Raw genomic sequence first — 131,669 nt, forward strand, 5'->3', positions numbered from 1 at the left:
CAGCTTCAAGATCTTGAAGGAGGCATTGGAGAAGAGTACTGTATATGCTAATAGTCTATGTGAGATACATTGACTGTAGGCTGATGCATTCCGTCTGTGACTTCAACCCTAAACATTCCTGAAATGCAACACAGATTGCAAACATGTGGAAGATATTTTCTGCACAGCACAGGAGACTGACAAAAAGGTGTGAAGAAAAATTAGAATTGGGAGCACATGACTGTAAAATATTTTCCACTGTTGTATAAGTGAAAGGAACACAAAAAACTAATGCCTGATTATTGCCCAGGGCTTAAAAAATTAAGTTGTTTCATAGTCTAACAGACTTCCACCACATTTTTAATGAAGCTTTGCAGTCCTAAATGTGTTATTATGCTATGAATGTTTTCATTACTTTCTTAAAGGAACACTTCACAAGAAACTTGAAAACAATCTGTTGGGAAACTGAAGAGCACGTTCTATGGAAAATAAGCTTGGGAATTTTCTTGTGCACCAATGTCTTGAAGAAACAGGAAAATTAATCCCATATTATCCCTTGTAAAAATACCATATGTTGCATATTTCTCTGTGATGAGCTTTTTTAGTCCCTGTCAAGTGTTGAGAGGAAAACTGCAGCTCTAAATGAGTGATTTTTAGTTTGTGACATAATTTGATTTCTTCAGAAAACATTTAAGATGTATTAACATGAGGGGGGCATGGTGGAGCAGTGGGTTGGACCTGGTCCTGCTCTCCCGTGGGTCTGGGGTTCGAGTCCTGCTTGGGCTGCCTTGTGGTGGACTGGTGTCCTGTCCTGGGTGTGTCCCCTCCCCCTCCGGCCTTACTCCCTGTGTTGCCGGGTGGGCTCCAGTTCCCCGCAACCCCCTTTGGGACAAGCGGTTCTGAAAGTGTGTGTGTGTGTGTGTGTGTGTGTGTGTGTGTGTGTGTGTATTAACATGAAATGACATCTGGCATATATGTAAACGAACACATATTAGGGCAAAAGATATTTTTAACTAAACTACTGTACAGTAAGTACAACTAAAGATATTTAAAACACATACATTTACATTTAAATTCACAATTTTTCATTTAGCAGACATTTTATTCCAAAGCATCTTACACCTCAGAGAACAATATTAAAAGTGCATTATATCAACAGAAAAAAATATTTCGATGCCAACATGTGATTATTGAGAACAGTCAGTTTGTCATAAACTACAACCTAAATCAGTATACATTGCGGTATACATACATTACAGCTGTATATAGGCTTTTCCATCATTTAACAATTTCTTCTTAAAATTATAAAACATAATTAAAGCACATACACATTTATTTCAAGATCAGGGGAGAAGTAAGTGGGGAAAAGTCTGTTCCTCATTGGCTCATGACCTACATATCATCAGGGAAAAGTTTGCCTCAAACTCCAAAAAAAGTACTTAAAATCACAAGCGGTGGGACTGTATACCAAATATGGGCACAATTTTTCTAGGGTCTTTAAAAGAAAATCTGTAAACCGGGAGTCCGTATACTTGGGTATACCTCTCTGTATGTGTGTGTGTGTGTGTGTGTGTGTGTGTGTGTGTGCGTGCGTGCGTGCGTGCGTGCGTGCGTGTGTTATTGGAAATTACAAACCCCAGTTGGGATGTTTTCTAAAATGCAATAAAAACAAGAATCTGCAATTTGTTAATTCTTTTGAACCTTTATTTAACTGGGAAAAATAAAAAGAGAAGATTTTCAGTGTTTTCACTAACCAACTTGATCATATTTTGCATACATAAGCAAATTTAGAATTTGATGATGCCTGCAACACAAAAAGTTGGGACAGAGGAGTGTTTACCACCGCGTTACATCACCTCTCCTTTTAATGACACTTTTTAATCATTTGGGAACTGAGGATACTAATTGTTGCAGTTTTGCAAGTGGAATTTTTACCCATTCTTGCTCGATACAAGACTTCAGCTGCTCAACAGTCCGTGGTCGCCGTTGTCTGATTCCCTTCTTCATATGCACCATAAATTTTCAACTGGAGACAGATCTGGATTGCTGGCAAACCAGTCAAGCACACACACTCTGTATCTATGAAGCCATGCTGTTGTAGCACGTGCAAAATGAGACCTGGCCTTGTCTTGCTGAAATAACCATAAAGGTTCCTGGGAAAAGACGTTGCCTTGATGGTAGCATATGTCTCTCTAAAATCCCAATCTACACCTCCACGTCAATTGCACCTTCACACATATGCAAGTCACTCATGCTGTGGGCACTGATGCACCCCATACCATCAAAGATGCTGGCTTTTGCACTTTTTGTTGATAACATTCTGGATGGTCCTTTTCATCTTTGGCACAGAGAACTCAGCGTCCGTTTTTCCCAAAAACAAGCTGAAACGTAGACTCATCTGACCACAGCACACATTTACGTTGCCTTAGGGTTCATCCGAGATGAACTCAGGCTCAGAGAACTCGGCGGCATTTCTGCATAGAATTGATGCATGGCTTCCTCCTTGCATAATAAAGTTTTGGGTTGCATTTCTGGATGCAGCAGCAGACTGTGTTAAATGACAATGGTTTTCCAAAGTACTCCCAAGCCCATGTGGCTATATTTATCATAGTAGCATGACGGTTTCTCATGCAATGCTGTCTGAAAGCTCGAAGGTCACGCACATTCATTAGTGGTTTCCGGTGTTACCCTTTACGCACTGAGATTTCTCCAGATTCCCTGAATCTATTCACAATATTATGTACTGTAAATGGTGAAAGACCTAAATGCTTTGCAATTTTGCGTTGACAAATGTTCTCTTTGAACTGATTGACAACTCCCTCACAAAGTTTGACACAAAGTGATGAACCACAATCCATCCTTGCTTCCAAAGACTGTGCCTTTGGTGGATGCTCCTTTTACACCCAGTCATGATACCCTCACCTGTTACCAATTAATCTTCTTTTTGTAAAATCTTCCAAAACGGTGTTACATGAATGTTCTATAAACTTTTCATCTGTCCCAGCTTTTTTGAGAGTGTTGGAGGCATCAAATTCTAAATTTGTTTATATTTTCAAAATACAATAAAGTTGGTCAGCTAAAACATTAAAAGTCCTTTCTTTGTACTTTTGTCAGTTAAGTAAAGGTTCAAGAAATTTAAAAAATTGCAGATTTTTGTTTTTATTGCATTTTAGAAAATATCCCAACTTTTCCTGAAATGGGGTTTGTATTTGAAAGATGTGCTTTGGTTTTCTATAGGTGGTATTGTTGCTTCAGAAGATTATGCATTGTGTCCGTATCTAATGAAAGACACTCACGTTTCCAAATGCCAGCAACACAGAGTCAAAGTACAAAAGCACCCCGAACATGAGGAAGAACAGGCCAAAGCCAGTTAACCCCACACCTATCTCTGAAACAAAAAAAAGGTGAAAGGTGAATAGGAATAATCAAGCCTCAGGTAGAATATATGGCACAGAGAAGTTAATGACAGCAGTCAGGCTGTATATGGCTGATATTCTATACAGCATGAAGCAGTCACGCTGCACTACGAGTTGTTTTACAACTCTATTGCTTATGCTTTTATAAATCCTTTCTAAATTTGCTAAGTCCATTATTAGAGATCAGACATACATTAAAGTTCATAATTCACCATATTAGATCAGCTGACTTTGTTTAGAACAATAGCTAAGTTTATATTATTTAAAATTAATTTTAGACTTTAAAAAGACCACTGGTACTTTGAGTCGCAGATAAATTTTTTTTTTATCTTTTTTAGAACAAATGAACTTCAAAGGTCATGATTAAACTGACGGAACACGTGAGCAATATGATTATTTTCATCTGGCCGTAGGGTGAAAATGCCAGCTTAAACAGAAAGCACTCACTCTGAAACTCTGTGACTGTAACCATCTTGTCTTCTGTTTGATGTATTCAGTTCTCTTTGCTCAAGAGTGTTGCTCCTTATGGCCTCTCACCTTTGAACTCTCCCAGTCTTCACTTCCCCTGATAATGATTAACAATATTTGAGTGATATAAATTAAAGGTACATGAGTCATCTGATCAACTGTCTTAACTCTCAGATTGGCATTTAAAATGTGACAGTATGTATGTTTTTATGGCCTGGACTCATACACAAATGGTTTCTGAATAGTTTTTCTACCACAAATACCATGACTGTGGCACTGAGTGTTTTTTAAGACTGGGACACAGAATTTTTTCTGATAGCTTTATAGCCAGTTTTGTAAATTTTACCAAACAAGATTTTGTGTATCTCAGTTTCCTACTGTTTTTTTTTTTCTGGTGTAATTTTTCCTTGTTTGGCATTTCTTAACATGATTTTTGATAGCATTTTGATTTTACATTAAACACATTTGCTGTGAACAGTATACCGTCCTCTTACCTGTGTAGTTGCCTTAATAATAGTGATTTACATTTTACATTACATTCATTTATTTAGCAGGTGCTTTTCTCCAAAGCGAAGTACTTCTCAGCGAAAATACAAGTTGTGCATTACATTAACAGAAAGAGACATAGTTGCAGACATGTGATTCTTAAGTAAACCTAATTTGTTACCTTCCACTTCATGCACCGATGTTCATCGCTCGAGTAGGTGCATAAAACGCAGGATAGATGAATCCTGATAACCTTCTGACAATTTTTTTAAAATTTTTTTTTTATTATAGGTACACAAACATTTACATAGAAAACAGGAGCAGCGGCTGTGTAAAGGCTTATCTAGGGATGATCACAAAGTTACAGTGCATTAAAATTTACACAGTACATGAGCTAGAGAGATCTTGAGCAAAGGGAATCCGAAAAAGGTGAGTTTTCTTTTTTTTTTTTTTTTTTGAACTCTATTTATTAATTTTTTATCAAATATATCAAGACATCACAACACATAAACCAACACATCCACAACCATGTACAAAATAATCTCACAGAAAAAAAAAAAAAAACCCTCTCCTTGTACATAGTAGTGTCAGCATCCCTCCTTCCTGAACCTGTTCTTCATTCACCAAAAACAGCTAAATTTATCAGAGTAGCCTGCATAAATGACAATCTATGAGAAGACAGTTTACACTGCAAAATCCATAAGCTTTCCTGACATTAGTCACCTTCACAGGTTAAAAAATGTCCAAAGAGGAAAAACAGAAAAACAAGAAAAAAAAAAAGGGAAATAAATAAAAAAATAATCATAATAATAAAAATAGTAATGAATGGCAGGGGGCATTAGGCTATTAAATACCTCATATATTCATTAAATCCACTTCTTACTTTGATCACTGTATATTAAGGGGTTGTGTTGTATAGCTGTCACCTGTAGAATTAATCTCCTTGAAATAATCTATGAAGGGTTGCCAAATTCTATAAAATTTTTCTTCTTTCTTTTTCAAGGAGAACCTAATTTTCTCTAGCTCCAAATACTTCATAACCTCTCTCATTAAATTTATATGTGTAGGGGCAGATTTATGTTTCCAATTTAATAATATTAATCTCCGTGCTAGTAAATTGACAAATGAGACCATACTGTGTTCAGCACTGTTTTTTACTATCCCGGATTTTACTATACCTAGAATCGCCGCCAAGGGATCTAGATCAATAGGCCTTTGCAATATTCTTGACAGTGTCAGAAAAACACCTTTCCAGTATGCTGACAATTTAGGGCAGCTCCAAAACATATGGGCCAATGAAGCTGACACAAGCCCGCAACGGTCACATGAAGGGTCTATATCTGGAAATATCTTGTTCAGTTTTTGTTTAGACCAGTGTAAACGATGTATTATTTTGAATTGTAAGAGACCGTGTCTAGCACACACTGATGAGCTATGAATCTATTTAAGGGCTGCCTCCCAGTGCTCTTCTGCAATTTCCACACCCAAATCTTCCTCCCAGGAAGACTTTAAGTGTTCTAAAGTTGGTATACTTGTCAACTGGAATAGCGTTTCATATACATATATGAAATACCCCCTTGCTTGTGAGGATCACGTGTCAGTATCGATTTCATTACAGATTGATTTGGCAAGTTGGGGTATAATGGATTATTTTGTATAATAAAATTTCGTACCTGTAAATATTTTAAAAAGGTTGACTGAGGTATGTTGTATTTGCTTTGTAGCTGTTCAGATGATGGAAATACTTTGTCAATAAACATGTCTGAAAAGCTATAAATTCCTTTTCCAACCCCTTCATCAAATATAGTATTTTTAAATGAGGGAGCAAATAAATGATTTTTAGTAATAGGGCTTTGGAGAGAACCAGCTTGCCAACCGAAAAACCCTCGAATCTGAGACCAAATCCTGCGTGTGTGCAAAACCACTGGATTATACAATGGATCAAAACGTGTAGTAGGTAAAGGCGAGAACAGTCGAGCTGAAAGTGAAGAAGGATAACAGCATGCTCCTTCTAAGTTTACCCATAATTGGGGTTGTTTTCGTAGCCAGTAGACCATCATTCTTATATTACTCGCCCAGTAATAAAACTGAAAATTTGGCAATCCCATTCCTCCTTTTGATTTGGGCCTCTGCAAAAAACCTTCCTTATTCTAGGAATCTTTCTATTCCAAATAAATTCTGAAATGATTTTATCTAGGTCATTAAAAAAACATTTCTTTAAATATATTGGTATACATTGAAATAAAAATAAAAACTTAGGGAGGATGGTCATTTTTATTATATTAATTCTTCCTACTAACGAGATGGGAATATGAGACCATCTTCGTAAATCCCGTATTGTTTGATCCAGTAATTTCGAAAAATTTTCTTTGTATAAATCTGCAAAGACCTTAGTGACATTCATCCCTAAGTATTTAAACTGAGTTGAAGTTTTAAAGGGCAAGGTTTCAAAAGAATTTTGGTCAGCCAAGTTGTTAATTGAAAATAGTACACTTTTTCCCATATTAAGTTTGTACCCTGATATTTGTCCAAATGTTTTTAAAGCAGAGATTATCCAGGAATAGACTTGGATGGGTCAGAAATATATAATAATAAGTCGTCCGCGTATAAAGATACCTTGTGCTCCCCCCCCACCTCGAGAGACCCCACTATAAACAGTGGAGCTTCGCAGACAGATTGCCAAAGGCTCAATTGCTAACGCAAAAAGCATCGGAGATAATGGGCAACCTTGTCTAGTAGAGCGAGTTAACACAAAGTAATCTGACCTGACATTATTTGTCTGTACTGACGACATAGGTGATACATACAGAAGCTTTATCCATGAAATAAATGTTGGGCCAAAGCTAAACCTTGACAGGGCCGAGAACAGATAATCCCACTCGACCCTGTCAAAGGCCTTTTCTGTGTCCGAAGAAATAAGTATCTCAAAATGACATCTTGAATGAGAGGAGTATATTATATCAAATAATCTACGGATATTATAAGCCATTTGTCGATTTTTAATGAAGCCTGTCTGATCTTCATGAATTATTATTGGGAGCACTTTTTCTAACCTAATAGCCATTATTTTAGCTAATATTTTGTTGTCTGCGTTTAGCAGACTTACTGGTCTGTATGAGGCTGGATCAAGTGGGTCCTTTCCTTGTTTATGTAATAAAAAAATTGATGCTTGGTAAAATGTAGCTGGAAGAAGACCCTTCTCTAAAGATTCATTAAACACATCTAGAAGGAGAGAGGCAATATCTGAAAGAAACATCTTGTAAAATTCAGTTGTATACCCATCTGGACCAGGTGCCTTTGAGGATTGTAAACTACCTATAGCAAATTTAACCTCGTCCAGAGTAATAGGTTCCTCCAATAACTTCCCATCTCCTTCACAAATGGAAGGGATATCTAAATTATTAAAGAAGTCGTCCAAGAGTTTGACAACTTTTGTTGACTCAGTTGAATACAGTTTAACATAAAATTGCTTAAATACTTCATTAATTTCTAATTGGTCTTTTGTTATACAACCAGAATCAGTGCGGATTTCCCTTATTAATTTTGATGTCTCAGAAATTCTTATCTGATGGGCCAAATATTTTCCTATTTTGTCCCCATATTCATAATATTTATGTCTGGAGCGATTTATTAGTTTAACAGTCTCAGCCAATGATAAAAGATTAAATTCTGTTTGCAACGTTATCCTTTTTGTCAGAAGTTCAGCAGTAGGGAACATTGCATACTGGTGATCGATTTCTGAAATTCGTTCTTTTAATTTTTGTCTTTCCTCTTTCTGTATCTCAGTCTGATAAGCAAGAAGAGAAATAATTTGACCACCTAAGTAGGCTTTCAGAGCTTCCCACAACGTGCTTTTAGAAACTTCTGGAGTTCTATTAATTTGCAAGTATAACTCTATTTGGGACCTTATAAACTCAACATGTGCTTCATTTGATAATATACTATTATCCATTCTCCAGGTTCTGAAAGTATACCTATAAGAGAAAGTTAGTTGTAATTTTAATGGGGCATGAGCCGATAAAACAAAAGCATCATAATCAATATAATTCACTGACGAAAGCAATTTAGAATCCAAAAAAAAAAAAAAAAGGTGAGTTTTCTGACCCTGAGTGACAGGGGAAGGTCATTCCACCACAACAGAGCCTGAACCGAGACCCTCCATGCTTTACTTTTGATGCGCTGGACCACCAAGCAAGCAGAAGTAGACAAGAGAAGGGGTCTGGCTGGGGTGAAGCAGTTGATTAAGTTTTGTAAATAGCTGGGAGCAGTTCTATTGATGCATTTGTAGGCAATAACCAGGGTCTTGAATTTGATTTGGGCAACTATAGGAAGCCTGTGCACAGAAATGAGTAGAGATACATGGGAACGTTGTTGCAAGTCAACCACAACTCATGCAGCAGCATTCTGTATCAGCTGCAGAGGTTTGATGGCAGTTGCGGGAAGGCCACACAGGAGAGAGTTGCAGTAGTCCAGATTACCCCATGCTGACTGATATATTACGTACTAACAAGACCAAACTCCAGGCTGCAGAGCGATGATGGTGAAAATCCAAGACTCGGATGGACTTGGATGTCTACAAACAACTCTTAGCTACTTTTCACTCTGCAGTCTCCTCAGCAGCAACAACCCTCTTCCACAACAAATACAGTCTGCAACTAAAAAAAACCACACAGACTCTTCGCCACCTTCTCATCCCTACTGTGTCCTCTGCCACCCCCTCCTTCTTCTTCTCTCACTGCCGATGACTTTGCTTTGTTTTTCAGAGACAAAGTCAATGCAATCATGAACAAGTTCTCGGCATCACCCTGCCCTGTTCACCCTGGACTTTCCTGCAAAGATGTGCTCTCTGAATTCAAGCTGCTCTCAGAATCTGAAATCTCCGACCTCCTGATATGACACCAACCCACCACCTGTTTGCTAGATCCCATCCCATTCTCACTCCTACAGACCATCTCCCCACAACTCTCCACCTTCATCACCAAGATCATCAACTCCTTGCTCTCCTCTGGCTGCTTCCCATCTGTCTTCAAAACTGCTCTAATTCACCCCTCGTAAAGAAACTGTCTCTGGATCCTAACTTGGTTCAAAACCCTAGGCCAGTCACCCTACTCTCCTTTCTGTCTAAAACTCTAGAAAGAGTAGCCTGTGATCAACTTTCTGAATTCTTCACCCGGAACAATCTCCTCGATGGATATCAGTCTGGTTTCAAAGTTGGTCACTCAACAGAGACGGCACTCCTGGCAGTGTCTGATGCTCTCCAGTTGGCCAGAGTGGCCTCCCTCTCTTCGGTCCTCATCCCCCTTGACCTGTCTGCAGCGTTTGACACTGTCAATCACTAGATTCTACTCTCCTTTCTTACTCAGCTTCGGATCAAAGGAACAGCACGGAATCTGTCCTATCTGACAGATCCAGATCTGCCCGCATGGTCCCATGTACAAAAGGTAAAGTACAGAGATTCTCAGTTTTATCTCCGTTGTAGTGGAATGACCTCTCCCTCTTGCTAAGAACTGCTGAATCTTTGTCCACATTTAAAAAGGGTCTTAAAACTCATATCTTCCAGACTCACTTCGTCCATCATCTCTAAAGTTCATTTAAGCTAGAAATGTTCATGCCCATAAGGTATACATGTTCATGATCATGCTTGGATCAATCCTTCACAGATCCACTCCTGCAATGTAACGTAAATGCTTATATGTATCTCAAATTAAAAAAAAAAAAAGCTACTGGGGGGTAATTGGGAATCTGCAATATGCTGGTAAAGTTTCATGTAGCTACTTGTGGAATGAATATTGGTGCATATTCGCTCATACACACACACACACACACACACACACACACACACACACTTCCAGAACCGCTTGTCCCATATGGGGTTGCGGGGAACCGGAGTCTAACCCAGGAACGCAGGGCGTAAGGCTGGAGAGGGAGGGGACACACCCAGTACGGGACACCAGTCCATTGCAAGGCACCCCAAGCGGGCTTTGAACCCCAGACCCACTGGAGAGCAGGAGTCGGTCCAACCCACTGCACCACTGCACCACCGCCCCCCCAGGGTGCATATTCAATTCAATTTATTTTTATAGAGCACTCTTCTCACGCAGTGACACAGAGCGCTTTAACACAGACATAAGGCAAGAAAAAGATACAAACAAAGAAGAAAGTCGACTAATGGCAACCATAATAAAGTACTTTTTTAGAGCTATAAGTATGCCTACTGGCCACCGGGGAAAGGAACAAAAACTCCCAACTGAAAGTTGAGGGAGAAAAAACCTCTGGGAGTCCACGGCCTAGTGGTTGCCCACCCCTCCTGGGCATTCTAGAATAAGTAACAACTGTAAGCCAGTGTGTGACAATAATGATTATGTTGCTAAATGGCATCTTGGATCCCCAGCTCAGCATGGAACATCTCGTTTGTCATGGCAGATGGACATCATCCTCAGTCAGCATGCCATTCGTCTGTCACCACTGGCTGGCCTCCTCAGGCCTTACGTAGCGAGGTAGTCTCAACAAGAAGAAAGAACAGAGTTAGTAATATGTTACTTAAATTTAATATGCATTTTTATAAAGGTGATAAACAACCAAGGCAGGTGGAATTACATTTCGAGGTGGAATGCCTGAGTGAACATGTAAGTCTTTAGTCGGGATTTGAAAATAGAAACAGACGGAACATTTCTGACAGTAACTGGTAGACTATTCCACAGTTTAGGTGCTCTATAGCTAAAGGCGCCTAGTTCTAGTGACAATTCTCGCAGCAGCATTTTGTACCAGCTGTAGCCTGGATAGAGTCTGGTGTGGACAACCCGACAATAAAGCATTACAGTAATCCAGTCTGCTGGAAACAAAAGCATGAACCAGTTTCTCAGAATCCCGTCTATGTAGGAAATGCCACAATTTAGCTATGTTTCTTAAATGAAGGAAGCACAACTTAGTCAAAGCATTTACATGGGATACAAATGACAGTTTTTCATCCAGCAGGACACCCAAATCCTTGACACAACCTCTATGCTTGAAGCTAATAGCATTTGTTGTAAAGATTGGCGTGATTATGTCGAGTGTTTTGGCATCACCACCCACCACAAGTACCTATGTTTTACTGGCGCACACACACACATTTTCTGAACTGCTCATCCCATTCGGGGTCGCGGAGAGCCAGAGCCTAAACTGGCAACACAGGGCATAAGGCTGGAGGGGGAGGGGACACACCCAGGACAGGACGCCAGTCTGTTGCAAGGCACCCCAAGCGGGACTCGAACCCTAGAACCACCAGAGAGCAGGACCCGGTCCAACCCACTGCGCCACCACGCCCCCCTGTTTTACTGGCATTTAGGGATAAAAAAATTTTTACTCATCCATAATTTGATACAGGTAAAACAATTAGCTAATGATACCACATGTGATGGATCATCAGGCTTAAACGATACATAAAGCTGTGTGTCATTGACATACGAATAGAAATTCACATTGTGTTTGCGAATAATGTCACCCAATGGTAACATATAGCGTGAGAACAGTAGTGGTCCCAACACAGAGCCCTGTGGCACACCATACTGAACCGTAGTTGAAATGGAGGGGGTGCAGTCATCAGATTTCAATACAAATTGTTCACGGTTAGCTAAATACAATTCAAACCACTTCAGAAGGGTACCACTTAGTCCAACCAGGTTTCCAAGTCTACTTAGTAGGATACTATGGTCTACAGTATCAAATGCAGCACTCAAGTCCAGTAACATAGGAACAGAGATCTGACCAGCATTAGAAAAGATGAGAATATCATTAACAACACGTGTGAACGCCGTTTCAGTGCCGTGACCAGTGCGGAAACCAGACTAAAATTTTTCAAATATTTTATGATGATTAAGATATTTTACTATTTGGGAAGCTACGATTTTTTTCTAGAATTTTTGATTAAAACAGTAGATTGGAGATCGGTCTGTAATTACATGGGTTATTGCAATCCAGATCCAATTATTTTAGTAGGGGTCTAATAACATCGATTTCAAAAGCTTTTGGAACACAGCCATTTAGTAACGACATATTAACAATATTAACAATAGGTTCTGCAACCACGGAAACTGCGGCTTTCAATAATTTAGTGGGCATTGGGTCTAAAGGACAGGTTGTACCTTTCACAGAGAGAATTAGCATGGTAATTTCCTCTACAGTTATTATGTCTAAGCTAGTGAGATGGTGCTGACAGCTAATATTATCATCCTCGGAAATGCTTATGCCAGCTAAAACCAAACTAAAGGGCACTATGGATTCACGGATATTCTCTAATTTATTATTGAAAAATTACATAAATTCATCATTAGTAATGGTAGCAGAAATACATTGTTTATTTTTGTGTTTACCAGTTAAGTAAGCGATGGTATTAAACAAGAAGTGAGGGTTCTTGTGATTTTCATCAATTAGCTTAGTTTGCGTAGTATTTGGATCTGGCATGAAAAAGTACTTTTTTATACGTTTTTTAGACAATCGGACCAGGCTACATAATAAATGTTTGGTTTAGTTGAACGCCATTTACTCTCTAATTTACAACATTCTAACTTAATTACACAAGTTGATTCGTTGAACTACAGCGAGTTTCTTACAGTTCAAATAAGTTTAGTTTTTGGTGGAGCCACAGAGTCTAGTGCGAAGTGAAGGAAACTAACTGTACTTAAGAATCACACATCTGCAGCTATGTCTCTTTCTCCTAAGGTAATGCCCAAATTGTATTTTCCATGAGATGTACATTGCTTTGTAGAAAAGTGTCTGCCAAATGAATAAATGTAAAATGGAAGAAGTGACAAGGAGAATAACAGATGGATTGATGCAGTCTCAGCAGTTTTGTGGGTAGTGTACTGACTTGTTGCAGTGGGAGCTCAGTCTTTGGACAAAGCTCTCAGTTTCACATTCACTCTGCATCCCAATACTCTTCTGTAGTAATGAGCTTTGGGTAGTGAATTAAAGAATGAGATTCTGCATGTATGTGGCCAAAATTAAGCTTCTGCACAGTATCACTGCTCACTGTCCATGAAAGAGTGAATACTCCAGCAATCCAGGAGAACCTTGGAGTAGAGTCACTTGTCTTCTAGTTTGAAAAACATCAACAATGCCCAATGCCCCTCCGTTTAACACCCATTGATGTCATACCAGGCACAATGAGATTTGTGTTCAGGAAATAGTTTCCTGTTTAAATTGAAGAAAAGTGTGCTAATGAAGTACATTCCTTTATTTTTGAAGCTTAAAACAGAGAAAATCAATACTAAAGTCAAAGGATTGAAATTTTTTTTTCTGATTAAGCACTGCCAGGAGGTGTGGTGGCGCAGTGGGTTGGACCACAGTCCTGCTGTCTGGTGGGTCTGGGGTTCAAGTCCCGCTTGGGGTGCCTTGCAACGGACTGGCGTCCTGTCCTGGGTGTGTCCCCTCCCCCTCTGGCCTTGCGCCCTGTGCTGCCGGGTAGGCTCCGGTTCCCTGTGACCCCGTATGGGACAAGCGGTTCTGAAAATGTGTGTGTGATTAAACACTGTCAAAAAAATAACACACTAGGTTTATTTAAGACTTTCAGGTCTGCAGCTATGTCTCCTTCTCTTAATGCATAAATTGTACTTTTGCTGAGATGTACATCTCTTTGGACAAAAGCGTCTGCTAAATGAATAAATGTAAATGTAAAGGTAAAAATTAAACACTGAAAGAGGCAAAGTCAAATAATAATTAGATAAATCTTGGTAATTTTTTTCTTCTCTCAGGGAGAACACGAATAAGCTGTTTCCCCAATCCTTTGCTGTAATTGTACATTCTAGTCAAGGATCTAATAGATTACCTCCTACATTAGTAAAGCCTGTATTTACAGTTGGTCCGCGTTATTACATGAGTGCAGCATAAGGCAAAAAGCAACTCTTTCTGTTGATGTAATGCACTCATTGTATTTTTTTCTCTGACAATTACGTTGTTTTGCAAAAAAACATCTGATAAATGAAAAAGATGGAAATGTAATGCAAATGTAAACACAAGTTAATAAGACCTGCACCATGCTAATACAATGATGCAGGAAGACAAACTTTTTGATAGTAAACAGATTTTTTTTCCCCATTAGGTTTTCAAAGGTTGAATAGCAATAGTTAAAAACGCTCATAAAACAGGCATCCACTATATTTCTTTCCAAATATATTTTTATTAGAGTTTTAAATTATTCTCTTTGAAACATACTAGTACAAATACAGGTAGAGTTCCACTAGAGAGCTCAATTTACTCTTGTATAGATCAGTTCAGACAGCATTTCTCTTTGTTATGGACTCTATGAAGGCATAATGCTGCAGAGACTTCAGGAATGAGAAACCCTTCCTCTGACACTCAGTGGAAGGATGGTCCATTTCTTCTCCTGTTACTAGGCAACCTTTCCACACCCATAAAATAAAAATAAAATAAATATGTGAGATTAAGAAAAATAAACACAGAAAATCTACCAAAAATAATTATAAAATCCATCTTTTTATATTGTGAATTTCCTCATTTATTTTTCTAAAGCAGCTGTCTTGGGGCTGTCAGTTTATGTGATAGGTAGATCTCTTGTATTGTGTAGATTCATCTGATCAAAATGAAATGTTAAAGGACGTGTTTTGAGATCTCTTATCAGAACAAAGTGACAACAGCTGAGTGATTCTATAACAATCAAAACTGGATACAACATTTTATAATAACTCCCTCTTATCAAGTTAAAATTTTGAAAATTCAGCCCACCGTAAAGTAACCTGCGATAGGATCACACTCATAACTAACATTTTTGGCAGTGTTACTTGATATGTCCATCACTAACGATAACTTATTGAACCGAACCGTCATTTCCTTAAAAAATACTGCAGAATTTTAAAAATTCAAATTTTAAAGCATCTAAACAAAAAAAAAAGAGTTATTAATCAAATACATTCACTTTATTGCAAGAAAAATGGAATCCTAAAGCAAGCATATTTTTATTAGTGTCATTTTTGCATAGTTCAAGCAGTTTTTTTCCTCAAAAAAGAACAACACATTAGAATGTTAACAGAGATTACACTGGAAATATTTACATTATCCAAAGTTAAATTTTTATCCCATAGCACTGAATGCTACTTTCTTAAACAAATGTCATTCTATGGCATCTGCCATTTTGTAATTCACCCATCCTTTCCAATTTCCCTACTTCAGGAGTTGAAGTATTAGACCTTGGGCACGTGTATTGGGAATGTACTTGGTGTACAAGCCATCTTGGGCTTAGAGTCTGCAGGAGGGCTTGCACTTGCCGTCAAGCAAGGCTGTGAGCCCCCCGTATGGGACTCTGTGAAGAGAGGTGGAGATGAGGAGGTAGTGGGTTGTGTGACACAGCCTAAGCAGAGATGTTGAGGTTTGAGAGGTTTTTACAGCTGTTCTTGTGAGTGACAGGTACTCGTGGGTGTGTCTCAGTCTAATACTTCTCTTCCAAAATTACATTTTAACAAACTTCAATTTAGGAGTTTGAATTATTAGTCCTTGGGTGTACGTATCACGAAAGTGCTTGGTGTATGTTCCACGTGGGTCTTGCAGTCCACTGAAATGCCCCCAATAACCATGGAGAGAGGTTGAGCCTCTCAACATGGCAGACTGCTAAGCAGGATGGATGAGTGCTGGCAGATTTAAGAGATTGCTTAAACTTGATTTATGTAGAAATTAAAGTTAGAGCATTCTGAGATTAGCACAAACCGAGAAACTGAAAGGATTGAAGTTCCTGCAGAAAACTGTTTTATGATGCTGTCAAGGATGCTTTGGCTGGTGGCATTATTGGCAGCTCCTCTACAGAAGGAGTGAATTAAAATCTAGGTAGATGGAAAACCGGCAAGTTACAAAACAGCTTTGAGATGTTCACTGAACCAGTGACGAGTAACTGTATTGCTGTGTTGAGGGACAAATAAAGGGTTGAAAGTAAGAGCAAGAAAGACTGACTGTATGTTATATGTCGATGCAATATGTCGTAAGTAAGACAAGTAGGTGTAGATAGTTTAAGATAGTAGATGTATTGTCCTTTGGCCAGCTGCTCTGTTTTGCTGCATTTTAGGTGGAAGGTTATGGTTCAATTTTCAATGACTCAGAAGTTGGAGACGTAATAATGAATTGTGAGATTATGCTGTCAAGGACTTGAATTTCTACAATTGGAAACAAGAAAGAGTGTTAGCAAGGCATTTTTATAACAAGGAATATGTTGAGCTTTGAGCATAAATTGGATCGCGGTAGAGTTCCATGTTAGTTTGCCAAGAAATCGCATGAAGAGAATTTGAGTGACCTTTCATAATACTATAGGCAATGTCTAGGTTATCGGAGTACAAGAACACCTTCTTTGATGGCCAGGAATTTCTCCAAGTATGAACGGCAATCATAATTAGGTAAATTTCATGTACTGTTGAGATCACAGCAGGGGAAGAGAAAGAAGAAATTTTGAACCATCAAGACACTGAGAAACAGTGGTTGTCATGGAATCCCCAAAATGGAGGGAAGGGGTGAAGTCCATGAATAAGTGGTGACGACAATATGCTGGAGCATAAAAAATTATTGGTCTTTCCAGTTGAGAAGGAGAATATACCAGGGCTGTGTAGTTTGGACATGTAGGAGCTGTCCAATATATCACAATATTGGAGAGGTCACCAGTAAAAGAGGCGACTGAGGAGGTAAAAGATGAGCGACCTGCTTTGTAGAATTATTCAATGCCAAAGTTAAAATAGCCTAACAGGGACAGCAGTTCACTTTTCATGCATCATGGTGCCTCAAAACGAGAGTGAATGATTAAAGTTATGTGGTCGAGTGTGTTACTACCAAGAGAGGCCTGGAAAGGTATGCAGTCCAAGGTAGCATTCAGGAACTCAAGGTGGTTGAACAGACCGAGGGATTTCTCTGCTTAAAAGAGGATGGCAAGTTGCAAAAAGGCTGATCGCAAAGCTGAGATACCCAACACGGGTGGTTCACATTACAGTGTGACTATGAAGAAGTTGTTGAGAAAATGAGTAAGGGAGGGATTTTATACTCGCTGACATACTGAGAGGTATCTAAATATTTTCAGGCTACTCTTGGAATCAAACAGATAATGGACTAAGATACAAAAATACTAATTCCATCTGACATCAAAGAGATGCCAGACAGCAGGATTGAGAGGCAGAATTTTAAAAGCAGATGTGATGCCTGCCTAAGATAACCACCCGCCACTTCCAATGATTCTTATAAGGGAGATAAGAATACTTAATAATATGGTGGAATACTTGAGAACTAAGGACTTAAAATCAAGCTACTGATGTTTGGAACAGTTTTGTTACAAGGCTTTTTTGTTACAAGGCACTTTTTTCCTGAGTATTTGTGTGTGGCAACTCCAAGAGGGTTATGCAGTATGCAGATATGTTGCAAAGGGTGGAAATGAGAATTGACCAATCATAAACCCAGAAGAAACTTCCTTTAGGAGTACGTTATCAAGTAAATAGGTCTCTTCCAGTACAGATTTTAGATTGTGACATATGATTGACTGGGTACAGGTTGCCACTACACCTGGGTAGAAGCCATACTTTAAGCCACTAAAAAGGTAGGAGACTAACTGATTATCAGGATGGCTAGCAAGTAATAGGGATAGTTCTTGGATGCTGACAGAAGTGGAAAGGTAGTTGTCTTGCCAAGATAAGTGCAAGCAGTTAGGAGAAGGGAACGGACATGTAGTGCAAGCTTGGGCTCTGATGCTAAAAAACAAAAAAAACAAATACAGAGGAAGCAATATTTTATAAATGTCAACCACTGCCCTTGAAATTGTTACAAATTTGAGTCCCTTCTGTAAAGACTATGGTTTGACCACAAGAATTGACCAAACTGCTTTGACTAGTAAGAGTAAAAGGGGAAACCAGACCTGCAAGGAAAGGAGGGGTGACAATGCATTGTGATGAGGGTGGTAGGATGTGAGAGTAAAGGACAGGTGTTAGTGGGGTGAGTAAAAGAGCTGCAGACCATGCAGGAAGGCCTCAATCTGACAAACACTGAATGGTAGAGATTGTAGTCTAAAGCTCTTAATATATACACTGAATCCATTGTTAGAAGCCAGTGGCACTTTTAGAGAAAAGTTTATGATAAATATAAAAATGGAACCTTCCAAAACGAGCAGTCAACTCCACCAGGATAGTGGGGTAATCGTTCGCTTTGCAGTTGTAGTGGCAAAAAACAGAGTACAGCACATCTGTGAAGTGGGTAAATGGAATGCCAAATATTGTAAATGACAGAATCCGACTGAATGCACGACCAGAAGATTAGACTGAAACTGTGAGGGATTCACAGACTACGGTGTGGGCTGGGGTGGTGTCAACAGTGTTGGTGGGAGGAGAGAGGCCAGACTGATGTCAGCACCTGCCAGTATTTGAGAGTGCAGGAATGACCACACTGGAGGAGGTGAGAGGGCTGTGGTCCCTGCAAAGCAAAGGAGGGTGGGTGATGTGAGGGGTATGGGAATGCTGGTAGTATGTAGGAAAGTGGGGTGGGTACAGCAGAGGGGGTATTGAGTAGATAGGACAAAGAGGAAAATGGGATAGTCCTAAGAAAACATGGGCACAACCTGAACCTAAGGGTCCTGGCTGTGGCAATAATGGGTGGTGTCGACCCTGAGGTGGAGGAAAAGCACAGATAAAAAATTGACAACGGCCAGGGAGGAGGGCATCAGGTGGTCAATGCAGTCAATTGTCACCATGGAAAGAAGAAGAGGGGGAACACTACCAGGCCGGCGTGGTGGTCATTGGTGGTGGGGGCTGCTCCAGATTTGGGAAAGGAGAGGAAGGATGATAAAACCGGACATAGTTCAACAATAAGGGGTGAGACAGTTGCCGGGAGCAAGGAAAGGAGATGCCACAAGATTGAAGTGCCTTGTAGACGCCGGCCACAGACAATGAGGGAGGGGCAAAAGAGACCACTGCACTGGTTCACTGAGGCAGTGAGAACACCGAATGGTAAACAAGGGGAAACCCTAACAGGCTAGGCATTCCGACTGCTTGTGGTTGGCAGGTCACAGTCAAGTGGGCAACAGCATATGGGGTGACAGCCAGTGGAGGCCACCACACCGAATGTGTCCAGAGGGGGAGTCAACAGGGACTGGAGCTCAGGACTGGACATCCGGAGCAAGAGAACTGGTAAAAAAAAGTCATCATCGGAAGCAAATGGATTGATGCCCATGCTGACAAAGCACCAATATTGACTGGAATGGGAGCCAAAACTGGCATTAGCAATTGTGTGATGCAGCATAAGCGAAAGTGTTGAGGTTTGTGGCTTTTTTATTGCTGTTCTTGTGAATGACAGGTGCATGTGGACGTGTCTCAGTTTAATACTTCTCTCCTGAAATAACTTTTTAATAAACTTCAAAATGTTTCATAGTAATTCAAAACAGAAAATATTGTAGTTGAAATTGCTTGATTTTTTTAAACTTCCTGTATCCTGATTTTCTTTTCCAAACAGGAGATATGAACATTGAAACTGAAATCTTAGACCTCAATTAAGTAACAATGAGCCCTTAAACAATATGGGATGAATGGTGTTCAACTCAATTCTCATTTTTTTCAAAATAGATGAAATATAACTTTCAATTCAGACCTGTAGTTTTCTATGTGTTCATTATACTGCTTCATTTATCATAAGTAATTTTTGCTTGCCATTACAAATACACATTTTTGTTAGCTTGAGTAACATTTAGACATAGAGAAAACTTTTTTCTTTTTCATGTGCACTAGCACAACATTCAAGGGGTAAAACACAGAAGGGAGAGGAAGACAAAGTTTTTCTCCCAAGAACAGCCACAAGGGACTTGGCACAGACAGATGAAGTGGGCTTCAAGCAAGAACAAGAAAAATAATTTTCCTTATAACACATGGATGCGTCAAAACACAGAATTCTCCTCTGGAATTAATATGTTATCACGGAACAACATGTGGAATGTGCTTGTCCATCTCCTTCTTTCTCTTTACCTGGATGAAGTGCTCTTTTTGCTTTATTCCATTGATCACGACAGTTATTAGTTGTTTGTGGTTGCCAGATGTTCCATTTTTATGTTAAGTTACACGTACACTCTGATGATACTCTTAAAACTCTGTACCAAACTTTGTATCCAAAAATATTAAAGCAATGATGTAATGATTTTAGACATGAATTTACACATTGTTACATACATTAAATGGTGCCAGTAGCTGGACATTAAATATGTAGCATCTACACATAGAAAAATAAAACAAACCAACAGGTACCTTCACAAACAGTGAATGTACAGGAGATTATGGAATAACCTGAAATGTGTTGCACTGAATAATCGTAATAAATGCTTTTGGCCTACATTGAGGTGAAAAGATAGATGATTCAGCTCACAGACTTACAATTCTAAGGTCACTTCTTTTCATCACGATCCACCCTCCATATTTCAAAAATCTTAAATTTTTACAGACTAAGACTGATAAGTACCTTTGAGGAAGTAGTGCTGTGAAGAGTCAAGGATCCATTTCAAAGGCAAATGTTTCTTTTAAATATATAACATTTATAGTTTTATCTATGGTCAGTGAGATGGTGAAGTGCTGTCAGTGCCAGGGAAGTACCAGGCTGTGCATGTATGAGAAGCTGATGTTCTAAAAGAAGCCCTATGTAAAGAATGGAAAATGCCTTTGCTGAAAGGGGTGTCACAGTGTGTCAGGTGGCCACTAGATGCGCACTCCTTTAGGAAAGATAATAAACCCCATATTGTGAAAGTGTAAGGGCCCTGTGCTCACAGGCATATGTGCTGCAAGCATCTGTCCACTTGGTGAGACTCTCCAGCATCTGACCTTTCACTCCTGCCACAGGCAACACAGGCAGGGCCAGCTCTCCTTCAGAGCCAGCCAGTTTTGCTTCTAAAGATTATGACTGAAATCGGAAATCCATCTTGGACACTTGCGTAGCGTGCACTTCACAATGCAGTCAATTGTCACCATATCAACCACAAAAAATGCTCAACTCAGATGTCCTTCCTTTCCTTGCCCCTTCGAAGCCGAAAACTTCCCCGAACCTTCTGCATGCTTCCATGTTTTCCACATGTAACATAAGTGCGCCTCTCACCGTGGTCATCGTAGTTTCATCCCTGATTCACCTGTGTAAGTGACATCTGCAGCTTCCTGGTGCAACCTCCACCAAAGCATCCCCTGAGCTGGAATACTGTACAATTTCCAGAACTACTGGCTGAGAGCAGTAGGGATACTGTAAGCACATGGTCCTTTGTGGCTAGTTTTAAGCTTTGAAAATCATATCATCACCATCTTAAAAAAGCTGAAGTTAAATTTGTTTTTTTTTTTTTCCATTAGGCCAAGTATCACAGGGAGGCCTAGACAAGGGGAAAAGACATGATTGCAGCGAGCCATAAGGAGGGTAGATGCTAAGGAGGGTAGAGTTTTCGATTCATGAAAGTTGTTATTGCTCCCTCTAATGTTTGAAGGCTGGTACTTCCCATTCAAAAATCCCATAGGTATTTCTCAAAAGCTGTCATGCAATTCCAAACAAAACTCTCTCTTATTCTTGTATCAGTAAAATAACTGAGTGAAAAATACATTCTTTGGGGCAATGGAAATTCCATAATCCATCTGTATTACTGTTTCTTCCATAAGATGTCAGAACGAAGATCCATTGAACTTTACTGCAGCTAAAGCTTGGGCTGAAGACATTAGGGAGAAAAATAGTGAAGCAAAACATCAGTATTATTATTAGTAGAGAATGCACAGCCAAGAACACAAATACGAAATTGCATACTTATTTTTTAAACAGAGGTAGGTATAGAGAGGTTATACAGTAAACACATTATTCTTTGGTCTCCTGTAATCTACAACTTTTTACTACATTAAATCATTTAGGTGACATATTTTTCCAAAGTAATTTACAATGTTAAGATGCTTACAGTTATTTACCGATTTGTACAGCTGGGTAATTTTAGCAAAAATACATTGCTTAAGGGTACTCCAGTGTAGAGGTGGGAATCAAACCTGCAACCTTTCACTCTAAAGATAGTAGCTCTACCCGCTACACTAGCAGCTGTTCTTTTATACACTTAGAGATCTACATCAATGATTACACATTCATTCAGCAGCTAGTAGCTCCCAGACACAATTAACAAATTATACATTTAACCTGAAACCGCAATGTGAACTGTAGGGCTATTTTACTGTGAACTCTTAATAATTAAAACAAATAGCTGTGCCTAGGGAGCATTATTTACTGCATCACAATAATTAAAGCGAAAACAGATATGCTGTTGCCATTTTTTATATACACACTACCAGTCAATAGTTTGAGTACACATGTACAACCAAGGCAAAAAGGGGTAATACTGTACTTGTGTAGCATGAACTGAACATAAGAGTTAAATCAAAGCAACCCAAAAGTGGCCCTGAGAAGAGCTGGAAAGGTATATTGGTTAATTTTCTATTTTTTAACAAATTGTCTTCTGAAAAGTATAATATGCGGTAAATATACACAAACTTTTGACTGATATCAAAGAACTTTTCAAAAAATTTTCAAATAAAATATTTGGATGTATTTTTTCCAAGATTTTTCTCAATATGGTATTTTAGAATAAGTTATATTTTTGTTTCAAAAGTAAAAACTGTCAAATAATTGAAATAGCTTTGCAACACAAGTCTTTATATTTCATTACCATGACTGTATCCAGCTTGTGGTCTACCACAAAAACTCTAAACCAAATAAGGGCTCAAACCCAAATTAAGAAGACAGAAAAAGTAAAGATGAACACATAGAGGTACATTGTCAACAAATATAATGATGACTTTACACCAATTAAATACTGTGCTTTGGTTTCACAGGAAGAAACAGGACAACAGACAAAAAAAACCAAAGGTTTTCTTCCAACATGCCTGGTTTGGGGAAGTTAGCAAAGCATTTTGTAGCACAACAGAGAAGGAGATAAAGAAATGTCTGGTGGGCAGGACAAAAAGGAGGTGACAAAGGAAGGTTGTGTGGTGTCGGGGACTCACCTTTACAGACTCACACCTTCATGATCTGAGAGGAGTCAGCAGAGGGGAGAGGGGCCAGGCTGGTGGGGGAGGCTGAAGGGCTAGGGGCGCACTGAGCTGAAATGGAATGGTGGAATGCAATGGAATAAAGACGAAAAATGTGATGGCAAAATAAATAAACAAATAAATAAACAAGCTGAAGAGGCACCTTCTATTCAGCTGCTATTACTGTAAGCTGCAGAGTGACATATAGCTAGTAGGGAACATGGCACATGCAATTTAGTTTCATACAGGCAGAGTAATTAATAGATGTTTTGTCTCATTAATTAAAATTATTTTTCAGTTAATTTAGTTTTAAGGTTTATTTACAAGGAACATTTGTGTTCAGTTTGTGGATAGGTTTTGAATGTGTGAATCCATGCGTGAGAAAATAAGACTGAAAAAGTGGTGAGAGTGGCATGAAGATCAATTGATGTGTGCATGGCAGTGCAGCGCTCATGTTCTTATGTCTCTTTGGTGAGATGGTCTCTATTTACACACATTCTAGTCTGAGAGTTTTCATAATCAAAAAACAAAACAGCAAAAGCTAGCTCCAACTCAAGATAAATTAATACCCTTAATCATTCTTCCAAAGAGGAAAGTTAAATTAAAACTTGTGTTGGGTTGTCCACTCAACAACTGGAAGAAGACACATTTTGTACATCACACCAATTGTGTTGAATATGAATTGGGTAAACTGGGAATACTTCAGTTTAGGGGCTGCAGACTGAAAACAGGTATCTTTTTACACGTACTTTGGTATAATATGACGGCAAAATTAATCACTGTTTTGTTCAGTGATCACCTATACTAAGAATGATCTGTGTCCTTTATCAACTATATTCTAAATTCACTGACGTATTCATTTTAATACATTCAATACATTATACTGAGATGCTAAAAATTACAAGTTCAAAAATCAACTGCTGCTTTATAGAATAACAATAATGTAGTAAAGGATCAAAGTTTAAGATGTCGATTTGTTTAAAATGTAAGAATAATTCAGGGTATTTACTATGTAGAGCAAATTCTGAATATTCATATATTCCAAGTAGCTCTGTGGCACTAAGTGTCTGTCAGCAACTCAAGAAAAGAACATAGGTAGGAAAATTCCAGCTCACTAATCTCAGATTTATATATGCATGACTGTCAGAAGTCTCGACAGCAGAACCTCCTAGGATGTAAGCTGGGGGCCACCGCACTGCAGGTTCGGGTTACAGCCCCTACTCTGAAGCATGGCTGGAGGGGTGAATTGTGCTGTGGGTGGGCTGGTGGTGCGCCCCGAGTAGTGCCTGGACAGGCCTCGAAGGAGAGGCTTCCTCACCCGACAGTAAGCGACTGCGGCGTGATGCCTCTGCCGCCAGAGTACATGATATCTCAATCCGTTTCTCCTGTTCCTGCAACTGCTGCTCAGGGTCTGTTGGGCCCTCAGCTGGGCCGTCCAGGAGAGGGATCATGTTCTGCATGCTGTTGGGAGTGGGGGTGTTGGGAGAGGAGAATCAGTCAGCCTTTGAACCCTGTTTGCAAAGCCTTAAATAGTATTTAAAAATGTCAAATGGAACAAATTTTCATCCAACTGCCACTTTAGCATCATGCTGTACATCACAGCAGAATCCTTTCTACTTATTTTGTGAAACTAGTAAAATACTATTTGCTCATATTTAGCAAGCGGTGATATGACAGACAAGAGCAAAACATGTTATTTGGATCTAACTATTGTATTCCTTACTCTATGTTACAAATTGAGTGACTGTAAATCCAAATGCTGTGACTCACTATTTTTCAATGTTATCATGCATAAAGCTATACACCTCAAATTACCTTGAAAGTGTATTATCTGAAGTGCTGCCAATTTATCAAAGTATTCCTGTTCTGACTAATAGCAATGCAATGCCTGTGAAACATTGAATGCCATATTGAAAATGTCAGAAAAGTATAACTTTTAAAAGTAGAGAACAAAATGTCTGCAAAACCGTAATGGATGCTACTGTATGAAAAGTCCCACAATCTTGGATTTCATATGGGATAAAACATAAAAGTATACAGCAGAGGTAGTAATCTTAGAAGATATAGTGAGAAAGACTGGTGGGGCTGCAGGCCATACTTAGATTTTGCAATGAGAGTCTTGATCCGCTCCACCTTCTTCTGTTTCTCCCTCTCCTCCTCTGGGCTTAGGGGAGTATCTGGCTCTATGTCCAGGTATCGTTCTGGGATCAGAACTTTATCTGGTGCTGACAGCTGGAGGGTAAGGAGATTTTTTATTTATGGAATTTTCCATTGTACGGAAGCTACATCTTACAATAGAAGGTATTCTGGATAGAGTGTTGCCCCAATGGGAACTGGAAGACAGCCTTGCCTGTTTTCCAATGTCCAAATTGTAGTGGTCAGGATCAACCTGGAGCCGCCGCAACCTTGCAATCTCCTCCCGGGGTGACTCCACCCCCTCCCCTCGCACCGCTGCCTCCAGGTCTTTGATGTCCACCTCATGGGCAGTCAGCCTCCGACGCACCTGAGCACAGAGACAGCAATTAAAAAAATACCTTACTGTGCTCCTGGCTACTAATAACCATTCTCTTTTTTCAGCTGCGCAGAAAGGCAACCTGAAAAATAACACTACTACATTTATTTCTTTATGACACCTCTAATCTCCATAGGGATACTGCAGAAAAATTACTTACTAAATTTGTTTGGTAGCAATGTGCATCTGTATAAATGAAAAAGTTTTTCATCTGCTAGGTAGCTAAACAGGGAAAAACAGATAAATTGAGAGGGGTGTGAAGAGCCATCTATTGGGCATATGAGGATATACCACTCTGTAGTTGTTGGAGGACTTGAAACCATCAATTTGCTGAGTGCTGGAGAGATTCAGACTCCGCCTCTTATCCCGCATAGAGCTGCTCTGGTTCCTCCGTATCCTCTCGTTCTGCTCCTCCACACTCATCTTGGACTTGACTTCTGCTGGGAACACTGCACTCTTTGGTCGTTCCTGGTGAGAGAACCACACAACATATCTGACTACACACAAACTTCAGGATCAAAACAAGCTTTCTTCAGGAGACTTTCTGAAGCAAACTTTAAAGTAGTTGGAAAACTGAGACTGTTTCTTTCAATAATGAATTTGATATGCCTGCAGATGCACCTGTACCTGTACATATACGTGAGGACTACAAGTAAAGTTCTATGCTGACAAGTGGGAAGATTTGTTACCCACATGACCTTAAAAATGGTATATGTTCAGAAGCAGTATCACTAAATTAACCCCTTCAACCGGACAAAGCATGTTTCACTTACCCTTGATATCCCGTTGGGAACTTTGCCATTTCTGCGATAGACAGGATCATAAGAGCTCACCTCCTCTTCTGTGGGAGACTTGGTCCTGGGTGGGACAACGCCAACTGCATGGAAAAAAGAATTATACTGTAAGAGATCTGAACAAGAGATAACTGAAACAAGTTCAGCCTCTCTGTCCACAATCCGATCAGATGGAGTTGGACTGTAAACCGTGTGACCTCTACAGCATCAGTATCATCTTGGGGTTACTTTATGATTTTGAACATAATGGTGACCCCACCAAAGACAGCATGGACCAAATCATTTCCATATAATCCTTTCATTAGGTTACATGCCTGTCTCCTAATACCTTTGTTTGTGTTGGCTTGTCTGTCCTGCTCCAAATCCTGACGCTCCCCACCACTGGTTTTCTCCCCCGTTGAGGTGTCAGACCGGAAAGAAAATTTGTGCTGCAAAGAGTGTGACAAGGTTTTGTTCAATAATGCAGTGCACTAAAATAAAGGAAAAAGTACTTTCAGAATATTGTATAATGTTATAGATTTTGTAATAATTGATACTTACTATACAATATAACACCATAGCAACTAATTGCACAATGCAGAAAATTGCAGTAACAATGGGTTTTTTGCTGTCAGTGTTATATTGTTAAATGGTGGACCAGAAAGGCAGGATTCTTTCCAGTACCTCTGCAATTAGAGGTAGCACAGAAACCACAGGAAGGGACTAAGCACAGACAAGGTTCTGTCTCACCAGCAGACATGTCAAAATGAGAACAGAAGTGGGAATGACAGGACAAGATGGGTTTGTCTCTCTTGACAGTGCCTGAACATGGTGTTAAATCAGGAATTTCCCAAAATTCAGCAACCACAGTGAGCAACCACAAAGCATTTTATAATATCATCACCTTTGCAATGAGGCAAAACTGTAGCAAGTCTTCAAAAACGTGGAACTCACATTTCCTTTTTTCTTAAGCTAATTTAAACTTCACAGGGTTAGATACCAGCTAAGCTTTTTTGAGGTAATATCTGGAAAAGTCTGCAAAAGGGAAAATTAAATTCTCCATTCGCCAGGATTTTTTAGTGAGTACTGGACCATATGGGGAAAGTTTTTAATTACTCAGAGGCAACGCATCAGTCCTAAATTTATTGAGCAAACATGAATGCTCTGTCGGCTGCTGTGTTGTGACAGGGGAATGAACACAGAGCTGGAAAAGAAAAAAGAAAGCAAAGCAAAGGAGCACAGAGAGTGATAGAGTGGGGTGCAGGTGAAACTGGTAGGCTGGGAGGTCAGTGAATGTGAGAATTGTGGGTAAATGGTGTGATCCAGGTTTGACCAGTTACTATGTGGAAGCTGTGACAATGGCTCCTGAATAGGGGTATGAGAAAGGGAGGAACAGGGGTTTCTCCTCCTGTCTCCCTCCCCTCCTATGGGAGGTACCTGTCTGCGGTTTGACTCCTCTTCATCGTAGTCTTCCTCGGGGCTGCCCGATAGCAGGCCCATACTGCGGAGCCAAGTGCTGTTTTCAAGGGGTAGCGGGGGAACAGACGGGGGGATGGTGGGGGGGGATTCCAGGGGAATGTAGAATTTTGGGAGCGGGGGCCGTGGAGGCCCAATGTCCTAAAGCAGCAGAAAGAGGAGAAAGATAGAGAAAGAGAGAGGGGAAAAAAGTGGGGAAAGAAAATGGAAGTGAAGGATAGAGGAGGTGAAGGAGAGAGCGCTGTGAATTAGGAAGTGTGGCTAAGCCAGGCAGGGAGCAGAAAGGATTATGGGAGGTTCTAGGGAATGGTAACCTCACTCATCTTGCATGCTCATCTCTCATGGAAAGCTGCCTATTACAATAAAACAAGTCAGGAAGATGACACTTTTATCTTTATACATTTTCTATAAAAATCTGATTATGAACCAGATTTCCAAAAGTCAGCACTGAGACTGTGTTTTCACCAAAAAGTGAAAAATGGAAGTGAAAGCTCAGCTATGAACCTCAGTAAATGAACATGATAGAGAACCCCACATCTTCAGTGAGCTAGCCCAGAATCAGGATTGGTCAGTGGCTAATGGAAAGGTGAAGCGAATCCCAAACACCAAGAAGCCAGCAGAGGCACATAGAGGAAAACCAAGGGATATCAAGTAAAGCCTGGCCAATGAGAGCAAGAGAACAGACAGGTGACTGAGTATGATAGGGAGCATACTTCTTGATTCCCAACAGCACACTAATCGTGGTCAGATTCAAGCCTCAGATACACACACACATTTTCAGAACCGCTTGTCCCGTACGGGGTCACAGGGAACCGGAGCCTACCCGGCAACACAGGGCGTAAGGCCTGAGGGGGAAGGGGACACACCCAGGACGGGACGCCAGTCCGTCACAAGGTACCCCAAGCAGGACTTGAACCCCAGACCCACTGGACAGCAGGACTGCGGTCCAACCCACAGCGCCACCGCACCCCTCTAAGCCTCAGATAGTGTCATGTAAACAATTTCCATTCCGTTACCTGATCGAATTGGCACAAAACCTGGCAATTCATTTGAAAACCTGGAAATCCATTTTAAAAGTCATTCCAGCTGATTTTGTGGCAAAACGAAATAGCCTGTGACCTTTGGTAAATTGCTTCACCTAGATTCATTCCTCAGTTTCAAGGCAGGACTGTTTTCTCTAAGTAAAAGGAAAAGGGTAAAATTTGCAGAGGATGGTGGACAGTCCACTGCACTAATTGTTATTTATGTTTATCATTATTTTGTTGCTTAGCTGGAACTTTTTTCAAAAAAGAGTTTGAGTACCCGTTTATACAGCAAGGTGTTTTTCCTGAAGAAATTCAGGGTGAGTACCGTGCTCAAGGGTACAACAACAATAATGGGCAACAGAATTTGTACTTGCAACCTTAAGGTTACCAGGTCAGGTACTTTGTCTCTTTGTTCCCAGCTGTCTTTCCTGACTAATTTATCAATCCAGAAAAGACATCTGAATAAGTTGGCAAATCTACTAGACTGATTTTCAGTAACCAGTAAGCTAGATCTTTAGCATGGAAAAGTATGATTGAGAAACAAGAAAAGAAGTCTTTAAGGTCACGGGGACCAGTAGAAAACTTCTGGCACTTCCCTAAGAATTCTGAAATCCATGATTTTTCAAGGCAACACATTATTTCTGTGGTTGCTGGGCTCTGCTGAAAAGTAACTGAAATCAGGATGGTTGGGCACTCACCTCCATGGCTGCCAGTTTGGTGGGGGAGCCTTGGGAACCAGAGATGGGTGAAAATGGGCTTAAGGGGCTGGTGAGGCTGACAGAGCTCAATGGGCTGGCAGGACTGTTTGTGCTGAAGGAGCCCGACATGCCACTTGCTACTAGGAGAGAGAAGAATTGTTTCTGTATCTGTGTTTTTACGTGTTTTGTGTATATATTTGAGCATTAAGGATTTAGTGGATTCACTAGAAAAAAAATATCTTCAAGAAAATCATTTCCCAGGAAACGGATTTGTCATGTTAATTCACCTTAAGCAAATGTATTTCTCCAAATCCACGACTAACTAAGCACTTTTCAAAACTAGAAGTGATCCTGTTTCTTGTAACTAAATAATAGGTAGAATTTAAATTCAACTTATTTCTGTAAATAAGTAATTGGCAGAACCTATGACCTACATATTATCTGTATCTCAATATCTGGAGAATCACTTCTCTCTGTTCTATACAATTAAAAAACAGGCAGAACCAGAATCTAAATTAGTACAGTACCTGTAAATATATGATTGCCAGAACCTTTACCTATTACCTGTAACAGTACTTTAATGTTCCCAGATCCTTAAGTGGCCCCCATTGTACAAATACCACAGTGCCAGTACCATATTTCCAATACCTTTTTGCTTGGAAGTGTCTGTACCTCGAGATGGGTTGTTTTTGTGTAGTCCCTCAAGGACATCCTGAACCCTCCAGAACTGCTTCTGGATATGCCGATGTAGAAGCTCATTCTAAAGGAGGTGACAAAAAGGACAAAGTAGGCCTTGGAAACTCAGAGGCAGTTCATTTATTCTAGTGAGTTGCATTTACGCATGTAGGTAATCACTGGCTACTGAAGAATAATCAAAGTTATTTCCATATCTCTGTTCAGTTTCCATTTATTCATTTACTTGACACTTTTACCTAAAGCAATTTATGATGTTATACTATCTACCTGCTTATAGCATTTATTACTGGAGCAATTTTTAAGGTAAGTAGATTACTGAAGGGTATTACAGCAGAAGGAAAGATTCAAACCAGAAACACTTGGATGCAAAGACAGTAGCTCTAACTGTTACACAATCAGCTGTCCCAGTTATGGGGCAAAATTTGTCAAGCTGTGCATGAATTTGTGGATGTATATATATTTTTCCAACGACATTATAAGCCTGTCCATCCATCCATCTTAATTAACTTCTTTTCCTGGTCAGGATCACTAGCCTATGCAAAGCTGATGGGGGGTACACCTGGACGGACCTCCAGTCCATTGCTTATTGATTATTGCAGGTGTAATCTGTGAAAATTTTACCTTTAAATGAATATTTTTCAAATGGAGACCTAAAGTTTCAGTTGCTATACGTATTTTTTATTTATAAAAAAATGTAAAAAACATGTTTTTAAAATTACACAAATTTATATTAAAATTAATAATTAATATGAATCATTTCTTATTATTAACATTAACAATATTTAAAGCAATCAGTACTATTAATATTTAATATTACTATTAAATAACAACAGCTTTAGTAATGTATTTGTTTTTAAACAGAATTTTTTATTTTATACATTCTCTCACGCCCCCATTGGCTGACCCATCAGCGACACCTGGTGCCACTGAGGGAAACTGCCGATAAAAGGCAGCCCCGGAAGTTCTCACATTGTGGAACCTCTGCAAAGACCTACCGCTACCTTCCTTCACGTGTTCTTCCTAACTCTCTTGTTTCTCTGGATTTCTTGACCTGTGCTTGTTCCTTGACGACGAGTCTTGTGTTCTCCTTTGTACAACGATTGCCAATTGCCGGACCTTCGCCTGTTCCTTGACAACAAGTATTGTGTTCTCTATTATACGACATTCGCCCATTGTCTGACCTTCACCCGCTCCTTGACTACTCCTTCGTCTAGTCCTTGAAACATTGAAACCCAGAACCTGAGCTCTGCACTTGTGTCCACTCCATCTGTGCCTCCCAGCTGACATGACACGTTGAAAGGAATTAACTTTCTTTCCTGTTAAAGCATACGCTGAAAACACACTGATTGAAGTACTTTGCAACTTCACCAAGATTTCTGAATGTGTATTAGGAAACCAAATCCTACAAGTTGCTTCAGCAAGTTTTACTATAATCACTGTGACCACATGACAAAAGGCCCTTACTCAGATTATATATACCTTTTCCATGAATCGTTGATTGGCATAAATACAGTTACTGCAGCAACGAATGTTAGACAGATGAATTACGCATAAGGGATGCATGATTCAGGCCTATTAATTTTTGATCATAATACCTCCTTGAATCTGAGAAGGCCACCCTCGCCTGTTATATAATGCAGCAGATAAAAACCTGCCCAAACAGTAATTATTTTATAAATTGGTTTCAAATGAAGAGTTTTGTTGTTGCCGGATTAATTTCATTATGTGGGTGTACTGCTGCATGCTAAATTAATATTTCCCAGAGAAACCTTTAGTTACAGTACATGATGCAATAAGATATCCAGATTTGAGGGCCAAGCAAATGTAATTAAGCTGTTAGACCTAAATGAATTAATCAAACCACTTAAAAATGGTCTAGGAGCATTGAAGTTAGTAAGTTCTGAATTTTTATTGATGTGTATGTATATATTTTGTCTTAACCAATTATAACTAAAGCACGGACATTGTCAAGAAGTGAACAATCAATTTTTGTCATAATAATTCTAAAATATACCCTGAATGTAAAAAAAAGAAAAAAGAGTTTGTGGTCTTAATACCCATTACATAATAAAAGTAGGTATGACCAAAGACATAGTCTAGGTGCTGACAGATTATGTGTCTCTTTACCTGTCCGCAAGCATTCAGTTGTTCCCAGAGATCACCATGAACAACATTGACCTCATCCTCCAGTGCTTCAAATTCCATTCTAGTGGTAGTCAGGGCCTGAGAGTACATATAGACATGTAAATATAAATATAAATTGTTATCTTCTTTATCAATTTAAGTATTTTATTAAGGCTTGTTACTAACTATTTGTACCATATTTATTGTGTATTACACACACACACACACACACACATCTTCTGAACCGCTTGTCCCATACAGGGTCGCGGGGAGCCGGAGCCTACCCGGCAACACAGGGCGCAGGGCCGGAGGGGGAGGGGACACACCCAGGACGGGACGCCAGTCCGTCGCAAGGCACCCCAAGCGGGAACCGAACCCCAGACCCACCGGAGAGCAGGACCTGGTCCAACCCACTGCACCACCGCACTCCCATATTGTGTATTATTTATGTGTAATGTTATTTGTTCATTTGTTGATGCTTTTCTCCAAAGCAGAAATAATATGAAGCTGCTGACAATGATATATGCATTTATGGAGCTGGGTAATTTTTATTGCACCAATTCAGAAAAGCATATAGCTCAAGAATACTACAGCAATAGGTAGCATCTGATCCTGAGTGCAAGCTGGAAGCTCTAACTACTACTCTACATGCTGCCCAAATGCACTGTAAAAATTCATTTGCCATTTAGATTTTTCTATAGTCTTCCTTGGAAGTTTGTCCTGATAAAGTTTATAGTTAGTTTAAGACATTCATTCTTTCTGCAACTGTTCATTTTCAGAACTATTTAGTCTGTAACTTTCTGTAACTTCATTCTTGCAGTCACATTCCAGTCTTGCGGAATCTCTTTCTGAAGATTTCTCCCAGTACACTTTCTAAATAAAATTTAGAAGGACAGTGAAAGTCAGCATACAGCCTCCAGAAGTTCTGTAGTTCTTCATTATCTGAACACTCAGTCAAAATAATTTCCCTGCTACTACACCTCCAACCCACTGACTATTCCCCAACCACAGAAACCAAGCCTGTGCATTCAGCCCCATATCTTACACTGGAAGCCTGGGACAGTTCCCCACGAATATTGATAAGCTGGTTCTGCAGTGTTTCCTTCTTTATCTGCAGCTTGCTGGCCACTGAAGGCTGACTCCTGTACACCTCTAGCTCCTGGTGTGTGATGACCAGTGCTGCCTCCAGGCTGTCCTGAAAGCAGCGACAGAATGAGCCAAAGGTCAATCAAATGAGAACGGTTGAAGACATATCTTCAAAAAACATTCGATCAATCATATTTGTCTTTCTTTTGATTAACAAAGCCACCGATGATAGTGCTGGGGTCAAAGGCTAGGGTTTAAGCCAGTTGGGTATACCTTATCAATCCGCAGGCGCTGAACCACCATCTCCTGGTCTTTCAGAAGTCGGTTTTGTTCACAGAGACGACCCAATAGTTTCTTGAAAAAACAGGCAGGAAATAGTAAGGGTTATAGAGGAATTATTTATTCTTCATTAATAACGATCATTTTTCAGTAGAGCATAAAAGCACTACTTGTTTCTTAGGAGAATACATTTATAGATTAATCACTGGGTCACAGGTGTATACACTGAGGTATCATTGCTGGGAGCAGTAATAAATTTGCAAGAAAGAAATGCATCAGTTGTTGGCCTTACCTCTATCTCATTGTCCCGAAGGGTGGAGTTCATGTCTCTGTAGACATCATGGAATTGGGGAACCTAGAAGGATAAAAGAAAAATTACTGAGCATTCCAATATATCTTTAAGGTTTTAGAGAATAGATTATTGCCTAGGTGAAAAAAAAAATCCTCAATGAAGTTTTCAAAATGACAAATAATACTACTCATACAGTCAGCTGACACTTTTCTCCATAGCAACTTACAATGTTAAGCTACTTTACAATTATTTACCCATTTGTACAGCTAGGCAATTTTATTAGCACAATTTAGGGTAAGTACTTTGCTCAGGAGTACTTCAGCTGGAGATCAAATTCAAACCTATGACCTTTGGATCCAAAGGGTGTAGCTGTAACCACTATGCTTCCAGCTGTCCTGTCCTATTTGGTGGATGAAATTTGATATTGCAGTGTCAGTGCTGCATTTTTGTCATACAGGCCATCTATATCATTGTGCACAAGAGCATGAACTAAGATCAAAATGTAAAAACAAAAAAATATATATTTCAGATGTTTTTCTTTTTCGGTCCAGACACAAAAATTGGCAGAATGAATCTTTTCATCATTACACATCAAACTGAACACACATTTATGCTTTCAGAATGAAGCTGTCACATTCCACAGAAAAACTAAATTCAAATATAGATTAATGACAGGAAGGGCTGTGTTTAATCTTTTTTCAGAGGTCTGAAATGGAAAGAGGCACAGGCAACAGGACAATGAAAGTTGGTCATGAAACACAGGATGTAGAAGGGGTAGACAAAGCAATGTGGTCAAATTACAGCAGGGATCTGAAAAGGAAAACATGGGTTCATATGACATTAAAGGGCAAACCAGCAGAGAGAACTTAATCTGAAACAGGAGTCTAGATGGGCCCAAAATATATGTCCTTTCTTTCATGAAGTGCAGAGAAAATCTAACATTTATTATCTGCATGCTGTGTTTGCGGAGAGCAGAGAAAGAGGCAGGCTTGCAGGCGAAACCAGGGAAGCGGTCTCACGAGCCTACATAACATGACTTCCAAAGCATAAGATTTTAATCTACTACCAAGCTGTGCTAAGGTGTCTGCGTACTTAATGACCATATTTAAAGAGCATTTCTCTGTGTTTAATGAGAACTGAACTAATAACAATTAAGGTGCATGTTATTGTCCTACATATTATCTTTAATTTGCCTTTATGAAATTCCATAGTAGGGTAAAACTGTATAATTTCAAGGCTGAAGACATCTACTTCTACTTCAAAGAATTGCTTCACAACTTAGGATAAAATACTGCATAGGCCAATATATTTTATTGAAAAAGCTCTTGGGAGTCTATACTTGGGAAAATGGTGATATGTATAGGCTGAGTCCCAGTGGAGCTGGCTAGTAGGCTTCAAGCCTGCCTCTCTATGGCCCTCCTTCCTCTCTTACTTGGGTGTAGAGCTTTGCTTTGGGTGAGGAGTTCTCCACCATTCTGGTGACCATGCGAATCAGGTGATCCCCTTCTGTCACCTGGAGTGGAACAAAAGGTCACTCTCTCCCAGCCCATTCACCTGCCTGGAGGATTAATGGGACTGGGGAACGAATTAATTCATAAGCGCTATGGAATTCCTTAGCCTCATTTAATTTTTACTTGAACTTACTGTTCTTGTCTTTAAATTTTTGTATCTAAATCTCCATTCTTTACAGATTACTTAAAAGGATTATCCATTTGATGATCCCCTGCAAGGTGTCCTGTAACTCCTAAGCCCTTTCTGTCTGGGAACACAGAGTCATGGAGTGAGACAGAGGGAAGGTTGGATTGTAGTGAGGGTGAAAGGGAGAGTAGCCTTAAGAGAAACCCAGTGAAATCATGTTAACATTTTCCATTTACAGTGGGCAGCTCTATATGCCTAAAACTTCAGTAGCTTTTATTTTGTTAGTTGTATTTAAAAGCCTTCTTACATCAGATTTCACATGAAAGGTTCAAAGACTTGATGAATGAAAAACACAAAATAATTCTGTGCTTGATTATCAGACTGTCCCAGTGCACATCTATGTATTGTGTCATTGTCACCGCTGAGATGAAGAGAAGGGTATTGAGCACATTTAGTAGCAAGTGCAGCAAAGTGCTCATTTAATTATAGCACAAGATGTAATTTAAAGGACATGCCAGGTCTATTTTGGGGAGGTTTCAATCAAACCTACCTGGGACAAATACAGTGACACAGGCTCTCAAACTCATAACAGAAGAGCTAATGCCATCCTCAAGCAGTGAAGAAAAAACCCACCTGCTGGTCCAAGTACTCCAGGTTCCTTTGCAGTTGAACATCTAGAATGTCCTCCTGGTATAAGAAGCAGCAGGAGGAGGACGAAACACACATAGAGAAAATGGGCGGCGCAGAAAGCAGCATCCACACTCGTGGAAAGCAGAGCATTGATGGGAGCCACAATCCCATTGCAGATAGGAGTCCCTAGCCCCAGTTGAACTCAGTAGGAGTGGACAAAGTGCTGTGCAGGCTTATTTATATTACACTGCACCCATCTGTATTCATCTGGCACTAATTTTTCCACACAGACTTCTTTTATCAATAACAAGGTGTCGCTAGTGTTGTGGCAAGATGCCTGGGAACATACCATCTTGTCATGTAAGGAGGGTGATCCAGGATATTTGTAGTGGTAAATTCCTTGGCTTATGGATCGGCGGTCTCCAGGATACTCATACTGCATGAAGAATAGGAGGGAATATCAAAACAAGGTAATGGTGTGGCATGCAAAAAGTTGAAAATTGACAGATAACCTGTGGTTCTCAAAAATCTCCACATATTCTTTTCTAGCACCCCAGAAACACTGCGTTTTTCTTGTTTTTTCTAACGACACACTTTATTACCTAACAATAAATTATAACACTGAATTTGTGTTGGTGCACAAATCCCACGTACTCAAAGTTCAGAAAGTGTAGGCTTTGGGTGCAACATAAAAAGGTTTGATGTCCTATGAAATAATAGCTTACATTATTGCACCATCTACAGTAAGAGTTATGTTATTCTTTATGTACCTTCACCACCTCAATCATCAGCACATATTGGCATTCAACTAGTTTTGTACGATGTTCATTCAGTATTTCAAGAATTAACACAAATCTATATATTAATTACTTATGTAACTACATCCAGGTTCAAAAATAAAGCTAGATGATCTTTTTTTATTTTAAATTATGAACAGCACAGGGTCACAACAACATAGAGGTAAAGACAGCATACTGAGTGATTGCAAATACCTCCAAATATATAAAGCTAGGGATCAGAGTGAGAAGGTTGCAATATATCACAGGGAGCAGCATGTTTTCTTTGTTCAGTAAAAACAAACTCAGTCCAAATTAACTTGTTTCCACATTAAGAGTTCAGGTTCACACAAATACCTTAGGTGAGCTGAGAGATCTCCTGAGGCCATAGATGGATGGGTCTGCATAGATGGGGTCTTCACGGTGCCGGCCAGGGGCGCCACGGTCAAATCGAGCACTGGGCGAGCGAACAGGTGAGGCAAAGTTGTGGGGCCCAGGAGAGTAGGGCCCTGGAGAGGACCCGCAAGGGGAACGTGGTACAGAGCGAGAGCGTGGCTGCATGGACAGACGCCGCATGGAGCTCTGGGCTGATTCCAGCTGGGCATAGTAACCTGAAGGGGTGGTCGGTGGTGGCACTGCCCACTGAGGCTCACGTCCACACAGGGGGCCATCCCGCAAGGAGCGCCGACGCTCCTCTGCTGCCCAGCGGGCTGGCAGCCTGTCAAAGCCCCCTGACACCGAACAGATGCTGTCTGGTCGTACACCTGGGGGGTATAGTGGGTATTCCTCCATATATGGGGGGCCACCACCATACACACCACAGTAGTCTGCTGACACACCCCGGTTCACAGTGTAGTAGCGTGAAGGGCTACGGAGGGAAAGAGTGACCACTGGGATGAGAGATTGGTTCAACAGAAAGGTCCAGAGCTACTGTTGCTTTCATTAGGACATTGCCTGCTTTTTGTGATGAGCATTGTGCTTCTGAAACAGTAAATATTTCAATATTATGATGAATAATTGAAGGTGTCTGTAGTCAGAAATCTCCTGTATGTTTGAGGGATTTTAGCAGAAACGTGACACTGCAATGTGCTCAGCATTGCCGTGTAACGCCGTTCTGATGCATTGTACTGTTCTCTTAGTATACACCAGTGAATTCACAGATTCTCAGACAGGCATCAGTAACTTCCAGCCTCAAGAGTCTCCTAGGGCCTGCAAGGATATGCCTATACTAAGTCAAAAACACATTAACGATTAACCATGTGACCATTTACATGAGCAAAGAAAATGTTGAAATCGCTGAGATGTAGTCACTTTGGACAAAAGCGTCTGCTAAATGAATAAATGTAAATGTAAAACAAGTTCATGCATACAAGAACATGTACTGCTGCACAAACAATGACAGGCACAGAGAAGCATATCACACACTTCAACACCTGTACAAACAGGTAAGCAATACACAGCTCCTTGCCTCGGTGATTACCTGCGCAGGTCCTCCTGTGCAGCCATGCTTCTACGCTGGTTCACCCATTGTTGCAACTGTGTCATGGAACTCTTCCTCTGGGCCAGTCTTTCTGGCTGTGTCCGTGGCACAAAGCCCCTGCGCAACACAGTGTTCTCCCGCTGCCCTTGAGACTCTTGTGAATGGAGGGATGAAATCTGAGGGGCTCCATGGTTGCCCCAACCATTGGGCAGGGGGACTCTGGTCCTGCCATCCAGATCTGGTGTTGTGGGTGTGTTGGGTACAGTTGCTTCCTTAGGCTCCCCTCCATTGATCTCATACTTGTCCTCTTGCTTGCCTGCTTCCCTGTGGTCCATTCTCTGACCACCGCCCTCACCACGCTGGTGATGTTCTGCCCCTTTGATCGCTGCCACACTGTTCACTCCTTCTGGGGGGATTTTCTCTGAGTTGTTCCTGCAATAAATCGAATGAAAAAGATTACATTTACATTAATTCATTTAGCAGATGCTTTTCTCCAAAGCGACTTACAATTATTTACACATTTATACAGCTGGGCAATTTAGGGTAAATACCTTGCTCAAAGGTACTACAACTGTAGGTAAGACTCAAACCTTTGGGTCCAGAGGCAGCAGTTCTAATCACTACACTACCAGCTGTCAAAAAAACTGCCTTTCTATTCAGGTGTGATGTGCAAGTGTGTTACTATCCTTGTGCAAGTTATTAGTCACTGGAGTACCTCTCTGTAGGTGGGATGTGCATACGTGCGGCTTCACTCATGGCTTGCACCCAGTCCTCCTGTTCTTCTAGGGTCTCAGCACTGAAATAGTAGGTGCGGATGCCGGCGTGTTCAGCCTGTAAGCAGAAGGCTGAACTCCTGTTACTGCCTGCCTCCTCGGCGTCTATACAGTAGGCCTGTAGAAGGGTAGGCACAGCAAAGGGTTTGTTATAGTCCTTCAGAGAAATCACATTCCTGTTCACATGCAGGTCAAAGCAGTGTACATGCAGCTGATATAAATGTCACGTTAAACATCTGAAATTTACATGCATTACAGATATGATAGTGCACAGGGTTATTTAAATAATAAATTACATTATTTTGAAACATATTGTTAGTAGTATTATATATTGTGATAATGAATTAGCTGTGCAGTCAATGGAAGAACACCAAAAGGGATAAAGACAAAACAGTTCCTGTAGCATTCCTATCTTTATTTAAAATGCGTCTCCAACATATAAGTGAGCTCATTGACACTGTTGCAAGGGTAGCACAAGTGCTAAAAATTTTATGAAACAAGGTCAACTACAACTGGGCAAAATGCATCCTGTAGTTCAGCAGTGGTTTCTCTGGCATACTTACAATCTATTTTTAGTATTAAATCAAGGAGATTTATCATTTTCATCCTACTAGTAGATAGTGTTGCCTAGGAAATAATGCAATCAAATGTCAACATGTTCCTCTCTCATAAACAATCAGTCTATTACAAGGTTCTAATTTTGGGTTCTATATCAGATCAGGAACTAATAGTATTAGTGTATGTTCCATAAGTTTTGTCTATAGCTTAACACACATCCTTCAGTAAAATTAATAAATGCTTCATTTTACTTTCAACAAACAAAGGGATTCTGAGAGTAGGACTGGACCTCCCACATTAGACTGATCATAACAGCCAACTTTGGAAGGAGAGGAGACCTGATATTTAGCCAATGACTTGCCCAGGTTTCAGGAGGGACCAGAGCCATTCTGGACTTTTTTCCTCACCAAAACAGTCATGCATGGCTAGATTCACTGAGCTTCTACTCAGTGAGGTGTGAGCTGGAGCAACGAAGCCTGAGCCAGTTAAAAAACACCTCCTTTAAGTTACAGTCATGTATCAAAGTTTACTGCTAAAACTTTTCCCATCACTGGTCTTAGGCATGTGGGGATGTGGTGGTGCAGTGGGTTGGACTGGGTCCTGCTCTTGGGTGGGTCTGGGGTTTGAGTCCTGCTTGGGGTGCCTTGCGATGGACTGGCGTCCCGTCCTGAGTGTGTCGCCTCCCCCTCTGGCCTTGTGCCCTGTGTTGCCGGGTAGGTTCTGGTTCCCCGCGACCCTGTCTGGGACAAGCGGTTCTGAAAGTGTGTGTGTGTGTGTGTGTGTGTGTGTGTGTGTGTGTGTGTGTGTGTGTGTGTGTGTGTGTGGTATTAGGCATAATAATACCATCTCCATGTGTGCATTTAACACAAGTGCTAGGGGAGTGGTAATGCAACTTGCCATAATATTGAGCTCATTCAACTGGCAATGAGATGCCAAAAGCTGGTCAGGAAGCAACTTCTAGGTTGAACAGTAGGGCTCTTTTTGAGGACATGTTTGTTTAAATTTGTTGTTGTTTTTCCATGCTAAAACAATTTTATGAAGTCACAGCTCTTCACAGCTCTAATACAGTAGAAGTCAGTGAACCCAGCCTTCACTGTCACAGGCGTGCACGTGCAGGGTGATGGGTGAAGAGGTAAAGTATACTACCTAGAGTAAGGCAGCTTGTCTGGGAACTCAGACAGGCACAATGAAGGACAGTGGCACTCGGGACTCCTCAGAAACAGGCGCAAAGGGGAGACAAACATGGCTGAGTGAAGGTTAAAGGGTCAGAGGTCAAAGAAAGTCAACCTAACAGGGAAGAATGTCAACGTAACAGTGAAGGTATGGAGTAAGGAGCAGAGGACAGAACAATGGATATCAAGTCCAATTTTGCTGCAAAAAAATGTCTTCTTAGTGTCCTGCAACTATTGTGAAACATTTTGTAAAACTCATTTTACATTTGGCACATAAAATTCAATATTATTAGCATCGGTAATACGCACTGACATATGATATTTCTTGCTGTTTAAGGAAGTTCCACATGGGGGCAATACCGCTATGCATCATTTGATAATGTCAGCGACATGCAGGTTGAAGACTCACAATAGAGAAAAAATAACTAGAGGTTCAGCTGTCAGCAACACTTGTAGGCTTGGTGCCACTTAACCAATCATATAGCCAAAACAGCGCTGAAAATAAAGCTTGCAATGCTAACATGCTGTGCTACCAAAGGATAACATTTTCAGTAACTTTTTAATGAGTGGATGGAACCTTTCTTAGCCACCAGTGTGTCGATAACTTTTTTATTCTCACAAACAGCAATGAAGCGAATGTTTGTTACAAAAGGAGGCAATGAAGTTAAGTCTAATGTTTCATAAGAAGTCTGATAAAAAGCAGCTCTCTTCTGTTCATATCTGCTTTGTTTTTATTCAGAGTTTTGACTTGATCAGTGCTACAGAGTTAGATGTGGAACCACACAAGGCCATAAATCCTGCTTGTAGGTCATGTTCAGTTTGTTACTGGAAAGAGCCACCCTTCAGTAAATGAGACATTTGTTCCACTGATCAAAATAGACATTTTCACAGTGGTTACACTATGACTTTCTCTCTACATTTCTTCTCTCAAGTCTTTGGATTGGTATAAAAATCAAATTATCAGATCATCATAATTTGTCAAACTGAAACAATGACCAATGGATCTATTACTCACTGTCTGCATGCACCTAAAGTCACTCTTCCTTATAGTGTTCACCCCCAAAGTCAAAAAAGGTGCTGACAGTAAGGGGCTTTTTTATCTAAATCTCGGAATAATCTGTCACCACCATGCTGTGTTTTTCTTACAAACCCCCAAAGTTATTTGTTCATTTGCTGAAAAGTGATTTTTTTTCCTTACATTCCGATGTTTTTCAGTTGATTTCTTTGTTGAAACTAATGACTACTTTAGTGCAGCTCAAGATTATCTATAATTTAGGCAGACAAACATGTCAATCACAATGCACGCAAATAAGTAATTGTGTGCCGTTTGTTGAGAATACTTCCTAACGAACAGCCTCTGCCTTTCAAGGAATGAAGTAAACATTCCTTGAACCAAGCAATCCACAATTCTACCACCTCATAAGAAAGGACCTGTGAATAACTGTGGTGTGTGAAAGGTTCCGTGTTCAACATATAGGCCCTAACATACTCTTTATTTCAGGAAGGAATGGCAAGTAAGTTGCCAGAAGATGTAATATCACAAATCTGTAAATTAGGATGATGACTATATAGTACTGTAAATAATTACAGTGCAGTGTTTTCAACTGACATTTTTTTGTAGCGTCTGAATGGTAACTACTTTAGTCAGGTATATTCTGAACTTTTCCAGGTGGTTAGGGTAGAAAATAATGGAACAGAAAAACATAACTGGACATTTTCATCAGCCTTAGAACAGCCTTTCATTACAGCAGAACTCTGACTACTCAAGCTTAATTTGGTGACCTCCTTAAATACAGTACTGTGTTTGGGCTGTAAAATAATTAACAAGAGCAGCTGTGGCTACATTTACTGAAGAAGCCATGAGCTGAGCCTAAGGGCCATTATAGGTTTTTTCTTTTGCCTGAGAGTCTCAGGAAGGAGTGAAAACCTTTTGTTTTAAACAGCACAGTCTGACAATTTGAAAATACAGGTGGTCCCCGATTTATGATGGGATTACCTTCCGCAAAATCCATCATAAGTCGAAAATATCGTAAGTCAAAAATGCAATTAATACACCCAATACACACCTTTGCTTGATAGACTGGGAGATGCAGATCACTGCAGCTGCCCAGTAACGTGAGAGAGTATCGCTCCACATATAACTTGCCAGGGAAAAAAATCAAAATTCGAAATTCAAAGTACGGTTTCTACTGAATGTCTGTCCATATCATACTGAATGTTTATCACCAGCTCACCATTGTAAAGTTGAAAAAAATCTTAAGTCAAACCATCATAACTTGGGGAACACCTGTATACAGATAATCTATGAAAACCCACGGTAATATAAGCAATGTTTATAACCGTTCAAATTATTTGGCCGCAAGTGTTCAAAAATTCCACATTGAATAATACACAGACCTTAGGTACAGAAATTCAAGTACATTGTTTACAGTATAAAATTAAATCATTACAGCCTGTGGTTGTGATTTTTAATTAATAGGGGCATTCAGTCATTCAGCAATACAACTGGACATCAGTTTAAAAAGAAGGAATTTGTTTATACTTACCTCAAGGTAAGAATAATTCCAACAAGCTCACTTGCTCCAGACCTTCAATATTTCGTTCTTGAAAATATTTCTTATTTCATTGTGATTGCACATTATGCAAGCAAGTTGAGTATCCATGTATAGAGTCCACAGCTTGATCACATCCAGCTGTGCCACAGGTTACCGGTGCAAATATTTCTTTGTTGATGAGGCCTGCCTCGCACACTGCTAAATCTATTGAGACAAAACAGTCCCAATATTGATTCTCTCAGATCATTTCACTGTTGACTTTTTCATTAATTAATGAAGCAAGCTGAAAAGGTCAGGTTGATCCCTGTTCCATGGTACAGTAGTTCTTCCTTCTGAACTCATTCACTCACTTGTTATTCACAGTTACTGCTATCCTAAGGCAGGATCACAGCGGTTTAGAACCTACCACAGAAGCACTGGGTGCTAGGCCTATCCTGGGCAGGATGTCACTTCATCGAGGCCTCCAATTTAAAAAGTGGCTTAGGTTGACTTCTTACAGTAGGTTTGTATTTTTGAGGGCATTTTATGTGCATGTGTATGGATTCAAGTGGCTGAGTTAAATGCAGTCAACATGGAGAAGATGCCCCCCCTTACGTAGAAAAGATTTTCCTATTCAGAACAACAGCCCATGCCTCTGGCCTTTCCGAAAGAAAATTTTAAAAAAAAAAAACACACCACAAAACATCACAATCACATATCATGTCAACAGCTTCACACTGGTGGTGTCCTGGAGAGCACAGCTCTACGCAACGTCCCTGTAAGAACAACACTATTACACTGATTTCTCCCTTGGGGAAACATCAGCCAAAAAAGTCCAAGACGATATAATACAATCATGAGAGCTTTTTTTATTTAAATTTTCCTAAGTTTAAATAGCTCCAACTACAAATGGTTCAGAAAATATGTTTTCCTGCCTGTTTGTCAATATTATGACCATCAAAGAAACGTGACATCACATTTTCCTTTTAGGAAGGTTGGTGGTTAAGGCTAATCTCATCTGTCCTGCCTCTCCCTTCTTTCCTGCCTATCTCTTTTCCTTCAAGACTACTTTCAGCTGCAGGTGAAACTCTGTCACACTGAGTCACACTCGAAGGATAAATCCACACAGACTTTGTTGCTGTTGCCCTTCAACCAGAAGGATATACAGTCTGGTTGCTGTGACACAAGATTTTTTTTTCTATTTATAGACTCCAATTATAATTATAGCCTGAATGACAAAAACAGTCAGTCACTGGGGCTCTGTGAAGCTGGCATTCCAGAGACACGTGTGTTTCTTTCTTTTTTTTTTTTTTCTTCTTGTGAAGCTGTGTGGCAGGGTTATCTGCCTGCCTTCCCATTCTATTTACTCCTCCCCCTCCTTCTACAAAAGAAGGACAGATTAAAAACAACAAAAAACAGCCTCAGCAACACACTGCATCACGATGCCCAGATAAGGAGATTTTGCTGGAAGATCTGACTTAAAAGCCCAATGCTTTCCTTTGGTCATATCACTATATGGGTTGCAACCGTGCATTTGGGTGCGTGCACAGCATCAGCAGGGACAGAATCAGAGCCAGAATGAGTGGGCTTACATCTGGCTTGACCTGTTTTTCATCCTTTTCCTCCTACATAAAAAAAGGCCAATTGAGAGAACTACCTTGGTTAAGCGTTTGTTGTCCTCTGTTGGTAAGCACTCTATGAGAAAGATCATCTTGGTTCCAGCTGCAAACACACACAAACACACCCAGTCTATCTTTCAACCAGGGTTGCTAGAATCTGTGAGCAAGTTTATACTTTTTCAAACATAAAGATAATTGTATGTGCCTCCTTGATTACCCCAGACTGTTTACAGCGTGCACCTTGCCTCACACAGGTATCATGCTTCCAAATTTGTCCTTGTCTGGTCAGATATGGAGGCAAGTTCAGAAATTCCCTTGAGGCAGAGAAACAACTTTAAAATCCCTCAGTAGTGTCTCGTGGCTCTAACTGCCTGCCATCCTTTCTTTGAATTCTCCGTGCTTCCAATGTAGCATGCATGGATGACCAACTGAGGATTACGATTTGGCCATCTCTGCCTTGGATAATTAGGGCGTCAATCAAAGCAGTGTCACAGGCAGAACCTCCATCCTCTGCAAGATAGATCTGCACAGCGAGGAGTCCCGAGAGCTATAGCCAATGTAAAAGGTGTACCTTGCACCCCCTGCTGAGCTAACACATTACAGCTAACAGATTTTAACAGTTTTGATGTTAATTCCTCCTGTTACCAATACTGACACAAATATGTGTCATGCAGCCCATTAAACACCAACTAGTGGCTGCAGTTTGCCTGTCTGTAAACGTCAGGAGTTGAAAGCACTAGGGTGCAGCCTGTGTTCAGCTTAGTGTCATTAATGTTCTAGATGTGCCATATGGTTTCTGCACATTCCATAATTCCTGGTGGCAAAGCCTTGACTTAGTCATTTATTACAAAAAAAAGGCAAGATAACAAGTTTCTCCACCAAAACTATTCATGTGTGTCCGTATGTGTGTGTTTGCCGAGTGCATCTAACTTTTCAGCGCCATTCTTACTCATGAGGGGAGGGCCTAATCATACTCAAAGTGAGCCAGGCTACCCACCTCTTTAATCCATCAAATTAACTTGGCATGACACAGTACACATTCATGCCACTTCTCCCAACCACCCTCCACATTTTTGATGAGGTAGAACTACTTACACAAGTCACACAGTTCAATGAGGTGTTGCTGGTTGCTGCCTGCTGAAGAAATATACTCAGGCTTAGGTACGCGTCTACAGAGCAGGCTGGATGACAATGTGCTCTGTACTTGTAAGATAAGAGAAGTGGGTATTTATTTCAAGCAGAACTACAAGGGCAACTAAAGTCCTGTGACCCTGGGAACCTATTTGGGTTTCAGGAATGTGGAGTTGCTCCTCAGTATGCTAGTGGAAAGTGTGGGAATGGAAACAAAGACAGGCTCAGATAAACCTGGGCCAATAATACAAAGTAACATGCAGATTTCCTCTGCCTGCTTTTACTATAAACATAAGTATCTCTATATTCTACACATAATCTACAAGGCTGGTAATAGTCAAGTGCTTCAGTGTGATCACTTTCAACACATCCATTCATCCATCCATTTCCATAATCACTTGTCCCATGCAGGGTCTCAGTAGTTTGGAGCCTATCCTGGAATCACTGGACACAAAGCAGTGTACACCATGGACAGAATGCCAATCCATCACGGGGCAGTCTCTGTCTCTTTCCCTTCCTTTCTGTCTCTCTCTCTTTCTCAGACACACAGACACACATACACAGACATAAAAGTTGATGCATATATTATTATCATCATCATATTCATGTTTACACTATGGCCAATTTAGAGTCTCTGAATCACCTAAAATATGGCTTTGAACTGTCATAGGAAACCAGGGTATCCTGAAATGTATGTAACCATGGAGAAAACATGGAAACTCCAGACTGGAATGCACACCCAAACACATAGCCCCAGAGCAGTAAGTTCCAAGCACTTCCTGTTGGTACATTGGTGGTACATTGCATTGCTCACTTTCCACACACACACACACACACACTTTCTGAACCGCTTGTCCCATACGGGGTCGCGGGGAGCCGGAGCCTAACCGGCAACTCAGGGCATAAGGCCAGAGGGGGAGGGGACACACCCAGGACGGGACACCAGTCCGCCGCAAGGCACCCCAAGCGGGTCTCGAACCCCAGACCCACCAGACAGCAGGACCCAGTCCAACCCACTGCGCCACGGCGCCCCCCTCACTTTCCACAAATATGTCTACAAAAATTAAATTTAGTTGTGGGTATGTTTTATTGAGTTACTAATGTCATAAATTACTCTAATGTCATAATTAACATTTTTTACCTATTACTTTTGTGGATGTATGATTACCTGGGCATAGCCTGTTCTCCACTGTTATAGAATGGCATCAAAGTGAAGCGAGTCAAAGGGACAGATTAAGATGCACTCAGGCACCAGTTATGTAACAGCATTCATCAATATTCAAGTGGTGCTATTCTGAGTGTGAGCACTGGAAGCTTGCCGTAAATGCATACTGCTGCGAGAACTGCTACCCCCACCCTAGGAGAAACTGCACCATGCACCCACTGCAGTTGCCTAGGCACGCTGCAAGGTAATACAGGGACAGGCCCTGAGCCATAACACAAAAAACAAACCGTTGGGTCATCTGACAGTACATAGCACAATAGCACTGCACCATCAGTAGAGCTGCTACATACAGTATATGCTGGACATGTATCCGAGAAAGAAGCATCATTTACAGGAAAAAAGGATCCAAATAGTCCGGGGATGCCTAATGAAGAAGGAGAAAAGGATCTAAAGTATGTCATCAGGCTCGCTAAGGCCCTCAACACTGATGTCCAAGCACAAATATGTGATTCTATATTTGTCAGTTGTGGGGGTGCAGTGGCGCAGTGGGTTGGACCAGGTCCTGCTCTCTAGTGGGTCTGGGGTTCGAGTCCCGCTTGGGGTGCCTTGCGAGAGACTGACGTCCTGTCCTGGGTGTGTCCCCTCCCCCTCCGGCCTTACGCCCTGTGTTGCCGGGTAGGCTCCGGTTCCCCGTGACCCCGTATGGGACAAGCGGTTCTGAAAATGTGTGTGTGTGTTTGTCAGTATGAGGAACAACAATGTACAATTCATTATATTCACTGGCATAAATCGTGACTGGAGACATAACACAGCCTGACTCTTAGCAACAAAATAAGAAAAATATACATTTCGAAACAAGAAGAGAGATTTAGTACATCTGCTGACACAAAAGCCTGTGTGTTCCTTTGTAATACCATAATATACCTGAAAGGGTAAAGTATCAGCATCACAAGCGAATCAACTTTACTGCAGGCGTACCAAAGTGAACATACCAAAAAGAAGTGTGAAATACTAGCAAAAAAATGAGAAAAGAGGAGTGACTTTGGCATTTGGAAAGCACTAAGACACTCCTCTCCATTCACTGTAATTGCGGAAGATCAGGCAGGTACAAAACTGTTACACAAGCCATGCGACTGGGTCACCGCCTTCTGATGAATTATTTACTTGTGCTTAGGGACAGTCTGTTTAACATTTTCTCTCAAAGCTTGGCGACTCTGTATACCACAGCAATGCATAGCTCCTCCTCTCTTCCAGAAGTGCAGCAATGACATTTGCATGTAAATAATGTCAACTACAGCCTTTTGTCACTCATAATAAATGGAACCAAAGTTGTGAGATAGTATTATTGAGACATGTGTCATTCTTATATTATTCGAAACCCCCCTACCAACCCAGCTTGCTTTCAATAATTCGCTTGGTATTGCCAAGTCCGCTGGTGTCCACATGTTATGCGGCAGAGGGTAGAAGACTGACCCATTAAGGCTGAGCTGTTGTGCGTCCACTCCCCTGTAAATCGTACTAAGCTCATTGGGTGATTTGAATTGACGGGCATCCTGGGAGTTTCAACAGAAACTTTTCCAAGACCTGTGGAGACTTGAGAGAGATTCCCTTCCCCACCCTAGGCCCTAGGGTAGTCGTGGTGAGAGGGTGGGGGTGGGGGTGGGGTGCAGAAAGGCAGGAACGACTACGCAATCAATACAGCCAAGAATACCTTACTCCACCCATCTGGTTGGCTTCTCTATATTCCCCACAGACAAAAGTCACTCACAGTCTGGTTAACTTTGTCTACAGCTGCATTACTTAGCAGGAAATGGCAATTATATAAAACTCATTGGTAGTTAATATTACTGGGTGCAGAATGATCATTTTTGATGCCAGTGGTATGTTTGCCAAAAGAAATATAATAAACACAATGAAGATGTTAATTTATATACAGCATAAACAGAAAACATTTTCAATGCTCCTCACACGGGCACTTGTAAAATATGAGTAGTCACACTTCTCAATGGACACTGTGGACTGGTGTTTCTGAGGCACATTTCCTTTGACAGAGTGGCCTTTATGCGCAGCTCATTCTCTCGCACAACACTGTGCACTTATAAAAACGTCCAACTGTGAAGTTCAGAGTTTTCTCAGCTACTGAGAGCGCAGGCAATGCGTTTTGAAAGCCTGTCAGAACCATTTTTCTCTAGTTTGTCAGAATGACATTGCATGGGCCATTCCTGTACATTCCAGAAAGCTGGAAAGCGATGGGCAGTGCCACAGATAGTCACACAGATAGCAAGACTCACACACACACACACACACACACACACACACACACACACACACACACACACATTTTCAGAACCGCTTGTCCCTTACGGGGTCACGGGGAACCGGAGCCTACCCGGCAACACAGGGCGTAAGGCCGGAGGGGGAGGGGACACACCCAGGACGGGACGCCAGTCCGTCGCAAGGCACCCCAAGTGGGACTCGAACCCCAGACCCACCGGACAGCAGGACTGCGGTCCAACCCACTGCGCCACCGCACCCCCCACATCCACAGGAACATAAAAAACAAAAATCTTCAGCCCAATTTCTTGACCAAAAATATACTGACCTTAAAAGCGTACTTTCGGCTGATATTGTCAGTGGACTGGACCACCCTGATCCGGAAGCCAAGCAGTGGGAGACTCCCCAGGACCCCTTCTTCCTTCTCGTCTGGGCAGCGAAGGTAGAGAAAGTACAGCTCAATAGTTGATGTCAAGACAGGAGTAAAAGCTGTTATGTTCCAGTCACACATCAGGGTCATGCGGTAGCCTCCGAAAAAGAGCACTATTCCAGTCACAGTCCACGACAGCGGATGATCCGTTTTTCCAGTGCACAAGAGGTTGAGTAACAATGGCAAAATAAAGTCAGCAACACCTGGTAAATCTCATTGTTGACATCCATTTTATCTACATATCTACATGAAGGACTACGCAAACCTATAAGAAATGTATCTATGAAACTCGCTGTAATTAAATCATGAAGAAGAATGATACATATGAGGTAGTGAGAGTCTAACAGCAAGATTTTCCTCTTCTGAGCTATTCTCTGTCTCTCTGTGCTATGGAAGGATTGCTCTTGTGTTCAGGAGAGCGAGGGTGTGTGTGTGTGTGTGTGTGTGTGTGTGTGTGTGTGTGTGTGTGTGTGTGCGCGTGCCCTGGCTTGGGGGGAGGAGCGAACCAACCATGGGGGGGGGGGGGGGGGGGGTGTGTGTGTGTGTTTGCGCTGCTGCTACTGCTTCTGGGGCCGATAGCTGAGCCCAAGAGATAACTATCAACCCCGTGACTCAGAGGGTTTGGAATCCGAGACCTGGCCCGGGCTCAAATGTACCTGCCTGTGCAGTCAATGGAAGGCCGTGTGTCCTGTCACAGGTGCAGCTGGAACTGCACAAATAAATGCAAGCACTCAGAAAAGCAGACACGCAGAAGTGCTGCCTTGTTGTTATTAAGCTGTGAGTGGTTTGCAAAGCAACAGCACGATGATCCATGCCTCCTCCTCTGGCACGTGGATAACAAAGCAGTGAACCAGCAGCTTCAACTGAACCGTCACCTGTCACCAAGACGTAGAAAGGTTTCAAATAAAAGACAATGGGCCAGACTACAGAACTTGTCCTCGCTCTTCGAGTCTGAACTTCCACACCCAAACAAACATGAAGATTCAACTAAAGCAGCAAGACATGCACCTTTGCACTGAGCAAAACAAATCTTTCAAAGGGTGAGCCAGCACTTCACCATTAGCTCTTTGACATCTTCCCAGCCTCTTTCAGATTCTCCATAAAGAGCACAGAACATAAATACCTGAAGTGAACTGACTTTAGGATGCCTATTAAAAGTTATATATTTTTTTAAAATCTCATTGCAATGCAATGTCAACAACCGCTTGTCCTGAGCAGGGTCGCAGTGAGCTGGAGCTTTATCCGGCAACACAGGGCGCAAGGTTGAATGGGGAGGGGACCCAAGGGGACCCACCCAGGACAGGATGCCAATCCATCGCAAGGCACCCTAAGCAGAGCTCAGACCCCAGACCCAACACTGAGCAGGCACTGGCTCAACCCACCACACCATACAGTGTTTAATTGAATTTAATTCTAAAAAGAATCAGCTCACAATTTAACAGAGTAAAAGTCCCCAAAAGGACAATGGAATAGTATGCAGACTTTATTATGTCTTCATTGGATGATTAATAATGTGTGGGAATCCAGCACTATTAAATTGCCTATTAGTTTGGTTGTAATCATTCACAGCCACTCATGGGCCCATCTTTATCATTTATGCTGTCAGAATGTTTGGTGGAAACTAAAAAAAAATCAACCAGGACCTGTCAGACCGGCTCTTCCTTATTGTCATGAAAAAGAAAGCAGTAAACAGCTTCGTCATGCATGCCCTCCTCCACCATCCTCGAACAGCATCCCACAGCTGGATGCATGGGAATGAGGAGATAAAGCAGCATGCTGCAAATCTCAAGATATACAAGCAGGCAGAAATGGATTGGTTCCAGGCTTCTTGTGATCATAGAACCTAGCCTGAGAAAAAGATACACTTCCCACTGACCAAGTGGCCGAAGAAAAGAGGTCAATGCCTCAACGAGGAAGAGGTCAACTAAACCCCAGCCTCCATAGACACAGATTAATTCTGGCCCTCGTACACTCTGCTAACAGGTCTGTTTAGATCTCTACTTGAATTTAGTTAGGATGAGAATAAAGAATATAGACTAATTTTTCTGAATCAGTGTAAGATCACTTGATAAGCAGTTTACATTTACATTTATTCATTTAGCAGACACTTTTCTTCAAAGCGATGTACCTCTCATAGAAAATACAATGTGTACATTACATTAGTAGAAAGAGACACTTAGATGTAGACACATAATTCTTAAGTACAGTTAGCTTCTTTCTTTCCATATGAACCAATGTACATCATACAAGTAGCATGCACTATAGGGGAACCGGAACAGCATGTCTTTGGACTGTCGGAGGAAACCCACACAGACACAGGGAGAACATGCAAATTCCACACAGACTGATAAGGGATTGAACCCATGTCCTCTTGCACCACCCAGCCACTCTGAGACTGCAGTGCTACTCACAGTGCCACCATGCTGTCCTACATGTTTATAGAATTAATGCATAAAATACAGAGCAAAAAAGTAATCCAGCCTGGTATATATGGTGCCATCAAGCCCACATACCATCATATATGTACACTCTTATACACACCTTAAAGACCAATACCACAGAAGACAATGTTGTTATCAGTTTTCTGTCCAAGAACATCATACACATATGCTTAGAGCTACTGTATATAGCCAAGATATTTCTCCATTAGAAGAGAAAGTGTGGCAGGAAGTTCAATGATTAGACCTGACACCTTGTACTTCAAGGCCTCAGGTTTCAGTTTCACCTGCTGTAGTACTCTTGAGTAAGGTACTTCCTTTAAAATGGTTTTAGCAAAAATTACACAGCTATATAAAAGGGTAAGTCATTGTAAGTCACTGCAGAAGAGTATTAGATTAAAAATAAATGTAAAGTAATATACCATCCAGTGCTTCATTAGGCTATATTAAAAAATCTATATGAATATGTATGCAGCTTCATGAGGAAAATTGACACTGTACTTAATATACACTGGTAAGAACAGACACTGTTCAATACATGTGCATACACATTACAGGAGCGTGAACATATAGAGCGTTTAGACTTAGACAAAGTATGACATACAAAGAAAATGTGCTGATACACACATAAGGTCAAACAGGGTTGTAGAGCACTGAACATTACATATTTCCACAACTTACTGCAGTTTCTCGCTGTTGCATGCACGTGCAGGTTAGGTCATAGGTCAAAACTCCAGCAGAGGAATCTAAAGGGTAAACTGTGCTGGCATTCTCGACCTTTCCTTGAAAATGGTGGTGGGGACTGAAATGGGGGATAGCATGGGCAAAACAAAGTGTTAAATGATAAGGAAGAATTAGGTAAATTCTTACCAATGAAAAAATGAACCTATAGCCATAATCTATACATACCTATTCTGGTATACAGTACATAATCTTAATATTTTACAATATTTTAAGATTTTAAGGCAACTGTGTCAGTAGATACTGAGGAACTAAATCTGGAATATACCAGTGTTTCAAATATACTGCTTCCAATTCCTTTTCCTTTGAAAACACACACACAGATTGTCAGAGGCCGCTAGTCCTGAGCAGGGTTGCAGCAAGCTGGGGCCTGGCCCAGCGGCATGGGGGGGGTCATACCCAGGTCAGGATGCCAGTCTGTCGCATGGCACACCAAGCAGGACTCAAACCCCAGACCCACCAGAGAGTGGGACCTGGTCAAGCCTGCTGTGCCACCGCACCCCCTTCTTTGATCTTCTTTAATGAAATCAAATTTAATTATTTAGCCTATTGTGTACAATTTTCCAAGCCAAGTTGACATATTCTGCAAACTTTGTAGCTTCCAAATAACTTTGTTATATTTCTTTTTTAATCACCTGCTGATTTTGCAATCACTTGAAAATTCATGACATATTTAGGCCAGTATTTACATTCAAAGGAGCTGCTGTGGTTTACTCCACTCTGCCCAAAATTTTCCACTTAACTGCAGAAACAAAAACAATTTCGTAACATTAAGAACAAAACTGTATTTGTTTTTACTTAGCTTTTCAGTTCTAGCACAGCATCAGAGACTATGCAATTTTGTTTTTGTAAGATAATACCTTTCAGGAGCTAAATAAATTATTTAGGCTGAAGCTGAAGTATCCTGAGCTCCTTTTTTATAAATGACTTTCTCTAACTTTTTTTCATTCTAAACCATTTTTCCAAAAACCAATCTTTTTTTTACAGAAAACAGTCGTGAAAGCAGCTTTTTTCAAGTTCTTCAAATTGAAGACAATGCCAAGAGATGTGTGAAACTAAACATTTTTATATAGTTATACTGCTATCAGACTTCCTGATGAAGAGCAAATTATAAAGTTTACTAATTGCACTAGGTTTTAGCATAATGTTTATCAAAATACCTTTATGTTTAAAAGAGGAGATGAAAAGGGGTTTCAGGGCTTGTTCTAGGGCTTGAAGGAACTGGGTTCTGGTTTAAGGAACTGTATACATCTATGACTGCTGGCATAAATTCGATCAGGATGTCAGCACTCATATCCTATAGCAAGACATGTCATTTTCAGTAAATCGCTAGAAGATCAGAAACCTGTTTAGGGTTTTACAACTGAAGTACTTCATCAGATGCCCTACAGTTAGACTACAAAAGCAAGCATAAATACTATAGTATTATGGTTTCTTTCAGGCCAGTCAGCAGCTATAGTATGATGTACAAGTAGACTGGGAGACTTAGTCAGACTCACTGGAGTCAGATGGACAACAATGGACTCAGTCCTGAAAGGGGTTGTGTTCCAGATTATCGAGAAGGCTTTACTGCCATTAAGGTGAAGGCTGGCACTGGGAACAGGACTTAAATGATAATGTTGGGCAGGTAGCCAACCAGTGCCACTGCCTTAAATGGAAGACTATGTCTTATGCTACTTCCAGACCATGTGTACTGTTGTCACCAGAAAATATCTACTATTACACCTATTCTTTTCCAGTTCCTCGAAGTTTAAAGTGAGTTATGGATGGAAAATAACCCACAGCGCGTAGGCAATATTCAAGCTTCTTTTGTCTTGAAGTTTTATGCTTTCTGGTATACATGGCATATTGTATATCCATGCTTTATACATATTGTGGCGTGCAGCGCCATGGGTTTGGATGGGGCGAAGAAGGACGCGGAGGCAGCGTTCGTTACGAACGATTTATTTGAACACCAGCACCAGGGAAATAATGTTCTCGGTCAGAGGACCCCGTTTCCTCCAGGACCTGTGCCTACAGCCAGCCTTCCCAGCCTGCTTAGCGTCCCCAGGCTCTCTCCCCTTTCTCCCCAGGCAGACGCAAACACGCCCTTTTATTCCCCATCCGTCACCAAACACTAACCAATTTATTCGAACAACACTACCAAGGAAATAATGCCCTCGGTCTGAGGACCCAATTTCCTCTAGAACCTGCGCCTGCAGCCAGCCTTTCCAGTCTGCTTAGCACCCTCAGGCTCTCTCTGAACACACCAGTGGACACAGTCACCCCATCATTTTCCCCAGAAGCGCCACCAAACACTAACCAGTAACAATAAAACACATTTCCCACTAAAAACAGCAACGTGGCTCCTTACAATATAACTCCCAAAGTCAGTTTGTTGCAAAATAATAAAAATTTAATCTGGAATTTATCTCTTATGTGCAAAAGGTTTCTCAAATGTCTCTGGTGTCTTTGTAAGGTTTAATCAGTGAGAATAAGACATGATATTGCACCACCTTATTGTTTGGCAATATTTCACAACCCCTCTGTCAAGGAGTTTGTTTGTTGATGTTGCTCCACACTGGACAATTAGAGGTCTTAAAAACAGATACCAAGCAGACACATACAGACAGCACTGAAAACCTGGGTTTAGCTCTCTAACAACTGTTATTACTCAAGAAAATCCCACAGTCCCAGAATTCCTTTACTTAGTATGTTCTGTTCATTAGACGTTATCATCAAAATATCTGGATTAAAAAAATCAGTAGTGACAATGATGCTGTTCTAATCCCCATCTCACATTATTTTCACAAGCCTTCTACAAAACTCTGAATCTGACTTTTATGGGGTAAGGAATTTTATTGGAACAGCTGAAATCTTCAAATATGTGTATTAATGACCTCACTTCATACACCACTTTTAAGTAACTATAATAAAAATAACAGAAGAAACATCTATCCATCTAATTTCAATAACCACTTGTCCTGAGCATGGCTGCAGTCAGCTATAGCCTGTCCCAGATGTACTCCAAGCAAGGCAGAGGAGGGTAGATCCAGGAAGGGACACCAGTCAATCACAAGATACCCACACACAAAATACTGACAATTTACCTTCACCAGTCCACCCGAACTTTATGATTTTGGACTTTTGCAAGAAACCAGAGTACCAAGAGGAAACCTATACAGACACAGGGAGAACATGCAAACGTCACACAGGCTGAGTGGGGATCAAACCCATTTTCTTTCACAGCACTCAGAAGCTGTGAGGTGGCAGCGGTACTCACAAAGTCATTATGCCACATGGAAGAAACAATTCAGCTCTTACATCAGTAAAGAGACTGACATAGGTCTGCCACTTTTTTTTTGCATAAGACTATTTAAAGAGAATGATTAAAATTGTACTGAAACGGCAGAGAGAGGACAAAGTATTATTATTAATTAATGTTTAGCTGGCACCTTAAGGGGGGCGTGGTGGTGCAGTGGGTTGGACCGGGTCCTGCTCTCCAGTGGATCTGGGGTTTGAGTCCCACTTGGGATGCCTTGCGACGGACTAGCGTCCTGTCCTGGGTGTCTCCCCTCCCCCTCCAGCCTTACAACCTCTGTTGCCAGGTTAGGCTCTGGCTCCCCGTGACCCCAAATGGGACATGGGGTTCAGAATATGTGTGTGTGTATTCTAAAAATTAATGTTTTACGTGGAGCTAATTTTCACACCTCTTCACTATCAGCTGACTTCTGTTGGTGACTTCATTGGCCGTTGTCACAGTTATCATTGGTTAACTTTTCCAGCGAGACTAATCAGAGTTTAGTTCTGACTAATTAGAGTTTAGTGTTGAATTTTGTTGAATTTGAATAGTTGAATAGTGTTGAATTTTGCGCCGCCTTAATTGATGTCCAATTTCATTTCATTTCGTTTTATTTTCATGAGGAAAAAAGAGCATACTTAAAAGAGCTTAAAAAGAGCTTAATAAATTAATGTTTTTTCCGTGTTGTGACAGTTTAATTGAATAAAGGTTTAGTGTGTTTTTGCTATGTTTTAACCAAGGTTTTTGGCAAATTTCTTCCATAGGGCAGGACCCATCCAAACCCGCTGCGCTACCACACCCACTCCCCACCCACCCCACCCCCCGTGATCACATTTTCAGGTAATCTAACCTAAAACATATTCTAACCATCTATAGGCAGTGCTAGCTACATATTCACCAACAAATGTTTTGTCATCTTTCTCAGAATGTCAGTTTCACTGCACATGAACTCCAAAACATCATACTGTAAGTTGTGTTTCTATCTTGCTGTCTATCAGGAAAATAATCAGCAAGCAATCTCTGCTTGCTTTATGAGCACAATTTCAATGTCAACAATAGTACTGGAATATCACTTAAATTGCCAGGTTAGACAACATTTACCTGTCTGCAATAAACTACCTAAATATCTTGTAATGGGACGGTTGGTACCATAGTGGTTAGAACTGCTGCCTTTGGAACCATAGGTTACAGGCCTGAATCTCATATCCAGCTGTGCTACCCTAAAATTGCCCCAGTAAAAAGGAACCCACTGTATAAATGGGTAAAGAATTGTAGGTATCCTAACATTGTAATCTGCTTTGGAGAAAAGCATCAGCTAAATCAAACAATATAAATGTATTCAAGTCAGTGCTAGCTACTATCTAATGTTGATGTACTTTAAGTCCCACTCCTGTCACTATTTCATTGCCAGTGACTAATGCTTTTACTAAATGGTGATCATCCTGATAAAGGTGTCAGCTAAATGGCAAATAATTGACATAACTATTTGTCTGGATCATAGGATGACGCAGTCGTTAGAGTGCTCAGAAGACACAAGTCTATATTGCTACATCCGTTTTAGCACTCTTGGTGAAGATGCACACACTGAACTGAATGCAGCAAAAATTTTTCAACTGCATGAACAGGTGAATAAATAATGGATAATAATGATACCTACCAGACTGTGGTATTTTGTTTTATTTGACTACAATAATTCAATAATTACTCTTATTGACTGTATCTAATATACTTTATTTTCAGAATTTCATGTAACTGAAAGAAATGTACATAATTTATTTACAACTACACATACTGTATATGTAAACTGAAAAGTTAGTGGGTCAAAGCATTATAATGTATTATAAATCAAAGTAACTTGTTTCTTGACCTGATACTTTTTTCATTTTTACTGAAGAACATTTTTAGAGAAATTCCATATTTTTATGTGATAGCACTTTTATTTGAGCATTGAACAATATTTTGACTACTATATCCACCTCCACTTTACTCAGACAGTCCTATATACAAAACAATTTTCAAACCCACAACCCAGGACACGTGAGACACCAACACCACTATTTTGCTATGAACTAATTACTGAAAAAAATTCTATTATATTATATTATATTTAAAGAATTTAAAGCAAATAAACTTGAAACAAGGAGGAACTCTGAGATCCAGACTGGCCTAGTCATAAGGGGCAAGCCACTGAACCACATCTAAATTGTTATCATGTTTAACCATAACAGAGAAGCAGTTTTCCAATACAAATGACTTTTTCACCCATATATGGACAACTTATTGACATGGTGTAAGTCTGTACTAAACTTGAATACCATTTATGCATACCAGCTACACCAATAAAAATTCATACATTCATTAATTTATCGAAAACATAATTATTCTAACAAAACATATGAATCTCATTTAGTGAAATATATGACAACATTGCATACAGAGGACGATAAATACAGTGAATGTGATTTCATACCTTTGTAATAGAAGAGACAGCGGTCTGTCAAAACAAACCAACGCTTGTTCCATTGTTTCATTCCATTGCTTGCCTGAGGGAAAGAATATTTGAAAATCAAACTTTGCTAATTTAACCACTGAAAACAAAACAAAGGTGCCAAAAAGGCTAAGCTAGCATATAACGGTTGTTAAGCTATGTTGTCTTTTTATGGTATCAGAATGCATGAAGAAGGAATTGTACCTGCTTGTAGAGCCAGCCTTGCTTGCTGATCTCCGCTTTGGGGTTCCTGCGCATGGAGTTGGAGCGCTTTCCAAATGTGGCAGCTTTCCTTGAGGAACGAGGTGCCTACAGAGCCAGTTGAGAATACATGTGAGGAATCAAGATATTATCATCATGTTTTTCCCATAAACGTACAACACAGTATTTAGAGTATTGTTTAATTTTTTTTTAAGCAACCACCCTCTTCACATAGTACTTTAAATGGAGATGGAGAAAACAAAGTGAAAATATGGAATATCAGCAACTTCAGTGCAGACAATTTAAATTGAAACAGGTTATAGTTGAATCCTGCCCTTGATGGCCACTAAACGCTTGCTTTCAATGAGCAGAAAAAGCCCAGTAAATCTGTTACTGATTTATAGAACTACCACCCTATATTCATGTCTCCTTAAAGTTTCATTGTAGCTGACTGACACACACTCATATCTGTGCAGTCCGAAGAACTTTGCTTGCTCTAAGTTCTCTTCGGAAGCTGTTTTGGAAGAGAGCTGAACACAAGGCCTTGCTGCAGCACTGACCCGTCCATTGAGCTGTGACTCCGGGGACAGGTCGGACACCGTGGCAAAGCTGTTGGAGTTGGCGTCGCCCCTCCCTGCTGCCTTCCCGTTCATGTCCAGCGCCATGCTCCTGCACACACACATCCAGAAGCGACACATGTTCTCAGTGTTGATGCTGCGAGAGTGAAAGATGCACGGTACACACCACTTCACAACCTCCACTGGTGGGTTCCCTGTCTGTCCACTAGTTCACTTGTTCAGACGAGAGAATGTCTCGAAGAAAACAGTTTAGCTCACGGTAGACAGCATGAGAGTACAAGAGAAGTCAGTCAGTCCTGTGCTATTTTTTGCACTGCCTGGCAGCGAAGCAAGGCCGCACCCCTGAGGTTATAGTTATGGTTATAGTTATAAAAAAAAGGAATGGTTTAGGAAAAATGCAATCTGGAGTTTAGGAAGAAATACGGTTTAAACTGAACTGAATCAAATGGGCTTTACAGGATTCTTCAAGATATTGATTGCTGGCTCTGGCTTATTGATCTACTGGACAGGTGAATTTATAACTGCATTTCTGTGTGTTCTGTCTAGTGCTGACTAAAGTACTTCAAGGTAAAACAAACTACATATGACAATACATAAATATCTGATATATTACACACAACACTTCACATACACACAAGTACAGCCCATTAAATACCACAAATCAATTTATGATTGATCCAGAAGTATCTTGTATGCATTCAAGTGCATAATATATACTTTTGTACATAACAAATGTTTCATTTACATGTAAAATTGTGGAAAGCAGTGTAAGGGAGAGGCAGAATAAATGCTTGGCAAAAAGTGTGTCCATAGCTGGTAAAGACTGTAACTGCTATAAAAGTCCTTCGCTGTGGTTTCTAGGATTTAGCAGAGTGCACTATTTCCTTTTTAGTCAGGATCAAAATTCTGTACCATTACTTATCTGTGTACTCCACCTTCCCCTTCAGTACAACAACATCCTAGTAAGATGTTACAGTATGACATTGTTTAATTCAGCCACGAGACACTTTGTAATTCAGCCAACAGACACAGTACTGATAATGGTGATAGTACATGTGTATCCTTAAGCTAAGTCTCTAACTTAAACAATACTTGCATTGTAATATATGTCACAGTGACAAAGCTTAACATTAAATCTGGGCTCTAAGTCAGTCTGACTCAAATGAGGAATTCTCCACATCCTGCAGGTACTGTACCATGAGTGACACTAAGACTTGAGGTCATTCTTTTCTAGGGCTACTCTGTACAGTAGCATGTTGAGATAGCTAGTAGCATTGGGGTTACAGCTATTGCTTTTGGATCCAAACACACACTTTCAGAGCCGCTTGTCCCATACGGGGTCACGAGGAACCAGAGCCTACCCGGAAACACAGGGTGTAAGGCCAGAGGGGGAGGGGACACACACAGGACAGGACACCAGCCCATCACAAGGCACTCCAAGCAGGACTCGAACCCCAGACCCACAGGAGAGCAGGACTGTGGTCCAACCCACTGCGCCACCGCACCCCCTTGGAGCCAAACATTTAATTCAAATTATTTTTATAGAGCTCTCGTCTCACTCACTGACAGAGCACTTAACCAAAGGCATAAGGCAAATAAAAAATGAAGATAGTTGACGAAAGACTACTGTAATACATTATCAATGCTTTTATGAAGTTATAAGTATGCCTACTGGCCACAAAGGAAAGGAACAAAAACTCCCAATTGAAAGTCAAGGGAGAAAAAAATCTCTGAGGGTCCAAGTGCCAGTGGCTGCCCACCCCTGCTGGGCATTCTAGATTAAATAAGACTTCTAAGTCAGATTACAGGTAGCAATGGCGTTATTGTTGTATGATAACTCAAATTCCCAGTTCATCAAGGTATATCTCGTCCATCATGGCAGTTGGTCATCAACTTCAGTCAGCATGGGGTGCTTGTGTGATAGCCAGCCAACATCCTCGGGTCTTATTGTAGGGAAACAAAGGTTCCAGGTTCGACGCTCACCTCTGGTTGTAGTACCCTTGAGCAATGTTCTCACCCTAAATTGCTCCAGTAAAAATTAGTCAGCTGTAAAAATGGATTAATAATGTAACAGGTTTTTTCCTCAGGCCATCACTCTCACGAGCAGCTAATACTCCCCTATAGGTCTCCTGTCAGTGCAACAATATCCCATCACTATTTATTTATTCTGTAATTCTGTGTCACCTGTTTGTTGACTGTAAATACTGGAAGCATTTAGAACCACAGAAAATTCCTTGTGTGCGTCAGCACACTTTGTCAATAAAACTCATTCTGATTCTGATCATTGTAAGCTTGTAATAATGGTAACCTTAACACTATAAGTTGCTTTGGAAAAAAGTGTCAGCTACATGAATGTAAGTAAAAGTTATGTCTAATTCATTTTGTGAATGATGTATTTCCAGGAAACAGAACATGACAGTGTGAGATCAGGACCCTTGCCCTAACTGAAACTGACATAAACAGCAGGACATCTGGTTATCAGACAACAAATCATGACAACAAATCTTACACTGGCTGTACATGTGAGGTACATTTTTTGCTTGTACAGCAGGTTGGGTCAAAAACAAATTTCAAAATTTCAGGCAAAGGGACCCTGGTGAGAGATCTAACACACCACAATGACACCAGAGGATGTGTAGAAACATATGTGCGCCACTTACAGATCACATAAAACAGGCAACACTTACTGAGTGTATTTCTGTAGTCTTCGGGTATCCTCCAAAGGACTCTGAATTACTGGGTACCCGACTGTACCATTTTGGTCATTCTGACTGTAAATGAGAAGGAGTCATGGTGAGATGGGGCTTACATTTTATAGCTCATCAATAATCAAGCTCTCAACACTGCTGGGACACACCACCCAATACCAGCAGTAGGTCCCTCAAACCACCAGACAAAACAATGCCAACGTGAAAATGAAAAAAACAAAGAACTCGGTGTCTTTATGACATTTCTTGAAATGAGTAATTCACCTAAAACAGTGAATAGAGGGACATGAGTTTCTGAGAACTGGCTATTAGAATTCTTCATAATTGAGTGGCACAGCAATATGAGGCTCGATTTCCAGCTATGCTATAACTGTAATTCAAAACAATTGAAAACGGTGGTTACTATAACTCCCCATGAGAGCTCACAGTGTTTTTTTTTTTTTTGCTCAGTCTGCATCCTGTGCAGGAGTTTATAGTCCTTGATATTGATCCTGTAGTTGTTGACATGACAATGAACAAACACTGATGTTCCAGTTACAGTACAGCCCAAATAACAACATACACAGTTACTCTGTAGAATAAGTTTCACCCCATGAGTGCACAATGTGACTTGAAGAAAGCTTCTTGACTCTTGTCTCTACTTGTTACTGGAGACTCGTATCAGACACAAAGGCCTTATCAGTAAGTTGGACTCTTTTCCATCCTCTTCTCCCATGCTAACAAAGGTTTGACGTGATTGTGGCCTGCATAAGCGCTGGAGGTAAGTGCCCTGGACTTGGCAAGTCTACCAGTGAGTTCCTGGTCAAGCACCACTCAGGTTCTGTGCAGTCTCCCAGTGCACACTGCCAGGTAGAAGACAGGGCCCTGGACACCATCCAGGGACACACTAGGAAAAGTGTGAGTCTCTGAAACACCATGGAACCACAAGCTAAAGCTACAAAACAGAGGCTGAAAACAAACCTTACATGGCTGACACCCTGAGTCTGTTTGTGCTGTGACATGATCTCACTGGGCTTTAGCACGCCTGCTCATGCGTAACCTACAAACCTATATACGGGGAAGCAGAACAGATGGCCCCAAACAGAATCTAAATGGCTATACACTGAATCTGAATCGTATCACTGCTGTTTATGTGCATGGTTTAAGGTGCCATAATTCCCTACACACATGCCTATGTTTGACAACTGCTCGTACAAGAAACACACGGCTGCAGAGAAATTACTTAAGTGAACTGCCACCATCATTCAGGCCTCATGCACTGTTTTCATTAGCACATGTATACATGCTTGCACACGACCCTTGGCCTTGGACACAGAAATTGCCAATAAATACATTATGGAGAGTACCAGCTCTCCCTCTCTCCAGTACTGCATTGCAGTCTTCGCTGACCTGCAGCTCTCAGTGCTCATCACAACCACTGCTGCTAGTCAGCCCATCACAATGAGCTTCCCCTCTGTATTGTCCTCCAACAGCCAGGCACAATGTCCTACCTACCTCACTCTCCTGTCGGCGCGGAACTTCAGCATTTTTCCCCAGATCAATCATAGAATACTCTTAAGAAAGCACATGGAGAGAGAGAGGAAGTTGAGGACAAGACCCCAAGGAAAAGACAAGAGCCCTTTGCTGTTGCTGTAGGATGTTGGAAATTGAAATTGCTGCGCTGTGTTTTCTCCCTCTCTCCTTGAGAACGCATGCTATGGCTCTTTCTCTCTCTCCCTCCCTCCCTCTCTCTCCCTTTCGCTCTCTGTCCCTTGCTGTCTCCCTCTCTCTCCCGGTTCTCTTGCTCCCCAGAACTGCAGGGCTCAGCTGATTTGCTTTCTCAATCTGTCCATTTTTATTCCCCTCCCTCTGATTTTCCCACAGGAGCAGTGGCAAAAACGGATCCCCACGTGGACCTTCTGTCAGTCCCTAGAATGAGGCTGTTGATTCTCCATTTAGCATCAGATAGGCAACTGACATGGAGAATCACTGCCCATAGGACAGCTGTACAGGTCATCTGGAGAGGGGCTGGTAGAGGGGCAAAAAACATAGAAACGATGGCTTTACAACCTATACATGTTTTCCTTTTTTACACACTTGACTGGGAATCACAAAGACACAGCTTCATGCAGTTTTAACTGCATCTTTACTTCATACTCAGACAACTTAAGCAACAGAAGAAATAGCCATGCAATTTCACAGGGCCCATCAGGAAGAACAGTCTTGTTCATTCATCCCATATATTTTTCAAAGTACTGACCTTACAGCATCATAATGGTTAAAGCTGCCAGCTGTTGACTAGAAGGTTGCAGGTTTGAATCCAACATTCTGCTACAAGGTGCTTAACTTGCATTGCTCCAGTGAAAGTTACTCAGCTGCATAATTAGGTAAATAATTTCATGTAGTTTAAGATAAAATTAAGTCACTTTGGAGAAAAGCATCCAAATAAGTCAAGGTAAATCAATGAAACTGTCTTGCTGTTTTTTCATATTCGTGTAAAAAGATCAAATTTTACCCTTTAACCATCCAAGGGTGTAATGGGAAGTATTATGATCATTTAGCATAAAAATAGGGCAGGAAAAATAATGCTAAAGACATATAAATTGTTTCATAATGAAGATGATTCCTTGGAGGTTAACTGGTTAACTGAGAGTAGGGGGGTGTGGTGGTGCAGTGGCACACTGGGTTTGACCAGGTCCTGCTCTCCCCTGGGTCTAGGGTTCAAGTCCTGCTGGGGGTGCCTTGCGATAGATTGCTGTCCCATCCTGGGTGTGTCCCCTCCCCCTCTAGCCTTATGCCCTGTGTTGCTGGGTTAGGCTCTGGCTCTCCATGACCCCCCTGAGGGACAAGCAGTTTCAGGTATTGTGTGTGGTTAACTGATGAAAGCACAAGAAGAAATGCCAACTCCTCACAAATTGAACAGTGAGGGAGCCTGTGCTTCATCACAGAGCCCAGGCACTTTGAGGCACCCATGCTACCTGCTGTGCCACCATGCCAACCTCTACACTGACTAATTCCCATTATTTACTTCAGTAGTTTTTACCACTATCATCATCTTCATAGACCCACATATTCCACTATCAGTGGAGTTGATGTAATTATTATTATTTATGAACCAGCATTATCCTTATTCCACTAGTAAGAGAACCAGATCTAGGAGTCTTGTAGATGTCAAGGTTCACACAGGCAGCTCAAGTAACTTTGAAAAGAGGCTGTTGTAAATTATAGTTCACCCTGAGTTTGCCCCCCAGCTGCTTCAGAAGAAGTCTGGAGTCACAGGACAGACAACATCACTGGGTATCACCAAGGTACTCGTGAAACCAAAAACATACAGGAAGCAGTTACACGGTTGTTTCCCCATATCTCCAGTATCTCTGTATCTATGACTGGCTCTCATGTGATTCAGGTCTTGTCTGTTTGCTTACTTTTGCATTCCAAATAGAGCACAAATCAAGAGATGTTTTATTCATGGTGTGAACCTTATTATTATTTATGAACCAGCGTTATCCTTACTCCAGTAGTAAGAGAACCAGATCTAGGAGTCTTGTAGATGTCAAGGTTCACGCAGGTGGGTCTCTCTCTTGTTTATCAGTATTTCCATTCAGACACTTTCTGACAACCCAAGAATTACAATTTAACACCTGAGAAATTTTGCAGGTGACTAACTACACAGTCAAAGACTTGAATGTTCTGTATTTTAGTCCAGCTGTGACAGGTCATTTAGTGCCAAGCCTGGGAGAGAAATGGTTAGCAGCTGAGCATAGAATCCACAGTAAGTACCTGTAAACTGTGAAGTCCAGAAGGTAGATGAGATTTACTGTCACTACTGTCACATTTGTGAGTGTTACACAATCATCCCTATACAAGTAATTGAGATAAAGCTTCCCTTGATATATTTTCCACAATAGGTAGAAAACAATCACCCCAACAAAACAGAGGTTGGCCAAAGCACCATCAATGTGTGTATCAGTTCCTTCTAAGGCCAGTTCACAACGGGGTCAGAATCTGTGTCATGAAGGGCTGTGTTGCTAACACCCTTATGTTTTTACAGTAGGAGTTGTTACACTATCTTTAAGCCAGAGGTATTGACATGGATCACAGTTTTAAAGAACAACCTTACTCAAGGATGCTGCTGTACACCACCTGCTTGATTATCACACCTATTTCACACACACACACTTTCAGAACCACTTGTCCCATACGGGGTCACGGGGAACCAGAGCCTAACCCAGCAACTCAGGGCATAAGGCTGGAGGCGGAGGGGACACACCCAGGACAGGATACCAGTCTGTCGCAAGGCACCCCAAGCAGGACTTGAACCCCAGACCCACGGGAGAGCAGAACTGTGGTCCAACCCACTGCACCACTGCCCTCCCAGGAAAACAGAAGAAATGTTTTCTCAACACACACACACACACACACACACACACACACACACACACACACACACACACACACACACACACACACACACACACACACACACATTTTCAGAACCGCTTGTCCCATACAGGGTCACGGGGAACCAGAGCCTACCCGGGGGGCGCGGTGGCGCAGTGGGTTGGACCACAGTCCTGCTCTCCGGTGGGTCTGGAGTTTAAGTCCCGCTTGGGGTGCCCTGCGACGGACTGGCGTCCCATCCTGGGTGTGTCCCCTCCCCCTCTGGCCTTACACCCTGTTTTCTCAATATCTAAAGATAAAGCTAATGCTGCAGCATGATGTTTAAAGTCAGTTCCACAGTTCAGTCTCTACTGCAAGAAGCCTGTAATCTAGACTGAGTAACAATGAAACCCAGGGGCAACACAGTTGAGATGAAGTTAAGAACTTTGATCAGACATCTAAAATAACACAGAGCAGAGTGGTTGAATCCTTAAGCAATTAACCTAACCTACACTTTAGTAAAGATATAAACAGGTTATATCTATATATCTTTACTAAAGTGTTAGGCAGTTTAATGAGTCTGTGTACATTCATAAATGGCCACAGTCAGCTTCCAGGGAAAACAAAATGAAAAAGAAAACAGCAAACAGATGTTCAAGGTTTTTTTTGAGTAATTACTTCTTTCATGCTGCATAGTCATAATTAAAGCTAATACTGCCCATGTCTTCAGAAAGACCATCCCCATTATGAAGTATGGTGGTGGCAGCACTATGTTGTTATGTTTATTTTCATCAGCAGAAACTGAGAATTTTCTTAAAATAAGAAGAAAATGGATAAAGCAAAATGGATGAGCAAAATACAGGAAAATACTACAAGAAGATAACCTGCATCAGTCTGCCAAAAACTGAAGGTGGGAAGAAAGTTCATCTTTCAGAAGGACAATGATCACAAGCAACTCTGGAGGAGCTCAAGAACCAAAAGATGAACCTTACAGTCAAAATCCCGATATGAATCCCATCAAGAATCTGTGGCACTGTTTCTAAGTTGTAGTCCACAAACATCACTCAACCAACTTAAAAAAGATGAAGGAAATCTGTTCCAAAAATGGGCCAAAATCCTCCCAAACAGAGCAGAGCTTTACGATCTATACCAACCAATTATTTCTAAGTGAAATGCAATTGATAAAATTTATCATAAAATGCAAAGATGGAAAAGGGGGGGGGGGTGCAGTGGTGCAGTGGCGCAGTGGGTTGGCCCACGGTATTGCTCTCCAGTGGGTCTGGGGTTCGAGTCCCGCTTGGGGTGCCTTGCGACGGACTGGCGTCCCGTCCTGGGTGTGTCCCCTCACCCTCCGGCCTTACGCCCTGTGTTGCAGGGTAGGCTCCAGTTCCCCGTGACCCTGTATGGGACAAGTGGTTCTGAAAATGTGTGTGTGTGTGCAAAGATGGAAAAGGGGGGGTGCAGTGGGTTGGCCCACGGTACTGCTTTCCAGTGGGTCTGGGGTTTGAGTCCCACTTAGGGTGCTTTGTGACGGACTGGCATCCCATCCTGGGTGTGTCCTCTCCCCCTCTGGCCTTACACCCTGTGTTGCCGGGTAGGCTCTGTGACCCTGTATGGGACAAGTGGTTCTGAAAGTGTGTGTGTGTGTGCAAAGATGGATAGCAGTGTTTGAATTTTCACAATAACATCACATTATTCCAAAACTGCACTCACAAAAGTTTATTTGTTACTTTATATCTAAAACACATTAAGTGAAAATACTTCATAGCAAAACTACTGTATTTTTTAGAAAATATGTAGCAGCATTGAAATGAAATGGAGTTCAGTATATCATTTTTGAACCAGTAAACACATAAGCATATATTTAAAAATATTTACTGTTAAAATATTTTGAAATAATCCCAACAATATTCACAATGATAGCAATGGAACAGAACAACTGCAGCATTACATATTGTGAGCATGTTTTGACGAATCGTGCATGCACATACAGCTCGAGTCTATCATTAACAGCAAAGTGGCATGAAATGTAAGTGATGCCTTATTTAGACTGCATGCCCCATGAGTGAAAATACAAGAGGAGTCTCCAGGGGCTTTCTGTTGCAGTTCGCCCAACTGTAGTTTGCAATCAAACACAGGCGAAGTTTTGCATTCTGGGTTTATGCAGCCTATTTGTCCCTGAGAGACCTTACACTGTCCCTTCCTATATTATGCAAAACAAAACAAAATATTCACTTCTTTAGTATTTGTTATTTCCATGAAGGGTACATAAATAGACAAATCATAATGAGCACATTTTTCGATAACAAATTTTATCTCTTATTCTTTACCGTAGACACAATCTCTATGGGCTAGACTACATCATTATTACATGATACGTCATCAAAATACATTATTTAGACCTGTCATATCCAACTGTCATTCAAAGGAAGGGAGAGCTAATCACTGTAGCGTCCTTTTACTGATGTTCCAGTTAGCAAAGCATCGAAACTGAAACCCCGCATGCACAACTACTCGTCTAAACAGATTGAAGTGCCAAAACTGGATCAAACTTTCAACTATGGGGTGGGGTAGGATGGAGGGGAGCAAAAGTTAGGGGCCTGGACACTGAATCCTGACAGTTCAGTGCTTGCTTCATGTGTCTCCAACATGACAAGCAACAGCTTAAATCACAAAATGAAAGGTTTTCAAGTTATCTCAATATGACTAGGCGACAGAACACACACACACACACATTTTCTGAACTGCTTGTCCCATTCAGGGTCACAGGGAGCCTAACCTGGCAACACAGGGCATAAGGCTGGATGGGGAGAGGACACACCCAGGACAGGACACAACACCAGTCTGTCACAAGGCACCCCAAGCAGGACTTGAACCCCCGACCCACCAGAGAGCAAGACTTGGGCCAACCCACTGCACCCCCTCTGACAGAACACATGTAGGAATAATATGAGCAGCTATCCATACAGTACTTTCATCCTTTTTATGAACTGTTTTAATGTTCATGCACACATCCCAAAAAGAGCCTGCATAATACAGTGCAATTCTGACTGTTAAAAGCAATGGTGGCAGTACAGTAACACAGCTCTGAAGACCACAATACCTTTCAAATTTCAGCAGTCCAGGTGTGCATAGGCATTAAGATGAATTTTGCTGAAGGATGACTGAATCAGCTTGGCACCCAGAGGCAGGTTGTAAATATGTCAGTCAGACATACCCTATGATAACATACCATCTAGAGTGATAGTACAATAGGGTTATTGTCGCTTTCTCAGACATAATCCATGTTGTTCTCACATAGAGGCTGACATTTACAAATTTACATTTTGATTTAAAATTAAAAATAATATTATTAAAAAAAAATGACTGGCTGCTGGTACTGACTGAACCAAAGGAAAACTTCATGGGAGCTATCATAAACCACTTGAAACTGGCATGCACAATTTTACTTGTGTACCTTTAAGGAAGAGATCAAGGCAAAACAACTATGCTACCCTGAATCCACAAACAAAACAAACTTCCTGTTGGACACCCCTGATCTCCTGAAGGAGCCTCTCTCTATCCCAGGCCCAAAAATATTGAGGCACTTTGGTGTTCAGACAGAGCAACAAAAAAACTGTCTCCAGACCTAACTCACAAAAACAATAATAATGATTCAACCTATCCAACTGAAAGAAGTGTACCCAGTGTCTCCCAGGTAGTTTTCCTGTCTCCCAGGTAGTTTCCATCACTGGCATTTTTACCTGAAAAGTCCCAGTGTCTCCTTGATGATCCCTTGTGTTGTTGAGAGTAATTTTTGATAAAAATCGAAAGAGAATGAGAGAAAGATGGTTCATTTCTGCATACATTTAAGTCTCCTTTTACAAAATGTATCCAATTAATGTAGTTAAAACTATACTTAGGGGTGCCTTGTAACACATCAGGTTCATTATTTTTAGTGTGAAATGAAGTTATTAGCAGGATCAGATATCAGCAGTACAACGTATTCAAAAGAAATTAAAATTGGATTAATTTAGAAACATACAAAAAATCTTTAATACTGTTCAGGTATGGGGTGCATGGGGGCATGGTGGGTTTGGCTGGTACCTGCTTTGTGGCAGGTCGGGGGTTCAGTCCTTGTTTGGGGTGCCTTGCAGCGGACTGGCATCCTGTCCTGGGTGTGTTCTCCCCCTTCGACCTTGTGCCCTGGTTACCAGGTAGGCTCCAGCTCACTGCGACCCCGGTTGGAACAAGCGGTTGTAGATGTTCGTTGGTTGGTTGGTTGTTTAGTTATGGAAGTTCAAATTTAAAATTTACTTTAAATGTGTCACTATTCCAGGACAAGGGAATTCCAACTTTCATAATTGATTTCTGTTCTATACAACAGTTTTCTATCAAATCTTGCAAAAAAAAAAAACATTTACATTCACGTATTTAGCAAACACTCGTGTTCTATTGAACGCTATGTATATCAGCCCACACTTTTTGCGCACAAAATTACAGATATGCTTTGATATACTAAGTACAATGAGTCACTCATCTACACACTACACACACACACACACACTATGGGCAATTTAGAGTCAACAATTCACTTGAAGCATATCTATTGGCTGTGGGAGGACACTGCAGTACTTAAAGGAAACCTACGCAAACAAGAGGAAAACATGCAAACTCCACACAATTAAATATACCATATGTCCTCTTTTACCAACCAGGCACTGTGAGATAGTGGATCGTTGCTGCTGTCGTACTTCTTGGGCCATCATGCAATAAAGTAAATCAGGCAGATCTTGTATCATACTCTTGTATACCTACATTTTAACAAGAATTGACATCATACTGAATCAAGAGTATTTTGAAAACCATGCCAAACATGAATTATTCTCCATAAGTCAAGAGTACAGCTCTTCATTTTGGAATGTCCTACAAAATACTGACTTGGATAAAGAATTTTAACTGAGAGAGTTGCCATAATTACACAACTGTTGAGACACGGCTTGATTGTGACCTCATGTTTGGGTCAGTGTGATGGAGACTGCAGGTCTATCACTGCCATTTTTTGAGTACTGCCTCGACTTTAACCATCAGGAGACCTATTGTATATGGACCTGACAGCACTGTAGTCTCTCATATTCACATCCCCGGTTCTTGTTTGGCCCAAGCAGGAACATGACGAGAATTTAGTGAAATTTGGTCTTTCAGAGTTCCACAGAAATGTTCTCAAGAACTACATACTGCTTCACTCACTGTGAGTACCCATGCCAAAAGAGCACTATTTACTATTAATGGATCATCAATAAAGCTGAATCTCAACAAATATATGAAGAAGATGGATAGATGGTTCATTTGAATGAGCTATAGTAAATCCTCTATATGCGTGCATATTGTTGACTTGTTCATTCATCCATCCATTTTCATCAACTGCTTGTCCTGTGCAAGGTGGGGGGGGCACCCTGGACAGAACATCAATACTGACATGTTGAGCGCTCTGAAAAAGTATTTTCAGCTTTTTGACATTGGTTGATTACATTTTTGTCAGTTCTAGTAGTACACAAATGGAGCATGACAGAAAAATGACAGCCATTTCATTTCTATATCAGTTCCTCTGTGTAGAAAAAAATGAAACGTGCAGTGTTCGGAGTGAAAAAAAAATGTTCCTTCATACTCAACGATTTTTTCCGGATTATGCTATATGGTTGCTAGTGTGATCCATTTGGTTGGACCCCAGCATGATATATTAAGCATAATGATGTGTAGTTGGACAAGAGACATTTTAACAGATATTTAAGGACATTGGATGGGGATATAAGGAAAACTCTACTTGGAGGATATCTGGGCTGAGGATCTGCATCTGAACAGAGTCCACAGTGAGCATGAGCATGAGCTCGAGCATGAGGATGAGAACCCAGTGCAATTATTAAGTATGAACAGAGCTCATGTTATATTTCTACATTTAATGAGTCTTTCTTGCCAGACCTTAATGTTGATCCTTTTCAATGAACGTTAATCAAAAAGATATAGACTGGACCAACAATTTTCCAAAATGGCATACTTGATAGGATTCATGTATTTTTCGTGTATGTTTCATGTATTTTGATTTTCATTGTTTTTCATTTTTACTGAAAAGTCTTCCATCGAAAACAGGAGAATAATTGGTTAAAACTATGTAGTTATGCACCTATTGTCTATGTGGCTTTGCAGCTGTTTAGCTTTTCAATGCCTACATGTGAAAGACTAAAGACAAGACAAGTATTAGGAGTGCATGCATTCAAATATTTTTCCAGGAAAATGCTTTCTGCGCTAAATAAGAACAGAAGTAAACTGACATTTCAATGTTAATTGTTCAGAGGAGGTAAACTAAGAGCATGCTAGCACACCAGCACTTTGTAAAAATGACAATTTAAAATAATTTGTGTGTATCATAATAATCCTATCCTTTACAGAGTACATGGGAGATGTTTCTTCTCATCAGCCATCATTGCAGGTGGAGCTTCAAAATCAGCGCCTGCTATGTGTTTTTTTTTTTTTTTTAAATGACCTCAGTTAAACTGCTACAGGCATGAAGTAATGAAAAGAAGAGCACAGTGTGCATGTTAAAATGTCACGCCCCAAACCGCATGCCCGACGAGCACACCTGTGGGTGATTAAGAAAGGACGGGCATAAATGCGGCGACTCGTAAACACCTGATTGCAAAACTTTATTCAATATCTAAATATAGAAGAAGCAACTCCTAGCAATTCACAGCAAAGTCCCTTGTCCCCCGTCTTATTCCCTTCTCCTCCCCATCCTGAGACAGTCGGCTTGGTTTCCCGAGTAAACCATGACAGAAGGTTCTGCCTACACAATGAACTCAGAGGTGCATAACTGGCTGGGATCTCACCTCACTCCTAGCCAGTTTTCAGAGTGGGCTGCAACCCCGCATCCAGGCTGAGCTTGCATACAGAGGAGAGGACTAGACCGTTGTCCGTTTCATTGAAACCACCGTTGGTATTGACAACCTGGCTCGGGAGCAAACCCCAAAATCATGGTCACCCTCTCCAGTACCCTGCCCTGCAGGAGCATCTCAGGAGCCTATACAGGTCAGGAACAGTTGTCTTACCCCTGAGGAGAAACAGCACCGACTCCAGGGCCGGCTGTGTTGCTACTGCAGTTCACCTGACCACTTCAGATCGACCTGCCCAGCCCATCAATGCAGGACTATATCACTGAGGCACTAGCTGCAGGCATTATCTGACCCTCTACATCTCCAGGAGCCACCGGGTTCTTCTTTTTTGGGAAGAAGGATGGAGGTTTGCACCCCTGCATTGACTATCGGGGGCTGAATGCCATTACAGTGAAGTATCCCCACCCCCTGCCTCTGATCACCGCCACCTTGGAGCAAGTAAATGGGGCCACGGTTTTACCAAACTAGACCTCCATAACGTGTATAACCTGATTCAGATCCGCGAGGAGGACTAATAGAAGACCGGATTCAGTACCACTGTAGGCCACTATGAGTATCAGGTCATGCCGTTTGGATTTCCTAATGCACCCTCGGTCTTCCAGGCGTTTGTCAACCATGTTTTGGGGGACCCATGTTTAAGTAGAAAGATCGACCGACCCTCACCTGTCCCTGACGCCGCTAATAGTCTGCTCATTACACCTACAAAGCACTTGCGCTTGAGTCCGTCGGCTTGGTTTTCAGAGTGCACCATGACAATCTGCAACCTATGATAAGAAACACAGCCTTGATTTTAATATCCAGACACACCTACTCTCATTCATGCAGTTGTTATGTATGCTTAACATTAATACTACCCATATGCCAAGTGGTTTCATTCCAAATTAGTCTTAATATGACATGGAGAAAATGGGCAAGAAATTAAATGCTAGCTTCATTACAGATAATAAAGACACTTTGATAGAAAAAAGTGAAATGGTGTTTATACATCACTTGAAGGCAGGGCTGGCCTTAGGCCAGTTTAACCTTTTTGATTCAATGAGGTCCTGCCCACAGGGGGCCCTGCAATAGAGTAGCCCCGCCAACTCTGAAAAGTAAGTAAGAGGCTGGGGTGAAGTGGAGCTGAAGATATTGGTTTGTTTACATAAACATAGATAAATATATATTCAGATATTTAGTTTTAATACAACATAACAGCATGTATTTCTGATACCTAATTTGAAATAAGTCTAGGAGGCCCAACAATGTGGTCCAAACTGGCCATGCGATAGATAAGGCCAGCCCTGTTTGGAGGGATGTAGACTGGGATAAGAATAATAACTAGATATAAAGAAAGAAATTGACATGTTATTGTGCATTCTTTCAAAGACTTTTGGGAATTGTTGTACACTAAACAAAGAATGAGGTTTCCTTCTCTCAATGTTGTGTTACATACAGTATGATTGTTTAATGAACGTCCTGCTTCCCTATGCCCTATCAGTCAAGCTGTGGTGGACGTCTGGCAAAACATTAAATTCTTAACTTTTTACTGACACTTTCCTCCAAAGTTACGTACAATTACTCAGCCACTTAAATAGCTGGGTAGTTGTACTGGAATGATTTAGGGCAAGTACCTTGCTCAAGGGTACTACAGCTGCAAGTGGAAATCAAACTTGCAACCTTGGGGTCTGAAGGGAACAGTTTGAATCACTACACTATCAGCTATTCCAAACTTTTACATTCTGTCATTGATGAGATAAAGTATCTCGTTGTGATGGAACAGAAATGGGCATATGGCCCTTATCTAAATTAAATGAATCCTTTGATTGGAGGAACTGAAAAAAATGGAAAGCAAGGAATTCTTTGTACAAGAATATTCCCAACCATACATTACTTTCTAAAGGGCTGGTTATCTCACCTTGAAAAAAATACCATGGGATTTTACTGTCTAATTAGATTGGTTATGGTGTATAATAAATACAGAATAAAATTTTCTCAAATGACAGTAGGAAGATTAGATGTTTTTTCTCAATTTTTTATCCTTTACAGTGCAAGAAATGGAATACATGCAAATTATCAATGGCACAAAGAAATTTGTAAAACTGCAGTAAAGCTCCAACAGCTGGAAGGAAAACAGACACACACACTTTCTGAACCACTTGTCCCATACGGGATCATGGAGCCTACCCGGCAACACAGGGAGCAAGGCCAGAGGGGGAGGGGACACACCCAGGACAGGACGCCAGTGCGTCGCAAGGCACCCCAAGCAGGACTCAAACCCCAAACCCACTGGAGAGCAGGACCCGGTCTAACCCACTGTGCCACCGCACCCCCTCTTGGAAAGAAAACAATGATATACAATTTTAGAACTTGTCCCAACAGAATGGAAGGAGGGATACCTCATCAAGCTACCAAAGAAAGGCGACCTCAGCAGCTGCTCCAACTATAGAGGCATAACACTCTTGTCAGTTCCAGGCAAGGTGTTTAATAGGATCCTCCTCAACAGAATGAAGGACACAGTTGACCAACAGCTCCAAGACCAGCAGGCAGGATTCCGGAAAGAACGATCCTGCACAGATCAAATAGCCACGCTGCGTATTATATTGGAGCAGTCAATAGAATGGAACTCACCACTCTACATAAACTTCATTGACTATGAGAAAGCCTTTGACAGTGTAGACAGAGACACCCTGTGGAAGCTGATGAGACATTATGGAATACCAGAAAAGTGTACCAACATCATCAGGAACTCCTGCGACAGGATGACCTGCAGGGTGGTGCATGGTTAGCAGCTCACTAGCGCTTTCCAGGTGTGAACAGGAGTTAGACAAGGATGTCTCCTGTCACCATTTTTGTTCCTGCTTGTGATTGATTGGGTGATGAAGACTTCCACAACTGAGAAGCGACTTGGGATCCAATGGACACCTTGGGAACAGTTGGATGACTTGGATTTTGCAGATGACCTGGCCCTTCTCTCACATACCCACCAACAAATACAGGAGAAGATCAGCACTGTGGCAGAGAACTCAGCACGAGTAGGCCTCATCATCCACAGAGGGAAAAGCAAGATACTGAGGGTCAATGCAGGCATGGACTCTCCAATCATACTTGACGGTGAAGCGTTAGGAGAGGTGGACAGCTTCTCCTACCCAGGCAGCATAATCGACAAGCAGGGTGGGACAGACGTCGACGTCAGAGTCAGAATAGGCAAGGCAAGGGCAGCTTTCCTGCAACTGAAGAACGTGTGGGGGTACAGAGTTCTGACAGTTAAGATCAAGACCCGAATTTTCAACTCCAACGTAAAGTCAGTCCTACTTTACGGAGCAGAGACCTGGAGGACCACCGTCACCACCACAAAAAAGATACAGACATTCATCAACAACTGTTTGCGACAGATTCTCAGGATCCACTGGCCCGTGATCATCAGCAACCAAGAGCTATGGCAGAGATCAGGAGAACAACCAGTAGAAGATGATATCCTGCAAAGACGCTGGCGATGGATCGGCCATACTCTGCAAAAGCCAGCTTCAAACACTACAAGAAGAGCCCTTACATGGAACCCCCAAGGCAACAGGAAGCAAGGCCGGCAAAAAAACAAATGGCGACGCCACCTGGATGCAGAAACGAAGAGGATGGGCCACACCTGGGGAAAACTGGAAAAACTGGCCCAGGACAGAGATGCCTGGAGAGCCCTTGTTGACAGCCTATGCCCCAAGAGGGGTAGTAGGCATTAGTAGTAGTAGTAGTAGTAGTAGAGGGTTAAGGAATTAATTTCATATCTCTGAGATCTTTATTAAGTGACCAAATATCACATCATATTTGAAAGATGACTGATCAACCAGCGGGGGGCATGGTGGCGCAGTGGGTTGGACCGGGTCCTGCTTTCTGGTGGGTCCAGGGTTCGAGTCCCGCTTGGGGTGCCTTGTGATGGACTGAAGTCCCGTCCTGGGTGTGTTCCCTCCCCTTCCAGCCTTATGCCCTGAGTTGTCAGGTTAGGCTTTGGTTCCCTGTGGCCCCGTATGGGACGAGCGGTTCAGAAAATGCGTGTGTGTGTGTGTGTGTGATCAACCAGCCAGGTGACACCTTTGGTTTCCTGGTCATGTGACGAACAGGCCAATTTGGATACAACCATGGTGGTGGCCTGTCAGAGATTACGTGCACTCAGGATTCTCAAACGTACAGAATAATATTAGGTATCCAAAATCTTGGTCTGCATATATCTACTGTATATTTATTGTAAAAATGTAATATTCCACTCCTATATTATCATGATTAAAGTCACTTCACTCATAACTGTCAAAAGCAACAAAAATTTACATAATATTCAGGAATTTATTGCTGGGTTTCGCATCAGGGTATACCTATAAATATGGCCAACTCCGGTCTTCATCTATGATGAATAATAAGGTCATAGCATCAGAACCAAAAGGTACACATCGCAGGTCTAAATGAACACTGGAATTCATAATGCTCTGTTTTAACAAATAAAATAAGACTAATATGTAAGTAAATATGTACAAAGGTAATGCATTTTCGTGGGGGTGCGGTGGTGCAGTGGGTTGGACCGCAGTCCTGCTCTCCGGTGGGTCTAGGGTTTGAGTCCCACTTGGGGTGCCTTGCGACGGACTGGCGTCCCGTCCTGAGTGTGTCCCCTCCCCCTCCGGCCTTACGCCCTGTGTTACCGGGTTGGCTCTGGTTCCCTGCAACCCTGTATGGGTCAAGCGGTTCTGAAAATGTGTGTGTGTGTGTGTGTGTGTGTGTGTGTGTGTGTGTGTGTGTGTATAATGTATTTTCCTTGAGCTTTTCAACACCTATGAGGCTTAGAACTATAAGAAACTATGACTAGCACTGAACAGCTTTTTCTTAATAATCCAGTTTTATGCTACAAATATGGCAATTGGAAAAAAAATATGAACATTTAGGAATGATTTTAATTGTAATATTTATGCCTTTAATTTTTTCCTATGGCAATACAGACTATTGGAATGATCTCATATTGTAAATTGCAGTGAAGCTGAATTACAAACGCTATAGACAGAATATCCTTATCATCCAGTTTCCCTCAATATCATCAAGCTACTTTCTTTTCTATACATCCAGTTCCAACCATGCAAGATTTCTTCAGATTTATTAAGAAACTGATACAATATATACTTGCTATTGCTACAATGGCCCTCTGCATAAATTATGATATTTTTAATAAATAAATTTAACATTAGATGTGAAACATCTTACATTGATTTATTTCTCAAATTCAAAACAACTTATAGCAATTACTAAATAGCATTTAGCTGACATCTTTGTCTAAGCCATTGCTAGATACACTACAACAAATTTCTTGCATTCACCTATCTATAAAGTAGATGTATAATAGAATGCATATTATAGGCAATTTACAGTCACCAGCTTACGTGAAACACACGTCTTTGGAAACTTGAACAGCTGAAGGAAATCCACACAAATAAATGTAGGCTACAGTAATTTGAACCTTGAAAGTTTCCAATGCTGCTCTAGACCTACTCCTACCCATTATATTTAAATAACAGGCAACAGGCATACATTTGAAGCTATAAATCCAACAGAGCACCATGCTGGAAGGTCTTACACAGGTCATGACAGAAGTAAGATGCTTATCTAAAGAGCAATTATATTTATTATGGATATTTATCAGAAAACACTGTTGATTTCTGAGGAAGAAATACAGTATAATGTAAATATTCTATTAGTTTCACTGTGAGCATTCCACACATTTTTGTGTGCATGGGGTTAATAAGGTTAGCATTGTGACTGTTCCCCTGTTTGCTGCCTCCAGTGCGGAAGTTCACAGTGGGAACACGTACCAGCTGGAAAGGGAACATACAGTACATCTACAGACCAAAAGTCTCCATCGGTCAGGGATTTCATAATGATTCCCATTTCTCAGGAGGAGGAGACAGGCTGCCAAATTATAACTTTGAGAGACATCATGGAAGGGGAACACGAATGTGTCCATAGATGATAAAACATAAAAAGAGCTTGAAGGAGGAGTTGTAATAATACCAGGCCACACAAACAATTCGGCACCATGCAGGATCCAGTTGCCATCACATACTTATCCTCAAACAACTATAAACAGTAATGAGCACTCCGGTGTTTCCAAACATTACCTCAGCTGCTCAGGTGTCCTGGTCATTCATGCAGGTGCTACAGGCTCTTCTAAAAACTGCCCTGGTGTTGATCACTCAGGTATGCAAACAATCAAGTTGACAGAAAATTATAGTAGGACACTGTACCAGCTAAGCTAACATTTTGTCTGGCTAAGGTGTGCTGGTAACAAATCTTCATTCATATACTGTAGAGAACGGGTCTTCTAGTATTCACCACAATGATTTTTTTTTCCCCGTTTTACCTTTTTATTTGTATTTTACACTATTTGTGTATTCTCCAAAAAAGGCCAGGTACTGCTCCAGTCCTTGGTCAGAACTTTATTACAAGTGAACTGAACTCAAAGCAGAGGAATTCCAAATGCAGGCGGATACCAGACACCTCTCAGTACGCCAAGAATAAGTCAGGACTAAGGAGACTGTTTCACTTTGACTGTTTACTCCCACTCACCAAGCCTGAGGAAATGGAACTTACCACCTCAGCTCAGCCCTCCCTACAGTTGCCTTCAATGGGATTAAGTGGAAAGAGGGGCAAAAGCCTCATCCACCACTGAAGGAGAAGGCTAAAATGAGTGTCCCTTCAACACACAGGCACTGTGTGTTTATACTGACAGTGATGTGGAGAGAATGGCTGCACTCTCAACGTTCTCACAGGGAACAGAGGACAGGGAAAAAACTGGTATCACAGCACGCTGGCCAGGACACACAAGGAGCAATGAGACACAAAGCCAGAGCAAACAGAAAAGGCTACAATAGTCAGCTTAGACGGAGTCTGCCTCACAGCTGCAAGGTAAACGATTACAAAACAGACAGAAAAAAATACTGTGAACTTTACACCTCGCTCATTACAAACAGGTTATGGGACAGTAAATGTGTCCCCTCCCTTTTAGACACACACACCTCCCACTGTCACAGGTCCATAGTCCATCAGCTCTACTTTCCTGTATAAAATGGCTGAATACCTGCTAGGATCTTCACCAAAACCCCTGGAACACCACCCTCCTTCTCTCTTCTTGTGTTTTGGCATTGTCATTGCATCGGCAGTCCACAACAGGGCCCACGGAGGCTGTATATTCAGAGACTGTCTGCTTCATCTCTCCTTTGCAATGCTACAGGAACCTCCAGCTTGCCCTGCACTGGAAGTCCCCCTTTGCACGCCTTCTTGTTTACACATAACTCGCAAGGCTGCACAGAAAGCTGGGTACATGCACTTACCTCCAAGCTCCCTCCTTCACAGAGAGGTTCCTCTCCCACTGGTTCTGCTCACTTGAATGGGAGCTGCTTTATTAGCATGACTGAAACACACTCGTGCTGTCTTTCTTTCCTTCACTGTGTCTCTCTCTCTCTCACACACTCACTCACTCACTCACTCCCCGTTTCCCTCTCTCATCGGATCCTTCTGAATCCCATCCAGGGTCTAGGGCCAGTATGAAAGGAATTTAAAAAACAGAAACAATCGCCTTTTCCCTGCAATTCCTTTTTTTCTTGTACAGCAGTTGAACTTGCGCACATATGGATCGCATTCTCCGAACATCCCCCTCCCACTCATTGCCCTTGTAGCAGCTGTATCTGAGCAACTTTCTGTATCCAAGGCTCAGCCCTATGTGCCCCAACTTTCCTGTTGCCCCCCCCCCAACTAATCTTTAACTACTACTGCAGGGGGCACACTTACTCCCCTGCCCCCTAGGCCTGCGCTAGGGGCAAATGGGTGCAGCCAGTATTGGATTACCCTTTGAACTCTTGTACCTGTCCTACTGACCACCCTACAGAGCTACCATCCTTAAGTGGTTACAGAACATGTTTTTCACATCTTTTCAGTTCAATTCTTAGTTATTCATATTCTTTTTCCGCTTTCCATCTCAGTGATTTTAGATGTTTTTTCAAGAAAGAAACTATAAACTTACAGCTGTAGAGACAAGCCAGAAGTTTTCTTATCAGCATTACTATGACTGACAGAAACACACCCAGCCTTGCATTATCCACAAAGGCATAAAACAAAGTGAAGGCAGGCCTAGAAACAGCATGAAGACTACAAGGGTGTGACTACAACTGAAGGAAATGAATCCCAGATAATCTTCAATCAACTATCAACTTCTAAAGATAGTGCCTTATAAGATGCACAGAACAATAAAACTGAAAAGGCCATGATGAGCAAGAATATCAACTAAACACAGATGGAAATTACAAATATTTAAAAGTATTAAGCAAGATATTGTACTTACCCTGAATTGCTATATAAATGGATAAGTAACCATAAGCCACCAATGCATCGGTGTTCTGTACAACAATAGTGAACACCTAACAATGTCAGTTCCCTTGGATGCCAGCTGAACAAGGTGAACAAACTCTGCCCATGTTGCTTCCAGGCTTGTATAATAATCAGCTTTACAGACACACACATGTAATTAAACTAAAAGAAGGGGAGACAGTAACTGACAAAGCCACCCATTCAACGTCACAATGTCTCACAACTACTGAAGGATATTACAATTACCCCTTCTGAGAACATGACTGCCTTCAGTTCCACATCATGGAAAATTGCCTTTAAACTCCTTCCACTACTATTTAATTTTTTATTCACAGAGCCATCTCTAGTGAAGTGAATGGTGGTGACGATTCTTGGGGTCCCACCTGAAGAGGACCCACAAATATTTCAGCAGTAGTAAATTTATTTCATTTCAATGGGAAGGGGGCCAGAATTCATAGCTATGCCCCTGCACACAGAGTTCTGTCACACCACATTTTCTCTTTGTAAATAGCAAGCAAAAAAAGAAAATAGGTGAAAATGTAACAGCTAACCCTTAAAATTCTTTCATTTGCTACTGCACATAAAAAACACTCTTTTTTAATTTTTTAATAAGATGAAATATTCACTTTATGTGGACTTGTGTTCTGTCCTCAAAAAAGGAAAAGTCCATCAACTAACATGCAGCTTTCCAAGGTAATAGAAAATGATAGTCTACAGAATCCATTACAGCAACATACACTGTTTTGGGGTACAATGGCCTGGCACAGTATAATCACTTGTTACCTTATAAGGTTGATAGTAAGGACTAATCCATCCATATATAAATTCTTCCATGCCACAGTAATCTCCTTCCATCTAGGCAGTCTCAACACTCCTTATAAAACATAGGTGACTATGTGGTCCACACATTGGACAAACAGACCTGTTATCCACACAGTAAAGGCTGATGTTTGCCAAAAGTCTGCTTACTGTCAAGTTAACAAGTAACAGACAACCAAAATTTTTCACCTCTTTGGCTCTATCCGTTTGCTTCTCATTGTACTATTATAATACATTGTAGCTCTAATAGTGAAACGTTCCTTTAAATTTAGAAATGTAAGATACACTCATGGTCTTCTCCGTCCAGCTTTTGGAAGGGCCAAGTGGAGTGCTGTCCATATAAATCTCTGAAACATCTTAGCACGGTTAAGGCCCGAATTGTGCGGTCATTTGTTTTCCCTGTCACACAATGGTTCTCCTGTCTTTATTGTGAGCTTCCTTGCTTGTTGCACATACATTCCCTTTTGGCCCACTTTGTCATCAGCATGAGGCAAGCTGAAGTCCTCCTTAGTTATTGCATTTACAGGCTCCTCTATTACTGAGAGCTTCTAGAATGGCCTTCAACAATACTCGGTTCAGCAAGGAGATGCTTCTCTGCTACTCTGTGAAAATTAAAAAATTCCATGAAAATGCCAGGCAGCTTTACAAGGCAAACAGAGGTCCCAGTGTAAATGTTTCACATTATCTGCTTTCTTCAACACACAAAAGCTGCCAGCAGAATGATGACTGAGGGAACAGGTTTTTGATTTTCTTCCTTACTGTTCTTTGAATTGAACCCAGCCAGGTGTTCTTAAGTGGAAGAAAAAAGTACGGAAGCTGGAGGAACACCTATGGACTGCAGTCTGAAATATGAATAAGAATCTGAAAAATAATAACAGTAGCAGAAGTAATAAGAAGAAGAAGAATACCATGAAAAACAATAGTATACGCACAAATTCTTTCAGTTTCAAAGGAATTCTGACAATCTGAAAAAAAAATGCTTCAGTATCTGAAAAACCATTGTCACCTTGCCATGAAAATATTTTACCTTGGCATACCTGCTGTATTTGTGATTGTCAAGGTAAACTATACCACTTTGCAAATTGTTCCCTGGTTACCACCAGAGATGCAAGAAGATTTATCCTGGCAGGGTACTGAAACCTCATGGTTACTCAGTTCAAGTTATTTTATTTACATTTTTGAAGGGTGGTAGAGCGCTGGAGTTCAAAAGTCTGATTTATGGCCCAAACCATAGGAATCAAACTGTAAAGGTCTTACGGTCAAGAATCTTTCCAGCTCCAGACACTAACCACACACATTTAGAGTAAACAGGGCTTTCTTCTCACACAGGTGGTCTGTTTATATACCTAATGCCCCTATCCCACACCAGGTCCTAGCAGCCTGTGTGGTAAGATTTGGTGGGATAATGCAAGAGAAGGGCACACAGGGATGTAAAATGTTCTCAAAATGGAAGTTAATGAACACACATACATTATTATACAATGGTGGTGATCTAAATGGGAACAGAGCAGATGACCATTTATGTCTGGTTTTAGAAGTATTCTGTCCTATCTTCTCGTTGAGCACTACCTCGCTACATAAGACCTGAGGAGGCCGGCCAGTGATGACAGACAAATCCCATGCTGACAGAGGATGATGTCCATCTGCCATGGCGATCGAGACATTCCATGCCGAGCTGGGGATCCAAGGTGCCATTTACCAACATTATAATTATTACTTGTTACACACTGGCTTACAAATTGTTACTTTCTAGAATGCCAAGGAGGGGTGGGCAACCACTGGCCCGTGGACCCCCAGAGGTTTTTTCTCCCTCAACCTTCAGTTGGGAGTTTTTGTTCTTTTCCCCCGGTGGCTAGTAGGTATACTTATAGCTCTATAATAAGTTTTTCGTTATGGTAGCCATTAGTTAACTGTCTTGTTTGTATCAATTTTTCTTGCTGTATGCCTGTGTTAAAGCTCTCTGTGTCACTGCCTGCTATACAAATAAAAATAAAAAAATAAAAAATAAGTACTTTCTAAGATCATGGAACACTGAAAGCCACAGAAGGAATTCACTGTTCACTGTTACCCTGGTGTAAGGAGAACCCACCACCCAGACACAGACCTGTCCTGCCCACAGTGAAGAATTTAGTCTGGAAAAAAGAGCCAGCATCTGGCAAAAAGCAGCACTGCTGGCTCTCTTCATGGCCATGCACCAGCAAAACAAGAGAGAAGGAGACGATAGCTTGCAGGTTAGGTCCTGCTATTGCAAAACAACTAGTTATAAATCATGTCCTATCCCAGAAACACTTCAAATATTCCAAAGTACAATTGGTTTCATATTTATTGCTTAATCTATAAATTCTAAAATTGTAAACATGGCTTTATATTTTGTATTTGGAAGTGATGGTTAAATAAAAGTCTGAGCTATGCGTATGTAAGTTATGTAAAACATATACATATTTTCTTATGTTAATTTGAGTCCATAAATATAGCAAATGTCTAAAATGAATGTAAAGTCTTCTCTTCTTCTTCTTCTTCATATATTTAAATACTTTTGTGTAAAAACATAAGCCTCTTACAATGAGTTAGTCAGAGAATAAGCCAGTAGAAGCTGATCAATCATTGACCTACGGCAAAATTCACACTGCCACCAGAGCTTCTATTTTCTATGCAAATAAAGGATTCTTGAAAGTCAGAGAATGTTGTGTAGATGCTGAGGTTAATATGTGGCAATGCTATAAATTCAGGTATGGCAACAACTGATACCACTCAGAAACTGATATTACCTGTGTAGGTACTAAACCTATGTGGTCGCCCATCTGAGCATGACTTAGCTCCAGGCATGCCAGGAACCTTAGGAATTTGACTCTGGAACCCCTTTATCTTCTCAGCTTCTCAGCTGTCTTTATAATTAATAATCTGAATTCTTGCTCAAAACCTGTAGAAGCAGATTCATTGCAAGCCCAAAGATGTAGACAGTGGAAATCAAAACAACAGAGACAAAAACAAAAATACTGCAGTTTGCAGTTTTTTTCCAATTAATATGCATCCGTTCTTCCTGGATCAGGGCCTTGGCATGGCGGAAGGGCTTGCGTGATCTCGGAATCTCCAGAGCTATGTTGTCGGGAGCATTATGCTCCTGGTAGGGTCTCCCAAGGAGAACAGGTCTGGAGTGAAGATCCAGACTAATACGATCCAAAAACCTCCATGAAAAATGGAAACAGAAAAATGTTTACCCTGCCCGGAATAGGGTCACCAGGACCTACTCCTGGAGCCGGGCCTTGGGGTAGTGTTCCTAGGCGAGTGCCTGCTGGCCGGGCAGCCCACGTAGCCCAGCCGGGCTCATCCCGAAAAGGCATCGTCGGGGGGCAATGTGGGCCCACCACCTGCAAGGTCCAGCATGGGGGTCCGGTGCTATGTATACCTGGCGGCGGGAGGGGGTGGGGTGGAGCATGGCATCACGGCCCCTCGCGACAAAAGCTGGCTCTTGGTACGTGGAATGTCACCTCACCTGGGGAGAAGGAGCCGGAACTGGTGCGGGAGGTTGAGAAATACCAACTAGATATAGTTGGGCTCACCTCCACTCACAGTTTTGGCTCTGGAACCAAACTCCTTGATAAGGGGTGGTCTTATTACTCAGGAGTTATATGAGGTGAGAGGCGCCAGCTGGGTGTGGGAATACTCACAAGTCCCCAGCTGGCTGCCATACAGTTGGAGTTTGCCCCGGTGGACGAGATGGTCGCCTCAATGAGACTTAGAGTTGCAGAGAGGAAAACTTTGACTGTTGTGTGTGCTTATGCACCAAACAGCAGTTTGGGGTATTCGGCCTTCTTGGAGAAGGTGGGAGGGGTTCTGGACAGGGCCCTATCTACAGACTCCATAGTCCTGCTGGGGGACTTCAAAGCTCAAGTTGGCAATGACTGGGAAATCTGGCGGGGGGTGATTGGGAAGAACTGCCTGCCCAATCTGAACCCGAATGGTGAAATGTTATTGGACTTCTGTGCTAGTCATGGTTTGTCCATAACAAACACCATGTTTGAACACAAGGATGCTCATAAGTGTACTTGGTACCAGAGCTCCTTAGGCCATAGGTCAATGATCGACTTTGTAGTCATTTCTTCTGACTTGAGGTCACATGTTTTAGACACTCGGGTGAAGAGAGGTGCTGAGCTGTCAACTGATCACCATCTGGTGGTGAGTTGGATCAGATGGCGGGGAAAACTGATGGACAGACCCGGTAGGCCCAGACTTTTAATGAGGGTGTGCTGGGAACGACTGTCAGAGGACCTTGTCCAGAATGATTTTAACTCACACCTCCGGGAGAGCTTCTCCCGTGTCCCAGAGGAGGTGGGGGACATGGAGTCTGAATGGACCCTGTTCAAAACCTCCTTTGTGGAAGCAGCCAGGCACAGCTGTGGCCAAAAGCTTGTTGGTGCCAGCCAGGGCGGCAACTCAAGAACCCACTGGTGGACACCGGTGGTGAGGGAAGCCGTCAAGCTGCAGAAGTAGGCCTTTAGGGCCTGGTTGGCTCTGGGGACTCCTGACTCGGCAGACGGGTACCGGCTGGCGAAAAAGGCAGCAGCGGCTGCAGTTGCAGATGCAAAATCTCGGGCATAGGAGGAGTTTGGAGAGGTCATGGAAAACGACTATCGGTCGGCTTCAAAGAGGCTCTGGAGAACCATCCGGCAGCTCAAAAGGGGTCGGAGGAGTTTCGCTCAGGCTGTGTTTGGCAGGAGTGGAGAAACTCTGACTTCTGATGAGGACATTGACGAGAGGTGGAAGGAGCACTTTGAAGAACTCTTAAAACCGAGTGATCTGCCTCCCTTACAGGAGTCAGGGCCAGAGGCTTTCGGGCTGTCAGAGTCCATTTCCCTGGTGGAAGTCACTGAGGTAGTTGGTAAGCTCCACAGTGGCAAAGCACCGGGGGTGGATGAGATCCGCCCGGAAATGCTTAAGGCCCTGGATGTTGCACGGCTGTCATGGTTGACACGCCTCTGCAATGTTGCACGGACCTCGGGGACAGTGCCCTTGGATTGGCAAACTGGGGTGGTGGTCCCTATCTTTAAGAAAGGGGACTGGAAAGTGTGTGCTAACTATCGGGGCATCACACTTCTCAGGCTCCCTGGGAAAGTCTATGCCGGGGTGCTGGAGAGGAGGTTCTGGCCAGAAGTTGAACCTCAGATTGAAGAGGAACAATGCAGATTCCTCCCTGGCCGTGGAACAGTGGACCAGTTTTTTACCCTCTCACAGATCATTGAAGGGGTATGGGAATTTGCTAATCCAGTCTACATGTGTTTTGTGGACTTGGAGAAGGCCTATGACCGTGTTCCCGGGGAAATTCTGTGGGAGGTGCTTCGGGAGTATGGGGTACCGGGGCCACTACTGCGGGCCATTCGGTCCTTGTACATACGGAGCGAAAGCTGTGTCCGCATATTCGGCATTAAGTCAGTCCTGTTCAGTGTGGGTGTTGGATTCCGCCAAGGTTGTGCCTTGTCTCCACTCCTGTTTGTGGTTTTCATGGACAGGATATCAAGGCGCAGTTGAGGTCAGGAGGGCATTCTGTGTGCGAGTCGGAAGGTGACATCTCTGCTTTTTGCAGATGATGTTGTTCTTCTGGCACCGTCACATGGCTGCCTCCGGCACACACTGGAACGGTTTGCAGCCAAGTGTGAAGCGGTGGGAATGAGGATCAGCACCTCAAAGTCTGAGTCCATGGTTCTCTCACGGAAAAGGATGGTATGCCCCCTCCAGGTAAGGGGAGAGTTTTGCCCCAGGTGGAGGAGTTTAAGTATCTTGGGGTCTTGTTCATGAGTGAGGGAAGAAGGGAGCGTGAGATTGGCCACAGACTGGGAGCAGCGGCAGCAGTAATGCGGTCGCTGTACCGGTCTGTAGTGCTAAAGGGGGAGCTGAGCCATAAGGCGAAGTTTTCCGTTTACTGGTCAATCTACGTCCCTACCCTCACCGATGGTCATCAACTCTGGGTGATGACCGAAAGAATAAGATCGCGAATACAAGCGGCCGAAATGAGTTTTCTCCGCAGGGTGCTGGGACTCACTCTCCATGACAGGGTAAGGAGTTCGGACATCCGGGAGGAGCTCAGAGCAGAGCCGCTACTCCTTCACATTGAGAGGAGCCAGTTGAGGTGGTTCGAGCATCTGATAAGGATGCCCCCGGACGCATCCCTTTGGAGGTATACCAGGCACGGCCAACTGGGGCGAGGCCCCGAGGTCGGCCCAGGACCCGCTGGAGGGATTACATCTCACAGTTGGCCTGGGAACGGATGGGGATCCCCCAGGTTGAGCTGGAGGAAGTTGCAGGGGACAGGGGCGGCTGGGCCTCTCTGCTCTCCCTGCTGCCACCGCGACCCTTTTAGGACAAGTGGGACAGAAGATGGATGGATATGCATTCGATATTCCCCGTTATGCTGTCCTGCAATAATTGTATGTTACCTGATGCTGCTGACATGCTAAGCTGTCCAAGCTGTGTGGCACAACAGCAAGCTCACCACAACCACCAAGGTCTCAGTATATATAGCATGCATGCTGAGCACCCTCCTTTATGGCAGCGAGAGTTGAACCACCTCTGCACATGAAGAGCACTGCCTCAACACCTTAACCTCCACTGTCTGCCCCTGATCCTAGGCATCTCCTGGAAGGACTATGTGCCAAACAAAGATGTCCTGGAGACAGCCACTATGCCAAACATGTCTGCCGTCCTCATACAGCAATGGTTACGTTGGCTTGGCCACGTTCATTGTACGCAAGATGGCCGAATCCCCAAAGACCTGCTGTACGGAGAGCTTGCCCAGCTGGTGCTGCGCTACAAGGATGTCTGCAAATGCAACTTGAAGTCTATTGGTATCATCGAGAATACCTCGGAAGAAACAGCGGACAATCGAGGTGTCTTGCAATTTGCAGTATGGACAGGCATTGCCAATGTAGAGGAGAAAAGAACCCGACAGTGGCAGGGAGGAGAGAGCAGAGGAAAATAGGAGTAGCTGCCACCCAGCCACAGCCATCAGCCTACATGTGCAGTACCTGTAGCAAGGATTGCCTTTGTTCAGCCATCGTCAATGCTGCTCCAAACCTAACTGAGACCCCAGCACGATGCATGCATTGTCCACCTGCACAAAAGGAGTCAAAAGAAAAAAGGTCCATGCCTCAAATATCCACTTTCTGTTTTTTTGCCTGGGAAAGTTTGCTTTCAAGCAGGTGCACTCAAACTTTTGTTATCTTGGGACCCCTGTGCTGACAGCCATTCAACAGTAGATAGAGTGCCATAGCTGCATAATATGGAAGCACTCTTGGTAAAACATAGCATTCCTGAGCAGGATAATATCACCAGCTCATTGCATAAATGGAAAAAGTGAATGTCAGTCTCAGTCAAAAAAAAAAAAAAAATATATATATATAAATATATATATATTTTTTTTTTTTTAAAAAAAAGAAATTTTTCAGTCAACTTTATTTGATGACCACTCCCTGCATGTTGACTTTATAATTCCTCAAGGACTGTAGCAGCACAAGGCAGCAGGACATTTATCCTTCTGCATCACTAAACTGGATAAGGATTTTACCGAAATAAATAAAACAGGATGCTTATAAACATACCCAATGTATAAATTAGAGCAACCAAAACACTGAGCATGCAGCAGCAATAACGTTTAGTCAGCCGCCTCCTAAAGTGTTTACAATTAGGCAGTTATGAGAACCAGCTGACTGAAATGTAGCCCCTCAGTAAAATATATGTAGCCCTTCACATTGCAGTGGAGATAAGTGTGAAATGAGACCTTGTGTTATGATGCATCCAAGGCTTTCACTGCAGAAATACAACCTGTGAAATGCATAGTTTAAAATAAAGCTTAGCAAGCAGTCACTGTTTAAAAATGGGAATTAAAAATGGTAATTTCTGTTATCTAAAGTAATTTATATGACTTCAAACACAATTTTACTTCAGTTTTTATAACTTTCTTGGGACCCTGTGAGTTTTTACTGTGAACAACAAAAAAAGAGAGTCATTTATTAATTTAGCAGATGCTTTTCTCCAAAGACACGTACATCTCATAGAAAAAACAATGTGTACATTACATTAGCAGAAAGAGAGACATAGTTGCAGACGTGTGATTCAAATACAGCTTGTTTGTTTCTTTCCACTATATGAACCAATGTTCATCAGACGAGTAGTTGCATAAAACTTTAACAGAATATTCACAATTCCTGATCACCTTCCTAGTATATATATATATATATATATATATGTATATACACACACACACACACTTTCTGAACTGCTTGTCCTATACGGGGTCGCGGGGAACTGGAGCCTACCCGGCAACACAGGGCATAAGGCCAGAGAGGGAGGGGACACACCCAGGACGGGACGCCAATCCATCACAAGGCACCCCAAGCAGGACTTGAACCCCAGACCCACCAGAGAGCAGGACTGTAGGCCAACCCACTGCACCACCCTATATACACACACACACACACACACACACACACACACACACACACACACACACACACACACACACACACACAGAATATATACAGTATATATATATATATGTATATAAACATGGGGGGTGCGGTGGCGCAGTGGGTTGGACCGCAGTCCTGCTCTTCAGTGGGTCTGGGGTTCGAGTCCCGCTTGGGGTGCCTTGCGACGGACCGGCGTCCCGTCCTGGGTGTGTCCCCTCCCCCTCCGGCCTTACGCCCTGTGTTACCGGGTTGGCTCCGGTTCCCCGTGACCCCATATGGGACAAGCGGTTCTGAAAATGTGTGTGTGTGTGTGTGTATATAAACATTGTATATACATATTTTTTTTAAGATACCTACAAACATTTCCGTTTCCCACTGTGTGGCAGGTCTGGGGTTCGAGACCTGTTTGGGGTGCCTTGCAACAGGCTGGGTGTGTCCCCTCCCCTTTCGGCCTTGGGCCCTGTGAGGTAGGCTCCGGCTTGGGACAAGTGGTTGTTGACTTTGGTTGGTTGATTGGTTTTATAAACATTTCCGTTACACTACAGAAGTAGCTGCGTAAAGGTTTATCCGGGAAGGATTTTAAAGTTATAGTGCATGAACACTTACACCTTACATGAACTTAAGGGTGAAGTGAGTCTGGAAGAGGTGAGTTTTAAAACCCTTTTAAATGTGGACAGAGTTTCAGCGGTTCTGAGTGAGAGGGGGAGGTCATTTCACCGCAATGGAGCCAGAACCAAGAACCTTTGTGCTTGATCTTTCGTGCGCAGGACCACCAAGTGGGCAGATGTGGAAGAGCATAGCGGTCTGGTTGGGGTGTAGCGATCCATCAAGTCTGGTAGATGTCTGAGAGCAGTTTTATTGATGCATTTGTAGGCAAGGTCTCAAATTTGATCCCCGCAGCTATTGGAAGCCAATTCAGAGAAACGAGTAAAGGAGATACGTGGGAATGCTTTGGCAGGTCAAACACAACTCGGACAGCAGCGTTCTGTATGAGCTAAAGAGGTTTGATGGCAGTAGCAGGAAGGCCAGACAGGAGAGAGTTGCAGTACTTCAGACAGGTTGTCACCATGGCCTAGACATGGACTGGACTTTCATTTATTATGAAAACACTGGACTGAATGAGCCTTGTGATCAGTGAATTATGAACTGTAAAAAGGTAGAACGACCCTCTCTGCGAGCTGCCAGACCTCCCAGCAGCAGGACTATGACTAGGACTAGTCATTCCAACCACTCCCTGGGCAGGAGAGAAGACTCCAGTCATGCATAGCAATAACTGACTAACTGATTGAGGACTGCTTCTCCTTCTCATTAAACCTAATTGCCAACAGACCATCTGGGGGGTTGGGGGAGTGAGGAAGAAAAGTGATGTAGTCTGGACCATAAGAAAGGGCTGCACAGAGTCTTAGAACAGACCGCAAGAAGCTACTGTAAACAATCTGCTTACATACTAACCAACCTCACTGTGTTCTAAGCAAAGAAGTGTTGAGATTATGTGACCGTCTATCCAAGGTGACTGCAAGCTTGCTCATGTATTGCTTTTCATTTTATTTTTTAAATTAAGTCTAATTCAGTGGGAAGGGGGTGCAGTGGCGCAGTGGGTTGGACCGGGTCCTGCTCTCTGGTGGGTCTGGGGTTCAAGTCCTGCTTGGGGTGCCTTGCGACGGACTGGCATCCCGTCCTGAATGTGTCCCCTCCCTCTCCGGCCTTACACCCTCTGTTGCTGGGTTAGGCTCCAGTTCCCCGCGACCCTGTATGGGACAAGCGGTTCAGAAAGTGTGTGTGTGTGTGTAATTCAGCGGTGGCGCAATGGGTTGGACCGGGTCCGGCTCTCCAGTGGGTCTGGGATTCGAGTCCCACTTGGGGTGCCTTGCAACAGACTGGCGTCCCGTCCTGGGTGTGTCCCCTCCTGAGTTGCCGGGTTAGGCTCCGGTTCCCTGCGACCCCGTATGGGACAAGTGGTTCAGAAAGTGTGTGTGTGTGTGTGTAAATCTAATTCATTTATTTTTCAGTAATGCAATAAATAGTACCAGTGCCAACGGGAAAATCAGCAACACCAGGCAACATCTTAGGGACATTAGTTGACCGTCTTCTTTGTTTGTATCTGTTTTTCTTGCCTTATGTCTGTGTTAAAGCACTCTGTGTCACTGCGTGAGAAGAGCGCTATATAAAAAATAAAATAATAATAATTTACATGTATTCATTTAGCAGATGCTTTTCTCCAAAGTGACTTCCAATGAACTCTACGTAATGTTATCAGCCCACACACCTTATTTATCAAGGTAACTTACACTGCTAGATACATTACTTACAATGGGTCACTCATCCGTACATTAGTGTAACACACTATCTCTGCCACTGAGAAACTATGGGTGAACCTGAACAGTATGTCTTTGGACTGTGGGAGGAAACCAGAGCACCTGGAGGAAACCCAAGATCTTTTCCATTAATTATGCTGGGACATAAGACACAAGATTTTGGGGAAATTTGAAAAAAAAAAAATTTCACTCTAATGAAGTTTTTTTTCGTATAATTCTCAGAGCTTTAAGTTGTGACTACTGAATGCAAAAAAAAAAAAACATAAAGCATTAAAACAGTAAAGTCCCGTTTATTGCCAAATTCAAATCCTAGAGTTCAAAACATTGTTTTTTCAAAATGTACTTCAGACATGCCTATTCATCGCTCCGTGGCCTGTTCTTAAATCACTGGCAGTTGCATAGTTACATTCCACCCCAGGGAAGAAGTGAAGGAAACTACGTAAGTTGTGTTCATGCACATACACGTTTGAACTCTCCAAGGGCTGTTTCTTCAAAGCATTTCAGGTTATTGTTTTTTACAGAGCACAGTCAGAATTCGTGTTCTAATCCATGGCATCTCGATGGAAAAGAGCACCCTTTGTCCACTTTGTTAGCAACACTAAATGTCTGTCACAGCTTAGGAGAAAAACAACAATAACTGCAATGTTAAGTCTTTTATTCAAGCAAGACTGTAAACTTTTCTTCTTCCAAAGATGTGCGGAATGTCCTTAAAACCAGCATGCTTCCTGTGACAGGAATGAGATAAAGTGAAGAACAGTCTTTAGGAGAAAGAATAATAATTATTAGAGTTTTCTCTGGAGCCAACATTGGGCAGCAGTGGTCTAAGGCCTGCATGCACTCGCCCAGGCAAGCCCTAAAAGCTCTCATTCATCTGGGACAAGCAGGGTATTCTTCCTGCCCGGCCGTCCATCGTCGCTGGGGTTTTGTTCACCTCTCTCAACCTGAGGGGCAGTGCCAGCACTGGCTCTTCTGCTGTCCAAGTAACTTTTCACCCAGCGCCAGAGCTCAGCCAGGCCTCCAGTGCACACAGAAGGGGATTCATCCTTTGGGGAGACAGGGAGATGGCACCCCTCACACCCTCACGTACAGTCCCCCCCGACAGCTGTTAGTGGGTGGCTCTGTGTCTGCATGTCCTCTGTACCCCCCATGGCACAAAAAAATGGCTCTGGTGATGAATTCGATAAAGCTCTGCTGTGGCAAAGGTGTTGTTCAGACAGAGCTGGGCAGCAGATAGGATCAAATAGGTACCTGGTACTACTGATATGGTAAGGAAACCAGAGAAAAAATCAAGGAAACAACATGGAGCTGAGAAAAGTTAAAAAAGTCATTTCAATCTCCCCCCAAAATCCCCATTTGAACAGATCCAGGATATTTAGTTTTTTCAATACACCAGTTGTCCTTTCCCTCCACATACAATATGTGCCTTTGGGTTAGTTAGTGGCAATCAGATTCAAGGTTATACAGATGATCCTTGAACAACATGAGCTTGAACTGCATGGGTCCACTTATACACAGATTTTTTTCAATAAATATATTGGAAATTTTTTTTGGAGACAATTTGAAAAAAACTTGCAGACGAACCACATAGGATAGAAATATCGAAAAAATTAAGAAAAACTTAAGTATGTCATGAATGCATAAAATATATGTAGATACTAGTCTATTTTATCATTTACTACCATAAAATATACACGTAAAACGTATAACATCTACAGTGTTTTCTAACATATAAGACAATATTGATGTAGGTACTGACAGACAGATGATTCATCTTGTAAACAGACAATGTAAACTTACGGTACTGATAAATACAGTACAGTCCTGTAAATGTATTTTCTCTTCCTTACGATTTTATTTACATTTTCTTTTCTCTAGCTTATTTTATTCTAACAATACAGTATACAATACATATACAAAATATGTGTTAATTGACTGTTTATGTTATTGGTAAGGCTTCTGGTCAACAGTAGGTAATTAGTAGGTAAGTTTTTGGGGAGTCAAAAGTTATACCTGGATTTTCAACTGCGCGGGGAGGTCAGCGCCCCTAATCCCTGCTTTGTTGAAGGGTCAACTCTAATTTTTACACCTTCTTCTGCCTTTACTGGTTTGTTTTAACCAATCTGTTGCCCACAGGGCTCTGCCTATTTCACATAAACATATAACCATTTGTTTCAGACATAAATATACTGACATAATCAGCTTTTCTAAACTGAGCAATAAGTCTTTCAAGGCTTTTTAATTAAGCATTATTACTAAAAGTAATGCTCAGTGATGACAGGAAAATATAGATTCTGCTCTTAGTGAATTCAGCACACTGTATAACTCTGTCTGAGCACTATCAATACAACATACTGTATCAGGATAGTTTTGAACAGACTAAACTTGACTCAGATCATTGTACCTGATGAATTTGTGTATAGGCACTGGACATAGAAGGTCCAGTCAAGCTCCTCATTAAATCCCTTACAATAGTTCAAGTCTATCATTACATCTCTTCCGGAATGTCTGAAATCACACCAGTCTGACACTCATACACTACAGTATGCTACAAATACGTCTCTCACATCCAACCTTCTACTTATTGCTTCCATTCAGTACACACCGTGCAACTCTGAACTCCATAAGGAAGTTGAGCCTACTGAGCTACTTAAAGCACAGGCAAGTTGATCAAACAGATCACAAAGGGAATCAGATGACCTCTTGTTCCTTTCTTATGTACACATCTATGATTATGTCATACGGACAATCTTACCTTTCTTGTGCTGTTCCTTTCTTCTTCTCTGTCTCCCTCCTTCTTCTATGCCATAAATATCCCCATTTGTATTGTCTAAGAATGAAGTGTGTGGCTTGAGTGTAAATGCAAGTGGGAGCGGGGGGAGAGGGGGAGCGCAAAGGAGAGAGAGAGAGAAAGAGAGAGAAAGAGACAAAAGACAGGGAAGGTGGAGGCTGAAGAAACTTGACACTTCCAGTGGTCCTCATACAATTTTTACCTTTTCTTTGCTTTCTGCTTTCTCTGAGGGACTATCTCTCTGTTCATGCAAGGATGGAAAATAATGGATTGAATATCATTTTGGGAGGGTTTAAAGTGCAAATTTAAGGTAGTGCATACTTACAAAAGTTATTATCTACAAATCTGAGAATGCATTATGACAGTATTAATTCATTGGGTCTGAAAGAACTATTTTAAATCACTTCATGTTTGTCACTTGCTGGTATCAGGAAAACCTCTAGAATTACGCATGCACATTTGCATGTAAAGAGGTTCGGTTGGAAATTACCTCCAGTCTTCATTTGAAGGACATTGCCCTTCTCATGAAGATGGGGCTGATGTCTCATTGCAGTTCAAGGACTTATTCTCATTACAATTTACGCTTATTCTCTCTCAATATGGATCAAAGCACATAACATGCTTGATATAAACCATACAGGAGTAAGATCTTCTTGAAGGCTGTCATACTAATAACCAAAATCCTACAACACTTAACAAGAGTTAAAATAAAATTTAAAAACAGTATCAATACACTCAGTTGAAAACACTAACAGCAGTCATTTCTTTCTTAAGTAGATACCAAAAACCTCTGAAGCCAAGCACTCCAGTTACACAACATGCAACCAGTCAACTCTACACTATACACTGCAAAACACTGTCTTCAGAGTCACTCTGGAATGCAGATCAGAAATGTGACCAGCTGTCCAAAGTCAGTGGAGGATGCTGAAACCATTTGCTTTGAGATCAGTGTAGAACAAAATGACACGCTTTGTGTTCGCATTGGGAGGTATGTCCCTGTTACAAACACATACCCTACAAGCTGATGAAATGTATTCTTCACCGAAGAATAGTTCACCGAAAGGTTAACCGTCTCCTATTTTGTGTTAGTAAATAACTGCTACTGCATCATGTAAGAGCTTAAGAGCTAAAAAGTTGTCTCTGTTTACGAAGAAAAACACATGAAACACTCAGTGCTATTATACAGTGGCATAACAGAAATTTAAAAAGTACCGAAGAATGTAAAATAATGTAAATCATAGAAATGGCCAGTGCTCTGAATTTTGTCATCCAGCAGATGCTGAAGGATGTGTACAGCAAAGGGGTGCACAGTGTGCCAGGAGCACACATAACGCAGTTAGCCAGAGAATCTGCAAGATAATGCTTGAGTAATCACCTTCCAAACAATGTGCGTTAGTTTCATACTGTAGTGGAATTTCTGACAGTTGAACTAAATAAATAGTTTTTCAATATTTTTTTTATAGTTTTGAAAAAACAATATGGAGCACTTAATGTAACAGATTTATAATGTAACACGTTTATAATGTAACAAGTAAGACATTCCGCATTTCATATTATTCTCAAGAGACTCGTGTTTGCATAATTGGTGAATGGTTGCATTTATTTGCAAAGGAACTTTTACAGTAGATAGTTTTTGTCTGTCTTAGTGCAGCAGTTGGACCCGCTATTGCCGGGGTTTGATGTCACAGGTCGAACCCCATCTCCTGCAGTAGTATCCATAAGCAAAGAATCTACTGTAAACTGCTCCAGTACAATTTACTCAGTTGTGTAAAAAGGGTACTAAATCATTCTAAACAGCTTAATGTTGGAAGGTGTTAAGGAGAAAAGCATAAGTTAAATATAAATTTTTCTGTAGCAGCATTCTGAAGAATGATCCAGGAATATTATTGTCAGTTGCATACCACAATATGGGATAAGAAAATCTGCTAAATAAATTACAAAAGGAAGTTGAAAAATATTTCTTTCACAGTTTTTTGCCCTAATAAAGAACAAAATAGAATATTTACGTAATGATTTGCATTCAGTTAACTACATAGCTACTGAATTAAATATCTATTTATATGAAGCACTGAAAAAGAGCATTGACCTATAATTAGACACTGTGCATTATGTGTCAGTATGTATACCTACTGACAAACTCTGAGGTACATTTTTTAGCTCTAAATTTGAGATTTGTCATACCCCTTGTTCCACTGATGATGGATACTGTTGTCGTAACAAAAAAAATTTAATGCAGATTTCATTATCCCTCCACAGCCAAAGAGCTGACACAGCCAATATGAAAATCTTACCACACAGCAAGGATCACCTCTACTGTTTTTACTCATTTATAGAGCTATATGTTACTGAAGGAATTAAGTTCCTAAGGGATTGAGTACCATGCTCATTCATGTAAATGCATTCCCCTCTCTGCTGAGGCACTGGATAATCCTTCAAACATTAAACCTGCTACTGTCCATGTTGTTGTGATGGACCAGGAATCTGAAAGAAAGTGTATAATGCATGATTTGCAAAGCACATGGATTTTCGTAGTCTGTTTCAGTTTACTAAGGGTTGAGTAGTGTCTATTGTTCATGGCCGGTATTATACACACATTTTTTATTTATATCTGGGAATTGTGATGCAAAAAAACATATGTGAGGTTTGTAACAAATAATACAGAACAATAATAATAACATAACAATAGTCTTGAACACTCGCAACAAGTACAACAGCCACTGAAACAGAAGACATTTGTATTAAAAATGTAAAAAAATGTGTACATGTGAATACTTTTTATTATGTGCTCGACTTTTTCAGTGCATTGTTTGTGTTTCAAATATTTCTTCATGACTTCGCAACAGAATTAGTGTTAAATATTGATGCTGTGGTTCAAGCAACTACATGTCTCCAGCCCTGAGCAGGCACCAGCTGCTCATTCCTTATACAGTGCACATCTGCAGTGTCAATATGTTCCCGCGGGGAGAATAGAATGGCCTAATAAAAAAGCTTGATAGTTTCCTGAGCCAAAAGAGAACTGTCTAGCTTCCCACTCCCCCATCTAGGTGTGGCATAGTCATTTCACCACTAGCATCACCCCGCAGAGAGACACATTTCCTGACTTAGTGGGTTGTTCATTTTGCTCATAGAAATATACTACAAGCATGTCACGGGCATATGTCTTCTAAGAGAATACCACTGTTATGCAAGTGGTCTCTGCAAAGGAATATTAAAGAAATTAAAAAAAAAAGAGTGGTACTGCATTTACATTTAGCAGACACTTTTCTCCAAAGCAACTTATAACATTAAGGTATTTAGAATTACTAACCCAGCTGAATAAGGAAGTAACTTTATCAGAGCACAAACTCTAGGGTAAGTATCTGACTCAAGGGTAGTACAGCTGGAGGTGGGAACTAAATCTGGGACTTTTGGCTCCAAAGGCAGCAGCTCTAAACACTCAGCTACCAGCTGTTGAATTCAAGTACCTTTTCAGGCTTGTGTGAATTTTCTTAGTCTGAGTTCAGTGTTCCAGCACTGAGCATTTCTGACAACAATTTAGTGTACTGTATAGAACGCACTCATTAAGCAATTTATGATATTCAGCTTGGCAGAACTGAAAGCAGTTTGCTACAATAAAATCAGATTGGGATCCAAGAAATGTTGGCTCTGCACAATGTGGTCTATGATAAACATAATAGATCACACCTCAGAGAGCAGCTTATTCTTTTATCATATCAAAGCAGCTTTTGGGGGGGTTCACAGTTATCCTAGTTTCCATTTACCCCATTGCAATCCATAAATCAAGGAGATCTAAGAGGGTTTTCCCCTTGCTGGGTGTGGACGGGTGCAATGTAATTCAAACTTTCTGTTTCAGGAATAACAGAGCATTTTGGAAATAAAGTAGAGGTCACAAAAAACGCCCAGCACATCATATGAGGACTGGGTGTACTTGCATTGTGATTTTAAAAGAAAGATTTAATTTAGCTCTTTGCTCACAGAGAACCAATAAGGAATCAACAGGTTGGCAGAACTTATTGGATTACGCCTCATCTGTAGCTGGCAAGTTCTAACAGAGTCAGTATCACAGAGCACACATATACCAGTGAAGGCAAAGCCTTGGTGTGCACAACCAATTAGAGTCATGTTGTCATTTATTTGTTCCTGCTGTTTTTAATAACAAGCCAACTTAAGAGGAGCCCATTAGCTGGCAGATACACAGACAAAGGAGTGCTCTTCATTCTTCCCTACATCCACCACTCCTCTTCCTCCCTCCACTGCAGTCCCAAGTATAAACACGTTATGCAACTACTTCAGCCCATATATAGTGAAAAACGAGCAAGGATGAATATGGTGGCCCCAAGTTAACTGTGCCCTAAGCCACAGACAAAAGGAAATACTTCAGGATATGAAAAAAGGGAGATCGATTAGGTTATTTTCTAAACAAAGTAATAAGTACTGGGGCAAAGGAGGAAACACAGTCCTAACTGACTGCATTATGCAACAGTCTCCCCTTCCATACCTCACTTGTCTTTCCTTAGTCTTGTGTGAAAGTTTAATTCTGCCAGGACCACAGCTCAGTGGTGGCCACAATAAACCAAGAGGTGCACTGAGATAGCAGCCTGAATCTCTCTCCAGCGATTAAAGGATTGTGCACACACCCAAAGGGAGTATTACACAGGAAAATCCTGCACCATTTCCTACCACATTTCAGTTTGCTCACTGTAAGAGGCCAAGAAATGCAAAAGCCTTCTGTATCCTGGGAGGGACTTGCAACCTTGAAGTTCATCTTAAAATTCAGGCTTAGGCCACCATGTGACTGGGAGTATTAGGGTTGGGGGTATGGGCATAAAGAGGAGAGATTAAAACGTCAGCGCTTGAAGACTGACGACTCTGTCCTCTGCCACCTGGCACTGCTAATCGAGCAACACTAAAATTCCATATCATGGCACCCTCGCTGGTCTCAGCGTGTGAAAAGGGTGGAATTCCCTCCAGAGAAGCAGCCATGTCGATGAGACAGAGTCTCTCACCCAGAGAAACTGAGGCTAACATTATTGCACAGCACCCTGCAGACCTCTGGGCCACCTATACTGCATGGCTGCCTCAAGTGAAGTGCCAAGTACCACTAGTAGACCATGGCATATTTTAATAAACCTTGAAGAAATGCAATTTATTGTTTCCATGGGGGGGTGCGGTGGCGCAGTGGGTTGGACCGCAGTCCTGCTCTCCGGTGGGTCTGGGGTTCGAGTCCCGCTTGGAGTGCCTTGCGGCGGACTGGCGTCCCGTCCTGGGTGTGTCCCCTCCCCTTCTGGCCTTACGCCCTGTGTTACCGGGTAGGCTCCGGTTCCCCGTGACCCCGTCTGGGACAAGCGGTTCTGAAAATGTGTGTGTGTGTGTGTTTCCATGGGGTGGATGGAGCCCCACACAGCCTCTGCAAATAATGAGTGGGGTTGCTGTGGGAAGGAGGTATGATGAAGCGAGCATAAACAAAGAAAGTATTAAACAAAGAAAGTACTGTGTTACCACCCACGGAAGATAAGATCATCCCTGAAAAAGATGACAGAGGGCTAAAAATCAGGTTTTCAGAAGTAGTACAGTGGTATGCAAAAGCACCAAGATAAGCACATAAGAGCATTTGTGTTGATAATGGCTGTTTTTCCAAGTTTCTCCAGGTTTCCTCGGAAATCAGAACACTGGGTCTTCATGTCATGTCTGATAAACATACACAGAAGTTCATTGTGCTGACATCATCATTATCATCATGATGCTACATATGATTTTTAAAAAACACATCTACTGAAACTGGATAGTCATTTCACCATGTTGAAGCACTTTGTGCTTTTTTTGCCTTTCTATTCAAAGCTCTGGTGCAAACAAATGCCTCAGATAAAACAACTTCTACAGCGGTGGCTTTCACAATTAATGCTCTTGATTCTGCAAAGGGAGATTGTGAAATAACAAAACACTTTTCTAACAAGACTCTCTAACCTTAATGTCGCTGCAGTATCTTGAAAGTCAAACAGTAACTAATGAAACCACTTCTTTGAATCTCACCATACCAGTGACCTTGGCATGAATAAAGACCACTAATGGGAGGGCAAATCTGATATTTATCAGTTCAAACATGATTAAACAAATATTCTAAGACTTTGCTATTTGGTGTGAATCAATAAATATCTTTAATTTCAATAAGAAAAGCCAGTGTCATTCATTGTAAGAAGGCTGCATGTTTTCAAGGATATTTTGCCTAACATTCACATTTATTCCTTTAATTGACACTCTTCTCTAAAGCGGAGGGTGTGGTGGTGCAGTGGGTTTGACCAGGTCCTGCTCTCTGGTGGGTTTGCAGTTTGAGTCCCACTTGGGGTGCCTTGTGATGGACTGGCATCCTGTCCTGGGTGTGTCCCCTCCCCCTCCAGCCTTGCGCCCTGTGTTGCCAGGTTAGCCTCCGGTTCACCACGACCCTGCTTAGGACAAGCAGTTTCACACAATGTGTGTGTGTCTTCTGTTAATCTACTTGTACTTATTTACCCAGCAGGATCATTTTTAGTGGAGCAAGTTAAGGTATTTTGCTCAACAGTACCACAGCTGGAGGTGAGATTCATACCTGTGACCTTTGGATCCAAAGGAAGCAGTTCTAACCAGTACGCTATCAGCTAGCCCGAAGAATACCATCCGATCAATACAACATGAGGGGCATCTTATGCCCTGCCTAATATGGTTACACAATAACAAAATGTTTAAAATAAAACACCAAAACATTTGTTCATACTTGCTTACGATTTACTAATGAACGAGCTACAGGATTTTCAGACAATTTGTCAAAGGTTCAACTGTTACTGACAACTATCACTGTTATTGATTAGGCCCAAACACCACCTTTAATCTTCATATGGAGCAAAAATTGTTGATGGAGTGAAGGAAGAGAGAAGAAACTTTGAAATGGGGAGACACAGAGACGAAAGTGGGCTAAGTGCACTTACTCAAGCATGAACATCGGTGCATCAAGTGGAAGGTAACAAACTAGGATTACTTAAGAGTCACATGTCTGCAGCCATGTCTCATTCCCTTAATATAATGCACAAATTGTATTTTTGCTGAGATGCACATCGCTTTGGACAAAAGCATCTGATAAATGACTAAATGTAAATGTAAATGTAAGTGCAAATGTATTATTTACATTGATGTGAGAATGTTAAAGAGCAGCAGATGGAAAAGTGGTTAAGAAGCAAAATTTGTTTGTTTAAAAAAAAACTTTGAAAAATTACTTTTGGGGTAACCTTAAGATGAATCCTTAAGCCAAGTAGTTTCAGCAAATATCCCTCTGTATATAATGTATAATTATTAATCCTAACTCGTGAAGTGTTAAGATTTTCAGACGACTGGAGCACCTGAACACTTCATGATTATGACACTAATTGAACTCATTGAGGTATTTCTCTGAACACTGAGGTTGTTATCAGCTGGAGAACAGTAGGAAAATGTACAAAACTGTAGTCCAGCATGACCTGGAGTTGAGATCCACTTCTCTGGGGGGGCAGTATACTGTATCACTTTGGGTAAAGGTCCTTGCACAGAAAACAAACAAAAATAAGAGAAAGATGGACTTTACTATGGTTCTAAACAAAGAATAAAGGAACGCCCATTGTTGAGTCCTGTACCTAAGATATGCCTATTACTTCCCCTGGGTGAAACCCAACACAGAGTACAGGGCCCAGGCCTCAGCCACAGTCAAAAATAAAAGGGTTGGAATTATAAGCAAGATCAAGCTTTTCTCAACTTTATTTTACGTATCAGTTCAGCTAGTCTTCTCATGGCTAAGAGGCTGTTTTCCAGCAGTCAGCTATTCTGAAATGCAAAATCAAATTTACTGGGTCCTGTAACTGAACACCATCAATGTGCAAAAATATGATTTAAAGCACTTCTTGGAAGAGATTCATTTCACAAAATGGTTTATTTGCTGTTAATTAAGATTGTGGGTAAGGCCCCTCTGAAGTACAGCAGCTTTCAGCACTAACAATAGCAGGACTGCATAATAGAATGTCAAAATGTATCAATGCCAAACCAGACATGGGAGGTTGAACTGACTGACAAACTCTACTGCAAGCAGGCATATGTAACATAAGTGCACAGATCAGCTATAGCAGACATCATTTTTAATTTTATATTGATATTTTTAAAAATTGTGTATACATTAATTTATTTGACATACACAGAACAACATGTTATACCCCATGGGCATATCAGAACTGTACACAAGGACCCAGTCCAACTGACTTATATTTACCTTTATTCATTTAGCTGAGGCTTTTCTCTAAAGCAACTTAACAATGTTAAGGTTACAATTATTATTACCGCTACAAACTTACAACTATTTACCCATTTATACAGCTGGGTAATTTTTTACAGGAGCAATTTAAGGTAAGTGGCTTTCTCAAGGGTACTACAGCTGGAGGTTGGGATCAAAACTATAACCTTTGGATCTAGAGGCAGTAGCTGTAGCTATTGACTGTCCCATGAAGCCACCCTAGAAAGACATCCAGCATTGCCATCATGCATCTTCATGACTCAAGACCAAGTGGCCTAATTTCCTCCCCCAACCACCACATCAACCACAGGGTACCACCATGGGTATTTCATTGAGGTTGTCAAGTGGGCACCTCCCTTTGTCGGTGTTTCATTGAATTACGCCCATGACACCTCAGGAAGGCTCAACAGTGCAGTCTGGCATCCCAGACCCACCCCCCTCCACACACGTTAGATCAAATTATGTGCACTTCATTATTGCAGGTCTCCCATGTAAATGAATGTAAAAATGCTCTAATTTGCTTCAGTTGCTTTGAAGAAATGTATTATCAGTTACATTTACATTTGTTCGTTTAGCAGACACAAAGACTGCATTACTTCAACAGAAGGAGAGATTTGTATGAACTTTGTACAAAACTGCAGTACTGCAGGTTACATATTTAACACAAATGGTGGACAGTATGTGAGGTGGAAAATAACAGCTGAGAAACATTATGCCTTAATTAACAGCTAACAGCATTGGTTACCAGTTAAACTGGAAAACAATGAACTGAAAAAATTAGCAGTTATCCTGGCAGTCAGTCCTACAGAGCAATCCAACATATCTGTGAAAAACACAGACATGAAACAATGAACACCTTCAACCTCAGTGAGGCAAATGGAAAGGTCTAAGTCACAGTGGTGAAGTTGTAGCAAGAAGGCCTACTATGTTTGAAAGAGTACCATGTTAATCCTGGAGCACCTTACTACCAGAAGCCTTCGTGATAAATCCATCTGTCAGATCAGACATGTGGAAATAGAAGAAGAGTTAAGAAGTTGCTCCTGGCTTTGTGCATGTCTGGAACTGCATATTGTCTTCTTCCCAATTAATATCCACAGGGCCTTCTCCTCAGGAAACCACTTTTTCTGTAAAACGCAGAAAAACGAGGCAAGCCCAAGTCTCTGTGGCGTGGGCCTGGTGTTCTGTGAAGCCGCACCTAACCTCCCACACTTAGTCTAGCAGTTGAACACTGTTTTCTTTATCGCCCGCCAAGCCTGTTATTATTTCTACCTCCTCCCATTCAGCAGTGTCACCCTTCTCAATCTCTGCACTCTTTTCCCGTTACTGTGCTATTATTCAGCTATATGTCAGTTTTTTGGCATCCTCCTTGTCATCCTGCTGTCATGTGACTAAACATTTCAGCTATACAAGGTCAAGATGTGGTCTCATCAGAACAAAAACTGCATTTCTGACACTAGTAACACTAGTAAAGAAAGCAGATGGACCATAAGCCAGTAGGTAACATTGAAGGAAATGTACTAATGCATACAGGAAGTATAGAGCTGACAGCTGATTCTAAATATTATTGTGAACTAGTATAATGCAAGTGTAAATAAATGGAACATTGGTCACACCTCCGGAAAAATTTTAAATAATATTTACAGTTAGGGTTACAGTAAGATGTGTCACCTAGGTTGTGCAAGGTGCTTCCAGTATTGCTGCCATTTCAAAAGAATACTGACAGTCTGATCATATTACTCACCTGTAAATATTCTGCCTGATGAAAGAACAGAGCACTGTTCCCCAACTGCTTGCTGTCACACCAGCAGATTGAAGTAAACAAATACTGTAAATGCAACCTCTGGCTGTTACACTTAAGCCACCAATTAGCATTTCAGATAACCATTGAAAATGTGGCAAAAAACATGGAGGTGTGCAAGTTTCAACCGGAAACATACCGACTGCAATGTTTGAAAACCAGTCCTTCAGGCTGGGCTCTTTTTTTTTCCAATGTTCACAAGAGCAACAATAACAGGGTGTGTGGACATACTCTTTGCTTGATCTTGTGGCTTGACTTTTGTCTGTAAATCGCAAGGATTAGGGTTAGCTTTTGATGAAAGTACAGATCCTGTTAGATTGCTGAAGGTATTTGCATGGCATTCTTCATATTTTAATTCATTCTTTACAGCTAACTTTGATATGAAGCTATATATTGATATAAAGACCAATATAGGTTGCTCCCCAATCCCAGTGTTTGTACAGGCCATGCATATCCATATTGCAGTCTGCCAAAAAACCAGAGCAATTCATAACCTCATACTGTCAATTTCTTTTTCATGCATTGTTCAAATGAGCTGCAATCCAATAAAGAAATTAATTCTATCATGACATACATGATAGAATGAGTAACTGTTTTTCACTTAGACTGACCCAAGCTACTACAGTAGCAAGTCACCAAGAAAAGGGAAGATAATGAAAATTCAGATTAAAAGAAGATTAGATTTTGTATAATATTTATGAGATAAAGAGAGAAAAGGAAAATAGACAGAACCTCTTCCCCGCAGAAATTGGGCATAGGAAAAAAGAATCAGACTAAAGAATGAGAAATAAGCATCCTTTACACTGCAAAATGCTTTAGTTACAATTTCAGTTCTTAACATATTACTGTCCAATGTTGCATACATTTCCAAGTTTACAAACCAGTTTCTACTTTTCCGGTTTCAGAAGCTGAATTCTTCTAGCGAGAAAACTGAGGGAAATATTGCCCTTGTGATAAATTTAATACTAGAAGGGAATAATCTGGTCCAAGTAATTGGATGTGATAAAGAGTCAGTGGGGTTGAACAGGAAGCAGACTAAAGCTTGCAATTTGGACTGACGGCAGGAAATAAGACACGTGCCAAGCAAACATCACAGAATAGTGATGCTGGGAAATAAAATAATGAGACGATGTTGGGCAACCCCACCTCAAACAAGAGACAAGTGCTTGCCTGAAATGCGGCAACACTCAAACCACCATGCAACAGCTCAGCTTAATAATCTAGGGAGTGATCAGGCCTTAATATCTCCCAGTAGTTCATCAGCCAAAATAGTGAGTCCCAGGCAGTCAGACTTCAATCCCTGCTTCATGGATTATTGTTCTGGATGACATCCAAGGCACCTACAGCAAGGAGCATGGTACTTGGGATTAGCAGTCCTTGTGGACACAGGCAAAATAGGGCCAATGAGGCTTACAATATAGTCGTTGCGCTATGGTTAGCCTAAAGTGGCATAGCAACAGGGCCCAGATTTGTATGATGTTCAGCTCCAATTAGAGTGCTGCATGTTCTGACCTTGGGGTGCAGCCGCTGAATATGCTGACTGTGTGGCAGAGTGAATGAAACTGGACCTATTTAGCAAATAAACACACCTGTCTTCATTCATTGTTTTTGATGAAAAAGTAGGCAGAAACGCTTTTTAATGTTTTAAAATTCTCTCCAGTACTTCAACTTAAATTTTATTTTTTTATTCTTAGATTCTCATAACCAGAGTTAATATTCTAGCTATTAAGAAATGGATGAAATAATATAAAACTTTTTGGTCATTTTTTTATTTCCGTGCCTGCCTGGAAAAATTTCCTGAACAAGTTACAGTTTGCTGAACAGTGAACAAAGATAAAAGTCCTCTTACTCGGTCCTGATTGATTGATTGATTGATTGATTGATCCACTGACTGATCCAGATAGCCACTGAACTATGTATAGATCTGTCCTTTTTTATTTTAGTTGCACTGGACTGCATATTGGAAAACTAGAAGTAGCTAAGGAGAGTCAGGGGTTTTGGATAAGAGTAAAGAATCACATGTCTGCACCTATGTCTCTCCTTCTGCCAGTGTAATGCACACATTGCATTTTCTATGAGGTGTATGTCACTTTGGACAAAAGCGACTACTAAATGAGTAAATGTAAATGTAAATAATCTCCCCCATTCTTAACACAGCCTATCAATCAAACCCATCTGATTACAAGCCATTGCTTAACTGGTCAGATGCTCGTGAGAGGAGTGTCCATGCACAGACACACCAATGGTACTGATGAGGTTGACCTGAAGGAACTGGATGATTTCTCCAAGATCACTGTGGCTTCATCACTTCTTAACAAAACAGCTACCCTCCGGTTTTCTGCTCCTTCTGTTCTAAGTCAACATAGGAAATGGTGGTTGGGAAGTGAAAGCTGTAAAATTGGTGTTTTCTATGAATTCACATAGCTGCCCTTGAAGAAGATACTTTAACATGAGGGAAAATATCTGAAACAAGTTTATGCCTGGGACTTTGTAGGATCAGGGAGCAAGGTGGGAGACATGATCACTGAAAAGGAAAAGCAAATCTCACACAGTAGCCCACCAGAGTCCCCAGTGCACAGTCCTGTGATGGTCCCCATGTGGTACGTGTATGGAGGACAGCCTATTAAAACAAGACAATGCAGCAAGCGTTGATGGCAGCAGCTGGGACACATCATCATCGTTCGAAGGAGGCAAGGGAATAGTGATGAAAGGCAGCTTTGTTAATTGGTCCATAGGGAATGACTGGTGGGGGAGCTGGCTGGGGGCTGCGGAAAGAAGTAAGGGAGAGGACAGCAAAAGCAATCAACGTGCTAATTGCACTCGTGGTTTACGAGGCTGATCTGGAATGGGCACGGCAAGGCTAGCTATGATAGGATTACACAAAGCCGCAGAAGCCCCCACTAATGTGAGGAGAGAAAGAGCTGGGTTGGGTAAGGGCAGGGTGGGATTTACAGCAAGAGTAGAAAAACAATCTCAGTCCTTCCCCTCCCCCCACAGCTCCTCATTTGGTCAAGGCAAGTTAACACGGGGAAAGAAAGAGAGACTAGGTGTCTGCCCATCCACAGGCATGAAGGCACACACCTAATTGTAAAGAAGAGGCACAAGCTACTCCCAGAAGGTAGTACAGTCTGACTGCACTGCTGCCTTTGAGGAAGCAAGGAAAGGTAACTGATCCCTGTACGATTCCATGCAGGTTTTCCTATTCCTCTTCAGTGCACTCATTTACATTTTCAATGTTAAAATTTACATTTACATACATTTACATGTATTCATTTAGCAGAGTATTTTCTCCAAATTGACATACATCTCAGAGAAAATACAATTTGTGCATAACATTAGGAGAAGAGAGATATAGTTGCAGACATGTTATTCTAAGTTAGTTACTTTCCACCATATCCACCATTGTTCATCACACAAGTAGCTGCATAAAACTTCAGATTTTTGAGAATTTATTATTAGCTTTATCAAAATTTGTTGAGAAAAAGAGAATTCTTGAATTATACACAAAACATTTGGACAGTACACTTCATATATAGCAAAAAGCTGGCTGAATTTGAAGAAAACCATCTGGGTAAAGCTGTAATTGTAAACTGGAAGAAGGATCACAGAAATGAAATGTTGGAGGCAGCAAGTGACATTCAAGGCATCTAAAACATAGTGGGAGGAATAAAACATCTGTGCAGGTTATCTGAAAAAAGTAAAGTCACAGTTTTTGAGTTCAAGGTCACAGTTACAACAGTGTTCCATAACATTTTAGGATAAAGTCAATATACACCAATAATAACGGACAAGGAAAAGGTTATTCATCTTGGAGTCCAAACAGTATTTTATTTTTCCTCATGCTTTTTTTAAAATTTACAGCGAAATTCCTTGTATCTCCTGCTGCTATGATAACCTTGGAAATCAGCTGGTAAAATTCCAAGAACAACAGACAACCATGTGGCATTTTAACAAGTTAGTGAAATTTAAAAAATTCGAACAATTCCATATGATTTTAAACATTATATTCAAAAGCTCCTAAGCATTTAACTAGCATTTAACTATTTAGTTAATTTAGATTAACTAAAGATGATGTCAATGACACTGGTAACAGCAACAATAAATAGAGAACAAATTATGGTATAACCCTATTTCAAGATCTTGCAGTTTGTATTTCATGACCCATAAAAATACTTATCGGGATATGATAAAAAGTGATATCAGAAGTGAAAACCAGTAATGAAACTTAGCTTGAATACTATTTTCCTTGCTATAAATTTCAGAACATTAACCAGTGCATATACAAAGGAATCAATAGCACATAAGGAATAAGCAAACAACACATAGAGTATCAAGATTTATTAATTAAGGCTGTTTGTTGTTTAGAAGGGGGCGCGGTGGCGCAGTGGTGCAGTGGGTTGGACCAGGTCCTGCTCTCAGGTGGGTCTGGGGTTCAAGTCCTGCTTGGGGTGCCTTGTGACAGACTGGCATCCTGTCCTGGGTGTGTCCCCTCCCCCTCTTGCCTTATGCCCTCAGTTGCCGGGTTAGGCTCTGGTTCCTTGCGACCCCGTATGGGACAAGCAGTTCAGAAAACGTGTTTGTTGTTTATAAAGTCTCTATCATTAGGCTTTCAAGCATTGCTTTTTCTGACACTGTAGCATTGTTTCAAAAGCTGTGTTTCAGCAGGAACCCTTACCCTGTTTCCATAACCGTTTCACTATTTATTCATAGGGTCGTCAGAAAACATTTTACAGTTGGCTACATGTCCATGTGAGGTGAAGACATCATTTATAACAATTACATAACTTAAATGTAACTGCTTAATCTTTTCAAGATTGCATGACAAGAAAGAAATGGTCAGATTCATTATTTACTAGTCCGAGAATAACTTCTCAGAGTTCTTAGGGTTCAAATGTTTTTCCATGTATAAGTACTTCAGATATTTTTAGCTTCAGTAAACATGTTACCTTCACTTGTGGCTGTACTGTAAAGAGCTGTCTCATGCAAACAGGAGTCAGCGGTCTGAGAGGTGGGTGAATGGGGGATAACCAAATGCTGCCACCCAAAACTGATAATTAGGAGGGGATCAGGTGGAATGGCCATGAAAAAAGATTGCAAGATGACTGTGGAGCAGTCTGAGGGATGAGGGGCATGTTGACATTGCTGCAGAGAGTTATGGTGACTGAGATAAAGGGGTGAAGGCTCACAGACCGTGCTCCCATTTCTGGCAGGTTCCCTACTCTGCCACCTGCTCCAGAGCCTGGCCAAGGGAGATGGCAATCTGGCACAGCCCTGTTAGGGGTGGGGGGCATGATGCAGCCACTTTTCTATTTAAATTTCAATTTGGGCCCTAAAATATATCTTCTTCAAGGACTCAAGGAGCCTTCATATGAACATCAACACTACAACACACCATCTTCACGCTTCATATCTTTCTCATCCCTTCATCATGCCATCCACTGCTGTGACACCACCTTCCCTTTCTTTTGCCCCTTCCTTTGTCCTTTCTTTCGCTTTCACATCCATGTACTGCCCCAGAGTCAGTTATTTAATGGGTTTCCGTGGAAACCCGGCGGGCGGTTGGGACGTGGAGAACAGCTTTTCAGAAAGGTGAAGACTTAACCCTGTAATCCCCAACTCTTCACACCAGCCAACATTTATTAGCTCACATTAGACTAACGCAGTTAACTGCATTTGACTGTGCACTAAACAGCACAGGACCCCAAGTCCATAAAAAAGCTTGTCATAATCACAAAAAACAAAAACCTAGCTCAAGATTCATCTTGAACTGGCCCATGTTCCACTTTTTAATCATGATTACTTTGGTTGAAGCTTCTGGTAATATTTCATATTTACAGATGTATACTTCCTGAAGCAGTTCAAGTAGCATACTCAAGAGCCCCTCCTAGGACCTAAACCTAAACTCTTTGAGTCACCAGGCTAGACTTGTTATGCCACTTATTCCACTTGCTATGTTCTTGCACCTCCTGACTGTGAAAATTTTACATGTGAAAGCACAAAACACCTGAACATGTGTGACATAATCACATGAGGTAAAAACAAAACACAGTAACCCAGTACAGACAAAAAGTGATGTGAGATAACTTGAGAGATAAATAACGTCACAGGCAACAATAAAGCAGTTATTGATTTATGCTGCAGTTTATGTTTTGTCTTCCAGGTTCCTAATGCATACAGAAACCATCTGATAATTCTGGAAAATTATTTTCTTGATGCTGCAGTGGTTGGACTGCAGTGCATGTCTGGTTGTCCAATTCTTCCTCTCTTTGCCTTAATGCTTTTCAAGGCCATTTGTACCTCTTCCCTGCACCAGCTGACTGCACCCACAGCCAACGTGCCACTTGGAAGGACCAGCACCTTGAAACCACTTTCATTCCTGATCAAGCTCTAAATTCCATCTCCCTTCTTGCCCCACACTCCCACACCACTCCTGAATATTATAAATATTATAACACTGAGTGTTTTGTATGTACTTTTTCCAAAATCCAGACGGTTTTCCACTAAAACACAAAATCACTCCATGTGAACTCAACACACCTTTTTACACAAATACAAAACATGTCATTGCATCTCAGTGTAACATAATTTTCCAAGTTATGCAACTTAATAAAGTTAGTCCACAGCTCCCACCTTGTCAGTAAAGAGTGGGGTAGAGGAGGGACAGACAGACGGAGATGCCAGGCTCACTGTTCTGCATCACTTTCAATAAAAGTGAACACAAGTAAGTCAGATCATTTCTGGAATCTGTTGGCACCTGTCACTAGCTGCTGCTCCACTCAAGGAAAGGTGTATGCCACCACTCATCCTGAACACTCCACATTTTTTAAAAACAGCTTGTTAAAATAGGATGCAAAGCTAGGCATGGAAGTCATACTTACACATTTGGATTCCCATATCTTACATTCTCCACAAATATTACTGCAGTTTCTTTAATTATTTAAGAAAAAACATCTGTAATTATTTACTGGTCTACCAATGAGCTTGTGTGCAGCATACACTACCTACAGAGAAATCATTCAACAAAAACATGATCGTAAACAGGACTGCAGATGAAGTCAATACTACTTATTTCCCAGACTAAAGCACATTTTCACTGCTTTCAGTGGCCTGGCATGGATTAGCACTGTGGCTCTGTTGCCCATGCAAAAACCACTGTATTGGTCATGTTTTCGGGATAAGAAGAACGTGGGATGTATATGCATACACACGCACTTGTTACTGCTGCTGCCAGCAATGTAGTCCCAGGGCAAATGCAGCCAGATGGTTGTGCCCCAGGAACTGTCACCTCACCTTTGAGTGGAACTCCCTACATTACCCATCCAGAAGCCAGTACCCTTGCTGCTTCTTGTATCCTTCCCTGTGAGCTCCATTCCAACCATACAAGCATCATTTAATACATGCACATGGCTGCATACTGCACAGTAGCACACACATAAACACCGTCTCCCTGTGGAGTCCAACACATTGTCGCACAAACATCACCATTCACCTAAGCAAGCATGCATCATCAGTAACAGACACAAAGGCACGAGCATCCCTGCTGTGATTTCCCAGCTGTTTAGCCCCTACACAGACAAAAAATCCTTGATGCAATGCACAATTACCAGCAACATGCCCCCCTCCCACCACAGCCCAGAGCTGCCCTGGACTCAGCACTTACCAGTCACCTGCTGTTGCCTCCTCAGTCAGCCCTCAGACTTATGGGATACAGGGATCACCGTTCCACAACACAGATGGAGAGGCAGTGAGAGAACAATGCAGAGCAGTTATTGCAGCATTCCAAACCAACTCTACTGCTGAAAGAGAGCTGGATGCAACAAAAAGCCAGGGAAGCAGCAGCAGCACCACAGTGACGGAGCAGTGATGCGGTACAATAACAAGCATTGCTTCCTTGTGAGACGGAGGGATAAAGGCGGGAGTGATACTGCTGGAAGGTGGGGGGAGCCAGGCAGCTCCACAGAGCATGCCCACTGAAAATCCCTGAGAAGTCACATGACAACATCTGATCTGTCAGAGCTGGCTCTCTTTAAACGGGGGGAGGAAAACCACTACACTTAACCCTTTAGAGAATAAAAGACAACATTAAAGCTGCAGCCCCTTTTACAAAAAGAGAGACCTGTAATACCACACTGCACCTCCCCCATACCATACCTCAAGCCAATAGAGGATGAGACAATGCAGGTAACAACTGGAAGGAGCAGATTAAACCCTTTTCAATCAGCCAAGCTACACCTAATGGCTACAGAGAGCAAAGATCCTTGTGGGGCCATTGATCTCAGTGAAAAACAACTTCCTACTATGTGAAAATCAGAGAAAGCCATTGCAATGGGAAAAGATCATTGTGCAGCCACAGCACAAGCACTTGCCTGAGCACTACACAGAATACATAAGATTAGAATACTCTAGCCCACAGTCAGTGATTACATCCCATTTGAGACATATTCGAAACCTTGCAACTGGCTTTGAATAAATGCAGACAGTGAATGAGATGGAGATGGAGAAGGAGGACCAAGCTCATCTAAAGAAGCTGATTCCAATCATGGCCAACTTCACCAGGAGCATCCCCTGAGGCACCCCCCCACCTTTTCTGGCAATATGACGCTGAGAGCAGGCACACCAGATTCCCCAATAGTTCATGGCAGCTGGCCCTAATTTGTAGTTAACTGATTCCACAAAGGGCTGCAGTGAGAGCCCAGCTGAGCCACCATTCTGATGCTCACTGAGGGCAGCAGGCAGAAGCCAGGCAAGTTCATGTCGCAGCACTGCTTTATCAGCACAATCAGACTGAAAAATCAGGGGATCGGGTCCATAGTTTCTGATCCTAGCATTCATTTTAATCAAATCCCACAGTAATGTGAACCTACAAAAGTTAGTGGCAAAAAAAAACTTTTCACCAAAAACCATTTACAAATTCAAAACATTCTCTCACTGGCATCAGATGGTAAAAAGAATACAGAATAATTTTGCAAAATTTTTTGGATCACCTTACACTTTTTGGAGAAGTGCAGTTCCTAAGGGGGTGTGCTGAAAACTAATGCAGCCTCTACATTTTTACACCCAGAAAATGACCACTATGACCAGTTTTCAAAAAGAACCCATAAATCGCAAGTAATAATATCCCTTTCTCCTCATCGTTCTATTGTCTTGGTCTCCAACACGCAGTTCTCATTGTTTGATTGAAAGGTAAAATTTTATGAAAACCTTACTAGCATTTTTGCTGAAAATGTTCTACCTGAGAAGAAGGAAAACATTTTTTGTAAAGGATGCCAAATGAATGAAGAAAAATTTTTGAAGAATTCTTCTTGAAGATTCTTTTTGAAGAAAAATTAGTAAAAGTTTATGCCAGTATAGCTGGTAGACACAAAGAGATAACTCAAACTTCACAGAGCTATCCAGAACTATGTAAAACCAGCCTTGAACTTTTCACAAGGAGGTGAACTGGTGATAGAATTCAAATATACAGTATATAACTATTATACAGTGTGGTCTGGCGGGGCTCCCATTCTTCTCCTCTACCTCTCTCATCTGGTGTCCGGCAGGGCTCGGTATTTCCACGTGCATCACTGCCTGCCTGTTGGACATCTCTGCATGGATGTCTGATCACCACCTAGAACTCAACCTCTCCAAAACAGAAACCCTGGTTATGGCCTACAAATGCATCAATAGAACTGCTCCCAGCTATCTACAAGACTTGATCATTCGTTACACCCCAACCAGACTGCTACACTCTTCCACATCTGCCCGCTTGGTGGTCCCATAGAGGAAAGGTAAAGCTCTGGCTCCGCTGTGGCGAATCAACCTCCTTCTCTTGCTCAGAACTGCTGAATCTTTGTCCACATTTGAAAAGGGACTTAAAACTCACCTCTTCTGGACTCACTTCGCACACGATCACTTAAGGTCATGTATGGTATAAATGTTCATGCTTGTAAGGTATAAATGTTCATGATCATGCTTGGATCAGGCCCTTACACAGCTACTCCTGCAATGTAACATAAATGTTTATATGTACATCAAAAAAAAAAAACTACTAGGAAGGTGATTAGAAATCGTCAATATTCTGCTAAAGTTTTATGTAGCTAATTCTGTGATGAACATCGGTACAAATGGCGAAGGAAACTAACTGTACTTAAGAATCACACATCTGAAGCTATGTCTCTCTCCTAAGGTAATGCACAAGTTGTATTTTCTATGAGGTGTGAGTCACTTTGGAGAAAAACATCTGCTAAATGAATAAATGTACAATGTAACCAAGTAAATATATGCATTTATTTCACACTTTGAATTATCAGCACTGTATTTAAAAAGGAAATCAGGAAACATATACAGTACTTAAGAACAGCCAAAATGAATAAATGAATGAATGAATGAAGCTAAACTAAACTTTACTAATTGTAGAGGGAATTGCATTTCAGCTGTAGCAATATACAATTTGCATACCAACATACATTTACACAGAGAACATACATGTAAATACATACACACAAGTAACCAAACATACAAATAAGAAGAAAAATAAAAAAGCTACCAAGTGAAATGAAAAGGGGTGGGGGGTGCGGTGGCGCAGTCCTGCTCTTCGGTGGGTCTGGGGTTTGAGTCCCGCTTGGGGTGCCTTGCGATGGACTGGCGTCCTGTCCTGGGTGTGTCCCCTCCCCCCTCCAGCCTTACGCCCTGAGTTGCCGGGTTAGGTTCCGGTTCCCCGTGACCCCGTATGGGACAAGCGGTTCTGACAATGTGTGTGTGTGTGTGTGTGTGTGTGTGTGTGTGTGTGTGTGTGTGTGTGTGTGTGAAATGAAAAGGCAAATTTAACAGCCACCTGAACTTCTGTCCTCCTCTCCCTTGCTTCTAAAGACACATTTGCCAGTTCATTCACTTGTTAAATAATTTTTTATCCTACCTATTTTACTTGCTATCTTATTTACTTACTTTTGTTTTTTTACTTTATGTGTGTATGTTCACGGTGTGCATGTTCATGGTGGGTTTGACCAGGTCCTGCTCTCCAGGGGGTCTGGGGTTTGAATCCTGATTGGGGTGCCTTGTGACGGAGTGGTGTCCTGTCCTGGGTGTGTCCCCTCCCCCTTCAGCCTTTTTCCCTGTGTTGGCGGTTAGGCTCCAGCTCCCTGTGACCCCATATGGGACAAGTGGTATCAGATGATGTAGGTGTATGTTCTCAGTGGCACATCGAGTGATGCTGATGCTTCACATCTCCTGAGCTACTCAGTGGGAGTTTCATGAAGAGTTTACATAATTCTCCCCATGTCTGCACCTCATAGATATGCAAAGAAGAAGGTGCTGGCAAATCACTTCTGCTTGCCTTCAAAGCCATATAAGTTGTCACTATGAGTTGGATGCAAGTCAATTGCACTTCTGTCCATTAATGTCAATGTGTACCTATATTTTTACATATACAGCATATAACAGAAGTGAGTACACCCCTGTGCAATATCACTTAAATGTCAAATGATTCAAAATTGTATCACCTCTCAATAATTGCATTATTTGTAAGTTGAACAATAAGGTATTTACTCTTATGTAAAATTAAAAACGAGCAGTTTAGATTTACTATATTTAAAAGACAGGCCCCACAGTAGGAACTCAATGCAACAAAAGTCAGTACACCTTTTATTACTGAGATTTAAATCTTTTATTTTTTCAATACTTTGTATGTCTGCCTTTATTTTCGATGACAGACTCAATCCTCCTCAGCATGGAGGATACCAGTGCTACTCAAATTTCTGGAGAGATGTTCTGCCATTTTTTTAAGCTGCTTTTTGCTGGACGGGTTTTGTTGCATTACCTTTCTCTTTAAAATACCTCAGAGGTGTTCTATTGGATTCAAGTCAGGCGACAAGTTTGACCAGGTTATAGTTTTCACTTTTTTCTTCTTGAGAAACTCTTGCGTGATTTTGGCAGTGTGCTTTGGATCGTAACCATGCTGGAATATTCTTCTTCTGTCAAGCTTTTGAAAACTGGAAGTTATCTTGTCATCCAGTATTTTGGTCTATCCACAGGCATTCATGGTGCAATCTATAAATGTCATCTCCCCAACACCTTTTGCACTCAAGCAGCCTGATATCATGACACTTCCACCACCGCACTTCACTGTCAGGACTATGCATTCATTGTGGTAGTCCTGGACAGGTTCACACCAAACATGCTGGACCCCATCTGAGCCGAACAAATTTATCTTGGTCTGATTTGACCAAAGAATGTGCTCCCAACATTCAGCAGGCTTTTTATGTTCTTTAGCAAAGTTTAATCTTGCAGTTTTGGGCGGCACGGTGGCACAGCAAGTAGCGCTGCTGTCTCACAGCACCTGGCTTGGTATGTGTGAAAACATGGGTTTCATCCCCGCTCAGTCTGTGTGGAGTTTGCATGTTCTTCCTGTGTCTGCGTAGGTTTCCTCTGGGTGCTCTGGTTTCCTCCAGGTGCTCTAGTTTCCTCCCACAGTCCAAAGACATGCTGTTCAGGTCCCTCTTAGTGTATGAGTGTCACAGAGAGAGTGTGTTTCACTGGTGTATGGATGAGTGACCCATTGTAAGTAGTGTATCTAGTAGTGTAAGTCACCTTGGTGAATAAGGTGTGTGGGCTAGTACACTAGATAGTATGCATTGTAAGTCGCTTTGGAGAAAAGTGTCTGCTAAGCAAATAAATGTAAATGAAGCGCAAGCAAAGGTTTTTTTCTTGGATGCCGTTCATATAGGTTGACATTATGCAATGTTCTTCACACTGTCTGAGCTGTCACAGAAACTCCAGTTTCTACTGATAACCCTTGTGCCAAGTCTGAAGCACTTGCCCGTCTGTTTTTCAGGGCTAGATTGTTCAAGTAGTGCACTGTCCGTTGCACCATTTCAGAAGGACAACCACTGCGGCTCTATTTAGTGGTATTGTGGCTCGTTCTATACCTCCTGATTACTGCTGCAACTGTGTTCAAACTGACTTTTAGTGGTACAATCAGATTTTTCTGTTCTTCTGGCAATTATTTTCCATGTGGAGCCATGATGCAGACATGCAGATAGATACAGCCCATAGGTCTAAAACTGAGAAAATTCTGGTTTTCACAGGAGAGGAGGATTGAGTCTGTCATCAAAAATAAAAGCAGACATACAAAGTATTGAAAAAATAAAAGATTTGAAACTCAGTAATCAAAGTGAAAGTGAAGGTAAAAGTTAACTTTATTGTCACTTCCACAATATGTTTAGAACATAGATCAGAGTGAAATAACATTTCTCCTGGACCACGGTGTGACATAGAGGACAACATATACAACATTTACCATTATTACTACAGTACAGTTCACAATAGCTAACTACTAAACTAAAAACACTGGAATAAAGTGCAGTGGTGTGGTTGGTTTAATAAAAAGAAATGTAAACGGATTTAAACGTGGTATCGCAAAAAAGTGATATTGGTGGTCAGAGTTCAAGATTCTGGTATGTTCAGGGTGGTTATAGCTAGCACAGAGAGTTCAGGATCCTGACAGCTTGAGGGAAAAAGCTGTTGCACAGTCTGGTGGAGCTGACTCGTATGCTCCTGTACGTCTTCCCAGATAGCAGGAAGCTGAAGAGGCTGTGGGAAGATGTGTGTGGGGTCACCTACAATTTTGGAGGCTTTGCGGGCACAGCAGGTTTGGTAGATGTCTATAGGGAGGGGTGTGGAGTACCAGTGATCTTCCCAGCTGTAGTTATTATGTGTTGTATGGTTTTGCAGTCGGAGACATTGCAGTTCCCATACCATAGAATGATACAGCTGCTCAGGATGCTTTCAATGGGGCCCTGTAAAAACATATGCATGATGTGTGAGACAGTCGCTCTCCTCAGCCTCCGCAGTAAATACAGGTGCTGCTAGGCTTCCTTGGCCAGTGACGCAGTGTTGGTGGTCCAGGAGAGGTCATCGGTGATGTCCACCCCCAGGAATTTGGTGCTGCTGACTTTTTCTATGTAGGTAGGTCTGAGCTCTCCTGAAGTCGATGACAGTCTCCTTGGTTTTCCCCACATTTAGGACAAGATTGTTGTTCGGTCTACCTACTGTCTGTATGATGTTTCATCATTGTTGCTGACCCACCATAGTTGAAAGGTACTGAAGGTAATGAAAGGTGTACTATATATATGTTGTACGTTGTACGTTGTATGTTGCTACAGGCATACCATACTGAATTTCCTTCTGGAATTAATAAACATTCATTCAAGGGAATGCAAATATCAAAACATTTTGAACAGAAGAGATGGAGGAGTACACTAAAGTGAAATGATGAGTAAAGATGAGGTGGTACAGGGTCAGGTAGGACACAGACTAAACCCTTGGGCCCCCTGAAGTCCGTCACTATATCCTTTATTTTTCCTTTAGTTGAGCTGCAGCTGGTTCAGTTTGTACCACTCAACAAAGTCCTTCACCATGTTCCCTCACTCATCCTCCTGCCTGTCCCCGATTCATGCAACAGCTGGGGTGTCATCTAAGAACTTTGACAGATGACATGACTTGTTGTTATACTTAAAGTCAATGGTGTATAAGGTCGAAAAGGAAGGGAGCCACAACTCTCCCTTGAGGGACCCAGCATTGCACTTGTCCATGTTTGACACACAGACTGGCAGCCGAACAAACTACCATCTGCTAGTCTGGCGGTCCAGAATCCAGAACACCTTAATGAATCCAAGACACAGACTGGAGAATCTGAAGAATATAATCCTGCCTTATCCAGGTAGGAGTAAGTGCTGTTCGGCAGGTACATGACAGTGTCCTCCACTGCAGTGTGGTCCTAGCATACAAACTGGAGGGTGTCCAATGCATACCTGCAAAGGTTTTGGGTATGTTTTAGGTGTGCTTTTCACAGGTTATCATTACAGTGTATGTGAAGGCAGAGCTACTGGCTAGGAGTCATTCAGGTCTGTGGGCGAAACTTTTCTTGGGTAAGTACCAAGCAACATGTTTTTCACATCTTGGGAACCTTTATCAGGCTCAGGCTCAGGTAAAACACATACAATGGTCACTTTAAGCAACCTGGGAGTAGTCTCGCTTCCTTCCTGTACTCGACACTCCCAAGTTGTTTTCTCACCTGGCTTGCAGTGAATGACAATCCAGCGCTGCCCGGGGGGGGGGGGTGTTGGAGGCAGTAGGAGGTGATGGTGCTGAAGGGAGTGGGGTTGCCTGAGTGAGTGGTTACACAGAGAAGGGAGCAGTGAGGAGAAGAGAGCTGAGCGAGGAGCTGTCCAGGAATGGAAAGAGGAAGGCTGTGGTTATGTGAAAGTGTGAGCTGGTGGACTGTAAGCTGAGGGCTTTTTGTCAAACCTGTTAAGGAACTGGTTTAATTCAAATGCCTTGTCACAGTTATCTTCCACAGGGCCAATTGTTTGTATGCAGTGACAGACTTTAGGCCCTTCCACACACCTTTTACACATTGTTCCTTCTCACCTTTTCTTTCACCTTCCTTATCTAGGAAACATATGCTATTTACATTTTCATTCCACTAAATTTACTTATTTAGTAGACGCTTTTCTCCAAACTTCCAATAAACTCTGTGTAGTGTTACCAGCCCACACACCTTATTCACCAAGGTGACTTATACCTTGTAAGTGAGATACACTACTTACAAAGGGTCACTCATCCACACATCAGTGGAACTCACTCTCTCTGTCACTCACACACTATGGGTGAACCTGAACAGCATGTCTTTGGAGTGTGGGAGGAAACCAGAGCACCCAGGGGAAACCCCACACAGACACGGCGAGAACATGCCAACTCCACACAGACTGCCATGCCATCCACTACAACTAGAACCCCAGCAATGCATGCATGCCATAATTTTGAAAGCTTGTCAACCCAAGTGTGAACCATGATCACAGACCTCTATAAGGAATCAAAGCAATCTGTTCACAAATATTTGCAGACTAACTGGATTGCTATAACTAATTAACTAACAGGGCTTCATTCAAAAGACTCCCCATTATTTTCAATGAAATTTGCTCAGGGTTGCCAAAGCCCCTAATAATTAACACCTTTGGCAGTGCATATTTAAAAACTGAAAGTGATATTATCAGCCTGTAGAGTAAGCAACCTATGTTGTCTGGTAGTATTCTTTAGTAGAATTCCCATTGATTAAAAATATGCAGTTATATAGGTATACCTGTAAAATACATCATACAAATTACATGAAGTAATGCAATGATTAGTTCCATTTTGGTGCTGTGATAAAACGTTATTTGGTTTACGTTACAAATGTTTGTTTTTTCTGTACCTACAAAATGCTTATTTTTTAATTAAAAACTGTTTTATTTAATTTTAATCTTTATAAAACCATCTGATTAAATTCTTAACAGTTGCATTAATTCAACCCAAAAAATGCAATAGCAAAGCATCACAATTCTCCGAAGTTGGTTATGGCTGAAGTTATATATTTATACTAAGACCTAACAGCATCCTCCAGTGGCACTCAAATGCACATACTACTTATGCAGCTGGGTAATTTTAGCGGAGCAATTCAGGAAAAGTTTCTTGCTGAAGGGCATTGCAGTCAGAGGTGGGATTTAAATCTGTGACCTTTGGATCTACACTACTGCCACGCCCACACCTCCGAGCCGACACAGAACACCTGGGACGCAACGCAGACTGAGGCATAAAAGGCTGCGTCAGACCCAGCAGCTGATGCGGAACCTTGTTCAGCATTCTCATTAGCGACCTTCTAACCATTTCCTGTTCCCGAATGCCTTCCCCGATCCCGTCCCTTGTACCCACTATCCTGTGCCTCTTTATGATCATCGACCTCTTGCCTGTATACCGACCTCGCCTTTTGGATTCTCCCTGTTACGACGTTCGCACCTCGAAGACCATTCTCCTGTTCTCTGACCTCCTCTCTTGGATTTCCCCGAAGACACCACGTCTACTGCTCTGCACTTGGGTCCGTCGCTTCGTTCCAGAGCCAGACATGACAACTACACTACATTTTGTCTGTATTATGCTCCACATATATCAGTGTCCATATCCCCTAATTATGTCTTCACTTTGCAACTAGGGCTTTGCTTCATTTTACAATTTTTTTTTCAAAAATTATGGAGTTGCACCTGTTCTGCCCGCAGATTTGTTTAGTTCATGTGATTAATTGCTTTGTTGAGCGGAACCTTTATTTCCGTAAGTTATACGCAATTTGTGCATTTTCGCTATTTCCATGATGCACTACTGTCGGGATAGGCATAGTGGAAGCGTCTGAGTTCTGTGTGTTTTTCCTGTGCCTGTGGAGGCAATAACTTTTCACTCACATTTTCACTTGTCATTTGGAGACAATAAAGGAGCAAGACGCTCATATCCTGGCTTGTGAGAATCGAGTTTGGCTTGCTGTTAAACTGCGTTAATGAACTGGATGTGCATAACACGCAGGGAGAACAGTACAGTACCATATGAGCCAGCTCTTCATCCCAGCTACGTTTAAAAAAATTTTCCAAAAACACATTCTTCAGTACTCTTAAAAATATTTGCCCCTTTCCAATTTTCTCTGTCTTGTTTCTCTTAGGCATTAAATTGCATTGGACTTTTTTGTTCTAGAAACATTTGAAGGAAACCTATGACAGAAAAAACAACACCAATTTTTTTTTTTTTTTTTTTGTCATATCCTTGGTTTGGGTGAGCTAACAAAATGTACAATCACTGGTGTGAAAAAAAAAAATTCTAAAAACCTAATTAATTGAGCTGGTAATGAATTCATAGACTGAATAATAATGTAATTGGGGGTATAAAGAATTTGTAAAATAATTTGGAAATTGCATTTCAATGCCATGATCAGCATACAAGTTCACACACTTCAAGAAATACTGTCAATAACAAAATATGAAAATATGGGGTAACACTTGTTATTGTCTGTTTTTTCCCTTATAATTAGTAAAAAGCTTTTGAGATTTTTTTTTTTTTTTTTTTTTTTTTTTGGAAATCAGGGTTTTTTGCACTTGCCATCAGAAATAATTACTAAATAAGTTCCAGGGTTGACGATTTTTTTTAATTTAATACGGACTTTTTAAAATTTTTTTAATCTTGACAATTTTTTGTAACTCTGAATGTTTATTTTAATACTAATGTTACCAAAATATTTGTCTTCTTCCTGAAAATGCTTAATATTGTCAAAAATTGTTGAATTTTAATGTTAAAAGTGATGTCATTGATGTGGAATCCATAGCTGCTGTCAATCAGCTTCTTTGTGCCATTGCATCTTTTGTTATACTCTCGCATAGCCTTTTGTTCAGGAAGATATTGGGATATACGCTCCCATTGGGTGGAGCCTGCTCTGGGGAGGAGATCCAATCCCACGGTCTGTGCGGAGGAAGGACTGCTGCCCGGGCCTTACTGAACACCACTCAGATGTTGATATTCTGAAGGAATCACCACCGGTGGTGAATCTTTGGCACTCTCGATAGATATAGCCCGACAGGAAAGTAACAAGCAAAACCATTCACATTGTGGTCCCCAGGAGACCAGATCCCTGCTGCTCCATTAGAACACTGGGTCGTGCAGGGCTAACGAATTGAAACACAAACTGATTGGTGTGTCAGGTGACCGGACCAGGTAAAACATGAGTTCTTCTCGGTGGCAAGCCCTAACTGACGTGTATTAGTTCTGTACATGAGTCCACCAGTCCGGTCCCTATTGGCTGGACATCGAGGCCAACGACCCGCAAAATGTTTCTTGAATGCCCATAGGTTAAGGGAGTGCGGGACTTCCATCCTGCTGTTGCGCAGCGCCATGTGGAACCCGTGAAGACTGAGATTAGGTAGGCGATTTTGGATTCGTCTGTTTGACAGGTTCGCAGGGAGCTAGTGAACATGAGCTCACACTGCATTAGGAAGCCCTGGCAGTTGTCCGGTAATCCATTGTACCTCTCTGGGGTAGAGAAGCACAGGTCTCTGGTTGGAGAGCTCATCGTCACTGAAGCCAGCAAAAAACATGGCTCAGGCACTGCAGGGACCACGGGGATTCCTGTCGATTGCATGATCCCACTGACCTCCATCATCATCATCATTGGCATCCATCAGTCTAGAAAGACCATGGAATTGCTCCTTGGTTTTGTCCACTTCACGGTGGTTTGCATCGCCGGCCATGACTGTGAAGACCCAAACGAGAATGACAATCCTTGCCGCAGTTGCAACAGATGTGCTGGGTGCTGTTCATATGTTCCACTTGAAGCCTGACCTTCCTGCGTCTTTGCCTCTCCTCAGCCTGTAGTCGCAGCTTTTGTTCGCCACATCCCAGACCTTGATGAAGTTCCCGCCTCCAGCTGCAACGATCAGTTGCCAGCTCCTCCCAGCCGTTCACATTAATGTCAAGCTCTCTCAAATCCTTTTTGCACACATCCTTAAAGAGCAAATGAGGCCGTCCGGTTGGTCGTACACCAAAGGCCAGTTCCCAATACACGATGTCTTTCGGGATCCTTCCATCATCCATCCAACGGACGTGCCCTAGCCACCGTAGCCTGCGTTGCCTGAGGATGGTCTGCATGCTTGGCAATCCAGCCTGATTAAGGATGTCACTGTTAGTAACTTTGTCCTTCCACAAGATCTGGAGGATGCGTCTGAGACAACGCAGGTGGAATGTGTTCAATCTTTCCTCCTGGTGGGCATACAAAGTCCATGTTTGACTTCCGTAGAGCAGAACTCCAAGAACGCAAGCGCAGTAAACTTTGATCTTAGTACGCCTGGAGAGCATGCCATTCATCCACACTCTCCTGCTGAGACTGGACAGAGTCATGGCGGCTTTTCCTATTCTTTTATTGAGCTCAGGCTCCAGTGACATGGTATCTGTGATGGTCGACCCGAGGTGATTGAATGCGTGAACGACCTCAAGAGTGTAGTTGCCAATGGAGATTGATGGAGGTTGAGGGGTACTTTGTCCCATAACATTGGTTTTCTCCAAGCTTATTTTGAGACCAAAAGCCTCAACTGTGCGAGAGAAGCAATCCATTTGCCGCTGAAGCTCTTCCTGTGTGTGTGACACCAGAGCAGCGTCATCAGCAAACAGCATATCACGGATGAAAACCTTTCGTACCTTCGACCGGGCCTTAAGCCTTGCGAGGTTAAACAGGTTCCCGTCACTTCAGGTATGTAGGTAAACCCCCTCTGTGGAATTTCCGAAGGCTTGCTTCAGCAGCACTGCGAAGAAGATCCCAAAAAAAGTTGGAGCGAGCACGCATCCCTGCTTGACACCACTTTTGATGCTAAAAGCGTCAGACGTTGATCCATTGAAACGGACTGTGCCCTGCATATCATCATGGAAGGATTGAATCAGCTTAAGTAGTTTAGGCGGACAGCCGATTTTGCCGAGAACCCGGAAAAGCCCACTTCTGCTGACGGTATCAAACGCCTTGGTCAGATCAATGAAAGCGACGTACAAGGGTTTCCTTTGCTCTCTACACTTCTCCTGCAGCTGCCTCAAGGAGAAGATCATATCAACAGTTGATCGTCTGGCACGGAAGCCGCATTGTGATTCCGGGTAGATCCGCTCTGCAATTTTTTGAAGCCTTCTGAGGACAACTTGAGCAAAGAGTTTCCCAGTAACACTGAGGAGTGAGATGCCACGGTAGTTGTTACAGTCACTTCGGTCTCCCTTGTTCTTGTAGAGAGTTACAATCGTGGCATTTCGCATATCCTGTGGAACCACACCTTCTTCCCAGCACTGACACAGTAACTCATGGAGAGGTTGCAGAAGAGTATCTCTAGTACACTTGATGACTTCTGGCGGTATGCCGTCCTGTCCTGGAGCTTTACCAGCAACTAGGTGGTTGATGGCGTTCTTGAGTTCCTCCACCGTGGGCAGGTCATCCAGCTCACTCATGAGTGGCAACTGTTCAATGGCTTCAAGAGCGGTGTCTGACACTGTGCTCTCGAGGTCATACAGTTCGGAGAAATATTCCTGCCAGCGCTCCATCTGTTTGGTTTTGTCAGTTATAATATCACCTGACTTGGACTTCAGAGGAGCTGTCTTATTCTGCCTGGGACTGATAGCTTGCTTGATGCCATCATACATCTCCCGGAGATGACCGAAGCTGGCATGGATCTGAATCTTGTTACACAAGTTGAGCCAGTAGTCGTTCGCACACCGCCTGGCTGTTCGCTGAACTTCTGCTCTGGCTGCTCTCAGCGCTCGCTTGGTGTTCTCACAGGGTGAACGTTTGTGTTCCAGAAAGGCGGCACATTTCTTCTCAACGGCTGGAATCATCACGTCAAAGTACTCCTCAAACCAATCGTTCACTTTCCTAGACTTCCTCCCGAAAACTGCCAAGGCCGTGTCACGAATTGTGTCCCTTAGGTGATCCCACTTCGAGGTGATGCTTTCTGTAACGTATCTGGTGGGTAGCGTTTTCTCAAGGCAGTCACGGAATATCTTTGCCGTCTCTACATGCAGTGCCTTGTTTCCATCGATGCGGGGCTTCCCATAGGGTTTCGAATGATGTAACTGCTTGGGCATCAGCTTAACTTTTGAACACACAAGCAAGTGATCCATATCGCAGTCAGCGCTCTGGAAGCTGCATGTAAAGAAGACATTGTTCAAGTTTGCACGCCTAGTGATCACCAAGTCCAGTTGGTGCCAGTGCTTCAAGCGTGGATGTCTCCAGGAAACCCTGTGCTGTGGTTTTGTGTTGAAGAAGGTGTTAGTAATGCACAGGTTGTGATATGTGCAGAGTTCCAGCAGGCGCTGTCCGTTTTCATTCATTTTTCCCACACCGAAATAGCCTAAGCATGAGGGCCAAGAATCCCGATTAGCTCCTACTCTTGCATTAAAATCACCCAGAAGGTATACTTGCTCATTTGCAGGTATGCATTCCAGGACGGCATGGAGATCGTCGTAAAACCGGTCTTTTGTTTCGGGCGAAGCACCGAGGGTTGGTGCATAGGTGCTAACTAGGTGAGCACAGCCAGCACAGGTTTGTAGCTTGATGCAAAGTATTCGTTCTGATCCACCCGGACATAGTTCCACCAGTTGCAAGAGACCGTTTCTGATAGCGAAACCCACCCCGTGTTCTCTTGGTTCACCGTCTGATTTTCCTTGCCAGAGAAATGTGTAGTCAGCCTCCATAAGGGATCCTGACGCAGCTAGCCTTGTCTCCTGTAGTGCGGCAACGTCAACACGAACCCTTTTCAGTTCATTGTTGATTACGGCAGTCTTCCGTGCGTCACTCACATTTTGTAGATTATCAGTCAGGCCAGTTAGCATAGACCGTACATTCCAGCAGGCAAGCCTAAAGACCTCCCTGTTTTTCTTTGTTATTTTTTTGCCTGGTGCTTTAATTTCAGTCCACTTGTCGGGTCGAAAGCCTTAAGCCCCACGCACCCAGTGAGGCAGGTGAACTGTGGCGGGACAGCAAATTATTGGCCGGGGGCTGCCCAGCTTGAGATGTGTGGTAGCTGTCCAGTGAGACGCGATGATCTCTCCCACCGTTGGAGACAATCCCTGGCGTTCATTCTCTACGCCAACCGAGTAAGAACTTATAACCGGTATCTATTGTCTCCCGTGTTGTTTCGTTGGAGTGACTTCTCCAAGGCGCAAACCTGGGCAATGATTTCGGGGGTCCTGAGATGCCCAATGATCAGAACCCCCCCCTCGGCCGAGTTGGCATGTTCCAAAGGAGAGCAATGCAATACATTTGATGCCAGTCTGACTGCAGGAGCTGCCGGTAGGGTGTCAAGGACATCCATCCGCCTTCGGGGCTCCACTCCAGATTTTCTGTCTGGGTTTACTCCCATAGCATTACTGAGACCGCATCCCACTAACCTAGAACACTTGTATCAGACCCTGGAGGGTCTTCTCGGTGCAGGGACTGCTCATGTGAGCCCAGCAGGGCGCCTTATGTGAAGACAGCATGTTGTAGCTGGTCGAGCATCACTGAGTCCATATAAGGCAGACCCTACCCCCGTTACAATCCCAGAGATGCAATATAAAAGCACCCACTCCGGCGCACCTGATCACGGAACCTCAACTTGAGAGACGTTCTCCTCACCTACTTTCTAAGGCTCTCCATTCTGTGTGTGACTACGACTCTTGTGTGTTAAAAATACAGCATTCGTATTTCAGTCTGTCCACCTGGTTTCCTGCATTCACCATGACAGTATTAAACACTGTGATTTAATAATCCTTAATCGTCCTTGTCATTTAATTAAAAAATAATGACATTTAATTCATTCAGTTTGTTCAGTTAAGTACTTTGTGCTGATAGTTTCCTGTAATTTAAAGCTGTTTTGAACTTCCTCAAGATCCATCCATCCATCCATCCATTTTCTTGTCCGCTTGTCCTTCTAGGGTTGCAGTGGCAATAGCGAGAGCAGAGAAGCCCAGATTGCAAAACTTTTGGTGTACATATTTTTTTTTTCATTTTTTCATTTTCAGAACCGCTTGCCCCATACAGGGTCGCGGGGAACCGGAGCCTACCCGGCAACACAGGGCGTAAGGCCGGAGGGGGAGGGGACACACCCAGGACGGGACGCCAGTCCGTCGCAAGGCACCCCAAGCGGGACTCGAACCCCAGACCCACCGAAGAGCAGGACTGTGGTCCAACCCACTGCGCCACCACACCCCCCTGGTGTACATATTCAGGTACATAAATGCATAATTGCAAAATTATTTAATGTATCAAGGGGGACAGTCTGAAAAATAGTGATATTGTAGGCCAAACATGAACAAACTGCATCAGCAAGGAGGAACCAAGGTCACAAGTTACAGCTTACTGACAGGGATAGAAAAACACTTCACTGGATAGTTGATAAATACTACAAAAGTGCAGACTCAGAAATTACAACAGGACTGAATCAGCACCTCTATGACCCAGTTTCACCAAAAACTGTACATTGCGATCTCAAAAAACTAGTATTTGTTTTAGGGTTTCCATTTGGAAACTGTTTGTATCCAAAACAAACATACAAAGACGCATCACTTTAGTGTAAGGAATACAAAACCTGGGCTGCTGAGCAACAAAAAAAAAAAAAAATTACATCGTCTAAATTAGTGATATTTTACACTATTTTCTAAATTTGAATTTGGTGTACATTTGAAGAAAACCAAAAGATGCATTCAACCCACACAAGTCTTGGCTGACACGCCTCTGCAGCATTGCGTGGAGCTCGGGAACGGTGCCTCTGGACTGGCAGACCGGGGTGGTGATCCCTCTTTTTAAGAAAGGGGACCGGAGATTGTGTTCCAACTACAGGGGGATCACACTCCTCAGCCTCCCCGGGAAAGTCTATGCCGGGGTACTGGAGAGGAGAATCCGACTGATAGTTGAACATCGGATTCAGGAGGAGCAATGCGGTTTTCGCCCTGGCCGTGGAACACTGGACCAGCTCTATACCCTCACTAGGGTGTTGGAGGGTTCATGGGAGTTTGCCCAACCAGTCCATATGTGTTTTGTGGACCTGGAGAAGGCATTCGACCGTGTCCCTTGTAGCATCCTGTGGGAGGTACTTCGGGATTATGGGGTTTGGGGCTCGTTGCTACGGGCTGTTTGTTCCCTGTATGACCGGAGCAGGAGCTTGGTTCGCATTGCCGGCAGTAAGTCAGACCTGTTCCCGGTGCATGTTGGACTCCGCCAGGGCTGCCCTTTGTCACTGATTCTGTTCATTATCTTCACGGACAGAATTTCTAGG

At 41.9% G+C, this 131,669-nt stretch overlaps 2 protein-coding genes across 15 annotated transcripts in view; both read right to left on the reverse strand.

The window, feature by feature from the left end:
• The window catches only part of golt1a (golgi transport 1A), a 6,050-nt gene extending 2,135 nt beyond the window's left edge, over positions 1-3,915 (reverse strand). The window contains exons 1-2 of the mRNA XM_018758560.2: positions 3,843-3,915; positions 3,276-3,367 (exon numbers count right to left, since the gene is read on the reverse strand). Of these exons, the coding sequence (XP_018614076.1) occupies positions 3,276-3,367; positions 3,843-3,867 (117 nt within the window). The 5' untranslated portion in view covers positions 3,868-3,915. The remainder of the gene's footprint in view (positions 1-3,275; positions 3,368-3,842) is intronic.
• A 15,691-nt stretch (positions 3,916-19,606) lies between these two features.
• Positions 19,607-114,956, reverse strand: plekha6 (pleckstrin homology domain containing, family A member 6). Of its 14 annotated transcripts, XM_018758591.2 has the most exons (27): positions 64,441-64,651; positions 62,926-63,009; positions 60,221-60,329; positions 59,664-59,768; positions 59,442-59,514; positions 50,411-50,511; positions 39,572-39,747; positions 38,857-39,288; positions 37,734-38,244; positions 36,950-37,036; positions 36,604-36,657; positions 35,765-35,845; positions 34,333-34,395; positions 34,035-34,115; positions 33,721-33,870; positions 32,679-32,774; positions 30,504-30,615; positions 29,856-29,995; positions 28,094-28,273; positions 27,006-27,105; positions 26,657-26,760; positions 26,175-26,351; positions 25,722-25,874; positions 25,470-25,603; positions 24,690-24,832; positions 23,348-23,443; positions 19,607-22,014 (listed from the first exon to the last, which is right to left on the reverse strand). In XM_018758591.2, the coding sequence occupies exons 1-26, from the start codon at positions 64,470-64,472 to the stop codon at positions 23,358-23,360; spliced, it is 3,564 nt and encodes a 1,187-aa protein (XP_018614107.2). In that variant the 5' UTR covers positions 64,473-64,651; the 3' UTR covers positions 19,607-22,014; positions 23,348-23,357. The 14 variants fall into 14 exon arrangements, with proteins under 14 accessions (XP_018614107.2, XP_018614115.2, XP_018614117.2 ...); XM_018758599.2 differs by lacking the exons at positions 19,607-22,014; positions 64,441-64,651 and adding an exon at positions 114,725-114,956 and having other exon boundaries at positions 23,234-23,443; XM_018758601.2 differs by lacking the exons at positions 19,607-22,014; positions 64,441-64,651 and adding an exon at positions 71,392-71,445 and having other exon boundaries at positions 23,234-23,443.
• Positions 114,957-131,669: the final 16,713 nt, after the last annotated feature.

Source organism: Scleropages formosus, chromosome 2, assembly GCF_900964775.1.
Source record: "Scleropages formosus chromosome 2, fSclFor1.1, whole genome shotgun sequence".
In the NCBI taxonomy this organism is placed as follows: domain Eukaryota; kingdom Metazoa; phylum Chordata; class Actinopteri; order Osteoglossiformes; family Osteoglossidae; genus Scleropages; species Scleropages formosus.

What these genes read in the sequence shown, in the direction of transcription:
- plekha6 (XM_018758591.2), bottom strand. Translation starts at nt 64,472, where the DNA reads ATGCTGAAGTTCCGCGCCGACAGGAGAGTGAG. An exon ending in CGCGCCGACAGGAGAGTGAG is followed by an intron (nt 63,010 to 64,440) that starts GTAGGTAGGACA and finishes TCTCATTTACAG; the next exon opens with TCAGAATGACCAAAATGGTA. An exon ending in AAGGCTGGCTCTACAAGCAG is followed by an intron (nt 59,515 to 59,663) that starts GTACAATTCCTT and finishes TCTTTCCCTCAG; the next exon opens with GCAAGCAATGGAATGAAACA.